Source organism: Hemicordylus capensis, chromosome 3, assembly GCF_027244095.1.
Source record: "Hemicordylus capensis ecotype Gifberg chromosome 3, rHemCap1.1.pri, whole genome shotgun sequence".
In the NCBI taxonomy this organism is placed as follows: domain Eukaryota; kingdom Metazoa; phylum Chordata; class Lepidosauria; order Squamata; family Cordylidae; genus Hemicordylus; species Hemicordylus capensis.
The window spans coordinates 152,826,570-152,970,748 of record NC_069659.1 but is presented as its reverse complement, the minus strand read 5'-3'; the positions used below and the strand labels follow the sequence as shown (position 1 = coordinate 152,970,748).

General features: G+C 44.0%; 1 long non-coding RNA gene across 22 annotated transcripts; it reads right to left on the bottom strand.

The window, feature by feature from the left end:
- Positions 1-73,091: 73,091 nt before the first annotated feature.
- Positions 73,092-128,999, bottom strand: LOC128351527 (uncharacterized). 22 transcript variants are annotated; one of them, XR_008319834.1, is made up of 9 exons: positions 128,792-128,999; positions 94,922-95,004; positions 89,115-89,271; positions 87,576-87,715; positions 85,908-86,311; positions 81,746-81,783; positions 76,335-76,509; positions 74,423-76,160; positions 73,092-73,624 (listed from the first exon to the last, which is right to left on the bottom strand). It is a non-coding gene; the product is annotated as an uncharacterized LOC128351527 (long non-coding RNA). The 22 variants fall into 22 exon arrangements; XR_008319836.1 differs by having other exon boundaries at positions 94,930-95,004; XR_008319839.1 differs by lacking the exon at positions 128,792-128,999 and adding an exon at positions 98,296-98,430 and having other exon boundaries at positions 94,930-95,004.
- Between the last annotated feature and the right edge of the window lie 15,180 nt (positions 129,000-144,179).

Sequence of the window (144,179 nt, the reverse complement as noted above, 5' to 3'; positions counted from 1 at the left end):
CATTGAGTTGAATCATTTCCAAGTCCCTTCCTGTATCTTTCTTAATATCTGTTTTCCTAAATCTCTTAGTTCCACCCATATTGGTACAAATATTTTTTCTAATTGGCCATCTTTAGGAATACTTACTGAATAGTTACTGATTATATATTAAAGTTTATTATTTGGTGCTCATTTCATCAATGTAGAAATGTTCAGTCCTGCAAAAGCCAATCTACCTTTTATTTATTTATTTTTTTAAATAGTAAGACTTGTGTGGGAACTGTCTTTTGATTTCAAATATTTAACAGTGTTTTGGTTTAAAAGCAATTTAGAAAACAACATTGAGGAGAAGGAGGAGGAGGAGGAATATTATTATTAATAATAATATATTGGAATAATTGTCCCTATAGTATTTGATGGCAATGTAGATCACCAACAAAGGCATAAACATGAGCATTACCATATAAAGAGTTGCTATTTAAAAATTCTTTCCCTCCTCCTTTTCAAACTATGTTTAACACTCTAATCTGAGAACAGGAAAGGATTCGTTTTAGCCCCAAATGAATCCCTTTTGGCATTTGAGTCCAACAGCTCAAGCACTTCCTCTAATTAAGTCCCCCCAAAATACTTATTTGAAGCTTAAATAAATCCCTTTGCTGAATACTAAGTTATTTGGACACAGGAAAAGGGGCTGGGGAGAGTAAGCGATTTCTCCTAAGTGCCTCATTACTCATTAGTCTGCAAAACACATTTATTTTGAAAACTTGTAATGTGATATTGGGTGGGTGGGCACATTTGGAAAACATCATTCAAAATCCAGCAAGTATTCCCCTCATGTAATCCAGTATGCAATCCAGTAAGAATCCAACTTCTTTCCTGACAGCATAACAAGTAAGCCAAAGTTAAACAATATTCAGAGAGTGGGGAGAGAAGAGAAAAGGGGTGAGAGTTTGTTTTAAAAGACTTCTTCCGAAAGGTAGTCCTAATATTTTGTTGCCCACAAACTGTCTTATTATTAATTGAAAAGTATATTCATCACCCAGGGCCTACAAAATCCCAGCCTCTAAAGAAGTATACAGAGAAGTAGCTTTGGAGAGAGCTTTTGCTTGCCCAGATCCATCAACATTCTGTTCAAGACTATATGGATTATATTCTATCAATCCTCCCAAAATTTGACCCATTCTTTTAGGAGAACCACCAGAAATCTGGAGTTGTGTTTTTGTTTTTGCATATTGCTTCAAAGCTAACACCTTCAAGCCACCTGTCTAGCATTACTAGAAGGTCATTGCTGACTCATGTGGATTGTCTTCTGTTCAGCATCCAAGGACACTTTGATGAAATAAATGATAAGTGAATTCTGGGGGTGGGAAATGAGCAAATTTTGCAAACTTATATTTTGGTGTCACTAAGTTCTAATCTATTTGGAGCTGCCAAGGCTAGAACCAGGAACCTTTGGATCTATGCTTTGCCGCTCCATGTGGTGAAATACCAGGGATCAAAGATCAGATGTTTTCCTAGGTTAGTATCTTCCCTTGGGATTCAGTAGCCCCATTCACATGTAACACCAAACTGGAGTTTAATGGGGCAGAGGTTGGAATTCATGTACGTCCAAATGCTTGAAACCACAGTTTTGCGCCCAAGGCGACCGGCAGTTTCCCTCGCCAAACTCCAGTTTGAACCTTTGGTTTGTAGTGAGTTCTGCGGTCCAACCTGAGGTATTGGGGAGTGGCAGTGTTACATCTGAATGCAGATGCCGCCATAACAGAAGTTTTGTGCTGTTTCTGGAACCAAAATCACACAGAGGGCAGCCCAGACCCACCCAGGAGCATGCCTTTCTGAGCACTTGCCACGCCCCTTGTCTCCAAAGTCCCCTCCCCCCACTGGCCTCCCTCCAGTCTCTGGTAAATTAGTAGATGCTTACCTCCCGTACCGTGGAACCTGAAAGCTCTTCTCAACAGCAGCACGTTGCCCAGAACCCACTGTGGTGGAGGATCGACTCTACAACTCAGCTGGCCTCCACACATGTATGAAGGCCATTTGCTGGCCACACAAATGCTGCTGCGGTAGAGGATGGGCTCCTCCAGTCAGCTGGCACAGGCCATTTGCATGGCCAGCAAATGGACTCCACGCAGGTGTGAAGGTCGTGGTGGCGTCGATGCTCTGGCACAGCATGTGCTGAATGACGTGCTGCTGCTGAGAAGATCTTTCAGGAGTGGTGGTTCAGGAGGTAAGCACCGACTAATTTACATTTAAACGTGTCTTCCGCCGCCTCCCCAGTGGTACCTGCACCGGCCACGATTTCCTAGGAAGTCATCAGGATCCCTTCCCAGGGTAACGGAAAAATAGTGCCCCTCTGCATCCCCTCATTGCCAGCAATTATGCTTGTGTGAGACTGTTTTAATGTGGGGCTCTTACGAGTGCAGTGGTGCTCAGAAGAAGGGCTTGCATGCCATTTAAAGAGATTAATGAAATGTAGAGAGATCAAAGAAATGCCTTTTCCCTGCCAAGGGCTGGCAGTCCATTCATTCTGAAAAGGCACGATCACAATCGGCACACCCCCTTGAAGATTATGACCAATAGCTGCTACCCTGCAGATGTTCTGATGCCTTGCCCATCGTCTGGCAACGCAAGCACTACAGAGTTCGCTGGGATGCGGCCTTGGTAGATCAGGAAGAGGGAGAGGCTCCCTTGCCCTGAAAACGGAGGTTGGGGGGTTGCAGTTGGATGAATGTCTGTGATGTGATTCACGTTCACAAAAATTAACAGTGGGTTTGGAAAACTCCGTTTTCATGTCATGTGCAGATGTGGCCAGAGTGACTCTGCTTAGGCAGGCCATTGGTTTCCCCCAACTTGGTTTAGCTATAAAGGCTTTGAGAGCAGGTTTAGCAATTATCTGGGCAATAAACAGATATGATGTGTCTGCTAGACCTAGCTCTAGGCAGATATGGGGCTTGCTGCATTGTCTGCCCACCAACCCACCTAAAGCTGAACTTAGGGACAGCTGCCTCCTGCTTCTCATCTTGCTTTCCTTTCTAGGGCTGCCAAAGTCTCAGCATCATGCCACAATCTCATAATACGACTGTTAACTCCTCCATAATCAAACCGATGAAAGTGAGAACTTCATTATCCAGGCCTGGAAAATACATTCATCAATGTGCAGCAATTTGCCAATATAAGTACAGGCAACGAACCGCTGTTCCTGAAAAACCATTGAAAGAGAAGCTCTGAAAAATGTCTAGGACCCTTCCACCTAGTCCTAGTTACAATTTGTGTAGTCCTGGCTGAGAGCAAGACTGCTTTCAAAAAGAGGGTGTGTGTCTCTAAAGCACTGCCAGGCATGTGGAGCTCTTTTGTATCAATATCATGGTCTGGAAACCTAGTAAACTCCAGTTTCTGAGCTGCCATGTTGTGCCATGGCTTCCCTTGTTCTTGCTCTTGCTCCATCCTGGTGCCATTGTTGTTGTTGTGTGTGTTTTTAAAAAAAATAAAATTAGAAGTTTACATCCATCCTTTCAAAGATGTGAAATGATGATATTTAAACACCACCCTTTTATTCCATATTCAACCATTAATATGAGAGGGGGGAAATCCAGCAGCTAGTTCAAAAGAAGGCAATACTTGAATACTAAATACTAGCATTTTTATATTTATTTTCCCTCTTCACTTTCATTTATGTTGCTGTGTAATCTTCTCTATTCTTTTTCTTTTTCTTTTTTTGTTGCAAACATTCCCAGGCCTTTACTTCCTGTGTGTGAAACAGAGCTTCCAAATGCATTATCTCTCAAACTCCCTTGATAATAGAGAATCACTTTTGCAGTTCCTGGGGAAAGCTGCTGACATGATATGCTATTATCTCTTTTATTCTTTCCTCCTCCTCTATCCTCCCTGAGGGAGGAAAACATCTGTGCATCCATCACCAAATGAATGAGTAGCTCTGTTTCTCTGGCCTTTCAGACCTTTGCTTTCCGCCCTGGCTATTCCAGTATAAGGGGGTGCACTGGGATTCCCAGAACATGCTGCATAATTATGAGTGATTGCTCAACAGTGCACCACTGACCACTAAAGGAAACCTTATTTATCTGTTTGCCTTCCCACAATTTGGCCAAGGCTGTGTCCATCTGGATCACTGATACCACTTTCAATTATTGATAAACAAGATATTGATCGCCATACATTAAGCAAAGATTAGTTTCAGTGTTTTACCAGTTTGGCCATAAAAGAATTGAAATGTACAGTTCCAATATTGTAGAGCTGATCTTGTGGTAGAAAACATGACTTGTCTCCTTAGCTAAGCAGGGTCTGCCCTGGTTGCATGTGAATGGGAGACCAGAAGTATGAGCACTGTAAGATATTCCCCTCAGGGGATGGAGCCGCTCTGGGAAGAGCAGAAGGTTCCAAGTTCCCTCCCTAGCAGCATCTCCAAGATAGGACTGAGAGAGACTCCTGCATGCAACTTTGGAGAAGCTGCTGCCAGTCTGGGTAGACAATACTGAGCTAGATAGACCAATGGTCTGACTCAGTATATGGCAGCTTCCTATGTTCCTAGTGTCCTTTGTCATTTTGCCCTCCATATTCTGCATCTGGAAAACAGGTTATGACTGATTTAAGTATTAATAGATGAAGATTAATCTAGGGTTCCACATGTTAATTATTGTATTTATTTTAAACTTTTATTTCCTGCCTTTTCTCACCATATGGAGAGATGCCTAAGGCAGCTAACAATCAAATGTGAAAACATTAACACCCCCCATCAAAAAAACCCTAAAGCAGTTAAAAAGAGCAGCAGAAATACACAAAGATAATGGAAATTGTGAACAGAGAGATCAAAGACCAACTAAGCCAAATGAAAGGCTTGTTGGAACAGAGAGGTTTCTTACTTTTCTATGGAACCCTGAAAGGGCAAGAGCCAGTTGAATTTCACACAGTAGGGAGTTCCACAGTCTGGGTGCTGTAGCAGAAAAGGCCCTCTCATATATTACCACCAGCCAACCATCCAATGGAAATGTAACATGCAAGAGAGTCGCCATGGTGTAGTGGTTAGAGTGTTGTACTAGGACTCAGGAGACTCAAGTTTGAATCCCCATTCAGCCATGAAAATCACTGAGTGACTCTGAGCCAGTCATTTACCTCTCAGCCTAATCTACCTCACGGGGTTGTTGTGAGGATAAACATACCCATGTACTGAGAACTCAGAAGGAGAGTGGGACAGAAATGTAAAGATAGATAGATAGATAGATAGATCTCTAGGGCGGGCAGATTCACACGGGGAGACTAAGACTTCAGGTCCTAAGCTGTATAGGATTTATAGGTAACTTATTACTAGCACCTGAAACTGTGCCCAACTGATTTACCATACTAGTGCTTGCTTGCCCAAGGTCTTAACTTCTTAGCCCTCAAATACAGTAAATGTAATTCACACCATGAAAGCATCCAAAGGTGTCTTCTTTTGGTTATTTGACATCCATGCAATGAAGATTTGAACACCTGGCTGTAACCTGTATCCTATACATATTTAGGATTGTGTCATACTTTAAAAGTAGAGCCTGACTCCACTTAGAGGTGATCAGCATTGCCGGAGCCAGCATGGTGTAGTGGTTAGAGTGCTGGACTTGGACCGGGGAGACCCGAGTTCAAATCCCCATTAAGCCATGATACTTGCTGGGTGACTCTGGGACAATTACTTCTCTCTCAGCCTAAACTACTTCACAGGGTTGTTGTGAGGAGAAACTTAAGTATGTAGTACACCGCTCTGTGCTCCTTGGAGGAAGAGCGGAATATAGGTGTAATAGAAAAATAAAATAAAAATAAAAATCAATAGTGCTCCTATCTTATATCTCCCTCTCTTTTAGAAATGTTATTATCCTTATGGATGCATAACTGGAGAACCAGTGGGCAGGAGGGAGGTACCAGAAGACTCAAGGTAAGCTGCAGATACATTGGTTTTACAAAAATCTGAAGAAAGTGTAAGTGGGGGTGGGCAATCTGCCCCAAAGTAACTCAATGGAGCAGAATGTCCACAAACTCACAGGGCACTTAACAGACAACCAGGTAGACAGAGCTAATGAAACTCAGTGGCGAAGAGGAGGGAAGGAGGGTTTGAACAAAAAGAGTAGGAAATGTCTCCATTTGAAGAATACTCTCTCAAGACAATCACAACCCCTTCTGTTTCCAATGGGAAAAGGTGCCTAAAACCTTCACCATGCTCTGGGCACAGGCTCAGGTAACACATGCACATCAGTGATTTAACGCAACATTTTGTTGTTGTTCCATACCTACATTTAACCCTTGAAAAGGGAGACATTCAGCAGGTGCAGCTTTTCTCTTTGTTGCATTTTTGTTCGCAAGGGTTTTTCGTTTTTTTGTTTTGCTCCTGATCACACCATAGACACCGCATCATTAATAGACAGGGCTCTGCTTTGGGGTTAAATAATTAGTTTTTAAAAACCCAATATTTTGTAAGATATTAGCAAAGAAGTACATATGCTATAGTTGGAAATGTATTAATGCAGGAAATCGCTTAATACAGATGTTGCTGAACCACAGCTCCCATCATCCCCAGCCACAATAAGTTGTGGCTGGGGCCAGTGTTCTCTCTAATTTTTTTCATCTGTGTGCAGAATGAGCTTTGTTCTGGGCAGGAGTATCAAGGCAGTGTGTGCGCATGTGCATTCAGAATGGGGCTTCCTTGATTCAACCTGAGCAGGATCTGAAAACTTAACTGAGCAGACATCAGAAAACTTGTGAGCATGCACATGTGCGTATGCCTTAGAGGGAACACTGGCAGGGGCTGATGGGAGTTGCATTTCAGCAACATCTGGAGGCTCCCATTTTGGGAACCACTGGCTTAATAACACACAGAAACAAGTCATGCATTTAATATGCTTTTATAGCCAACTATGGCAGCAGTAGTCTCTGTATCACTGAAATAAAGTACCTCTAAATTTAATCACAGGCTTTGAAGTGAAATATAGTGATAGAAATCTATATACACATACTTGCAATAATTCAGACACAGACAAGAACAACAGAAGCGGCAGTCTAGTGAATGGATTTAGACTTAAGTGGCTGCATTTGTATTGATTGCAATGTTAAATGTTTCAGAGAAGGCGATGAAAGAGACTGGCACTTTTTTTCTGAACCACCAGGCATTTATTTGGTTCACTACTTGCCTCATGTACGTATTACTCAGTCCATGCTTTCGACCATTGGTCTGCAAGTGGTGACTTGTAAAAGACAAGCGGGTTGGAACCCTACCTATGATCGGTAGTAGCAGTAGCACCTACTAGGTGTGTGTGAGCTGGCTCGGTTCGAGCCAGGCTCGACGTCAAACCGTCCTGGCTTGATAGGTACAGAGTCAAACCAGACCAACCTTGGCTAGTCCAAGTTCGAACTGAACTGGACCCGGTTCAAACCAAGCTGATTTGAAGCTCTACTGGTAAAGGGGAATCTGGTGAGGATTCCTCTTTACCAGTAAAGGGGAAGGGGGGCTTCCCTAAGGGTAGAGTGTGTGGGAGGGGAGTCATTTAGTCACAAGCCCCATTGGTAGTGGTGGTGGTGGCTATTGGGGCAGCAGCGGCAGTGACTCCCCCCACTGGCCTCCCCCAGAGTAGCCAGGGCCAGTGGTGGCCTGGTTCAGGCCTCTGCACATACATGGAGGCTATTTTAGTGACCTCCGTGCATGCACAAAGGCCATTTTCACGACCATCTGCCAACTCTACCCTTAGGGAAGCCCCCCTGCTCCTTTACTAGTAAAGGGTAATCCTCACCGGATTTCCCTTTACCAGCACAGTGCCAAACCAGTTCAAATCGGTTTGGCAGTCGAACCAGACCATATCTGGTTCAACTTGATTCAAAACTGAGCTAGGCTGGGTTGGTTTGAATCTGGTTCAGTTTCAGACTGAAACAGCAAAGCCAATTTTGTGCACATCCCTAGTATCTACAACCCATTTTGAAAATAGAAGAAAGAAAAATATATTGATTGATTCTATTAATTCCTGGTCTAATTTCAAAACCATCCCCATTCTATTAACTTTTCTGGATAGATGATGGATCGCTAAAACACTATATATGAAAGAAAGTGGGTCCCATGTTTCTGATTCAGGCTAAAGACAGGGGCTGACATGATGCTCAGCATTATGGAGACAAAGCACTGCACCCTGGGGATGCTTCAGAATTCAAAGGCAGTCCCAAAGCTGGTTATTTTACGAAGTTGAAAAAAAGGGGCTTACCCAAGATCACATTATTGCACTACTATTGTGCAGCATGTGGTAGCAAGGGGCTGACTAGAAGAGTGACTCTGTGAGACGTCTTATACCAGCAGAAGTTCTATACTATGAGATGAGACAAAAGCTTCCTTGAGTCCAACATTTCATTCTCAAAACTGGCCAGCCAGATGCCTCTGGGCGTGGAGCTCTCTGTTTGTTCTCTGCCTCTGAAGATGGGCAGTCTGTGTAGTTTTAATTGTACATAATGAATGACATGCCTATTTATTTATATTTAACATTTAAAAATATTCCTCTCTATATATTTATCTCCTGCCTTTCTGTCAGATAACAGGCGTCCAAGGCTAAGAGAGAATTAATACACAATAAACATAGCTTGAAAACAAACTAGCTATCAATAATGAGTGATAAAAGACTCGGGTGGGGGGGATGTGGAAAATGCCCTCCCTCCAGACTGCAAATGGTACATCTGCTGCTGGTGTGGCTCTCCCATCTCCTACCTTTTAAAGATCTTATGGTCATCATAGGGGGAAAGCGCCTCCCACTGGAAGTGTTGTTCCTAGGAACTAGGGTCAGGTAGCACCAGATGTTTTTGTCTTTGAGGGGCAAGACTTCTTTTCACCCAAGAAGCTGGGCAGTCTGTAGCTCCAGACTCTTTAAAGCCCTCTACATAGTTCCCAATCAGTTTCGCTAAGAAGACCAAGCTATATTTATTGATGTCAAAAGACTCATCAGTCAGTCCCACTTCCTGATCCTGATAGCTGGTAGGTACAATTGTGTTTTAACGATATGGCTGCCATAAATTAAACACATATCGTTTAATTTATGTTTAATTCATTAAACACATAGACCAGGATTCCAAATCACACAACTAGTTCTGCATGCCCAAGGGAGCTTAGCACTTGTCTTTCTCCAGCAGGATCCCACTTCAGTCATGGCAAAACTCTTTTCAGATTGAAGGAGATTTGAGACACCGTTTACTATATCACAGGGTAGCAACCATTATTCCTAGACCCTACTAAGTACACAAAAAGCTTTAGTAATATTCTATACTAAGACACTTCTTTGACCAAGACCAAGCTGTAATAAAACTGCATTTTAAAACAAAGAAAAGTTAATGTATATAATGTCAATATTAATTATATGTGAAAGCTCCACATGTGAATGAGAGAATGGAAATGTGGCTTAGTCTGAGTAAAACACAACACAGGAACACAGGCAGCTGCCCTATGCTGAGTCAGACCATTTGTCTATCTAGCTCAGTATTGTTTTCACAGACTGGCAGCGGCTTCTCCGAGTGTGGCAGGGAGTAAGCAAGTTGTTAGAGTGGCTTGATTTGGAAAAACAGACTTGGGAAGAACTAACGTCGGGTTTGAGCGATAGAACCTCTTTTCGAGGTCCCAGAAAGAAACCTTCAAGGAAACGGGATGGAACAGGTGCCCTCATCCTAGGGAATTGGAACGTTCCCCTTCTCGTAATCAGGTTAGTAAACCTATATGTCATTTATGCAATGCTCCTGCATAGGAATAGGGAGGGAAGACGCGACCAAGAGGTTCATGTGGATGAGACAGTAAATCTCTTCTGGAAAGGTTTGTATGGTTATGTGCAAAAAGACAAGTGTATCTCTTCTAAACAGCAATGGGACAAATTATGGAAATGGATGTTGGACGTAACCCCCCCTCCCCCAATTACTTGATGTGCCTTGTAATCCCCCATCCCTGAGTTACAGTACTGCCTACATATACTTTATAACCCTGTGGGTCTCCAAATCCTTGTGTGTAAATCTTTGTAGATATATGGTGTACAAACAACTACTTTGTATATAATTGTGCTTTGGCAATGTACTGTATGCTTTGGTAGTTTGTTGGTTCAATAAAAAAAATCTTGTCCTGTTTAAAAAAAAAAAATCTTGTCCTATCTTGGAGAAGTCAGGGAGGAAACTTGGAACCTGAGAATATCTTACAGTGCTCACACTGCTAGTCTCCCATTCATATGCAACCAGGGTGGTCCCTGCTTAGCTTAGGGGACAAGTCATGCTTGCTATCACAAGACCAGCTTTCCTCTCATAACGATGGAACACAATGGTGGAAATCTATATACATATATTTACAATAATTCAGACAAAGACAAGAACAGCAAAAGAAGCAGATGAGTGAATGGACTTAGACGTGTGGTTGCATTTCACAGACTCTTTTAGAGTTGAAAGGAGCTTTAGAGTTCTTCTGGTCAGATGAGGAAACTGCTACCTCACAGATGGCTGCCCTGACACTGTTGGAAAACTTCCAGTGATGGAGAGCCTACCACTACACAAAGTATACTCTTCCACTTCTGCACAGCTCAGTTGCAAAATTCTTCCTAATGTCCAGCCTAAATCTGCTTCCTTGTACTTTCAACCCACTGGTTCTAATTCTGCCCTCAGGAACAACAGAGAGAGAACACACCTGCGCCTCCTTCTATGTGAGCTGTTCAGATATTTGGAGATGGCTATCATATCCCCCCTTAGTCTTCTGTGGAGCACACCTGCAAGTTCCTTCAGTATCCAGGAATGTTATTCATCTGGATCTGGAGACTTAAATACTCATTTTTGATAGCTAGGAGTTTTCTCACCATCTCTTTACCAATCATGAAGCACATTTCCCTCCTTGCTTCATTTGTATATCTGTTGCCTAGATGTGCCACATTTACCTTGTGAGAAAAGACAGATGCAGAATAGGCATTAAGCAGCTCTGACTTCTCTTTGTCACCGATTATTATTGTAGAACCCAGTTTTCCAGCTTTTAAAAACATTTATTTTTTGGCAATTTTGGTTTTTTTGTATGTCATTTTTGGCATCTATTCAGAGACCAATTTGAACAAAACGCTGTTAGATCCATTGGCGGTCACAGTAGCTATACTTTGCTTGGCCTAGATCTCTGTTCTAGGGCTGCCGAGGACTTACAGTACTTTTTGTTCTGAAAAGTATATACACACATGTTCTAAATGAGAGTCAAATGCTACTTAAATTACAATTGTGGGGGGTGGGGAGTGTACCTGCCAGTTCTTACTGTCTATACATTTCTTCTTTCTTTGAGCCCAAATCAATTATCTGATAAAGATAATGCATATGTACTCAGCTGGTTCAAATGATGCTCTATCACGTGCCACTAGACTAACTTTCCACCTTTTCGCACCTGGAGTCCAAACAGGCCTTTCCACATCTCTCTGACTGTATGTCCATGAATGGTTATTCTGCAGCACTGGTGCCAGAAGCAGCACAGGGGGAGAGGCAGAGGTGCACCTAGGTAGTTTTGGAGCCTGGACCTAAAGGCCTTTGGAGGCTCCCCTCCCCTGCACATTATGCATTATCATGCTCGGCCAGGCAACAGACTAAAAAGGATTCGGGGGGCCCCAGGGGCTGTGGAGGACCCAGACTTCAGCCCGGAAGTCCAGGGGTAAGAGCACCTCTGGGGAGAGGGTATGACATACCTGGGCAGCAGCAAGAGGGTTCACAGGTCTGGGATGCCCTACTACCTGTAGCTGGGGAAAGATGCATCTTTCAGAGTGGTGATTCTGTTTATGTTTAGCAGAGGGAGAGCAACTGGCCCTATTCCCAGCATGGCATCTTTGCGGGGACTATTGCTGATGTCTACCTTGTGTTTCTTTTTAGAGTGTGAACATAGGGAACCATCTCCTTATTATTCATTTTTCTGTGTAAACTACTTTGCAAACCTTTTTTTTTTGTAAATAGTAGTAGTAGTAGTAGTAGTAGCAGCAGCAGCAGCAGTAGTAGATGATACTTGGGCTCTTCCAGGTGGCAATAAATGTGGAATCGATAAAGCTTCCCCTCAAATTCTAAACACCATCTTGCTCACCATGTTATTCACAGTCTTACTTACATGTTCCCATAGGCTTCTGAGCTCCTTCCCAGCACAATCTTAACCTCTAGCCACACACCGAGTAGAAACCTCACACATTTTTTTGCAACACCACCTGCTGGCCAGCGCTTGCATTCTGAGAAGAACTCGACCACTAGTTTTGTGGTGACTGGGGAAAGGGACAGGTTCTTCTCAGATCCAGAAAGTAAGAACTAGCCAGCAGGTGGCGCTGAGAAAATTATGTGAGGAAAATAATTGTGCTGAGAAGTAGAACAGACACCTATGCAAGTATGTGGATTGTAAGACAGCATTTGAAACTTGCAGGAAAACTTTGCAGATCTTCCATGTTATTATTGTCTAGGAGATCCGTAATACTTCTGAATGCCTCTTGAACTCAGTAGGTTAGAGCCATAGCCACCCCATGGTAATGAAGGCCTGCATAGGTGCTTTAGTGCACATTAGAATGGACTAAATTCTCTGCATTGGATCTCATGCTCTGCATTGGATATAGGCCTGCAGCTCAGTGCTTGAGCTTTTCTGTCAGTGCTTCTGTGATTTGTCTTTCAGGACCCTATAAACATACAGAGATACAAACAAATGAGTTTGCACAAACATCCTCAAGCACGCTCTACAATTTAGCCCCAGTTTTTCCTTCACAGTAATGACTTGATGCCTGTGTTTTCTGCCCACCCCCACCCACCACAAAGCTCTGGGGCCCAGTAAGGGGTACCCATTCCATGGCCATTACGTTTTGATTTCAGCCTTCCAGTGAAGATGTAAGGATGGAAGTCCATCTAGCCCAGGATTGTCTGTTCAGAGTAGCTGTGGCTATCTAGGGTCTCAGGCAAAGATCTTTCCCAGACAAGGTTCTACCCCTCAGCCCTTTCATTTGGAGATGGGCCCCTCCCCTTCTACCACAGGCAGAACTTTCATATCACTGCACACACAATGGTTTTCTAGTTGTCAGTCTCCATCCGCAAAGTAAACAAGTATAGCAACTCAAGTGATGCACATGCCTGTTATAGCTAGCCTCAGTGACTGGCACCTAGATGTACAAACCAACTCCAGTGAAAAGCACTGCACACAAACTGATATTCAAGTTCTGTCTGTGGTGTTATAGCTATGATCGCTCATAGCAAGTCATCAAGTGATGAAAATACATGTACGAACCAGCCTTAGGACGAGAAAGAAAATCTGTCTACTTCTGCTGTTTTCAAGCCAAAAGTAATATGGTTACATAAAGTGGACTATAAAACTGGCTACTTTCAGTTTTGGGACTAGGGCAATGGTAATGTAGGATGGGAGGAGATTAGACACCTATAAATATAATGGCAGAGAGAGAGAGAGAGAGAGAGAGAGCTCTGTACAACACTAAACTGGATCACAGATAACGTACACATATCCAGAGCAAATAAACAGTCTTTCTGAGACAGTTCTAGCAAACAAGAATCGTGCACCCAGCTGATGCAGATGTCAGTTGTGATTCTCATCGTGAATGTGTTTAAGGAGGGTGGGGGCAACCAATTGAACAGCACAGCTAGATCTGGATTTGGATCTATGAATGGGTAAGCACAAAGAAATAATTTCTGAGAACTTCTGGATAAGTTTAACTAAACTGTTCCTAACAGTTTACCATAACAACAAAATTCAACGGCATGTTGTGAGAAGTTAACAATGATGATTATTACTTCAAAGTTATTCTTGCATTTCACTTCTGAAGACTATGGTGGTTTTGAAACAATTTTGATTAAAGTATTCTGCTCCAGGCCATTAAGAACTGATTCACTGCAGACAGATGCCCAATGGGACTTTTTGAATCTACCTCGGTAATATCTGCAGGAACAATTTCCAAGTACTGGCTAAAGTGCATTCCTGTGTATTTCCACTTAAACCATCTGCCAATCTTAATACTTATTCCTGAGGGAGGAAACCTTCCAAAGCTGTTTTTCATTTAATTTACAAGGACATCCTGTTTAGGTACTTATCAAAAGAACAGAAGAAATGATGCCAAATACCACAGTCTCAGTTCAGAAAACTTAATGGGTTAGGCTGAAGTAGTAACCTACATTTCAAAGGAGTTGCAACATCCCAGCTTTCTCCTTTATTAAATCCAAAATACATTTTACTTGCCTTAATGATCATTCTGCCTTGCTGAAGTAATATTATTATTGATATATGTTTGTTTCTGAAAGCATTAGATCTAAACATTTGAACAGCGTGTGAGGAAGTAGCTTTTCATGTAACATGCTCTACAGCAGTGTTTCTCAACATTGTTGGAGTCATGGACCGCTACATTATTTGGGCGCAGTTTCCTAGGCCAGCAGTTAGTAAGGGGGTTGCCCCCCTCACCCCCAACACCACCCCCAGGCACCCCCCAAAAAACAAGGAAGCGAAATGAACATTATCCAGCAGCAAGGGCTACCTGGAAATGAACTCCAAAGAGCTCTTGCCAGCCCCCACTGGCCCGAAATGTTTTGGGGTGTGTGTGTGATTTTTTTTAGTGATGCCTCATGGACCAGTACCTAACACCTTGTGGACCGGCACCGGTCCATGGACCACTGGTTGGGAAACACTGCTCTACAGCTAAAGTTCAAATTATATTGATCAGGCAAGGAACATCAGAAGAGTGATAAATGAGCCACAATATTTGGGCAGCATTGGTTGGATGCAGTGGATATAGTCTTTTGGATATGTATCACTGTTTTCACCACCCTAGCTATCACTGGCAGTCAAGATCCCCTGCCCTCCTTATGGCAAAGGCCAGGTCCCTTTACTTCAGGCTGGAAAAGAGAAAGGGACAGAAGGGCATGCACAGAACAATAGCCTGGTGGCCTCCCTCAGCAATTTGCTGCTGAGAATGAGGGGTGTGTGTTTTTTGAGTTATCTTGGCACTTTCAGTTAGAGGCATAAGATTGACTCTCAACTTGATTTCCAGAACCATGATTATTCTGGTCTGCAGTATTACTATTGGACTGCATGTCTTCCCTTCTCCAAGTTGTGGGGCCAGGATAAGGAAACAGGGCCTGAATCACAGGGCCCCTGTCCTGATCTGAGTCCTATGGCACATGTCAAATATTTCCCCTTGCATGACATTTTTTGTGCTCATCTTGCACATATCAAGAATATATCCAAATTCAGCAATATTCCACATCTAGAGAATCTTGTATCACCAAAAGATGTAAGCAACCCCTCTGTCATAGTTGCTCCCTATGAAACATTAAGATTTACATTGGACAGATTCTCATGATCGCTCCAATCCCTGGGCAGCATTGCCAAAGCACTACATAATTGCCCAAGGGTGCCCAAGAGCACTAGTGGCTGCTGCAGCTGCCCACTCTGCTATCGGGACCAATGAGAGGGGGCTGGTGATGCAAAGAACCCTTACCAATGAGAGGGGTGTGTCACGAGCTCACTCTACTGAAGAAGCTGACCAGAGATTTATAAGACAATAGCCAGTTGGAATTGTAGCTCAAGTTTCAGTTTTACTGATAAATGGTAAGTTTTAACAGTCTCACCATGAACACAGGAACGAAGAGTAAAAGCACCATAGATCCAGTACAGATCTGATAACCCAGGCTTTCCAGTAAACTTCAGAAGTCCAAACTCCAGAGTCACAAAATTCTCCAACAAAAGCTCCAAACAGATTAGATGTGTTGTTTCCAGCCGTTTGTTCAAGAAACAGGCTGCCAAATTTATAGTCAGAAGCCACATGCACTTAATCAACACTCCACCCCACCATCTACCATAGATTCAGTCTGGCTCCTGCTGCCTTCGTGTCAGTTGACTACTCCTCCGTAATCCCCTCATAATCTCCTCACCTGCTGTTGGCATTTCCCCCACCTGCATCCTCAAGGAGATAGTGGCCGTTCAATCTCTGGCTCAGATCCTGAGCCTTCTCTCCAAGGAACACCCGCCCTGCTGGCCCCTCCTGCAACAAACTCCCACCCTGGCCTGCCTCAACTACCTCCCCATTCACATCACTGGCCTGCTCCTCCTCAGGCACCTCCCCACTTTCTAGTAAGTCCCCTGCCCCCCACTCCTCTCTAATGTCCTTGGGTGGGGGCATGACAGGGTGCTGGAATGGCACCTGGGTCCTCAGGGGCCCATGGATGGCACCAGGAAGTACCACAGTGCTGTCAGCCAAGATTGTGTAGGTGGGCAAGTGAGGCTCCCCATTGGTGATTCCTGCTCATGTGCTCCGTGATGGCCTGCATCCCAGTTGGACATCAGCTGGCATCATTTCAGCCATAAGAACCAGCTCAATGTTTGTAATAGCTTTACAGACTGTTGAAGTCAGATCCTTGCATCTTATTTCAAAGACCAGCTAGAAGATGCAGATAAGAGCCTCTGGTGGCGCAGTATAAGAGCCCCTGGTGGCGCAGTGGTAATACTGCCGCCCTGTAACCAGAAGGTTACAAGTTCGATCCTGACCAGGGGCTCAAGGTTGACTCAGCCTTCCATCCTTCCGAGGTCGGTAAAACGAGTACCCAGAATGTTGGGGGGCAATATGCTAAATCATTGTAAACCGCTTAGAGAGCTTCCAGCTATAGAGCGGTATATAAATGTAAGTGCTATTGCTATTGCTATATGCACCTTTCTAGTGGGCTTTTCCCAGCACATTAAGAGTAATAAGCCAGAGCAAACACCTACTTTAGAGTGCAGCAGATTACAAACACCTGTGCCTTCCATTAACTTAACTCAATGGTTTTTGAACTGGATTCTAGGAAACCCTGGAATTCAGGAGATTCTCAGCATCAGGAGATTCTCAATGAGAAGATAAACAATGGCAGATCAACTTCCTTTTGTTTGTCCACTACCCTATAATGCAGCTTCCCAGTGGACGGTTGGTTGTTTTCCAAGGCCCACTGACAGTCCACATGGGGCAATGCTGAGGCACAACAGAAAGAATCCATACCACATACAAGCAGAGTGTGGACCCTAGAATACTTTCCAGAATTTTCTGCAACATGCAGGATTTCTACAGTAGAAAAATCCTATATGGACTGGCTTATCTAAAGATGGAAAGTTTGAAAAACACAGACTCAATTCGAACCTGCATAGAGTATTGCCTACAGCTGCTTGTTGAGTGCAAACTGGGTAGCAAACACAAGTTTGTTGCCACATAATCTGTGAGAGGGTCCTCAGCTTCTACTTTATTATTATTATTATTATTATTATTATTATTATTATTATTATTAATTTGATTTCTATACCACCCTTCCAAAAATGGCTCAGGGAGGTTTACACAGAGAAATAATAAATAAATAAGATGGATCTCTGTCCCCAAAGGGCTCACATTCTAAAAAGAAACACAAGATAGACACCAGCAACAGTCACTGGAGGTACTGTGCTGGGGGTGGATAGGGCCAGTTACTCTCCCCCTGCTAAATAAAGAGAATCACCACGCTAAAAGGTGCCTGTTTGCCAAGTTAGCAGGGGATTTACTTTAATATATTTAGTATATATCAGAATTTTGCTTGCACAAAAGAGTTTCTTTCTAATATCTTAAAAACATTGCAACTGTCTTGCAACAAACAGGAAACTAAAGCAATGAATCATGGTCCCATTTTTTGAGGTGGGCTCACACTACCCCCTTTTTCTGTTTCTGTTAGAACTATTAAACCCCTAAGAATGAAACTGTAATTGTGGATGCATTCCTATGCATTCTGACGCTTGTGCTTGTCAATTGGTTCTTTATGCCGCTCAGTGGAAGCCGGATGTTTGCAGTGGATGGCAGCTGTTGTTGAATATCCAGCTAACAGCTGATAGACTGGCAGTGTTACATAGGGAAAAAGTGCAAGCCAGAGCCTGGGAAAGGTCCGATTGCTGAATGCTCTCGACTCTGACTGGTAATTAGCTTACTACATGCAAGATTATGGGGGTGGGGTGGGGGGGACAGGGCTGGAGATAGCACAAATGACCCGCTTTTCAGAAGTCATTAAAAATTAGAAACGGTCATTCTGTAAAGAATTTATGAATGGTCTTGTTTCCTGAATGGGAAAAAGTGCCAGAAGTAGACTGTGACTGAAAATGTCATAATCTAGCAGTCCTATTATGGTCTTTAATGTTCTCTAAAAGTGAACAAGGAGTTTTTAAACACTTCTGTGGTATACTTTTTGCAATTAGCAAATATGCAACCTGAGGAATGGCAAAATAGTGTTGCTTTTTGGTAAGAATGTAAATCACAAGCCAACATGAAAGAAAACAGTCTCCTCCCCTCAACAATTTTCTTCTCTCCAGAATAACCACTCACATGTTTATTTAGCCTTTACAGCAAAGATGGCAACCCTTTTGTTTTCAAATGATAATTCATTTCATTATCCTCAGTCTCTTCAGCAATGAGTAAATGCTTTGGTTATGCTTAGTTTCAGCTGGAAGCTTCAGATTCTGTCTGCACTGGAATTCCTCAGTTGAAGTTAAAGGGCATGATCCAATTTTAACAGGAGAAACATAATGCTGAAATTAGAAGTTATAGCAAACACACAGCTGCTGCCCAAACCAGCAGCTTTGCGTTTCATTCTCCTCCCTAAAACATGAAGGGCTATTTGAAGTGTGATGTGACACCAACACACTGTTTCTCTTCTCCTCAAAACGGCAGTCAATGAAGTAAAATAGGTGTGGGCAAACTTATAGCACAATGATGTCATGTTATGTTTTTATTATCTCCAGATGTTGTGGGGAAAAGAAGACAAGGAGATAAGGGCTTGTTGCTTACTATTACCAAAATATTATCTATCTATCTATCTATCTATCTATCTATCATCTGCTGTTGCTGAGCAGAGCCATAAACAGAAGTTCATATGCACAGGACAGCTTCAACTTCAGTGCCCAACTAAACATGATTGCGGATGTGCATGACCCCAAATAAACCCCACTGTACATGTGTGTGAGAGTTAAATAGGCTTTTGAAAGGAAGGAAGACCAAAAAAAAAAAGGCCCACCTGTGCTGTAAAAACAGATTTGGACATAGAATTAATTCTAGCAGGATGTCAAGGGATATTTTGTGACAAGTAGCATGCTATTTGCATCTTATTGCATATTTTATATATATGTCCAGTGTGGAAGTTACTTGCTGCCCATCCCTAATAACTCTGCAGCTGCATTCTTACTTTCACAACAAGCAGAAAGACATTTTGGTAAAACCAAAAACCCAGCTGTGAATGGTGGAGCAGTTAGATGGGCAACACAGGGAATTATTAGGGAAAGGGAATAGTGAGATGATTCAAGCCACTACATACTGGCACACCCTTATTTAATATTCTGTGTGCGGTTTGGGCTGGCCATCTCAAAAATAATTAACCAGCTGAAGAAGACACAGAACAGCACATTTAAAACTTCAGGGCAACTGAATGCTGTAAAGAGGAAAGAAAACTAGAAGTTTTTAGATGACAACAAATGTGTGCGTGTGTTAAAAAATATGAGTGGCATGAACAGAACAACCCAACATTCTGCTTGTTTATGTAGAACATCATGAGCTTGTTTGGGATACAATTGACAGCGATCATTTTTGTTGCCAGAAAAAATGATTTCAGGCATCTCTTAAATTGAGGCTGTGTTCTTACAGGATAAGAACTCTGCATGAACCTGGGGAATTCTGAAATTCCAATCAGCTATTTCTCTTCGACTTTTTGGAAACTGTCAGTGTACAAAACTCATGGGATGGTTACATAATGAGGACTATCTGACCTGGTCACCCAAGTATTACAGATTACCCACCCTCTGTTAAAGTTCAGTTTTGCTTTTAAATTAAAATAATGAGGCTGACATGTTATGAAGTAAAGATTGTTTTCCAAATAGAGGGGTGTTGTTGTTGTTTTTTTGAATGAACAAGACTTAAAGTAGCTGCAGACTTCTCCTAACAGACACATTTCTTTGTGTGTGAACTGGGCTTCTTCCCTCCCTGCTGCCTGCTTCAGTTCAGACCTAACAGTCATATTGTAATGTATTTCACTATTTGTTGCAATACTAATAATATTGATACCATGGGGCTATTCTCATGACCAGGAGAAATCGGGCTAAGGGAGCCTAGCCCGACTTCTGGCCCTCTGCTGCCACGGGAGGTGCACAGCTTCTGGCAGCAAACCATCCAAACTACCCCTCCCCTTAAACAAAGTTAGCAGAGCAAGCGCTCTGCTAACTCCTTTTAGTCAATTGTGTGCTGGTGTGGCTCCGTGCCGCAGCAACACACAAGGAGAATAAAACAAGCATCCTGGTCTCGGCGGTCTCCCCAGGATGCCCTGCTGCATCTCCAACAACACTTCTCATCATCTCATGTTCCGATCTATGACTCCCATCTTCTCTCAAATCATTTGGAACTAGTCCCTTGGCAGTGGTTTGGTCAGCTCATCTGCTACCATGTCTTGAGTTAGGCAGTACTTCAGCTTAACTGGCCCATTCTTTTGTGCCTCTTGAACATAGTGGTGCTTTGCATCTATGTGCTTTGTTTGAGACATAGTGAGGTCATTCACACAATCAAAAACTATGTTCTACCTGGGTTTTGGAGCTGTGTGTGCTCCCAATTTTCAGTTGTTTGGAAGCAAGGTTAGAGGAAAACCTGGGTAGAAGTGATTGTGTGGAAGCAAAGTAGAAGGAAAACCTGGCTAGCTTTTTGAGTAATTACTGTTCAAATCCCCATAGTAACAGAGAAAATAACTAATGGAAAACTAGCTAAGAGCTAGTGTCTACCTACTAAGAATTCTGAACCCAAAGGTGAGAGGGGCAAGTCGTGGCAATTTCTAGTGAGTGACTTCCTGGTTCTGAACTTAGGTGTCTGATAAAGACAGTCTATGAGCAACCTGGCACTTGTATAGCTAAACAATCATTCCTACCCTTCCCTTACCTTTCATAGGCATTTGTTTTCTCCCTCTGCCCCCTTTCTCTCACACCCACCAAACGGGGGAAGCAGAAGACCTCAGCAGAGTTTGGAATAAATTACTAGAAAGTAAGTCCATTGATTCCACTGGATCTTACTACTGAGTAAACACACATAGGAATCAGGACCAGCAGAAATCCTAGGCAAGAATGCACAACTGGTAACATATCCCTATTTTCCCATTCAGGTGAATGGGAAAATAGGGACATGTTGGCAAGTATGAGAATGTGGGCTCTCTCTTTTTCCTATGGTTGTGTTATTTTTTCTGTTTTGTTTTTGGCCCAAATCTGAAACACCCCCATTTTGTTCTTTGTTCGAAATCAGCCAATCCGAAACATCCCAATTTTGTTCTTTGTTCAAAATTGCAAAATCCGAATCTGAAATGTTTTGGCTTTTTAAAAAATGGCCCAGGACAAAACTAGTGGGTGGGGATGGTTGTGCCCAATGGGTGGAAGTTACCACCCAAATTTCAGATGAATTGGGCAAAGGGCTGATTTTTGGTAAAATTTTGAAGTTTAAGATTGTTCCCATAGGGAATAATGGAGAGAACACAGCACAAATATAGCTTCACTTGGGGGGGGAGGGGGTGGCCCAGAGCAGAGTAGGATGAGTGGTAGTGCCCAGTAGTGGCAAGGAAGCTGCCAGAATTATTTCAAAGGAATTGGGCAGAGTGCTGATTTTTAAAGATTTATTGGAGTTTATGTGTCTTTAAGGTTCTTCCCTATAGGGAATGATGGAGGTTTCAGCAGTCCCATAACTGCTCTTGGGGGGCACCGGGGTGGCCCAGAGTGAGTGGTGGTGTAGAGCACATAGGGTGCCAACCACCCCCATGGGTTGCTAACCCATGGGGTACTGGTTTCGGTTGTTTCTGAGATGTTTTGAGTGTAGATTCTCTGGTAGCATTTCATTTAATTTATTTATTTATTTATTTATTCATTCGATTTCTTTACCGCCCTTCCAAAAATGGCTCAGGGTGGTTTACACAGAGATAGATAGATAGATAGATAGATAGATAGATAGATAGATAGATAGATAGATAGATAGATAAATAAGATGGATCCCTGTCCCCAAAGGGCTCACAATCTAAAAGGAAATGTAAGTTAGACACCAGCAATAGTCACTGGAGGTACTGTGCTGGGGCATGGGTAGGGCCAGTTACTCTCCCCCTGCTAAATAAAGAGAATCACCATGTTAAAAGGTGCCTCTTTGCCAAGTTAGCAGGAGTTAGCATATGAGAGTGGATTCATGGTTTGTCATTGAAAATCTCATATGCTACCAGAGAATCTACAGGCTGGGCTCAGGCTGGCAACAAGGCAGGCATAGTTAATTGCATGGCACATCTCAAGGGGGTGAAAAAAGTTCTTCTGGAACAAAAAAGCAATGCAGCAGATAAATCCATTTCCAGGCTGGCATGCAGTAGCCATAGCAAGCTGGCAGGCTGGGCTCAGGGTGGCAACAAGGCAGGCAGGCATAGGCAATGGCATGGCATCATGGCACCATCATGATAACTTGAGGCATGCCGTACAATGCAAACTAGTTCTCCCTCCCTCCCTCCCCCCCCCCTTTTTCAAAAAGGCAGAAAGGCAGAATGGTGAATGAGTAACTAACTTGTTGAATGAATTGAAAACCCCTCCTTGATCTCCCCCCACCCGTGCCCCTTCTTCAACCCTTCCCCTGGCCAAAGTGGGGTCAGTAAAGAGTGGCAAGAGGCAAAAGAGCCAATGGGGAACAAGGAGGGAATCGTCAGCAGGTCAGCCCATGCTTTAGGTCACTGATTGGAAGGCTGGAAAGGGCGGGTGGGAAATTCAAAGAGATATCAAACACAAAATGGAGACAGACTCAGAGATCGCCACAAAATGGAGGTCCAAAACAACAAAACATTTTGTAGCAGAAACAGGGACATTTTGTTTTGTGTACAAAACTTTCGGATTTGGAAAGTGGGCGTTTTGTTTTGTCTACAAAACACCCAAAATGGCCCATTTTGAGTACAAAACATTTTGTACCTGAAATGTTTCACACATCCCTACTTCCCCCCCTTTCTTCCAGCTCCTCAGCAAAGCATAGAAGGCGGGAACCCCATTTATTTCTATGGGGCTTACTTCCAAGTAAAAATATATAGTACTGGCACCAAGGACCTCCATGCTAAGAGGTTTCGTAGAAGGAACCTCAAGGAAATCCTAAAAATCCGTTCTCACCCAGCACCATTACTGAATCCACTAATTTCATTTAATTGTGTTTTTTCAGGAAGGAAGAGTGTAACTTTACAAAGTTTTTGTAAAACACTTTTGGTGTTCAACATCAGGAAGCTCTACCTTGTGGTTTGGGTAAGCTCTTCTCTATAGTGTCTAACCAGATTTTCTTTTTTAAACACCTGGTGATTCATGCACCCACACTTTGCCTTGGTTTTTCAGTTGGACATTTGGCAGGGGTGGGATGCATCCATTAACAAGGGAAGTTTCCCTTATCACTTCCTAGAGATGCCCTCGATGCATTTATGCCTGATGCATCTCTCATCTTAAACCAAAGGTTTTTGGATTACTGAATCTGCCCTTCATTTATCACTGAGAAGTGTAGTTTCCCAGAAACATGGGCTCATTGCAGTGATGCCATCACAGGTGCAGCAGCATTATTGTCACCCCAAGACATTTTCCTTTCTCTGGTCTTCAGCTGGAGTCTAGACTGCTGCTTCTGCTGATGGATTCTGCTACCTGCCTGCTCAAACTGCTGCCTGCTCAGAGGATTCTTGCTGAGATGAAATCACTGCCGCTGAATCACTGAGAGCTGAGCTGATCACAGCAGCTCACTGCCTAGCCACCTGCTGCCTGATGTGCCAGGTCTGTGTGGACTGCTGGAGAGACAGAGCCTGTGCCCTGTGCCTATCTGTCTCTCACCCCCACACACACACCCTTAACGCTACCAACTGCTGTTTTATTTTAAATACTACCAGCACCTAGTGACTTAACTAAGTGCTGTGATTTTGTATCTGCTGGCTCCCCCCCCCACTTTCTATTTTCTGATTTGGGGTGGCTGGGTGCCTGCCCTGTGGTGCCCAGCTACCCCCCCCCCCGCCCCCAGCTGTTGAGGGCCAGTGTGTGCTGCTTGGCCCGATTCCTTGAAGCTCCTGATTGGACTCCGGTTGAAGACCAGAGAAAGGAAAACATCTTGGGGTGACAATAATGCTGTTGCACCTGTGATGGCATCACTGCAATGGGCCCATGTTTCTGTTGGCAGCAATAGGCCTGGTGTGGCTTTGGCTAGGAGCAGCAAGGCAGCTACTCCTGCTCCCAAGAAAGAAAAAATTAACTGTGTGGTAGGTGCAGTCGCTGGGCAAGTGGTCTAATCGCAACAAAACAAAACAAAACCTCATTACCCGGGTCACTGGGGAGATGATGGCTGTGGATGATCAGCCATTCCAGATGGTTGAGAACACCAGTTTCTGCCCCCATATACAAGATCTTCTCACACACCATCTTCAGCAGGCAGGTAGTGCCCTCCCTGCACAAGGTGTGCAGGGAGCCCATGTTGAAGCTGCTGCATGCATTAGGACCCAACACCAGTGTGCACATCACTGGAGCTCTGTGGACCCGCCACCCTGGGCTGCACACTGCTTTCCTGTCCCTCGTGGCACACCTTTGGGGACAGGAGAATGGGGAGCATCTGGTGCTGGATGCGTGGACAGTGCCTCATGCCGCAAAGCCCCAGTGGACTTTGCTGCATGTGGAGGCTATGGATCCAGACCACATGTCAGATGAGCTGTCAGTGGCCATGAACTGGCAGGTGGATGCTTGGCTTTCCAAGGAGCATACCTTTCAGTGAGTCTTCATGGTCACTGACAATGCAGCCAGAGTAACTAGGGAAGTCAAGCATGTTTGTGCACATCCATTGTGTGGCACACACTTTGAACCTGGTTGTGCGAGATGCACTTGGCCCAGGGCCATAACTATAATAGGGCAAGGGGAGACAGTTGTCTGGGGGGGCCCCCAGAGGTAAGTCACATGACTGACTCCCCCAGCCGCACACTCGCCCAGGCTTCCTTCAGTTGTATTCATCCTCCAAAACTGATGTGAGTGTTATGACCTGGAGCTACCAAAGATTTCTTTACTTCATGAGCTGAGCTTCAGTGTGTTTGTGTGTGTGGGGGGGGGGGCATTTTAAAATCTTGTCTCTGGGCCCACTACAACCTTGCTACGCCCCTGACTTGGCCTCAAGGAGGCAAAGGCCAAGTGAGATAGGTGACTCCTCCATTCAGGCCCTGCTGCTCCCATGGCCGCTCTTGTGGAGAAGTGCCACAAGCTAGCCGGCCATTTCCCCGGAATGGAAAGGCTAGGCATATGCTCAAGGAGAGGCAGCTTGAGCTGGCCCTACTGGAATCTCAGATCCCTCAGGGTGTTCTGGCTCAGTAGAATCCACCTCCAGTGCCTGTAGGAGAAAGAGGCGGCCATTGCTCCAGTGCCTGTAGGAGAAAGAGGCGGCCATTCACACTGACTACGACCACACTGGCAGCTCTCCCTGGCCCAACTGTGGAAGTGCCACTGTCTGCCCGTTAATGCTGCTGAGCGCTGACACACTCACACACACACACACATGCATCCCACCATGAGGCTTGGGAGGATGATGGACTGCTGCACTGAGGCCCCGCACTAATTGGAGGCCATGGTGGAGCAGGCAGAAGGTTTGATTTTTGTTGTTGTTATTATTGTTAAAGTGTATTCCTGGAAGCACAGACATGCACACAGGCACCCCCGCCCCAACCATGACTGATGATGAGGTCGACTGGTGTCCTGACATGTATCAGCCAGGCAGGCTGTCAGTCAGGGCCCAGCCAATCTGAGGCCATGGTACGTGTGTCTGTATATTCAGACACATACAGCACACATGGATACACACCACTGAATTTCTTCTCCAGGAAGGTTTGATTTTTTATTTACTTACTTACTTAACACGTTTATAAGTGTAAGCTATACTTACACTTATGCAAGTCTCTGGGTGGTTTACAACAATACAATAAAAACGACAAAAAGATTAAAACATTACAACAATCCAAAATCTAAAACAACTTCAAAACTACTAAAAACCATTAAACTATTAAAACAGTATCTAATTAAAAGCCTGGGTGAACAAATGTGTCTTGACTGCCTTTTTCAAAGTTGTAAGAGATGGGGAGGCTCTTATTTCAGCAGGGAGCGTGTTCCAATAGTTTTCTTCCAAAGTGTTTTGGTTTTCTTCTCCTTGCTGTGCTTATTTCAGGAGCATTTTCAGACAGCAGGCTTTACCATGAGTTCGAAGTATCTCCAAAAAACGGATCCCAAAGGTAGATCTTTGTTTATCCCTGGGTATAAATCGGGCTACACTCTAACATGCAATGAAAAACCCAAATCATGTGAAGTGCTCCATGAAAGCTTGCAGGGATGTCAGGGGAAATCTGGCCGATATGTGAACTAGGGATGTGCGTTTCGTTTTAGATACAAAACGTTTTGTGCACAAAACAGGCCATTTTGGCTGTTTTGTAGCCAAAACAAAACGTCCCTGTTTCGGATACAAAACGTTTTGTTGTTTCGGCTGTTTTGGAACTCCATTTTGCAATTGCAAAAAGTCTTTGTCCTTCAGTCTCCATTTTGAGTTTTGACATCTGTTTGAATTTCCAGCCCTTCCAGCCCGCAGATTGGCCAGCGAAAGCATTAGCTGATCTGCTGGCAATTGCCTCCTTATTCCTTTTAAGCAAATTTAAGGGTAAATTTTACCCTCACTGGCTAGTGGGGCAGTGTGTATTTACCCTCATTGGCCAGTGGGGCAGTGTGCATTTTATTGTTGTTGTTTCACACTGTTGTGTGGATGTGGATGTGCATGACCTTTGGAAATCTGCCTGATTTTCTTCCAAAGCTCTGCTGTTGTTGATGTGTGATGTTGATGTTATTTGGGGTGGATTTGGGGCAGAAAGGAGGCTTTGGGGGCAGAAGAGTGGTTCAGGTGGTAGTGCCCCAATGGGTGCCTGCTGCCACCCAGATTCCAAAGGAATTGGGGAAAGGGCTTATTTTTAAAGAATTTTAGAAGTTGACATGTCTTTGGGCCAGATTCGGGGTAGAAAGGGTGCCTGAGGGGCAAAACAGTGGGTTGGGTGGCAGTGCCCCAAGGGGTGCCTGCCACAACCCAGATTCCAAAGGAATAGGGCAAAGGGCTGATTTCTTAGGAATTGTTGAAGTTTACGCTTCTTTAAGGTCCCCCCCCCAGGGAATAATGGAGGTTTCAGCAGTCCCATAACTCCACCTGGGGGGTACTGGGGTGGCTGGGAGCAAGTGGTGGTGTAGTACACATAGGGTGTCAACCAACCCCATGGGTTGCTAACCCATGGGGTGCTGGGTTCTGTTGTTTCTGAGGTGTTCTGAGTGTAGATTATCTGGTAGCATATGAGATTTTCAGTGACAAACCATGAATCCACTCTCATATGCTACCAGAGAATCTGAATCTACACTCAAAACATCACAGAAACAACAGAACCCAGTACCCCATGGGTTAGCAACCCATGTGGGTGGTTGGCACCCTATGTGTTCTGTACCACCACTCGTTCTGGGCCACACTGGTGCCCCCTCAAGTGCAGTTATGGGGCAGGAATTATGGAGGTCCATCATTCCCTATCAGGAAGACCTTTACAGATGCGTAAACTCCATTACATCTTTAAAAATCTCTGCCCAATTCCTTTGAAATACTTCTGGCAGCTTCCTTGCCCCCACTGGACACTACCAACCACCCTACTCTGCTCTGGGCCACCCCTTTCCCCCCAACATGAAGCTGTACTTTTGCTGAAACCTCCATTCTTCCCTATGGGAAAAATCCTATACTTCAAAAATTCACCAAAATCAGCCCTTTGCCCAATTCCTCTGAAACTTGGGTGGTAGTTTCCACCCATCAGGCACTACCACCCCCATCCACTAGTTTTTCCCCAAGGCCATTTTTTAAAATCCAAAACATCTCGGATTCAGATTTTGCAATTTCGAACAAAGAACAAAATTGGGGTGTTTCGGATTGGCTGATTTCGAACAAAGAACAAAATGGGGGTGTTTCGGATTCGGGCCAAAAACAAAACAGAAAAAAATACAAAACACACAACCCTAATGTGAACGCACACCATTCAGTCCAGAGGAGATGGAGGGCACAAAAAGCCCTGTGTGAAAAAGTTCCATGAGAGACAAGGAGGTTTGATTTTGTGGTTTTCTTTTCTCAGAACTGAGTATAATGCTGTGCTACTGCTTGCTGCTATAACTATCAGGTTTTGCTGGATTTCAGATTGACAAAGGCAGAACTTGGGTGAATGCCTGCCTTCCTTTAGCTGTGGTTTGGTGATCTGTTCGTGAGATTGTGTTGTGGCGAGAAATGTACAGTGGCAGCTCAGCTCTATGTGTTTGTGCATAATATTTCCTGGTGAATGCTATGATGAGCAACATATCTGGCCTTGATAGTTACTTGTGCTTCTCTCGCTGTTCTGGTCTGCTCTGCATTCTGCATTGCAAGGTGTACTCACAGTAAAAATGTGGCTGAAGATGTTGCTGTAGTTAAGCTTATGGCTATGCTTTCTGGCTGCTAAGGGTGCTACTGTGCTGTGGCAGCTGCTACAAGCAAGGAAAAGTTAAAGTGTGCTGTTGAGTTGGTTTTGACTCCTGGCAACCATAGAGCCCTGTGGTTATCTTTGGTAGAATACAAGAGGGGTTTACCATTGCCTCCTCCTGTGTAGCATGAGATGATGCCTTTCAGCATCTTCCTGTATCACTCCTGACTGATATAGGTGTTTCCCATAGTCTGGGAAACATACCAGCGGGGATTCAAACTGGCAACCAGAGTCATCCTCATAAACCAGAGGACAGATTCATAATTGCATGTGAGAGAGCAACTTATGCCAATGATGTTACTGCAGTATAGCACAGTGGCTGGCAGTGGATTCTGGGTCAGTGTGGTTATTTTGGGGGCTTCTGGAACTATCTTTGAAATACATGTTCTCATTCTGTGTTGGGAGCAACAGCTTATGAGTGTGCTGTGCTATGTTTCTCCCATAGGGAACAATGGGGACACAAAACACCCCATTGTCTCCCATGGTTTGCTGCTAGGCGCACCACAGCACGTTGGGTCATGGGGCATGGTGCTTATTACCTACCACCCAACCCACAAGGCAATCAGGTGATTTTTAATGATTTTTAAGAGTTTTATCAGGATTCAAAATATGAAGAGCTGGTTAGGGATGTGCAAACTGGCTCAAGGTAAAGCTGGTTGGCCATAGAACTGGGCCAGCTCGATGGCTCACCCTCAAGCCAGACTGGGCCCAGTTTGTCCGAACCTTGAGCTGAACCCCCAAACCAGCTTTAAGCCAGTCAGGGGGTTCAAAGTTTTTTAAAAAATTAAAACCTTTTACACTCACCACCAGGTTTGGGTCAGTGGAGGCATCCACGGGTGGGGGTTCTGCCATCTTCCCCACCCCCGCTGACCTGTTCTAAAAAGGGCAGGTCATGACCCAGTCCATGTAGAGACCAATTGGGCATGCACGGTGGTCTCCAAAATGGCCACCGCAACCAGAGGAAGGGACGGAATGGCCTAAAAATGGGCCAAACCAGCCCTTTTTAGAATGGGAGAAGGCTGGTGGGAGAGAGGGGGGAGACACCCCCCCACCCTGCAGCCACTGCTGACCCAATCACAGCAATGATGGTAAAAAGTAATAAAATAAAACTTAGAACCACCCAACCGGCTTGAATTTGAGCCGAGCCAGGGGTAAGTTCAGGGGGCACAAAACTGAATATGCCTGGTTCAGTTTAAGACTGATCTGGACTCAAACCAAATCGGACAAACCAGTTTTGTGCACGCCCCTTGGGCATGTCTACCAGTGGGTCTTATTGGTGGACTGGTCTACCCATTAAACCGAGCTGGTCTACCCAGCTCTTCCCAGAAAAATGATGCAATTTTGAGGACTTTTGTCCTGAGGAGAGCTGGACTACCCATCAGGTTTAATGGGCTACCCATCAGGTTTACCCATCTGTCCACCAGGTAAAACAGGAGAACTAGTCTACCAATTGAGATTTTGGAGGACTGGTCTACCTATTAAACTCAATGGATAGACCACCTCTCCTTGGAAAAACAGCCCTCAAAATTGCACTGTTTTCCTGTGGAGAGCTGGCCTACCAATTGTGTTTAATGGGTAGATCAGCTCTCCGCAATACCCAAATTGATTCAATTTGTGAACTGAATCATTGAATCATCTGGCAATGCGGGCTGCATCAATGATTCAATTTGAGATTTTGTGATTCCATTTGAGATTGAATTAAATCACAAAATCTGATTCATGTACATCCCTACTATTGGGAACTGCTTGGGGATTTTTTTTAAAAAGCTGGATAACAACAGCTACCACTACTACTACTACTACTACTTCTACTAATACTACTATGATTATTTATATTCCACTCTTCAACCAAAGTTCTCAAACTTTGGTTGAGGTTCTCAAAAACTCTGTAAAACCACTTAGTATTGGCATTGCTTTGGTTTAGAGTCTTTAAAGGAAGAACTTGTTTGCATTGAGATGAAGAAAGAACCAAGACACCAAGCTATGGGTAAAATGGAACAGCTAGAACTTGTGGCCACAACTTTTTAAAGCAAATATACAGGATACAGCAGGTTTTGTGTGGTAAGCTGGATGGCAGAGGCTATTGTGGTGAAAACCCAAGCTGAGGGTGAGCAGATGGGCCCAGCATCCTCCCCTCATCCTTCAATCAGCTGGCTGGGAGCTAAACTACAGTCCAGCAAGCACCCCTCAGAAGAATGTCAAGTGACATAGCCACTCAGCTGGGGTTTGCCTCAGTCCCTCCATATGCTGGTGTTCAACTGGGGCCCCCCACTAAACCCCCCAGGAAAGCCAGTCTTGAATAATCCTTCCCTTTAGGAGAGGGCTGAAACTCACCTCGACATTACTTATCAGCCCTACAATTTTTCTGCCATCCAGCTAACCCCGCTCACCAAGTTGTGAAAATAAAAACAGCAAAAGCCAATCAGAATTAGTGATTAATTACCTCTGTCTTGATGAAAGCAAAAAACCTTCCAGCCAAGGGCCAGTCAGAATGGAAAGTAAAACCCCCTCATGGCCTACATAAAGTGCTATCAGCATAACCCAGGAAGAGGCTAAATTATTGGTAGGGCAGGTGGGCATGCTCATTGCCACACTCAAATTTCAACAGAGCAGCACAAAATGGCTGCCCACATATATACCCTGTTCTCACACCTCTCTCAGAACCTCACAAAAGGTGGGAGCAGCAACCAGAATCAAATATCAACAACCCAGTAATAGGGTTCCTACCTCAGTGAAAAATCTCCCTTCTCCATGTTCATGTTGAGAAAGTCCCATTCTCACAACACATAAGAAAGTTACAATGTTGCTAAATCAACATGGCATTGATCATACAATATAATGCCTGTGGGTCACTTCCAAGTGTTTTGACATTCCCCCATCTTTCCCCATCACTTTCCTCCACATGTGATAACAGAGGCACTCTTAACACCTGCTAGGACTGCCAAAGGTGGCGATATGCCCCATCTGTAGGTCATCAGATATCATATAAGCCTCCCTGTCAGTGGTGGGATGCAAAACACCTAGTGCCAGCCTTGTCCATACCCCCAAATTATGTCTCATTACTAGTCCTAAGGCCTTTATGGATACCAAGTTAAAGAGAGGGATATATATTGCATGCATTATTTTCAAATGTGGCTTGAGTTAAGTACATACTGGTCCCAAACACTGTAGATTATTTTTCTTTTAAAAGCTCTATTTGTAGGAAAGGCATTTTTTCAATAATCTCATATATCCATTTTAAATGTTTGCAGATTTCCTGTTTCCATTAATTCTTCCCAGAGGAAGAAAAAAGAAAAACAGGATAAATTTGGTCCAAGCATTTGGAAGGAGTTCTTCACATTGTGCGTGCAAGCACACGTTCAGGTTATCTTGACCCTCCGATCAACACAGAGTGACCTGACACTGAGAAATGGGACAGGAAGAATATAAAATTTTTCTTGATACATTGGAGAATTTGGCTGTAAGTATAAAAATGAGACTGAATAATGTCACATGAAGTGTTATATAAAAAGCAAGAAGGAAAAAAGCAGCCAGCTATTAAATCTGGAAGCGCTCTCTCTCTCTCTCTCTCTCTCTCTCTCTCTCTCTCTCTCTCTAATTATCTCTCTCTCTCTCTCTCTCTCTCTCAGCAAATGTGTGTGTGTGTGTGTGTACACACACACATTTGCTGAGAGAGAGTGAGTGAGCAAGAGAGAGCAGGAACAAAAGCAATCAAAATACAATCAACAAACATTTGAAAAGAATACCAGATCCTCAGTGCTGAAAACATTTCTAGCAGCATTAAAATCCACAACCTTCAGCCACCCCAATAATAAACTATACTGATAATATAATAAACTACACCCATTTATTTGATTCAAGAGGACACTGGGTCATCAACCTCATCAAAACCTTTAAGGTTCAAAAAGACTTTCTCTCCCTCCAAAGTCTTATATGGTATTAATCTGTTAAAAGATCACTAATTTAAAGGAAGAGCTCCCCTTCTATAATTAATTTTCTACTGCCGAAGTATAGAGATGCTGAATCTTAAAAGTCTGTATCTTCTCAGAGCAAAGTGTTAATTATATCATTAGCCCTTACATACTTGATTTTTCTTGTGTAAATAATATGTGAAGGCAGCATGATCTGGACTGGGACTGTGGTGGCAAACTAGGGGGCTTTAATCCTACCCCCTGCTGTGAACCCAATCCAGTTTCGGATCACTCACACGTGCTGTTTACTCAAGAAAAAGCAAGCACACCAGGACTACTGACGTGACCAAGAATACATCTAGTTTGGTTCTCAGAAGGCCCATTCACACATTATGCTCAACACTCGTACAAGCAGTATACAGTGTACACAGGTACAGTCGTTCATATGTTTTGCTGAATGCAGGTAAATATGTACACTTCCTGTCTGTACCATGCATTTGAAGGGCCTGTATCCAGGTTTATGTTTTAAAATGAACACAGGTACAGTCATTCACACAAATGTACAAGTGTATAGACATCTGTACACTCGTACAGCATAATGTCTGAATCAGGCTCTACAGTAGGGATGTGCAGAACTAATTTGATCATGAATGGACTGCTGCAAGCCAGGCCGTTTCGAGTGGTTTGATTATGAACCACTTCACACTGGTTCAAGCTGGTTTGCTGAACCGAATGGCCCAGCCAATCGGATCAACTGAACCAGTTTGCATACCCACTGTTCAGTCCAAATTCAGTTCCAATTAGGACCAAATCATGCCAAAAGGTCTGTGCACACCCCTACTCTTAAGTCTCAAACAAATCCAATAGAATGTGGATGGATGGATCTTATTTAACCCATATGTTTGCCACACAGATGTCTGGATCAACTTCTTCAAGTAATTATTATAAAATCTGATGAGAAAATTAAAGTTCTGGGCCCATGATATTAATCTCAGAGAACAACAAAGACAACCATTTTCCATACCTAAACTGCATAATCCATCTGAAACTGAGGTTGTAGAAGACATAACCTGTGATCAGCTGTGATCCAGTAGAAAGGTTGTTGGGCCATGACCAGGGACATCTAGGGTTAGGTTTGTGTCCAGTTTGCCTCAAATCTTCTCCCCAATTGCTTGTTACAGTATTTTCTTTTTTCCAAATAATGTTACTAAAGGACCTGTAAGTAGAGCTTTCCCTTCAGCTAACTCTGCAGATTGCCAGAGGCTAGGGATGTGCATGAACTGGTTTGGAGGCCCTTTTACGGGCCTCCGTACAGGTTCAAACACGGGGGGGTGTGTTTTTTCGAATTTCGAAGTGGTGGGGTGCCACTTTAAGGGAGGGGTGCACACCCCTCCACCCCGCCGCCAGTACTCGTTTTCCATAAAAGCCTTCAGGGCAGCAGTGTACCTCTCTGCCGCCCCTTTCCCTTCTTTGGCCGGAAGTTGCCAGAAGTACCGAGTGCGTGTGCACACGTCACACACGTGCACGGCAGATGGATGCACATGCGTGACGTGCGCACGCACACCCGGTAATTCCAGCCACTTCTGGCCGAAGAAGGAGAAGGGGCGGCAGGGAGGTACACTGCCGCCCCGAAGGCTTTGATGGAAAACGAGCACCAGCAGGGGGAGGGGTTAGTGCACCCTCCCCCGCCATTAATGGCACCCCCCACCTGTTTGAGCCACCTCTGCCCGGTTCTGTGCACATCCTTACCAGAGGCCCACCCCCAACCACCGCCATAGAGCTCAGAAGACACTCACTCTCATGTAATGATGTCCAGTAATATCACCATAATTGGACACAGCTTAGTGGCGTCATCTTTTTTGTTATCATTGGCCCTGATTGGGTCAGATCACATGTATAACCAAACCAGGACTGAAGAATAAGCAGAAACCAAGGAAAGCAATGATATAAAGCAGCGTCCAAACAAGGTGAATATTTGCACAATCTAAGCATTTTAATTGCCAAAAGGGGAAAATTAAAACTAGTACAAAGGAATAAAAGCAACACACAAGATTGCACACAAGTAATAACACACAAGGAATACAAAAACAATCTAAAATAATAATAATAGGGAAAATGGCTACTAAACTAAAAGTCTCTAGTTTAAATCTAAAGTTGATAGTGGCAAATATTCAGCAGAGCTCTGATTAAGAATATCAAAGATGAACATTGGTACTGAACAACTTTAATACCCAAAGGACATATATAACATAGGGATGGGAGAGGGATATGAAGCTTTTGGTTGCTCTATTAACCCACTATATGAAGAGCATCCCTACATCTACCTACACACACACACACACACACACACTTAAGGAAAAAAATCTTGGGGATCGTCATTTCTCAGAATACCCAGCATTTTATTATTGCTGGGGAATGCATGTGGTGTTGGGGGTATCCTTTATTACAATCTCTGTTTAAAAAGGAAATGGGGTGTGTTGCAGGAGGTACGCTTGCTTCATTTCCTGCTGGTTTGAGAGCTGTCAGCTGCTAGACAGTTGGCTGCGTTCACCACACTACTGACATGAAACAGCACTATGGACTTCTGAAAATATTTTCATACTCTGTCTTCACTACTGCAAGCACAGTCGCTTTTGCCGTGTAAGCTTTTGTGTAGAACAAAGCTGCTACTGCAGCTGCTTTCATGCAGTACTGAACTATAATGGTGTGAGCCTCATACTGACATCAAAGACACACATTAAAAAAACAATAACCCCCAGCATTTGGTGCCATATGAGCTTTAAAAAAAAATGAACAGCATATATAAATACACAGTACAATACTCAAGCCACCCTGTGTTGTTATTGCTTCAGTGTTTGCAATGGCTGAGCCTCCTCATAGAACACGTCTACTGAGCCTAACGTTTGGCTTCGGACACATTATTCAGGTGTCTGCCACCTTGTATATGCATCTAGACCTCAGTTAGTGCTGCCGTGCCACCATTTTGAGTGCTCTGATGGTTGAACTGTAGTCACACTCAACATCTGGAAACCATCTGTTGACAATTCAGATCCAAATTCTTGTTTGGACTCCAAATGGTTTGTGCTCCTTTTACAAACTGGTACATTAGCTTGAGAGCTCACGTAGTGTTGCGGCTAGGATTACGAGCTGAAATATTCAAGTCTCACCTCAACTGCCCAGTTGCTCGATAACAGACAATGTCTTTCTGCCTGTTCCTCCTACTCTCCTCAATATGGGAATAATATTACTGACCTGCCTTGCAAGAGTGTTGTAAATATTACTGAGATTGTATGTGAAGCACCATGGACACTCAGAAAAACAGCAGAAGAGGCTATTTAAAAGGGTCAGATATAAATAAATGTCATGAAAGAACAGGATGGTTTTTCCCTGGTGCCAAAGGGGTGTGCACAAAACCAATTTGCCCAGTTCGGACTCAAACCGGACTGGGCATGTTGGGTTTGGGCACCCCCAGACCTGAACCCTGGTTCAGTTTGGTTTGGGGGGATTTGTGATTTTTAAAAAAAGTTAAATTTACTCACCCCCTGCAGGGGGCACTGCCGCAGCTGTGTGTATGTGTGTGTGTAGGGTTATGCCATGTTTATGCCCAAATTGGCTGATTTGGGCGGTCTTCAGCCCATTCTGGGCCTGTCCTTCATTGATGTTGCCATTTTGGAGGCTGCTGCACATGCCCAATGGGCCGCTGCATAGCTGGCCATGCAGAGACCCATTGGGCATGTGCAGTGGCCTCCAAAATGGCCCCCGCAACAGAGGGAAAGCCCTGAACTGGCTGAAGACTGCCTGAACTGGATGATTTGGGCATAAACAGAGGCCAGCAGTGGGGGGATACCTCTGGAGAATCCGCAAAACTCATTCTGGAGCAGGGCACTCACTTGTAAGAGCCCTGGGTGATTGAACAGCACTCCAAAATGGTCATTGCAATGGAGGGCAGGCCCGGAATGGGCCAAAGACCACCCGAACTGGGCGATTTGGGCATAAATGGATGCCAGCCAGGGGAGGAGCTACCTCCAGAGACCCCGCTCCTGCAGCCATGGCAATGCACCCCAGAAGGGGTGAGTAAATTGTTTGTGATTGTTTTTTAAAAATGTTTTACTTAGAACACCACCACCCCAAACAGGCCGGGGGATTCGGTCCAATATTGAACCATCTAACCAAACCAGTTTGATGTCAAACAGGTTTGAATAAAATCTGTTTAAACATCCCTAGTGCCAAACACATCAGAACAGTGCAATGGAAGAGGCAACAGGACATCAGAGAAGGTAGTATTAGAGGTGTAGGAATGGACTTAAACTATTGGAGCACAGTCACAGAAAAGACTCTCAGAAGCATTATATAAAGGCTAAACATTATTAAGAACAGAGATGATGTGCCATAGTCTAGTGTTTTCACTAATGTGTACACATGTTTAATCACTCCAGGAGAATTAAAGGGGGGGAAACAGTAAATTTAAAATGCAAGCCATGAAAAAGTTTGCCAGCTCCCTCACAGATGAGAACAAAGGGGCTTAGAAAAATTCATGTAGAGAGATCTATCAGTGGCTGCTAGTCTTGATGGCTAAAGGATACCTCTAAAATACTGGTATACTTGCAGGGAAGCAGTGGAGCATGGCTTCATCTCCTGCTTGAGAGCTTCCCATAGTCATCTGGTGAGCGACTGTAGAAAACAGGAAGCTGGACTAGATAGATGTTAGTAGGGGTGTGCATGGACCATTTTGTGCGGTTCAGTCCAAATTTGTACCAAATTTGGACTGAATCACAGGTTTGTGAACTGGTTTGGCCGAACCAATTGGCTGGGCTGATCAGTTCAGTGAACCAGCCTGAACCAGTTTGACTCATTCCACAATCAAACCGACCTGGTTCATTGCAGTCCGCTTCATGATTGAATCAGTTCTGAATATCACTGGACCTTAGGCCTGATCCAACAAGGCTTTTCTTATTTTCTTATGTTCTTGGGATACTGGAAAGTTGCCTCTCTCCTGCCCCCTAACCAGTACTGTAAGTACTTTTAAGGTGAGGTAAGTGGGGGAGGAGCTGGACTGGTTTGGTCCAGTTTGCTTCATTTTGGGTCCAACCAGATGCTGGCTCAGTTTTGGCTGAACCTGAATATTTATTATTATTATTATTATTTACATTTTATATCCCACTCTTCCTCCAAGGAGCCCAGAGCGGTGTACTACATACTTAGGTTTCTCCTCACAATAACCCTGTGAAGTAGGTTAGGCTGAAAGAGAAGTGACTGGCCCAGAGTCACCCAGCTAGCATCATGGCTGAATGGGGATTTGAACTCGGGTCTTCCCGGACCTTGTCCAGCACTCTAACCACTACACCACGCTGGCTCCTATCTGAATAGGCTGCTGAAGCTTCTCACAGCCCTATTTATTAGCACAACAACCCTAGGATAACAGATAGGTGTTCAATAGAGCCTCTGTAAAATAGGTATGGAATGTTTCCTCACATTCCAGGACCAAAAGACAGCGTGCTCTGGAAAGCATAACCTTTAGACCTTATGCCAGTTTGGCAGGCCAAGGTGATTACTTTTATAATCAAGAAGGCTCCACATTAAAGCATAATACAAGCATATATTTCTAGTCTCCCCACAATACCATAAAGCTGTTTTAAAAGGGGGAAGGCTATAATATTCTGCTGACTGAAAGCACACAGGACTCAAGCAGTGAACGAGTCGTATTCAGGCATCATCTGCCACGAGCTCTTTGTTTCCTGTTGCTGTGGACAAGGCAGAAGTCCAAATGTTCCAGCCTCCTGGCTCTTATTGTACATCTGCTGGTGTATTATTCTTTAACACACTAAGAACTCATTGACCAGAGGGTGAATTAACATATTGGTTTCCCCACAAGACATCAGCTGTAACAGATGTTTTAAAAATGAATATTATGTTATTTTGAGATTCCACCCTACACCGCCCGCTCACACACACACCAATATCTAGGGAGCCTTCAAATGCAGAGTCTACATATGTATCCATAAGGCAGGATTTAGTTATTTTTTAAGTTGGGGGGGGGGATGGCATCAAATCAGAAACAGGTTTTTCGAAATGATAACTATCTCAGAAAACAGGATTGGTTTAAAATACACTGGGTGCAAATCAGCCAAGCAAAGGACTTTTAAGGCCCACAGCTTTCAAGAGAAGAGAACTTAAACATGTGCTTGACTCTCCTGTGGAAGTCAAAAAGTGTTTTACTTTGGTTGGATCCTAAACACGTGATTCTGGGAATGATTGTATAGGGAATCTGTAGTGGTTTTCTGCTCTGAGGAGAGATTGGATGGAAGACCTCCAAGGCCCTTTCCAGCTCTAAAATTAGAAGACACTCTGCATGTATGTAGTGCCATCTATGCACACAATGTTTTATTAAGGCTGGGTCCTCACAACTATGTTAGTCCCAGTCAAATGTTGGCTGACATTGGTGTGATCATGTGAACTCACACATGGCAACAATCCTGGTTAACTTCCATGGAGTTAACCAGGATATTTGATTTAGGATCAGATCTTGGTTAGTCAATGCCATCCCCCGCCCCCGGACACCAAAACCTCTCACTGATCCTTGATACCTGCCCTCACCTTTGTGGTCACCATAGATGCTTGTGCCCAGAGCAGGCCACACCCGCTGATGTTCTAGCCTCCCACCTGCATCCTATGGCTGCACAGCCAAAACACCTTCAGCTCCATTCTACCTGACAACACACCATGTTACACTCACCTGCATGCCCCCCCCCCGACACACTTGCACCAACGCCCACACTCCTGCCTCTTCAAGCTATAGCACAGCATACACAAGGTCAGCAGACAGGTCCATAGCCAGGCTAAAAGTTTAGGTGCTGCTGCCAAAAAAAGTAGGAGAGGGCAGGTTTTACCACCTTACTTGATCTCCATTTCATTAAAAACACACAACACAGAATTTTAGAAATTATTTGTTTGTAAACATTGCAAAAATATTTTTTTACAAAAACTCTGAAAATTCTCTGGGGACAGAGAAACGTTTAGTGGGGGTGGGCCTTGATCTGACCCTGCAAACCATGACAGTCCATCAGTAGCACCTCTGCTCTTAGCCATCATGCTTGAATTCTAATATTGCTTCTGAAAGAGTCTTTCCTCCTTTGGGCTGGAAAAGTGGCAAGTGAGGAAGAAGAAGGGAAGGAAAATGGAGTCAGGGAGAAACTGGGGAAGAATATGCAACTATTTCAGTTGTATCTACTTAAACTTAATTAAAGTAGAGCGTCCCAGACACCTCACTGAGCAAGTGGGGTGGCTCCACCTCAAAAGGCCCGAGTACCTGCCTGACAGATCCTCACAGGCTCCCAAACCAAGTGTGTTAAACACTGTTGCATTATTTGTCACTCTGAATGCAGTCAGGCCCCAGTTTAAATGGAGGCCGATCACAACTCCCCTTGACTCCCCCAGGCTCATTCTGTCATGGCCAGGTTCCCTAGTGAGGTTTACAGGAATGCCTAGCAGCCCAAAGACTGTATTACGGCAAACCTATCCAGACCTTGTAGTTGCTGGATATTTCACGCTGTTACATGAGTCCAGCATCCTTACACCCCTCTTCCTTGCACCAAGGGTGGGCTGGTGATCTCCCTCCCCTCTGCATTTGCCAAATGCAGCTGATTTCCCATACCTTGCAGCAGCTCTCCCCAGGTCCTAACCAGTGTTTCCTCGAAAAGAGGGATTCCCAGATGTTGTTGACTACAACTCCCATATAGTGAACAACATCTGGAAATCCCTCTTAGAGGAAACACGGGCCCAAACACCAGTGCTGTTCAGTTGTCCAGGGCTCTTGCAAGCAGGTGCCCTGCTCCAGTGTGAGCTTGCTCAGTCACCTCCTCTTCTGACTGTTAACAGGCGTTGCCAAAGTCCTCTTGGAAAAATTGGGTTTTAAGAAGGGATTTAAAGGAATAGAGAGGAGTCATTATGCAGGTGGAGGCATAATGTATATTATGCCAAGTATAAGAGTTCCCAGTATAAGAGGAATACTTTTCCAAGTATAAGAGGCAGCAAGGGAGAAAGTTGCCATCCTGCTTTGGGCTGCCTGTATTCACACATCACAAAAGTCCTATTCACAAGCCCCATTCACATAATGACTGAATAGAGTCACTACTACATATTCACCCCCACATATGTTAGACAAACATATGAATTAACCCTTTCTGAATATGTTCAAATAAAGTACAAGTACATAAAGAAATGGATGGATACGCTTAATAAACCTGTTCGGATCTCTGTTCGGATATGTCTAATAAAGAGGCACCACTGGAGAAGTTTTTGTTTGGTTGGTTTGGTTTGGTTTGAGTAGCTATGAAAAAAAATGTTTCAAAAACAAAGTTGAGAGCCAAGAATGCGACACCGCCAGCAACCAATGCGTTCTTGGCCAGAGCAAGTGGCCTTTGCTCGTCTTTGTTTATAGCTCACTCTTCATAGACTAAACTCCAGTAAATTGCAAACTTGCTGATGGCCTCTTCCTCTCAGTACACATACATACACATGCTGCATTCTCTGTAAACACAATGAGGGAGGTCAGGAAATACAAGCCTACAGCCGTCATTGTGGAAGTGACCCCCAGATACGGAAAAGAAATTTAGGTGGGCTTGAGAAGTTTAGCAAGATTTAGGGGCCTTAATGAATTAGAAAAGAAAATTTCAGCTCACTCCAGTGGATCTGAAAGCCTACAAAGATTTCATTTTCAGCCAGACACAGAAGCTCATTTAGAAGTCTGTTTCAGTGAAAAACATTCCGTGTTTGCATATGTAATTGATAAGTGCCCCTCCAGTACGAGGCATGGCTGCTTGAGTTTTTGCTAAGTTTTCAATGTTTACAAGGCTTCAACAGCATTTCCCCTGAACTAGAAAAGAGTATTTCTTTTCCACAGGTATTGCCTGCACGCTCCTGACATCCTTGCTTAAGCAGAGTCCAGATTTTACCACTTAGACGCTTTCTAGTCATCCCAGTCCAGCTATGGCCATATGTATCCATATCCCAAAGAACATGAGGAATTAGATACTCAAATGGATTCTGCATAGGAATATTCAGAAGCTAATGAGTCCCATCCAGGAATCTGAACTGCAGCAGGCACCCCAAGTCAGTTTGCTGGAGATATCGCAAGTCGCTACAAGGAGGGAAACTGAACCCAACCCTTCACTCCCACAATCTACAGATTATCGGGCCTATTGCTGATAAATAGACTGGGGCTGATGGGCACTCTGGGTGGAATTTTCAGCCTGAGAAAACTTGCTTGCCACAGATTACTGCTGCAGCCACATACATACAGCTGGATTGAGGTAATTAAAAGTAGGCTTCAGAGTAAAGTGCATTTAGCTTGGTTTTCAAGGCGGTGTACATTTCAAAAGCTAAATACCAAATATAGCATTGTTGACTCAAATACAACCAAATTTTAAAAACCATATACATAATGAAATATATAGTTTAGACCAACAACTACACAGCCCTAGTATTGACATTCAAAAAATTGAGAGTGCGGGCCCAAATCACATGATAAATGTATCTAGTTTGCTCTCATGCCTTATTAAATACTTTTTATGAGTGTATTCATAAAATATTTTCCTCTAATTTATCCAGATCACATGTAATGAAAAAATTAATAACAACAACAACAACAACAACAACAACAACTGTAGTCGAGAAGAAAGAAAAACAAGTCAAAATAATCGACATAGCAATACCAGGGGATAGCAGAATAGAAGAAAAAGAAATAGAAAAAATCACCAAATACAAAGATCTACAAATTGATATTGACAGGCTGTGGCAGAAGAAGACCAAAATAATCCCAGTGGTAATTGGCGCCCTGGATGCAGTTCCAAAAGGCCTTGAAGAGCACCTCAACACCATAGGGGCCACAGAAATCACCATCAGCCAATTACAAAAAGCAGCTTTACTGGGAACAGCCTATATTCTGCGACGATATCTATAACAATTGACAATAAAATTCTGGCATCCCAGGTCCTTGGGAAGGACTCGATGTATGGATAAAACAAACCAGTCAATAACACCTGTCTGACTGTGTAAACAAGAAATAATAATATATTCCTGGTTTCTTCTTAGGATTTATTGGGATCTTATTAGGATTTCTGTTAAGAAATAACCCAACAGACTATCCCATCTAGCCATCTATTTTTCAATATAGTTTTGTTTTTTTCAGTGCTTGAAAGCTATTTATTCTTTACTAAAGGCATCACCTCATACTATGCGGGAGGAGGCAATGGTAAACACCTCCTGTATTCTACCAAAGACAATCACAGGGCTCTGTGGTTGCCAGGCATTGACACCGACTAACGGCACACTTTACCTTCAGGGACATTATAAAATGTGCCCAAATTAATTGGTTTGGCTAAACTGGATGTTCTACATTTATGCCAGCTTCCAATTTACTAGTATCCAAATTTAATTATTGTGGGGGTAGTTTTGGTCTTTCACTGAGTTTTCAGGTTAATGGAGTTAAAGGGAAGACTTTTAAACCCCCAAACCTTCAAATCACCAAAATCTACCCTCCATAACTAAATATGGAATAATTTCTTGTGAGGTACTCATGGAGTCTCAACTGGTGGGCAACGGTGCCCACCCTGAAGAAGGGGAATAACAAGGGCAAGGCAGATGGTGTGAACATACAGAAGCAATGGGGGGTAGAGCTGAGAGAGGGAGGAAGGGAAAGAAGGGGGTTCTGAGGCAATCTCACGAGAGCCTGTGATCTTGTGAGAGAATGAAGCTGTTCACACAAACAGCCTACCTGGGTAGGGCTGATCGTATGGAGCAGTGCGAACAGGCCCAAACTCAGTGCTACCCCACCGGGTAGTCCCAGTTTTTGCCGTGGGTTATTACCAAGGTAGAAGGCAAGCGGGACTATATTCTACGGGGTCATTTCAGGCCACACAGAGGCACATTGCACAGGCATGGCAGCCTCCAAAACGGCCGCCGTGCTGGGGGAAAGGCCCAAGCAGGCCAAAGAACGAACAAACTGGCCAGTTTTGGAAGCAAGGGAGGCCAGCAGGGGGAGGGGAACCTCTGTGTATCCCCGCTGCTGCCAGGGAGAACTCCCCCAGAGGGGGTAAGCATTTTTTAAAAGGTCACGAACCCCTCCCCCCAGACCAAAACAAAGGGGGTTTCAAGGGGGTGCCGGACCAAACTGGCCCAGTCTGTTTCAGGTTGTGTTCGGACACAAACCAAACTGGAACAGCTGGTTTTGTGTACTTCCCTACCACAGAACCAGGGGCCTAGAGCAGGCAGTTCATAGGGAAATCCCCCAATGCACTGCACTTCTCACGTGGTGCATAGTAGGATTTCTGGAGACAGGGCTGAGTTTCTCCAGCCTCCAGATTGCTGTTCTTCTCCCAGAAGAGCCACTTACGTGGTATGCAAGCAGCGCTGACAAGAAGACAATGAAAATTGTTGTGGGGGGAGGTAGGTGAGATCCTGCCTCCCCTGCTGACCTCCCCTCTCCACTCATAGGTTGTGTGAATGACCTTAGTATCTCAGGCCCTTGCAAGGTTTACAGCCACTTTAAAATTCAGTGGCATAGGCTGTACCTTAACTTTTAAATCCTCAACCATATTATCAGCTGAGAAGCAGTGCAGGCTGCCCATTCAGGGGTTGGGGAATTAAACATTAAACCCCAAATCCAACTAGTGATCAGCCTGTGCCACTTCTCATCTAACCCCATTTTTCAGTTTAGGTCTGAGTTTTGAATATAGTGGTTTTAACTTCCGTGGTACTTTCATGGAAACTAGAAGCATAGGCTACCTTTTACCAAGTCCCACCATTAGGTCCATCTAGCTCAGTATTGTTTACACTGACTGGCAGCAGCTTCTTCAAGGTTTCAGGCAGAAGTCTTTCCCAGTCCTACCAGGGTGATGCTAGGAACCTGGGACCTTCTGTCTGCAAAGTAGAGGCTCTACCACTGAGCTTCATCCTTATCGCCAACATTTTCCCCATGGTCTCCCTTCAAGGGTCTCCTCTAGTTTAAACCGAGGACAGAGGGTGCTTGACTTACCCACATATATAAGAAGTTAACCTGTTGAAACACATGGTGCCAGGTTTTTGTGTCCTAATAGAGATCTTTACAGCTAGGGCAAACCTGAGTGTAGACATGGGAGTGATACAATTGGGGGAGACAAGCTTTTAATATAAAATATTCAACATTTATTAAACATCAATCAAAACATACAATCGAATTAGGGAATTAGCAAGATAAATAATTTGCTTGGGGGATTTGGTAAAGTAGACTTGCTTGCAAGATTGTCAATGTAACCAAACAATACATTCGACTATAGCAACTGAAAGAAATGGGGAAACCATAGTGTTCTGGGAGGCTCGACTCCTAGGTAGTCAACTTGATGTTAGAGCTAGCTTTGCAGTACTACAAGGGGATGGGTCCTGAGACAGTCAGAGGGGTTGAATGACAAGGGAAAAAAGAAATCAAGGAAGCAATCCAGTTAGAAAAAGGAGGGGGTAGGCAAAACATGCTAATACAATGCATCTGCAGTCTGGGTAGACCAGGTGGCTGTGACCTGCAGTGAGGGGAGGCTACAGCTAGAGAGAAGGTGAACATAAGAGCACAATTCTCCCTGGTCGATCACTATAATAAGGGAGGTTAGCAAAGGAGGGCAGGAAGGAATTTTGGATGGCTCAGGGAGATTTCTAGAGTAGCTTGAGAATTCTATTCATTAGGAATAGAAAATGGATTGGGTTTTGTTCCTCTGAAGACCTTAATATTAGTTTTGACATTGTGCCTCCTTCACTTCTAACCCATAAATCCCACATAAATACCTGCAGAAGCAACTCATAGCAGGCAAAGTAGGATATCACAGATGAAATTGTTCAGTCTTGGGCTCAATTGTCTTTGGGGGAAAGTTGAACAAATATCTTACATTGCAGGCTGCTTCCATGTGTTTGTAAGCGATGGCAATTTGTGTGTGTGTGTGTGTGTGTGTGTGTGTATATATACACACACACACACACACACACACACACACACACACACACACACACACACACACCCCTTATTAACTATTATGTTTTCCCTCAAGCCCTGATGTTTACTTCACTATAGAAACACAGCCTTAACAGAGGCTAATGTAGTAAAGCACCTGGTAAAAGATGACCTATAGAGCCCCTCTAGAAAACAATGGAATCAATAGATGTGCCGTTGGGAAAGCACATTCAACAGCACAGACTCTAAAAATCAGGCATATACAACGTGCACCGACTTTACCTAAATGGATCATGCAGTTTCTCCATTGAAATGAAATGGGGACTTTCTGTTATTGGAGCTTTAATAAATAAAGTGACATTCCCATGCTAAACTTGCCTAAAACGAACTTGGTCCCTTTTTTCACAACCTGTGTTAAAAGCAAATTCAGGTTCTATTTTTTTTTTTACATCTAAATGTGGGTCCTTCTGCCCCACACAATCACTGCTTTTCTGTACTTCTCTATGCCTATAATCAGCATGGACTGAGATTTCCTCAAAGCCAAAATCAGAACTTGCAAGTTTAAGCACATGCATTTAATAGCGAGCTCTTGGATCCAAGCAAAGCTCTTTCTGGATGAAAAATATGGAAACAGGAGGGTTCTGCTCAGCCATGAAGATGCAATACACAGATGGCTTTTCTGTTTCTACAGTAATGTTTTGGGCCAAACCAGCACAATCCATTTATGGTTTTCTGAGCTATGCAAATTCAAATGTTCCTTGGGTGTCATGCAGCCAGCCTCTTTAGCGGATGAATGGGAGCAAGATGTTGAAGGGTTCAGAAGCAAAGCTACCTCTCACTCGGGTTGTGCAACCCTTTGCTGACATAAATGCACAATCTCAGCTTCAGCCAGCTACAGAAATTCTCGAGCGGTTCAGCACTGGCTTGAAGTTCAAGGCAGAAGATGTGGTTGACCACATCCTACCAGACAACATTATAATTGCCATACTGGGAGCTTATACATATTTCAGTGGATTCCCTAAAAATAATTCCCTAGAGTTTAACTCCTGTGCATGAAATGTATTCAAATTTTGCCCTTCAAAAGGCAGTGGAATCCCTGATTCAGCACTTACTGAATCCATTGCCATATTCTTACATTTATTTAGAATAGCAGAATCTGCTGATCAAATAGAACGCTTTCAGACTGTACAAACCCTGGCCTAAGAATTAAATTAAATTAAATTAAATTAAATTAAATTAAATTAAATACACACCTGAAACAGTGGTGGTCACTGTTTTTTGTTTCTTGTTTTGGTGGGCCTCTCACTTCTCCTCCCCTCCCAACACTAAGTCTCTCCTCTCAGGGTTGTGCCCAAGAAAGCACCTGTTAGGTATTGCCTGATTCACCACTTATCCTACCCAGTCTTCCATTCCATCCCATCTTTGCATTAGCAGGTACACATCTTTTGATACAGCAGTGTAAATGGTGCATCTGTGTCATCAATGCTCTGATAGACAAATGCATAATCAAATCTGCCTGCCAGCTGATCCCTGTTCATCCAGATGATTTTGACTTTTGGGGTTTTCATTTGATGGTTTGTTTTACATGGAAAGGACTCTCCTTGTGTGCTTCCTGAGTATTGAGACGGACATTTTTAATGTCTGTAGGCTTCAACTCCTTTAGTCTGTTGAGCTCTTTGAGAGCTCTCCTTCCTGGAGCTCTCCTTCCTAGAGGCATCTTCAGTGCCTCCAGGAAGGAGACATTGACAGAGGCTCCAAGCAACATTGGTCACCTAAACAGTGGCCCCAGGCTGTGCCTTTCTGTGGTACCTTTACAATACTACCAAAGAGTTCCCAAGCTCCCTACTATCATCCATTCTGCTGGGGAAATGAGGACTGACTTGCAGTTGGTGACTTGCAGGCTTGGCTAGGTTTCTTAAGGTCTCGTTTTGGAGATCAAAAGTCTCCTTGAAGACACTGCAGTTCCACTCTGATATCTCTGGCTTTCATAGCTTTGGTCTTTACTGTAGGAGATGCCCAAAACATTATTATGACCTCACCTTCTTGGATTTTTTTTTCTGATTGTGGTTGTAGTCCACCTGTGGGCTTTTGATTTTGCCAGCAGATCCATACATTTGTGGTGTGATAACCAGGCCACTGATCATTAACCATGGAGACGAGAGCTGGTCTTGTGGTAGCAAGCATGACTTGTCCACCAAACAGGGTCCACCCTGGTTGCATATGAATGGGAGACTTGATGTGTGAGCACTGTAAGATATTCTCCTTAGGGGATGGAGCCACTCTGGGAAGAGCAGAAGGTTCCAAGTTCCCTCCCTGGCATCTACAAGATAGGGCTGAGAGAGACTCCTGCCTGCAACCTTGGAGAAGACAATACTGAACTGGACTCTGTATATGGCAGCTTCCTATTTTCCTGACTGTCTGACTTCTAAGTGCCCCAGGTGCATGCAGCTTGTGCACTCTTTTACCCTTCAGTGCTTGTATTTTAACATCTTATTTTCATCCCACCATTTTCTTGGGTTTGACAACAGCATAGCCAATGCCCTCTCTTGAATGCAGGTGGAGCATTTTCAGTCTTTGGCTCCAGAGGCCAGGGCCAAGGGAAAGGAGTGCTTGATGCACTATGGAGTCTTGGGAGTTTGAGGCAAAACAAGTCCCTCATGCCTAACATCAGTTCATGCTATTCTTCCATCATCTATTACTTTAGACCATTTAGACTTGAGCTGGGATCAATGAAATCTGGGTTTCTTCATGCAGTGACCTATCTGGCCATGCTTTGAAACCTGGAATCCGGGCTGCCTCAGCCTGGGTTAGGCTGGTCATGAGAACAGCCTCATTGTGCTTCTTTCTCCCACTTTTGCTGCTGTGAATTTGCACCTTCTGCCTTTGCTGGAGGCCCATTTTCATGACAACCAGGTGCCTCAAATCATGGTTATCCACTTGCAGGGAAAATATCTGGGCCTTCTTCCAGGCAAGGCTTAGGTTTTCCAGGCCCTTGCTGTTACATTTTTGCTGGCCCTGAGTGCTGTTGGTTTCATCTTAGCTCATACAGTGTCTTGGGATGCACAGGGTGATCCCAGATGCTTGGATTGTGCGTGTAAGAAAGTTAATCATGGAATCCATATGGGTTTTTTCTGCCTTGGAAGGCAGATACATTCCACATCTGGGCATTAAATTTGCCACTCTCCATCTCCTCAGGGCTGATGGTGCTCACCTTTCTAATGAAGGTCATTATTTATTTCTATTGGATCTGCAGTGTGGTCTGTGTGAGGCTATTGTCGGGAGGTGGGGTAAAAGTGGCTAAAGTGAGGCCAACCCATTTCTGTAGCAGGAGAGTGTTGGTATCCTTTAGTCCTTTCTTGGCATGCAACTGTTATAGAGAGGGGGATATTAGAGGCACTATTATAGAGAGGGAGATTTTCACAAGGCTCAAGGGTGTCTGGAACCCTTGTGAGAAATCACTTTCCTCACCCTCTCAGAGCTTTGGGGCCCAGGAGATCATGACTTGGGCCATTCTTCACTCAACACAGCAAACTGTGTGGTCTTGAAGAGGTGTGAGCAGTCATGTGATGCAACTGATGCAAATAAAATAGTTTATTTGTCCTATTTGGGAGGAGGCAGCAATCACAGGGTGAAATTGCCTCTACTCAAGGGTGTCGTACCCATACGTTTGCTTGTCACATTGCAGATCCTGTGTTAACTAAACAAGTATGGCCCAAGTTTTAAACACATCACATGTCTCATGTCTCCTATTTAAGGTCTGGGCACCATGACAATCTGCTTATCTTGTAATGCATAAGGATCCTGGGGGAAATTTCTACCAGGTGATCTAGTGATAAGGTGATGAAAGTATTAATATTCCTAGTGGAAAACAAGCATGCAAAGACATTCCAAGATTGCATAAGCTATTTTTCAAAAGTGATGTATTGACATTTTACAAAACTATATGTACTCTGAAAGAAGGGTTAGCTTGAACAATGCCAAATATGTACTACAGTAGAAAACAAATATTTGCCTAAGGTGTTGAGCAAGCAATAAGCAGACTCAGGTAAGATCCATTTATAGACATTTTCTCTTGTAAAGAGCTTTCCCCTGAGCTACAGCATTAACACTGGAGTGAAACGTCATCACTGTGCTTATTCTTTAACTAGCAAATCGCCTATCAGTTATGGCTATGCTTCTGCAGAGAGGGGGCTTCTATTATACTTTGTCTTTGTAAGTGTGCTTTGTACTTTGCTCACCCCCCCCCCCCTTCTCTCTGGGATCCCCATCAACAAAAATTTGGCCACTCAGAGCACTCAACCAACAGTGTCCCCGAATGAAACCATTTACTGTTTCCTCAAACAGGAGAATTTCCCCATTTGCTCTCTTCTCAGTGGTGAAAAAATCAGTTTTGCTCAACTGGGGAGAGAGCAAATGGGGAAATACTTTTGTTTGAGGAAATAGTAAATGGCTTCATTTGGGGACACTGTTGGAGCAAAACTGTTTTTTTCACCTTCATGACCTCAACCACTGAGAACCACTCTGTACTCTCTCTGTATACATAGGACATAGGAACAGAAAGCTGCTTTCATACAGAGAGCCAGGACTCAAGATCAGTGAGACCTGGTTTGGGAAGGGAAGCGGGAAGAGTGGGCTAAGCCTGCTCTCCCCGCACACGAGCAGGACAGGAGCCCTGGGTGGCTGGATCGGCCGCCCTCACGATTGCCAGCGCCGTGACAGAGCTGGCTGGAGAGTTCAGGGGCCATGTGGCCCCCGGAAGCTCCAGTATGCCCTGTGCGAGCACGCAGGGCATACTGGAGAGACCCCCGGAGCTGGCTTTTCGCCTCCCATCTGGGGGTCTACTAGTGAGGAGCCATGGCGTGGAGCCGTGCCGCAGCTACTCATGATCAGAAAAACCACAAACCCGGTTTAAGGGGAGGGGTACTTAGGCAGGTTAACCGCCGGGAGGCAACCAGGCTCGGCTGCGAACCCAGTGGCTCCAACGATCATCCGAAATCGGGCTAGGCTCCCCTTGCCCGATTTCGGCTGATCTTGGGAATAATCTCAGAGTCAGATCATTGGTCTAACTCAGGGTTTCTTAACCTTGGGTCCCCAGATGTTGTTGGACTACATCTCCCATCATCCTCAGTCGCAAAAGCCATGTCTGGGGATGATGGGAGTTGTAGTCCAACAACATCTGGGGGGCCAACATTAAGAAACCCTGGTCTAAATAGTCACCCTATAAAATGAGATTAAGGAAGCACTTGCTCCCCTAACCTTATTTTTTTATCGTGTAGCAGGCACAGCTGCCACACTTCCACACTGTGGCGGGCCTGGGGAGGGGGATCCCCACGATGCAGCATGCACTTGTGCAATTCATCCTGGTAGTTCCAGGGGCCAGGACAACACATCCTGGCTCCTGACCCGCCCCAGAGCCCTGGCGCACAGGTAATTTTCGGGGCACGTGGGGAGTGCACCCAGCAACGCCAGTTCAACCATCTGCAGGGAAGGTAAGTTTAACCCACTTTCCCCTGCAGACCACCCTCTAGCCCTTCTCATGGATTGTGAGAAGAAGATTGTGCACTCCCATTCCAATACAAACCAGGGCAGATCCTGCTTAGCAAAGGGGACAATTCATGCTTGCTACTACAAGACCAGGTCCCATTTCTTGGTCACACTAGAGTGTGAAAGAAACTGAGGAACTGATTTCAAAAGCATATGAACTGGTTTCATAAGCATATGCACACATACCTGTTCAGACTTAGAAGAATGCCAGTCATATTGATAGTTATGGTCAGAGGGAAGACAGGGTTCTTTAGGGATTTCTGGTTCATTTATTTATTATCCTTTGATAGATATTTATCTCTGAAGATTTTGTTATGGTTTCATCTGACACTCCACTTTGGATGGTTACTTATTCTATTTGAGAACCGGATTCAATATTACTCGGCAACAATCTGTGGAGGTGTGTTAGAAGATTCCGGAATTCAGGGCCATCTGATTGGGACCAGATTTTTATATGGAGTGTTGAGCCCTTACAAGTTTTTATTCATTCTTTTAGTTGTTGTAGTGAATATATAGCAATTGCAGTGGAATATGGCATGACTTGTGATGATATTAATAAAATGGTGGTAAAGTACATTATAGATAATATTTATGTATTCTTTTTGTTGGTTGGGTATTTCAGCAATGTTAGAATTCTTCATCTGGGTTTACTGATGGTGTCAGAATCCTATAGAATTTTGTGTTGAATACTTTATCATTATGTATTAGTACATTTATTTCTTACCTTTCTTCCATCATAGAATGTAAGGCAGTATACATTCCTAGTGGAAAAGTGGCATGCAAAGACATTCCAAGATTGCACAAGCTATGTTTCAAAAGTGATGTATTGACCTTCCCAAGTAATTACCCATCCAGGCATGAACCAGAGCTAGACCTGCTTAGATTCTGTAAGGTGATTCTATCATGGGCTCTCAATCCATTGAGAGAATGCATTGCAAGCCTACTCCATGGAGGCTGTGCCACCTACCTATGTGATGGAAGTTAGGTTTGCCCCCATTGCAAAGTTTCTCCCAAGTGCAACACTTGCCCTTTTTCCATAGGAACGAATGGCAACATTTACTTATGTGAAAGAAAACAAAGTGCTGATGCACTGGGGCAGGGCTAATGCTGCTCTCTGTGTCTAGCCAGGCATTGGAAATCAAGCCTGCTCCAAGCTCCACAGCACCACCCTGGATTTAGTGTCTTAATCATGCTGGAATGTTGTGGAATGTTAGGAACTGTAAAAAGTAAAATCAACCCATTGGTAGCATTTCAAAAAATATTTAATATGTTAGTGAGCACATACTTTATAAATCCTTGGAGACTGTTGTTCTTTAAAATCTGAACTTTTGCAGGGTGCCCCTCAGGGCTCCATATTGTTTCTGATGTTGTTTAACATCTACATGAAACTGCTGGGAGAGATCATCAGGGCATTTGGTGCAGGGTGTTATTAGTATGCTGATGACACCCAAATCTATTTCTCCATGTCAACTTCATCAGGAGAGGCATAACCTCCCTAAATGCCTGCCTGGAGGCGGTGTTGGGCTGGATGAGGGATAACAAACTGAGACTGAATCTAGATAAGATGGAGGTACTCATTGTATGGAGTCAGGACTCGGGAGATTATTTTGATCTGCCTGTTCTGGATGGGTCACACTTCCCCAGAAGGTATGCAGTTTAGGGGTGCTTCTGGATCCAAGCCTCTCCCTGGTGTCCCAAGTCAAGGCAGTGGCCAGAGGTGCCTTCTATCAGCTTCGACTGATACGCCAGCGGTGTCCGTTTCTTGAGATAAATGACCTTAGAACAGTGATACATATGCTGGTAACCTCCAGACTGGATTACTGCAATGCGGTCTATGTGGGGCTGCCCTTGTACGTAGTCCGGAAACTACACTTGGTCCAGAATGCAGCAGCCAGGTTGGTCTCTGGGTCACCTCGGGGAGACCATATCACTCCTGTGTTGAAAGAGTTAGAGTTACACTGGTTGCCGATAAGTTTCCAGGCAAAATACAAGGTGCTGGTACCTATAAAGCCCTAAACAGCTTGGGCCCTGGATATTTAAGAGAACGTTTTCTTCATCATCTCCACTGTCCATTGAGATCTTAAGGAGAGGTCCGTCTACAGTTGCCACTGGCTTGTTTGGTGGCTACTCGGGGACAGGCCTCCTCGACTGAGATAAAAGCATCCCCATCTCTGACAATTTTTTAAAAAAACTTTAAAGATGCATCTGTACACCCAGGCTTTTAATTAAATAGTGTTTTGAACATTGTTTTAAAACATTGTTTTAAATTTTTTAAATTGTTCTAATGTTTTAATTTTCTGCTGTCATTTATTTTAACTGTTTTAATTTTTGTTGTCATTTATTGTTTTAGCTAATGTTTTAATTTTTTGTTGTCATTTATTGTGTTAGCTAATGTTTTAATTTTTTGTTGTCATTTATTGTGTTAGCTAATGTTTTAATTTTTTGTTGTCATTTATTTTGTTCTTTTGTAAACTGCCCAGAGTCATACGTTTTGGGCAGTATAAATGTATGTTAAATATAAACAAACAAACAAATAATAAATATCTGATTTTTAACCCCACCCCCCACCCCACCCCGCTTAAAATGCAGTCGGCCATGCTGGTCCATTTAGGGGGGGAAATCCAAATACAACAGGGAAATATGTTGATTCAAGTGTAAGGTTGCCATCTCCCCAGATTTCTGGGTATTTACTAGATTTTAAGCATGTTCCCCAGCACCAGCACCTGGTTAGCCCATTAGTTTGCCTGGATTCCCAGCTTTCTTTCTTTCTTTCTTTCTTTCTTTCTTTCTTTCTTTCTTTCTTTCTTTCTTTCTTTCTTTCAAGCTAAGCTCTAGCCCTTGTAGAAGCAGAGTTAAGAAGCAAAAACATGTGGACACTATTCTGTTCAACTGCTAGACTTAGAGAAAGGCAGGTGAAGCACAGGAGGGTGGCCGGGAGAGGTTCACACAATAAGTAACCCACCTGAGGAATGTTGCCTTTTTTTTTTTTTTGTCAGCAGGGGATCAATATAGAGCAGTTGAGAGTAGGGGTCCAGTTCAGCGGGACACAAAACCGAGCCAGGCCGGGCTGACTCGAATCAGGTCCAGATTTGAGCAGAACCAACAAAACCAATTTTGTGCACTCCCCTCGTTAAGAAGATAGCTTGATTTTGATGTCAATCACTGCCTACCCGTGTGTTGTAATGTTTAAGGTTTTTTTAAGCTTTGCAGTGCAATCCATTCTGTGCATGCCTACTGAGAAGTAAGTACCATTGGTTTCAATAAGTTTTTCTCCCAAATGGCTGTATTCGCATGTAACATGGAGCCACGGGTCCGATGGACCTGCAGTTCCGCTCCCCACAACCCCCTCTCTCTCATCCACATTTGTACATAAGTGAGAGCATCCTCTCTGCAGTCAGCAAGACAGCAGAGAGGAGGGAGAATTGGCTGTGTGGCAGGAACTTCTGGTGCCGGTACTACGGGGAGGGGGGGGGCGGCTATCAGCTAGAGGCACCTTTAAGCACAAATTAATAGGTGCTTACGTCCACCCTGGCTGCAGCTGCAAACTACTCTGAGCAACAGCATGCTGCCTGGCACTCCCTGCGGTGGCGGATCAGCTCCGCCACTTGTTTGGAACTTTTGTTTGGAAAATGGTACATAAATATTCCTAATAACTAGCACCAACTAAAACCATAGCAAAGTAACACTTGCTCACTCTGTTGTGACTTTTTCATTGACCAAAATAAAGTATCACCCTTCTATTACTTTGGTAATGACCGCATGATACGCAATGCAAATCTAGCTAACATTACAGTGAATTCTTGCATGTGTTTCAGCATGAAAGAAACTGTGCCTGCTGCTTTAAATGGAGTTTGGGCTAAAATGACTTGCTTTTGCCAGTATAAGGCTCTGCAAACAGCTGGGGGCTATTTACATTGTAAAACCAGGCTCATTCAGAATGAAGTAGGATGAAAACATCAGGAGAAAGATCTTCTTGCAAGAATTTGCTAGCACATCCCCATCTGCCATCTACAATGCAATAGCTACATTTGAATTAGAAAAGCTATTAAAATAACAAACATTTGTAACTAGCTTGCTGGCTAAAGGGCCATTTTGAGGGAAAGTCATCTGTGAAGAGTGATTTTCAGAACATATTCTATAACAAAAATAAATGGGCCCCCAGATGAACCAAACCTGATCTGTGCAATGAGTTCCTAAAATAACCCCCCTACTGCCATTCCACCAATTAAAAATGGACTAATATTATATTATGATGGTATCTGGCAGCAGAAGTCAGTTGTTCAAACACAGGTTATATATTTGCTTTTTTTTTTTAAAGCAAAGGGTTTGTGACTCTGTCATGCTTACCTAGCACGCAGGTCTAGGTAATTGCTTGTAACAATGGAATCGATCTCTAGTCTTTTGTAGAATGAATATGTTGCACAGGGATACCTCTGCACTGTGGGCCTAATAAAAGTCACTCTCACTAGTGATGCGCATGAACTGGTTCGCTGCCTCCTTTGGGAAGCATGAAACTGGCTCGGATGCCCACAGCTGAATTGGTTCGGTGGGGCAGAGGGCGGTTCCCTTAAGAAACAGGTAAGCAGGTCCTTACCTGCTCCACTGCTGTCGTGCTGCTTTTCCAGGCATGGTGCTCATTCTAGCAAAGCCTGCATGTGGCTGTGATGCTGTTCTCTGCAGCTTACATGCGCGGCTTCGGCACTCACAGGCTGCAGGGAACCTTTATTAAAAACCTTGATTCCATAGTTTCTATGGATTATGGATTGATTCCATGGATTGATTCATGGATTTATGGATTGATTTCTATGGATTGATTCCATAGTTTCTTTGGATTATGTCACAGTACTTTACAAATATAACTTTGAAGTGTAATACATACAGTGCTTATTCTTATGCAAACATATTGGCTTTTTAAAAGAGACCACACAATGGCTCTTACTGTACAAACCATCTCTTACCAAAATTAGGTCAAGTACCAACAATGATAAGCACCAAGCAATTGTAAACCCCATAAAAATGTAACATATTTTCTGAAGAGAGAGAGCACAGAAAAGTATTGTAGATCACATCGTACGCTCCTGACCAATGAAACCTTTGCAGAGAACAGTTTTGATTGTGGAGGCTTAATTACAAGGTATGGCCCATATATTTCCTAGCATTCTTTCACCATAACGGAAGTAGAGCTGTACCTTTTCAAAAACAAATTCAAGCTGAAGTTTTAGGGCATGTGTATGATACCACGTTGTGCAACAGATGACTGAAGTCCATGGGGTGCAGAAGATCTTGGGACATTAGAGGGGTCCAAAGCAATAACTATTCCCTCAATGTAAGGCAGGGGTTCCCAACCTTTTTAAACAAATCTGTCTCAAAACTTCAGCTCAGGTACCACACAGAGTGTGGTACACACACACACACACACACACACACACACACACACACACACACACACACTGAAATGTTACAGTTATAAAACAGGCTACTCCAGTCTGAGGATTGCATCCAGACAAAGTTATTCATGAGTACTTCTGCTGAAATCAATAGGACAAGTTGTCATGAACCCCAAGTTGGAGGAAGACACAGAGGAGTCCCAGGATGAAGGGGTCATCATAACTCCAGAGCTGGTCACCAGAGGTTCTTCAAGTGAAGCGGTTGTGACCCATGAGCCTGACCAAGAGGATTCACAGGACAAGGTAAGCTTTGAGGGCCCTCATCCCTACTAATAGAAATTCCAGCTTTTGATGACCCCCTAAACAAACCCTTGCCTGTGTCCTCTGAGTCAGACGATGAACCCAAAGCACCCCAGTCCCCACCAGAAGCCACCCAGCTATGTTGCAGCCAGTGCTTAAGAAATAGGGCAGCCCTTTTAAGACATTCCCGGCTCAGGTGGCACTACAGTGCTGGCTCTATATTTAAGGCCTCAGTTTGCCCCTGTCATTTGCTGAAACACCTTTGTTGTGGAGGAGTGTGCTCCTGCTTCTGCTAGGGATGTTCACAAACCTGTTCGGAGGCCCTTTTACGGGCCCGCAAACAGGTTTGAACACGGGGCCTGGTTCGAAGTTTGAACATGGCAAGGGTGCCTCTTTAAGGGCAGGGGAGGGTGCACTTACTCGTCCCGCCGCTTTCCCCCCACCAGCGCTCATTACTGTTAAAAGTCTTAGGGGCGGCAGCGTACGTCCCTGCCACCCCGTTGCCCTCCTCAGCCGGAAGTACCAGGCGCACATGCGCCCATTGCATGCGCGTGCCTGCACGGCAGACGGGCACACATGTGCCCGATACTTCAGGCCAATTCTGGCTGAGGAGGGCAACAGGGTGGCTGGGAGGTATGCTGCCACCCCGAAGACATTTAACAGTAACGAGCACCGGCGAGGGGGAAAGTGGCGGGAGGGTAAGTGCACCCTCCCCTGCCCTTAAAGAGGCACCCCCGCCACCTTCGAACTGCCCAGCTGCAGTTCCGTGCACATCTCTAGCTCCTGTTCCTGCACTCCTTTTTGGACTTCAACCCTGCCTGCTCCTAATGGATTGATCTTTGGCTTCTGACCCTTTGCCTGATTTGACTCTGACTTGCCTGACCCTATCAGACAGAAATCTGGCTCTTGGTCTCTTGCTTGTTTGACTTCGTCTTGCCTCCTCCCACAGTGTGCTTCCTGTCACACTTCACCCACCCAGTATGATGCAAGTAAACCTATTCCATTAATTTCATTAAGACTGCTTATGTGTAATTTAATCTGGGTGTAAACCAGCCATTAACTATGGTAGCCAATCTTATTACTGGTGTGTGTGTGTGTGTGTGTGTGTTTGTGTGTGTGCGTGCGTGCGTGCACACGCACACACACACACTCAAATATAATTGTGTTACAGTTAGGGAGACAGGTTCATATCCACACTAATTACTCATAAAAAGTTTATTAAAATTAATTACTCTATCAATACTCAGTAACGATTTTCTGAAGCCTGTCAAGCAGGATGAGTGGAAGGGTATGCTGAGCTTCAGCAAGAAGCCAGCCTATCAGGAACAGAGAAAGAGAGTCTTCATACCCTCCTCCCTCCCCTCAGCAGACACACAGCTGAGGATGTGTTGGCTTTAAACCAGTGATCCTCAGATGGGAAACAAATAGAGTGACTGCAGCATAGGGTTGCAGGAGGGCTCCGAGAACCCTCTGGGAGGCTGTCGAGTACCCCTAGGAGTACTAGTATTCCCTGCTGGGAACCCCTGGTGTAAGAAATCCAGCTGATTCATTTAGAAGGTTAATTTCAGTTCTACCATTTAATGTTCTTACTATTCAGTGAGATAAACACACAGGCTAACATTCACAGTAATGCTGAGCATGCGGAGCCCACAAAGCACACATGCAGCAGTTGTGTGCCTACTTCTGAACCACATGTGCTCGAGCAGGATTATTTCTGCAGATCTCCCATTTCCCCAGAAGCGCTTTGTGTAATGCACAAACATGTCCCTGAAAAACATGTCCACAGAGGAAGGGGAGATTGACAAAAAATGCTCTTCCCCCATGTTCAAGCACCTATGCTTCAGAAGTGCACAAGCAGCCACCGCACACATGCTTTTTGGGTCTTTGTTTGTGGAGCATTAGTATGTATGTTGGCCACAGAAAACAAATGCTCATAGGTGAAAAGTAGTTACTGCCTGGTCAGTTTCGGTTTAATTTGGGGTGGTGGGGGAAAGAAACTGTTTCTAACTAGATTTTGGAACACCACCCAAGTTTTTATTCATACATATTTGCTCTCTTGGACTGTGCAGTCTTTCAAGTTAGTCCTAAGGACTAGTACCCCAGCCACTGAACCACAACTGGGATAGTCTCTCTTTATATACCCTATGAAATTCCTCTTTCCAGTCCATATGACAATCAGTAGCTCCACTCCCAGCAAAATATAAAGGAAAACCAGGTTAGCCAAGAAATCAAGAAACCTTCGCAAGATTGGCCCTTTAGAATGAGCTCATATCCTTTTTCCTGGGCTTGTTACCTCAAAGGCTGGTTAAGGGACACCTCATCCTAAGGCCATGCAACTTCCTCAGGCATGACTCTATATGGCTCTGAAGCTGCTAAAATGGCTCAGTCACAACAAGACAACCTAGAATTTTTTTTTTTTAATCCCATCATTTGCCTTCTAATTCAGTAAACTTTTTGACACTCAAAAAGCCAAGTTTTGATGTGAAAATCTGGCATAGTGCTGGTTACCAGACTTATCATCAACCAAGAGGGTACTCTGTTCCATCATATGCTGCTGATAAATTTCCTAGTATAAATATCAAGTTTAAGGCAGCAATACTTTGAAGGTTCTATAGGTCTCCATTGAATTAGTGGAAGCCATGTCACCATACTGAGTGAGAGACGGACAGGGCCATCTGATTGCACTTTAGTGAAGTGTCTCATGAGTTTATTCCAGTGGTTAGATCTTTATTTTGATCTTTGCAGTCTAGTCTGTTCAGCATATGAAATGTTCTTAAGAATACTTCTTCTGACTTCACCATAAATCCTTTGGTCCTCCTTTTAAGTGGTGAGAAAGGGTTACACAGACTACGAAAGATGCATGAACTCTGAAAGACTCACTTTTGATTGAAGTCTATACTTATTCAGAGTGGTCGCTTGATGTTATGATTGGGCCCATATGAACACTCAATGCAATTAAAAAACTGAAATAAGCACCAAATAAGAAATAAAAACACTTTGAGTGCAGTTTTTAAAATAAGCAATCATTTCTCATTTAGTGGCACAAATATACACTAATGCAGAAGTCAGAGGGCTGTTCAAACACCAATTACTGACATTTTGTATTTGATGTCGAATTTAGAAGGCCTGGAATTCTGCAAAGTGTTTTGTTTAAAAAGACTTCCTAACATGTCCTAATTGGTTGGAAAGAACCTTCTAAGGGCCAAACTAGGATTCACCACAAAGTGAACCACCACCAGCACTTCACAAAGAGTTATAAATAATCACAGCAGTCCATATCTAATAGACTCATTGGAAAACTGTTATTGTGTTGGGAGACACATGTTTGTTGGGAGACACGCTTTCCCTTTCTAAGGTATACACTTAAATTACCTTAGGTGTATAACTAATAAAGTAATGTGTGAAATGGCCCTAAGGCTGTTGTCTTGCTGACAGAAAAAGTGACCAAAAAATATGAAAAAGAAAATTGATCTACTGTCAATGGCAATGGCAATTTGAAGCCAATGAGATTAGATATTATTTGCTGAATTGGCCTTCTTACTACAGAATACTAAGGTCCTCTTTGTACAGGCAAAGTTAAAGTGGCCAATAACTCCCTGTTAGATCTCTGAGGGTGGTCTTCTTAACTAGCCCCAATGACCTATGTAGCTCCCTCAACACCTCCAACATCTCCCTCGGGAGGTGACTATAGCCTGCTATGGTGTCCAACTTGATTCCTAAAAAAGGACAACTATGTGGCTGTGAGACGCCCAGTTCACCAGTCAACAGAATAAAGCATTGCAGCAAATGATGACAAACGGTAGAAGCCCCCAGCCCAGCAAAATGAACATCATCTAAAAAATGTGCCGTGGACACACAATCTGCCCTCCTCCTCAGTACCATTCCAGAAAGGTGCTAAATGCCTCAAAGGCCACACAGGAGACAGAACAGCCCATAGGGAGCACCCTGTCAAAGTAAAACTTACCCGCAAAGGTGAAGCCGAGCAGGTCAAAGTCTAGAGGGTGCACAGACAGAAGGAGGAAGGCAGATTCAATGTCACACTTTGCCAGCAGGGCCCCCAGGCTGCAACCCTTTACCACCCTAACTGCCTCATTGAAGGAGATGTACCGTACCGAACAGAGGTGCTCGGGGATCCCATCATTAACCAAAAACCCCTTAGGATAAGAAAGATGGTGTATCAGGTGAAATTTGCCAGAGGTCTTCTTGGGAACCATGCCTGAGGGCAACACTTGCAGCTTAGGGAAAGGGGAAGCGTAGAAGGGGCCCAAAACTCTACCTGGTGCTACTTCCCTACCAATCTTCTTGAGAACCGCATCTTCCTTATCTACAGCTTATCAGAGATTGTGTGCAACAAAAGCCACCTGTTGGGAGGATGAAGAAATTCTAAAACCCTCCCAGAAACTGTCCCTCAAATAAACAGTGGCCTTATTATCTGGATAACCCCCTAGCAGCTGACATAAAGCCCCCAACCTAATTGGGCTGGGCCTCTTTTCCCAGAGATGGAGAAGCAGGGTTGCCCCTCTTCTGGTTTGACTGGCAGTACCAGAACCCTGTACTCCACCCCTTAAGTCCTTCTGCAGGTGGAACTAGGGTATTTGGCACCACAGAAACTGCACACGTGGCAGAACCTGCATGGGGACCTCAGACAGTGCCCCCCGCTGTTGAATTCCCAGCATACCAGGTGGTGTTGAACCCACTGCTGGCTGGTACTAGATGAAGTAGCAGAGGCTGGACTCTTAGATAGCAGGTGTCCACTGTCTGCTTTATCGCCATCCACAGGGTGAGAGAAGGAGACATAATGAGAAGCCACAACACATTAAGAGGAGTGTCCCATAGGAGGGCAGGGTCCATCACTGCTCTATGGATAATATCCAAGTACTTTACAAGAGCCAGGCCCCTAGCAAGCTGCGCCCTAAGAATGGGACCCATATAAATACTGAAGCCAGAGAGCCAGTTGTTCCAGGTCCTCTCAGCCAGCTTCCTCTTAGGGACCTCCTGCTCTTTACTAGCCTCCTCCTCCTTTTGCTTCACCTCTGGCTCACGAAACAAGAGGTGGGCACTCACACCCAGCCTCTGCTGCTCACTCCTTGGCCTGCATTCCACAGTGGGGGAGCTGAGAATGAAAAGCCCCTGCTGGGACCAGCCACCACTGCCACCCCATCAGACGCCAAAAGGCCCTCGAAGCCGCATGGGAGGGAGGGAGGGAGATGAAACCGTGAACTCCCTACCCAAAGAACAAATGTAACAAACTGAAGAATTTGGAGCAGGGAGCCACCTGAATGATGCACAAACCCTGCCCCCACCACAACTCTGACCAATCAAGGCGGCACATGGGGCTGTCTGGTGAGGGAGTGCGACAAAGACCCCTCCCAACAGCACGAGGCCTAGGGAGGGGGCATTCTTCTAGCAGAGAAAAAAAATAGATGAGATACTGCTGGTCATTTATCTTCAATTATATTTTGGTATAATTGCAAACCCCACTCTCCTTAACCTTGGTTTAAAGCCTCCTTTATGTGTGTCAAAGCTTTATTTGGTTTTCAAGAGTTCCACAGTCCTTTCCTTTCATGTTGTCACAAACCTTTATTGAAGGCAGAGGGGCCTTGCTTTTTCTTCCCTCTGAACAACCCCTGCCTGCTGTTTTACATCACAGCTGCTATTTGCTGGTGGTCTCTGTTGCTCTTCCTCATCTCTCCCTACCAACGTCTGAAGGAAAGCCAAGAGAATAGGGAAGAAATATACCATGTCTTCCTTCCCCTTTAGTATGATTTATGAAACTCACCCAAGTTAATTTGTTATTTGACCTCTGGAAAAGAAAAATGAGAACGGGGAATTAAGGTACATTCACTCTTAGCAGCATTGTAAAGAAAGATGTGCAGTAATCACCAACACTAAATACATGCACAGAAGTAAATAACTATATTGTTTGGCACATAGGAAGCTGTTGCTTGAGGTGATGCTGGAAAAACTTTTTGGCAAGTGTGTTACAAGGGGAAACCGAAATATAAGATAGTGCCAAGTTAGAGCACACTATTACACAGCCAGGGCCCTCTCCCCAAGTACTGAGGTGAGAGTAGCAGCAGTAAAGTACAGATGGGCCAGGCAGAGGCCAGAGATGCTACTAGCTCCTGCCGCCACCACTAACTCCTGCCAACATGTTGGCCATCCATGCTTGGGAAAGACTTTGGTAGAATCAGTTTTAGATACTATTACTACTGTTTCCACTTTTCCATAGCAGTTCTCCAAGCACTTTACATTGAAGAATAAAATGGTAAAATATGGAGTGAATTCCTAAACATCACAAGAGTAACTTACATGACCAGTGTAACATATGAGCCGAAAAATTCCATGAGATCACAATTCCTCTTCTGTGAAGAGAAAACTCATAAGCGGGGGTTCTTATCATAGGAACATAGGCAGCTGCCATATACTGAGTCAGACCATTTGTCTATCGAGCTCAGTATTATCTACACAGACTGGCAGCGGCTTCTCCAAGGTTGCAGGCAGGAATCTCTCTCAGCCCTATCTTGGAGAAGCCAGGGAGGGAACATGGAACCTTCTGCTCTTCCCAGAGCAGCTCCATCCCCTGAGGGGAATATCTTGCAGTGCTCACACATCAAGTCTCCCATTCAAATGCAACCAGGGCGGACCCTGCTTAGCTAAGGGGACAAGTCATGCTTGTTACCACAAGACCAGCTCTCCTCTTCCAATGAATGGTAACTGAGATGTCACATTGGTTCATTATTACCTTTCTTTTATGGTGCTTATGCAAAGAGGGCACTAACATGAACCACCCACCCACCCCAGTCCAGATTATCATCAGACATTATTCTTAAGCTCTACAGGAAGGTTATGAATATGCTTCAGAATTTTATCAGTGAAAATAAGGATGTGCCTGTGGATATGTAGAGGGCACAGTCAAGCAATTTGGAAGGTGTCGCATACAGTATTTATGGGGCATAGCAAGCCACTTGGGAGGCATAGTATACAATTCTGTTTTCAAGCATGTCACCAATGGAAAGCGGAACAAGTTATGACCAATTACCAAAGCAGAAGAACCAAGCCCATATCCAATTAGCATTTCGCAGGTGAAAATAAAATAGGGATACATTTGTTACAACCAAATCTCATAACAAGAATTACTGCCCAAGCCCTCCACTCACTATTACATAGTGCTGAAGACTGCTATATGCTGTGCACTACATAGCACAGCAACATGTAGGTCTACTAGAGACATGATGCATCTAGCCACTTAGTGATATATTTCTAGAGACTCTGCAGGGAGAGCTGAATCCTGACGAATGACAACTCTAGCAACTTATATAAAAAAACCCTGACCACAGCATTGCCAAGAGGCAAAAACAGAGATAGTGATTTGCTAGGGACAGATTCCAGTTAATAGGGGCTATCCCTGGCAAATAAGGTGACTGGAGCCAATGCATTACATACAGTTCCTGAAAGAGGTGGAGGACTTCAGGTGATCAGTGCTTTGCCAATCATTAACTGGAACCAGCCCATATGCATGGGGATGTTTTCTAGATAGGCCTGAGCATTACTTAACACTTAGCACTCCTCTGGGTACCCTGCCAAACAAGGTGAGTCAGGTGACTACTAGGGAGAGGGCCTTTTTGGTAGAGGTGTGCACGAATCGATTTTTTCATTTTGATTTGTACCCGAATTGAAACACCCCCAATTTGTTTTGGGTCCAAATCTGACCCACCCGAATCACCCCTGATTCGATTTGTACCCGAATTTTCCGATTCTGAATCAATTTGGATTTTTTTAAAGGGTCATGTGGTCACTTGGTTGGTGGTGGTAATGCCCAATGGGTGGAGGCTACCACCCAAATTTCAAGAAATTGGGCAAAGGGGTCATGTTTAAATGATTTTTGAAGTTTATGCATCTTTAAGATGTTCCCCATAGGGAATAATGGGGATTTCAGTAGCCTTAGTTATAACTCCCCCCCAGGGGAGGAACAGGGGGGGTTGTGGTAGGTGATAGTGCCCAATGGGTGCAAAGAAGCTACCACCCAGATTTCAAAGGAACTGGGCAAAGGGCTGATTTGGTGCTTCTAAGGGCTGATGCACTGCCCCATACACCCCCTCCCAATGCAGGGTAACAACAGCAGTAGCCAGCAACAAGCAAGCAAGCAAGTGTGATATCACAGATGCAGCAGACTAGGGCCAAAGCCAATATAAAATGTGCCCTGCCCTCCCTCCCACAAGCATTTTTCTTCCACAAGCAACAGACACAGCTACATTTGTGGCACCCGGCCATAAAAGAGGGTTAAGTAAGGAAGGGTGCAAAATAACATTCTGCCAGTGGAACAGCTAGGTTTGGCCCCCCTCCCACCTACACAAGTAAAAGAGTGATGATGACAACAATGGCACACAATTTTTGGCGCGCTTTTTTTTTAAACATTTCTGAAAAAGATCGGAGCCTGTGGCACCAGCACAACTTATTGCAGATGCAAGCAATCTAGTTTGAATAAAAATGATGATGATGCTAGAAGTCACAATGTGACCCAATCTTCATTGCAAAGAAGTCCACACACATACAGAACATGTCCTGTGACCATCCATGAGGTCACAGGATGAGGTCCCTAAAATACGAAGGCACAACAACAAACCATCCAAGGCATTTTAATTGCATAATATATATACTGCTAAACTTGAAATTATGTAGTGGGAGGACATATTGTTGTTGTTGTCATTATTATTATTATTATTATTATTATTATTATTATTATTATTATTATTATTTTATTCGATTTCTATACCGCCCTTCCAAAAATGGCTCAGGGCGGTTTACAAAGAGAGATAACAAACAAATAAGATGGCTCCCTGTCCCCAAAGAGCTCACAGTCTAAAAAGAAACATAAGATAGACACCAGCAACGGTCACTGGAAGTATTGTGCTGGGGGTGGACAGGGACAGTTACTCTCCCCCTGCTAAATAAAGAGAATCACCACGGTAAAAGGTGACTCTTTGCCCAGTTAGCAGGTATACATAGTATACCTGTGCATGTGTGCTCTGTGAAAGAGTTAGTGGGTTAAGGATTAATTTTTGCCATGGCCTCAGAATGCTGCAGTTGGGGGTGGGGGGGGTAAATGGGCACAGGGAGGAGGCTAGAGTCTGTGCCTTCCTGCCCACTCAGAGCCTGTAGGCTGCTGGGCAAAGAATATTAATAGTGATATATTATCAGGGACACAGAGGGCTTGAGGACAGACTTCTGTTTTTTTAAAGTGCCCCCCCCCCGCCACCAAAATCTTTGGAATGGGAAAAAGACAGAATTGTTTTTTAAAACCATGAGGCTACACTACCCTTCTAACCACCTACTAGTACAGCTAACGGAGATCCCTCCCACACAGAACCCCTGTTTAAACGTCTTCTAAACTAAACAACACACAATGTTAAATTCAATTGCAAACCCAAACCTCTCTCCAAACAGGATCCCCCCCCCCAGAATACAGAATTCCAGAGCGGGGTGTGTGTGAGAGAGAGAGAAAATGGGGTACACCCACTCAGTCTAGGGCTTGACCGACATTGTGTGTCCGGGTGTCCACTTCTGTGGTCTGGTCTCTTGAGTCTACTCTTTCTTCTTCAATCTTCTTCTCCTTCTTCAGTCTTCAGACTTTTTTTGGGGGGGGATGGGGCAAAAGCCTGGAAAATCTGGGGGGGGAGGCGTGGCTGGCCACAGGGGCTGGGGCTGGTGGCTGGCACAGACACAGCAGGCACAGGCAGGCAGTGATCTTCTCAGCAGCAGGAAGGGGATGAAAAAAATAATTGACTTCTTCTTCAGTCTTCAGATTTGGGGGGCTGGGGTGGATTGGGCAAAAATCTGCGGAGGGGGGTGGCTGGCCAGGTGGCCAAAGGTGCTGAGCCTACTGGCTGCTGGCACAGACAGGCAGTGATTCTCAGTCTCAAGGGGATGAAAAAAGAATTCTCAGGACAAAAAAAATAAAAAAAAAGCAATGCAGCAGAGATAATCCATTCCCAGGCTGGCATGCAGTACTAGCCACACTAGCCACTAGCCAGGTGGGCAGGCATGGCGTGGCGGCAAGCAAGGCAAAGCAAAGCTCTCTCTCTCTCTTCTAGGAGGCAGAACAAGACAGAATGGTGGCTGCTGCCTCTTTAAATCAGATTGAATGAAAAATCCCTCCTTGAACTCCCTCCAACCCTTGCCCCTTCTTTGACCCTTCCCATGGCAAATGTGGGGTCAGTCAGGAGTGGCAAGAGCCAAAACAGCCAATCGGGAACAAGGAGACAACTGTCAGCAGATCAGCCCATGCTTTCATTCACTGCTCTGAAGGCGGGAAATTCAAAAAGACATCAAACACAAAATGGAGACTTCAAAGAGATTGCCACAAAATGGAAGTCCAAAACAATAAATCTTTCAGTGCCAAAATTCGGGCGATTTGTTCTGTATACAAAACTTTTGGAACTAGCAATCGGACAATTTGTTTTGTGTAGAAATCGCCCTAAACGGCCTGATTCAGGTACAGATTGTTCTGTACCGGAAACGTTTTGCACATCCCTACTTTTGGGTGGTTGCACCTCATTTATGGAATAGCCTCCCCAGTGAGGTTCACCTGGCTTCATCACTTTGTTCTTTTAGATGCCAAGTAAGCACCTTTTTCTTCACTCAGGCCTTTTAAATTTCGATCTGATTTTTAAAAAGATGTCTTTTAAATCTTGTTTTGTATTGTATTTTGTATTTTCTCCCCACCTTCCTTTTTTTGTCTCTTATGATTTCAAGTGTTGTGTGTTTTTATCTCATGTTTTAATGTGTTGTAAGCTACCCAGAGAACAATTAGTTATGGGGTGGCTAACAAAGTTTAATAACAACAAACAACAACATGCTGAGCAAGGATCTGTAGTCAGATCTTTCATACCACTGGATCCTTCTTCTGCCAAAAGTATCCCCATAAATCAGCTCTAGTTTTGCAGCCAGTTACATGGGATGTAATCCATCTCTGATACCAAAGGGGATGGGTTTACTACTGTGAAAAAGGAATATGTTTAGGAGCAACGGTTTCAGGCCTAGACCTTCACAGTTAGTAATTTCTTTTAATGCACCTGGACTGAAACTGCCACGTTGGTGTGGGGTGGGGGAAATATTCTGTCTAATCTTGGGTGGTCTCTTTACACAGGTTTGGTTAAGTGTCTTTTCTCAACAGGTGACTCTTTTAAAATTGTTTTCTTATGGCAACCCATTGATTCTAAGGCCTTTGTTTAGCAAGACTTGCTTTTCAAAGTTAACAACCATGTGTGATGACATGCTGAGTGCAGATGGCAAACAGTTTTAAGAATGTGTGTATTATATAATCCGCCCAGAAAGGTATAGGTTTAATTTTGCCAATTAATGCATATGGAACAAATCTGACTTGCTTTATTTACATGAGTATTCCCCCTGAAACAGCGACAACCACAGCCGTTGGTTGAGTCTTCATAATCTTTAAGTTCATTCAAAGGGAAATGAGGCAGGGCAAATTGACCATAACTGGCACATTGGAAACAAGGTTTCTATTAAAACTCAGTATTCTTTAAAATGAAGCTCCTGGGGCTCATTCAAATGTTATGGAGGCTGCTGGAAGTACTAAGAATATCTTGGCTGGATTAGACAAAAAGGTCCATATAGCACCGCAGCCCATATCTGACATCAGGTGCTTCTAAGGAGCACCAAATTCCTGATTTTGATGGCCATCCCCTGTTGTTTAACCCCAGCATCTAGTGTACAGATGTAGACTGCTTCTGAGCATGGAGTCTCCATTTAGCTATCATGACTAATAGCTGACAGATGGGATGGAGCTGTAGCTCACTGGTAGAGCATCAGCTCAGTGTGCAAAATGTCCCAGGTTCAATCCCTGGCATCTACAGGTTGGGCTGAGAAAAAATCCTGCCTGAAGCCCTGTATAGCTGCTGCCAGTCAGAGTAGACAATACTGAGCCTGATGGACCAATGATCTGATTCAGTAGATGGCAGTTGTCTATGTTCCTATTAGGGATGTGCATGAATCAATTTTTCATTTTGATTTGTACCTGAATCGAAACACCCCTGATTGATTGATTGATTGATTGATTTAATTAATTAACACATTTTTATAACGCCCAAAACATACGTCTCTGGGCGGTTTAAAACATTTGTTTGATTTGGGGGGGGGGTCTTGTGGCAAGGGAGTGGCAAGAGCCCAAACAGCCAATCTGAAACCAGGAGGGAATCGTCAGCAGATCAGCCCATGCTTTCGTTCACTGATCTGAAGCTTGGAAGGGCGGGAAATTCAAATCAATATCAAACACAAAATAGAGATTGCCACAAAATGGAAGTCCAAAACAACAAAACATTTGGCTCTGAAATTCGGGTGAGTTATTTTGGACCTGAATCTCTCCAGGCTTGCAGAGGGGCGATTTCTTTTGTATACAAATTGCCCAAAACAGGCAGATTCATGTACAGATCATTTCACACATCCCTAGTTCCTATGATAAACCTATCCATCTGCGAGTGTGTTTGCTTCATTTTAAATGCCATCAAAGGCAATAGTCATCACTACATCCTGTGGTAGTAAATTCCATGCATTAATTATATGTGGTTTGAAGAAACACTCCCTTTTTAGTCCGCCCTGAATCTACTGCCAATCAACTAACTCTGAATTCTAGCTTTATGAAAACAGGAAAGATTTCACTCTCCATTGTTCCTGTTTTTACATGCCTTCATCACATCTTCCATCATGTATTTTCCACATGGCGGTGGTTCCAAACTTGGGCTGTAAAGTTTAAAAAAAAAACACCAAATGCCCCCAGTTGGAGGAATAGTCTCCACACCAGTGCCAGCGATGTGTGGCACTATTATTAGAACTCTCAATGTGATCAAGGCAAAGCTAAAACAACAGGGATTCTTGTCTAAACTGCTTGGAGAACTTTGGTTGACGAGCAGTATATAAATATCAGCAGCAGTAGTAGTAGTAGTAGTAGTAGTAGTAGTAACCCTGGGTCAAGCAAAGCAGTCTGGAGGCACAAGCTTTTGAATGGAGCTGTTGAACCAAGAAATGGCTGGCACCAACAGGTTTTATAGGTAGCAAGAGCGCCCTGCCATCCTGGATCCTCATGCAGGCCATGCTCTAGAGCAGGGATTCTCAATGTTTGGTCCTCAGATGTTGTTGGACTTCAACTCCCATAATTCTCAGACCCAGTGGCCTTTGGTGGGGATTATGGGAGTTGAAGTCCAATAACATCTGGGGACCCAATGTTGAGAACCCCTACTCTAGAGGAGGCACCTGAGCTAGCCTCAGCCTTGTCTCAAGCAGGCCCATCAGGCCTGGAGATGGACCTCAGGCCTAGGGTGGTGGTGACCTTGTCTCAAGCAGGCCCATCAGGCCTGGAGATGGACCTCAGGCCAAGTGTGGTGGTGACCTAGTGTAGTGGTGACCTCCTGGGGACTCTGGAGCAACGGAGGAGGTTCTAAAGAAGGGACAAGATCCCTACAAGGAAGCACCAGCTTCCTGGTGCTCCAGGGTTCCTCTGAATGGGCTCTCACTTTGAAGAATCTTCCTCCTCCTCTGGTGACTCTGACACCGCTATAGAGGGTCACCAAGTAGAAGTATTTCCTGCAGATTCCATATTGTTTCAGTCAGCTCTCATTTCAGGGGGAAGGTTTGGCTGGTTGGTTTCCTTGAACAATGCAAACTAAAATGGTACACTATGAATTTCTATGGATTAATTATGTAACTCCCACTGTTACTACAAGTACTATTGGTAGGTCCCCTGAACTGGCAACTAAAGCATGTATGATATCCTCTCCCCCTTCTTAATGGATTGTGGGGCGTGCTCAGAAGGTCCTTAGAATCTTCTAGAGTTTTCAGGCCCAACAGAAAGCTTCTGAGCAGAGAAGGAAAGAGAGATTTGGAGATCTGTTCTTTTATGAACTTGCTTATATATTGCAGTTCTTCTTCGGGCAAGATGTGAAGGTTTGAGATTCTGGATGGGCCCCCTTGACCTCATTGCACCAGGTCTTTGTTATTTCGGCTGCTCACCCACGGGACTTTCAGTACGGACTATGCAGGAGTACTGTTGGGATAGTTCCCTTAGAAGAACTGGGGTTTGGTTTAGGTTTTATTTAGTGGTGCTATGATGATATTGTACATGTTTTATGATTTTTTATTAATTTGTAATTGGGTATTTTAAGTTTACCTCTATGCATGCTTGGCAAATTCAGTTCTACAAAGAAAATATATTTATAAATCTTTGAGTTTGGCATAAGAAATGATTTTTTCCCCCCTCTTTCTTGCAACCTCTGGGAAATACACTGTCTCAAAATATACATACACACACTCACACACATGAGTGAGAGAGACAGAGGGGGAGACTTGAACCCCCAAACCCCATTTCCTGAGTAAGAGGGGTTACAATTACATATAGAAGCTATTCACACAACTGCTCAAAACCAGTTTTGAGCAATCGTGAGAACCACTGGGGTCTCCATTAACTTCTTTCATTTGATCATGTGTCAGCCATGGCTGCCTGCAGCCGCGGCCAACACAGTCAGGGTGGTGGTGGTGGGGGAAGGAGGGTCCCCAGGGGAAAGCGTGACCCTCATGCAGCAGCACTCCTCATTTCCCTTCCCCCAGAGCTCCAAACAGAGTGGTGGCCGGGCACAGGAGTGCCCAACCGAAGCAGCCGGTTGTCTGAGCGGCCGATGTGGCCGCCCAGCTAAGCCCACTCTCCCCACACAAAACCCATCTGGCGCTTTACACTCATCGTATGAAGTGCATCATTGTCAGCTGCATATACCTGATACTGAAGCTGAAGTGCAACACCAACCAGAACAGGCCGACTGACTAACCCACCTTACGAGAACACTCAGCCTTCTATATTTTCTAGATTAAGCTTCTTTACCCACAGCCAGGCCATCACTGACCTCAGGCACCTGTTCAAAACCTACTCCACTTCCCTGGTTGCAGATTAAAATGAGAGAGAGAGAAAGAAGTGCCATCAGCATACAGATAACATTTCAGGCTTAATATCCAGACTACCTCACCCAGCAAGATCATACAGATTTTAAACAACGTTGGAATGGAAACAAGATGAAGCCCTGTGACACCCCACATGCTGAAAGCCATGGGGTGGGACAGCAGTCCTTCAACATCAATTCTGGGCCCTCACCTTGAGGGAAGACTGGAGCCAGGGGAACACTATACCTCAAACTTAATGGAAAAGATATCACTCTGAGTCTCCTAAAAATGACATGTCTAGAATTCAGCATACAAGTGCGGAGAAGAATTTTAGAACTGCCTCAAATCAGGATATATTCACAAAAGGTTGTAGTAATTTAATTTTCTACAACTTTGCTAAAGAAAGAAGCAGCTTATTTCTTTAAAAGACCATTGGTTTTTTTGCTGTGAATCCTGCTGTTTTTGATTCATTGTGTCTGGAATTCACAGTATTAGACAGCTGTTTCCCTCCCATCCCACATTTGGCAGGGATAATGTGGAAGTGATTTGCAAATAAGTTCCAGTATTCTTCATACTTTGTGGACCTATTTTTCATCAGAGAAGCCTAACAATTGAGAGGGGATCTTCTTCTTTTGCTATTGTGAATAAGAGAACAAGTATAGGTCCCCTTCATCATGATTTACAGAAAAGAACACAGATTTTTGATAGCTGCTGATCGCCTCCTTTCCCACCTTTTCCACGAATGATCTGCTCCAACAAAGACCTAGAGTGGATCCCTAGCATTGCTCCGCCCCACCCCAAAATGGCAGCTTTAACAGCAAAATGGAACCTCATGAAAACTTGGCACAGTGCTAGTGGAAACGCTTCACAAACACCTCCATATTTCTAGTATTCCCATTCCGTCAAAAAGCCTGAGACATGAGAAAACAATAAAAACACAAATACACTTCATTTTTCCTCCTACAAAGAGCAGGCAGAGACTAGCTATTAAGGATGGCTTGATGCCAGATGGCATGAAGGCTTGATGCCTTCCACCACTTGTTTTATAACTTTGCAGCTGTATCTTTGGGTATAATTTGGACTCTCATAGATGCTAGGATTTTATTATTTTTTTAAAAAAAAAATCTATTGATGGGGTAGACATATAACCAAGTCCAAAGGATTTGGGTTCATGTGTGTTTCATTTCATCTTTCAGTCCCCAAAATGTCAACACCACTTAGAACAAATTTCAGGCATTCAGAATTCACATGGCCATCCAGCTGCACGAACTATGGGCTGTTAAAGGACCGTAAAATGTGTCGGTGGGTGTTAGCTAACAATTTGCAGGTGCACATCATCCCAATAAACCTTTCAAATTATGTGAAATTTATAGGCTATTTTTGAAGCTCACAATGGATTCATCCAAGCAATTAGTATAGCTTTTCTTTTTTTCTTTCTGTTTTTCCTCTGTGAAAACTGCATATTCTTGTTTGGGTTAAAATCAAGTAGATGGAATAAAAGGGTAATGCTTTATAAAGTATCAATGTCAATTTTTAATAGATGACTTTGCTTCAAGGATGTTTTTGCATGCTCAACTAGTATTTGGAAGAATAATGGCAGGCAGCTATGAGCCTCACTAGCAAGTTAGTGACTATTCCCAACCCCCTTTTAAGGTTAGAAGCAAATTGCCTAATGGAGACAGACAGGGAAAAGTGGTTCAATGTACTGTGCACTGTGCTCCAGCACCTATGAAAAGTTGGCAGAGGGCAGTAAAGTTAGAGATTAAGCCATGTTTTCTAGTAGTAGGTAGCTAGATGTGATAGGGTGAGGGATCACACAACTAAGATTCATGGAGAATATAGGTGTGTAAAAAGATCATTTTGTGTCATTATATTGTTGATTTGTTACACGGTTATATTCTTTTCCCTCTGGGTCACAGGGTGGAGTCCAAAGCAGATTCAGAGAAGTGGAGTCAAAGAGCAGAATCCAGCATTTTGGTATATCTGGGACAGAGGGTAGAATCAGGTTGGTGTTTCCCCCTGGATTGGTTGGCAATCCATGCCTGCAGGAGAGATAGAACAAAAGTTGTTTTCAAACAAACAAAAAGGCCTGTTTTATTTCAGATAATAGTCACCAGCTCTATTTCTAACACATGTCATGGCTTAGGTTTGGACTCTTTGATGGCATGGGGTACTTACAGTACATGTTCAATCCAGGTTTATCCACACAGTGTGAAAGCCACACTGTTCTCATTCATCTAACTCAGAACACTGTTTCCTAATATTTCATTGTTCCATTCAGATGGGGTCATTTTAAGGTTGAAATCTACCCCTAATGAGTAGGGAGTATCGTACGTGTACAATTGTGCCTCCATAAAGCACTTTGAGTGTAATAATAGACAGACACCAGAGCATTACACTTGGCACTAAGTTTGCAACAAAAAGATGGCAAAGAATAGCAGAGTTTAGACTGAAATGTTTTGCTTAACCAATATCCTGAGTCTGGTTTCATTTGCTTTATGTTAAGTATTAATTGTGTGTGGCCCCACCCCAATCCCTTTTGAGAAAAAATATCTCATTACTGAGGTTGTCCTGGGACATGAAGAACAGCAGTAAGCAATCATCCACCCAGTCACACAAACACAGCATATGGAGAACAGTTGTGTGCAGCTTTTAAAAACTCACAGGAAATATTAAAATGCAGCATTGTTAACCTAGTCAAGTTTCTAGACAAGTGGAGCTCCTCAGCTATCCACATTTGTGACACACTTCATGCAGGGATGAAAGATACTAGGTCTAAATATGATTATCAGAGAAAACCCCAAACATCCTATCCTTCTAGACAAAAGTAACCACTATACCTCAATCCAAAGGGTTGATTCAGGCATTCAGCATCTTGACCTTTTCCTCCATGTGTTTCCTGCTCAGGTTCAGGAACATGTAGAGAACAAAGAGCAATGATCTGAATTGGTCCTCAAGGTCAGCCCTGTGTGATCCATAAGGGAGCAAGTCAACCATGTTTATAACCTGCAATGATAACAAGACCTATTGCTCCATTCATATTGATGTCCATAGCCCATTTAGCCATTGACTCTCAAAGTTCTAGGTTTGGTTTTGTGAAATGTTATTTCCCTTAATCCAACCCATGTGTTCCCAAAGTTTATATTTCTAAAATATGTATTCTTGACTGAATGGATAATGTGGCAGTGCCAAAAAAAAAAGAGAGATTCTGGTCTGAGAATTATTTCATATGTGTGACAGTGTGGCAGATGTACAATACATACATATACATGCAATCCCCGGAGCTAAGGTTTTACCAGGGCCACAGTTGAACTGAATTTTGATCCAAGCTGGAGCACACATGTTTTATTTTATTCCATATTGCTGTCATTTGAATGGGAAGACAAGAAGGCTAAGTCATGTTAAATTTATGAAGGGTAAAAAGAAAGAAAGAAGAAGCTGGGGATGGACTCTGATTTATCCAACTAACCTTAATTAATCAAAGGGCACGACAGATTAACACACACAATTCTTGAGTACAGTTGTCCCTCGCCAATCACAAGGGTTCCATTCCTAGAAACCCTTGAGGTTGGTGAATTATTATTATTATTATCATTAATTATTAATTTGATTTCTATACCACCCTTCCAAAATGGCTCAGGGCGGTTTACACAGATAAATAATAAACAAATAAGATAGATCCCTGTCCCCAAAGGGCTCACATTCTAAAAAGAAACACAAGATAGACACCAGCAACAGTCACTGGAGGTACTGTGCTGGGGGTGGATAGTGCCAGTTACTATCCCTCTGCTAAATAAAGATAATCACCACGGTAAAAGGTGCCTAAAAGGTGAATTAGTGATTGACTAGGCATAGCAATGCATGGGAAACAGGGTTAGGGCAACTGCGGTCAGGAAAGACAGAAAAAATATGGTAAAAAATAGAAAAACTGCTCCCTGGCCCCCCGAAATGATCCCGACCCCTGGAAATGACCCCCTGAGCATCCTCCAAATTGTCCCTGGACAACACCCCCTCCCCCCGTATCACCCCCGACACCGGAAATGACCCTGACCCCAGAAATGACCCCCCAAACCATCCAAATTTGAAAAAAATGTCACCAAACCTCGGATTCTTGGGTCGCGGTTGGCAAGGGTGGACACAATTTCCCAGTCACGGATACTCAAATCTGTGATTGGGAAATCCACAGTTGGCAAGGCATGTCTGTACAAAAAACATTCCAATAAAAAGGAAAGGAACATTGTTTAGTAACAATTATCAGAATATGGCATTTTCTTAAAGTCCTCTATAAACACTGATTTTTTTTAAGCCTCCATACTGTTCTTCACCCCTATATATAGTATTTTAAAATGAAAGGTGATTTCTGAATTTGCTAACCATGGAGGTGACAGAGGGACAACTCTCCAAAGGTTGAACATTTGAACTTGATTAGTATTTGGTATGATTTGCTTTTTGAAAGTACCTGAATGACTATTCATTACCATTTATTAAAAGAAGTTACATGCAAGTTAACTATTGTCAGAGGAAGTACTTATCTTTTATTTCCATCTGGATATGCCATCACAAATCCATAGTTTCATTCTGCAAAATACAATTAAATAACGCAGGAATGCCTTTTTTGGGAACTATGTTGTAAATATAGGGAAGAGAGTCTCATATACAGGAAAATTCTAGGGATGTGCATGAATCACGGTTCTGAGCATGATTCATAAAACATCCCCTGCACCTTTAAAATGGAGGAGAACAAGTACATACCTGCTTCTCCGCAGCTCACTGCCACTTCCTGTATTGGCAGTGCTCTTCCCAGCTATCTTCACGCACTGGTAGTGCTCTCTCTCAGCTACCCCTCCACAACACTGGCAAACACATGGCCTCCGCACTGAAATTCACTGAATTTGATAGGACTTAGTTCCTAGTGCATGATAGCAGCCTCCATACAGTAGAAAGGGAGGAAATGTATGGAAATCCTGTGAGAAACATATTTAGCTTCCAAGTAGGCTATTTTGTTTATAAAGACATGCTTTTCTTTACACACCAGTGAAACATCTATCCTTGTTTTGTGAAGAAGTGGCTGAGAAATCAGTGAAGTAATCCATGTTACAACAATTTTCCAAAAAGTAAAGCACATCAAGAACATCAGAACTAGACTTGTAAAATAATATTCTCGGATGCTTTTAATAGAATGGGTAGAATAATTCTCTGAAATATTCTCTCCTACACTGAATAATGCAGGAGCATATTATTTTACAAGTCTAATAAGAACATAAGAACAGCCCTGCTGGATCTGACCCAAGGCCAATGTAGTCCAGCATCCTGTTTCCCACAATGGCCCATCAGATGCCTCTGAGAAGCCCACAGGCAACAGGCCCTCTCTCCTGCTGTTGCTCCCTTGCAACTTGTATTTAGAGGCATTTTGCCTCTGAGGCTGGAGGTAGCCTATAGCCATCAAGACTAGTAGCCACTGATAGACCTCTCCTCCATGAGCATTCTTAACCCCCTTTTCAAGGTAGGGAACAAGGGTGAAGAAAGACATTCTAAGTCAGACACATATTCTTTGTCCAAGAAACAATACCCCAGAATGCTGAACAAATATATGCCCCACACCACTCACACCACACCAGAATGCTAACTCCACTCAAGTCACTTTCCCCAGAACCTGATTTTAGGAAAGGGAGCTGTGATATTGTATATGCAGATCATTCTGAAACTGTTGCCTATGTTTCTGTAATGGGTACTGTTTTAAAACAGTCCTTTCGCAGTAAAGACCTTCAGCCAACATTTTGTCTGGTAGATTCCAATGGACACAACACAACCCTCCCTCCAATGATTGTTTTCCATACTCATGATGAGGACCATATGAACAGGGCCAGCTGGTGCATATGTTGTTTCTGTTATTGTCTACTGAACTTCATCATGTATTTATAATGCATACACTAATCACCATATCCTGGTCTCATGTGTGTATTAGGTTTTGGTTTTTGGTTAGGGGAGCTTTGTTCTTTTCTACTTGAGTGGGAGAACTCCTTCCTTCCCCCTTTGTTGTTTTTCACATATGGGGCAGGTCTGGCATAAATTGTCTCAGCAATTCTTACAACAGCCCTCCACAGTAAGCCTACCTTACAACACACAGCAGGCTAGAATGAAGATCATTCTTCTCTGACCAGCAATACAACTTAACTGCAAAGCACAATGCTTAGCAAAAACAGTGCTTCTAAAATAGGCGAGACTCCCCACCCCAACTACTCGCACAACCAGGCATTAATTTCACACATCTCCACTCCTGGTACTGTTTGTGTGGTAAACAGAAACCAGAGCTTCCAAGCCAGTCTCTCAAGTTTATTTACGATACTGGGAAGCCTCACAGTCTATGTGTCAATACTTTTTTTCATCAGCAATTATGGATTTAAAAAGGTTGAGGGCAGATGTCTAATTAATCTATAATCTCTTGTCGAGTAAGCTCACTCTTTATGGCTAAGAAATCATTCACTGCAGTGGGTGTTTTTAATAAGTTCATGTTTCTAATAATTATTTCTAATAGCTTTTAAAACACACACACACAACCCTTGGATTTTAAAAAGTTTGGTTCCAACAGGGAAAGGCCTTGCCAGCAGCTCCTCAAAAAGTTATTTATCACATCACTGAAAAACAAATTCAGGAAGCTAATCACATAGCTGGCATTCACCACTGTTTTAGTAAACAGCATTTCCTTGTCCAAGAGAATTTCCAATGGAGACAGAGGATGTGTTCCTTAGAAAATATCCAGATTCATGTGACTTCTATGCTACAGAAAATATTAATAATTAATAATTTTAATAATTTGTTTTAATAACATTTATATTATTGTGTCTCGTGTATTTTAATCAGTGTTGATTTAAAATATTTTAAATCTTGTACTCCACCTAGAGATGTACATATTAGGCGGTATAAAAATATGATAAATAAATAACAGTCATTCTTCTGACAGAATACAATATTTTGGCCCAGTTTATATGTTCACCTGTAGTAGTTGCTCCATAGGTATGGTGAGAAAGCATGGACACTCAGGCACTCCTTCCTTCAACATAACATTAATATGTGCAGATTTAATAAATGGCCATTCCCCCTCAAAAGCAATCTGCACAATTTGGGATTCTCATGGAGACATACATTAATACCTTTGGTGGCCAGCCACTATTATTATACTACCAGATAAAGATATCATCTTAAGTTCATAAGGTCCCTGATCTGAGATTCGTGTGATATTTAGTGCCTTGGCCATGGTTTGTCCAGTGGGAATCAAGCAAAGACTTTTGCCTCATTTGCACATAACATGGAACTGAAGGTCCAATGGACCCACGGTTCTACTCCCCTCACCGCTGGGCATGCTTACCTGTCCGCATTCAAATGAAATGGACAGGAAGCGAACTACAGTCAGGGAGACTGCAGAGATGAGGAGGCACTGGCTTTGCAGGCTTCCTTCTTGCATGAAGGACAGCCCCAACAGCCAATCACATATGGAGAGAGAGGACCTTCCTCCCTCAACTGTGGTTTCAGCCAGAAATGCATTCAGATGTACAGCTAGCAGCTGGAAACCTTGGTACCAGCGGCGAAACTCACTACAACCTGAGGCTTCAAGCTGGAGTTTGGCAAAGAAAACCTCAGGTCTCTTTTTGTACAGTATCGTGGTTTCATGCATTCAGCGTACAGGTTTGGAACCGCTTGCTCCTTCAACTTTGGTTTCCCGTTATGTGCGAATGTGGCCTTTGTGTATGTCCTCAGTTTTAGCATGCAGAAACTGGCGGGACTACAAGAATCAGCCTTTATTATGATAAGCACAATAAATCTAAAGAAGTGTCACATGGATGGTAATAAATAAATACTCTGTTGTGTACAAATCCCTTGCAGGAGGCCATTCCAATGGGTCAGAGAATGTTCTCCATGAGGAGGAGTGCATAAGGGAGATAACCACATCTAAAGCTGCACTGGGCTTCATAAGGAATTTAAAAGCAAACATATGAATACAATGAATATTTATATACCACTTTTCAACCAAAGTTCCCAAAGCAGAGGCGTATCTAGGGAAAATAGCACCTAGGGCAAGCACTGTAATTGCGCCCCCTGTCCAAACATCTGACACCCATCTTTCAGATAACTTTACCATAATATCAGCTCAAAAATACAAGTTAAGCTCGTTAATCTTTTAATATTTCAAAAACTATTTAGCAGTGGACATAGCCAGACCAAAAAATGCTGGAAAACTACAAATTTCAGCATGCTGGGGCTCATGAAATACCCAAATACTATATGGTGGTGTACTTGGAAAACTAAACAGAAGTGCCTGTCTAATTCTCTACTATGCATTGTAGCATCACTATTACATAAGTTTTAAAAATAAAGGGAGAATTTGACTTTCCCCAGATACTAGGGCCTTGCAGAGGCCATTTGAGGATGTGTGGTGGCCATTTTGTTTTCGGTGGTCATTAAAATTTTTTTTTTCATTTTAAAAAATGGCGCCCCCCTTCAAGTGGCACCCGGGGCATGTGCCCTGCCTGCCCTACCCTAGATATGCCCCTGCCCCAAAGCAGTTTATATACAGAAATAAATAAATTAAATGGCTCCCTGTCCCCAGAGGGCTCACAATCTAAAAAAGAAACATACAACACTAGCAACAGCCACTGGAGGGATGCTGTGCTGGGATTGGATAGGGTCAGTTGGTCTCCCCCTGCTAAATAAAGAGAATCGCCACTTTTAAAAGGTGCCTCTTTGCTCAATTAGCTGGAGATTTAGTTTTCAAATTATGATCTGTTAGATCTTGTTTTGGACGGGTGCTTTACATTTCATTATATTCATATCCTACCAAAAGAAACCAGGCTATCCCATGTTTATCCTCACAACAAACCTGCAACTGCAACTTAGATAACAAGGTTATCTAAGGAGCTATGGTTTGGCTGAATTCAAACTCTAGCTATCCGGGTCCAAGGCCAACACTCTAACCACTGCACTATCTTTCACATTGTTCTATAAGATAATGCATTTGAACATGACATACATCAAGTTATATGAACAGATGGTCCAGTGATCTGACTATAAAGCATGACACTGTCTTAGTGTCGGAACATTGCACCATCTGACTCAGTGCTGCCTAACTCTGAACGGCAGTGGCTTTTCACAATTATAGGCAGAAGTTGTTTCAGCTGCACCTTCTAACTGGAATGCAAAGGACCGAATGTGAGACCTTTCTGCATGCAAAGCGCACGTGGTCCAGTGATGAGCAAATAGGGCCCCTCCCTCTAAATCTAACTACATATAGATTGAAAACATTAAGACTTATTCTTTGAAAATGAGCATGTTCCTTTAGGAAACTAGACAACTAAGAAGTTGATGAATGGGGATTATGAATGGCAACTGATAAAGGAGTTTGAGGAATCTCAGAAGTGGATATTGAATGATGATCAAGTCATATGTGAACATTGTTTTGCACATTTAGTACTATTACCTAGTCCTGTGAACATGAACACTACACAACTTAACAAATAATATGTCAGACACCCAAATAGCTACTCCATTTCTATTCCTAACCAATAAAGGATTTCATTAGTTTGGCACTGAGTAATGAAAAGAAAGGCTAAAAACTGCCTCTCACATTGTATGAGTGACCCATTTATGTATATCTGTATCTATCTAGGCTTCTTAAGATTAAAAAAAAACTTATCTGTTTAAAAAGGCTTTTAATGTATTTTACTGCAGCTTGTATCTGATTAAGGTTTTTTTTAAAAAACTGTCTACTGTGTTTATTATTGTAACTGTTTTATTGTTCTGCTGTTGTAAGCCACCCTGCGCAATATTGCACTGGAGGGGTTGGAAATAAATATTTTAAATAATCAAAAATAGGCAAATTACACAAACAAGGAAGACCTATGAAAGAACATTAGATTTATGTGCTCTTTAGCAATACACTCCATGAAAAGCTCTTATTGTGACTTTTCTCCAATCTAAGAAGAAAATTGTACCTTCGATAAATATCAACTTTTATTTATTAAACAAGATTTACTAGAAAACATAATTTGCAAAGATTAAGGATCACATCTATGTGTACATTTAAAAAGTTTTTTACACTACTTCTATTTGGAAAGGCTAGATTAGTAGAGACATGAAATCTAGATTTTTGTCTTAATTTCATGACTTACCAGCACAAATTACTTTCAACAGGAAAATATGAGTCACCCTGTAAAGAAAAGAAGTGTGGTGAGGTTTTAAATACTCCATGTTTATGCTGTCAGCTTATTAAACATGGCAGTTGTAACACTGTCATGGCTGATCATTTATAGGAATAGAAGAGGAGCTCCTGCTGCTGATTTGCCCATAGAGTCAAAATGTTGATAATGCAAATTCTGGGCAACCTGTTTTACAACATTCATCTACTGGAGCCAATAGGTCCTCCCCTACATACTAGGATAACCATTACTGTATAAACCATAGAGGCGTCTTAAAGACTAGCTTTTTGTGGCATGAGCTTTCTCAGGCAAAAATCTAATTCAGTTGCAAATGGGCAGCTCCAAAGCTGGAGAGAATAGCCCTGTTCAGACCTTATGTTTTACTTGTGTACAGATGTTTCCACCTGACAGTCACTCATAGGAGGTACTGTAGTACGTCCCCATGTCTCTGTGCATATAACAAGAGTCTCTCTTACAGACAGTGAGAACTTTCTCACGATCAGTGAGAAGGGCTTGAAAGTGGGTGGTGGGAAAAACTGCTCAAACTTACCTTCCCTGCAGATGATCCATGAGTCCTTGCTGGGTGCACTCCCTGCGCGCCCAGGCAATCCTCCGCTGGCCCAAGCAGTGCAGAGGGTTGGGGGCCGGGATGCATTGTCCCGGCCCCCAGAAATCTCATGATGCACTGCGTGAGTGTGCAGTGCGTTGTGGGTATCCCAGCAGCAACGACCAGGCACCCATCACTACTACATCACCAGCTAAAAGCAGCGCTGCACACAATTGAAAAACAAGGCTAAAGGAGCTCTTGCTTTAACATTGTTTAGGAGGCTGGCTCCGCAGGTGGGTTTGCTGCCTAAGCACCACTGGGATCGGCTGCAATCCTGCCAGTTCTTACGAGCAGCCTAGAGTGGGCTTGATTGCCTTAGCCCCCTCTTGGATGCACATGAGAACAGGCTCAATGCTGATGCTGGCTCTCTGTTCTCGCCCCAAGGGCTCTTGAAGCAAGGTTGGAGCAAATAACTGCATCTGTGAAAGCTATCTATAGATACTTCATTCTACATTCTACCATAGGGCTGGTTCATGAAAAGAAAAGGGAATTATGGCTGGCTGACCCATACAGAATAGCATGTACATGTGCACAGAGGCCTGAAATGGGCCGGAAACGGCTCAATCTGTCATTTGGGAGGCACCAACTCCCCCCTTGAGGTTTCTCCTCGAGAGGCCACCTCTGCCCCTGCTGCTCAGCAGTGGCTGGTTCAAAAAGTACCAAAAAAGAAAAAGTTTAACTCCCCCCCAGCCCTCGGGGTGGGGTGGAGCTCCAAAGCCCTCCAGGTCTGGGTTTCAAAATGACCAAGGTGTGTTCCTGCTAGTGCCAAAATCACTAATGGTGCAAAGCTTGTCAACAGGGGCAACTCTAGAACAACTAGTTTGGGGGAGCAAAGGGTAGCAATGATTGAGGGACCAACGATTTTGCTATATATTAAATAGTATACTTATCAAGGTAAGGAAATTAATGACATTGATTTCCTTACATTTCTAAGTACACTAAGATTTTTCCTAAGTATACTAACATTAATTTAATGTAGTTCATTACCTTTGACATTTTCAAACTTATTCAGAAAATGGGCCATTAGAAACTACTGTCGCTTTCCAGGCTAGTTTTCTCTCCCTGTCCAAGACTATGTGGCAGGAAATACTGGACTGGGGCAAGAGGTTAGTACCAGATGAAAACTGCAGGGAGATGACCCTGCACCCCCAGCAATCAAGATCTCACCCAGCCCAGTTCCTGTCCAGGTAAGAAGCTAAGAGGTTGGCCTGGCACCTAAGAGGCTGGTGGAGTCTTCAAGCTTCTGCTGCTTGTTCTGGGGTAGAAGAGTGAGCGAATGAGGCTTTTAAAACAATGAAAGGATTTTAAAATAGTTAATTCAAGCTATAGAACCATAATATCCTATGACTGTATTGTCTGACAGTTTGCTGTGAAGTTTCAGTCTGGTGCATGGGGGAGTGGATTAGATAGATAGATAGATAGATAGATAGATAGATAGATAGATAGATAGATAGATAGATAGATAGATATGGGGTGGGGGGGACACCTACTATGCTACCCCTTGGATTGATGGTACAAGTTGAGTGAATTGACAGAAATCCATTGTAAAACCCCTACACAAAACAAGTTTTGAATACAGCGGATTTCTAGAGAGTGTCCCCAAAGTCAATTCAAGCAGCTCTGTGAACTTGTACTTTCCCTTCCCTTCGAAGAGCAGCAACTCCAGTGCTAGTCAAAACTTCCTTGCTATTGAATAATTAATGCAAGCTGTTCCTTGCTCCAGTAAACAGCACATTTTTGGTAAAGAAACCAGCTGGTGCATGAAAACAGAGCATATGCATATACCTCAAGACAGTTTCCCTCCCAATATGGCCTTTAGGAAACACCCATCCATAATCCTTTCTGCATGAGTGTGAACCCCAGTCAGTAGAAAAAAGGGCTGGCAGTTGTTTGTATGTCAAACGTGGTGTGAAGACAGGGATGTGCAATTTTTGTGTGCTCTGGGTCCACAGTATTCTCCAGACACTGGTTCCTGTTTTCCGTGAGTGTTTTGCCACATGACCCAGTTCTACTGTAGATGATCAGGCTCTGTAGTAAAACCTTTGGTTATCTATTAACCAGAACATTACATTCAAAACTCAAGGATTACCAAGCAGCATCAGTATGGAATTTTCTCTCTCAGATTTGGAAAATAATTCTGTTTTTCTCATGAGTCATACTCTGGGCTAACATTTTACCAGTCCTTAGTTAAGAATGATCTCATAATGTTCCTCTAGTCCAATATTCTGCCTTCAACAGTAGGCATGTACACTGAACCGGTGCGGGGAAGTTTGAAGGTGTGGGGGGATGACTTTAAGGGGATGATGTGTGCACACGCGCCAGGTATTTCCGGTCTGAGGAGGGACGGGGTGAAAGGGAGGTATGCTTGTGTCCTGGTTTACAATGGATGCTGGGGGGGGGAGCAGCGGGAGGGGTAAGTGCACCCTCCCCTGCCTTAAAGTCACACCCCACCCTACCCCACTTTCAAACTGGCACAACTAGCAGTCGTCCGAACTGGTTCCTATAAAGGGCCTCCAAACTGGTTCTGTGCACATCCCTATTCAACAGTGGCCAATCAGATGCCTCTCAGACACTCAGCAACTGACCTTACTTGTCCTTTAAATATCTGCTGCTACAAAATGTAAATATGTGTGCTTTAATATTTCTATGAGAGAGAGAGAAAAGGTCAAGAAACCAGACGTAGATCAGTTAAATTAAGAACAAGTTTATACCATCAGCACAATAAAGTGATGAAGCTTGACTTAACCTCTTCAGCCTGTGGTTAAGGGGTTTGTTCCATCTTTGAATGTAGGGGGGAAACACTCCCTGCACATATAAGGCTAATACTGTATAATCAGGGATATTATATACAAATATATAAAATCAGGGAGAAAAGGGTCAGCCAAACTTTCCCTACAGCGTGCTCATTTTCTACGTCTGGGAGCAATTTTTTCCCTGTGCTAGAACATTCAAACATACAACCCCTACCCGTACCTGAAGTGGTAGAGTCTGGGAAATAGTACGGTATACTGCTTGATTCTGGAATTGTATAAAGTGCTTCTTAATCTATCTGATCCAGGGTGATTAACTAATCAGAACGAAAACACTAAAAGTTCAAATGCACATGTATCCATTCAACATGCATGACTTATTTGTTACTACAGGAGGTAGACATTAATCTGTCAAACTTTTGTAAGTCACCAAAAGCAATGCAACCTTTGACCTGGGGTCACCAAAATGGCACCCACTTTGAATGACTTCTGCCAAGACACCCAGCCTGTTGCACACATTTGTCTGCAGCCTTATGGAGCATACAAGGACAGGATGATCTTTGACATGCAGACACCTGTGTCACATACTGACAAGTTTCAGATGTAGACCAGCTCTCCCCTCCCTGCCCCCATTCAGGTGCAGAGGCAGCTGGACTGAAGAATGAGCTTTGGGGTCCTAAAGTGCTGTTATTTCCACCTGTTGAACACATGTTGCCATTTTAAGTGATAAAACTTTTGAGCCACCTTAAGAGTGTGCAAACAATTAGGGTTTGTTTACCTGGAGTGGTGGTGGTAGTGATATCAGCAGCAGATAACATGGAGTTATATTTTCATGGTTTATATAGAGGAGTACATTTCTGCAAAGTCTATGGCATTTGAACATATCTTCATTCCAGTTTTCTTTATGTCATTCACTATGTTCTCTGCACAGCAGCTTCAGCGTATAGACTTCAAATATTTATACCTTGCTTTTCCTTTGCTCCAAGTAAGGTAAAGTGTGCCATCAAGTCAATTTCGACTCCTGGCGCCCACAGAGCCCTGTGGATTTCTTTGGTAGAATACCAGTGGGGTTTACCATTGCCTTTCAGCATCTTCCTATAGTGTTGCTGCCAAATATTGTACCAGTGGGGATTCGAACCGGCAACCTTCTGCTTGTTAGTCAAGCATTTCTGCGTGGCACCACTTAAGGTACAATAAAGGAAACATCTATTAAAACAAGTTATGACATTTTTAAAGAACGGGTTCAAACATTTTAAAAATGTCTAGCTGAAACACTGAAGAAGCACTGTTAAAGAATAGACAATCCACTCTAACCAGAGAGAGCTTGGATACTGTAGATGGACTGGAATTGTGGGGAAAGCCCACAAGAGAAAACTCTGATGAAACTTCTCTGGATTACAAAGCCAGATCCCGTTTCTTCCATCAGCTGTTTTCATTATTGTGGAGCTAATAGATAGAAGAGAGCTCTTCCCAATAGTTTTAAATTAAAAAGGGACTTCCAGCCCCCTTGTCTGCCTCTGTTATTCCTACCTACAGAAATGCGAGCGTAGCTTAGTGCTAGAGCATCTGATTTGCATGCAGATGGTCCTGGGTTCAGCCCCTGGTATCTCTAGGTAGGGCTGAGGACTCCTGTCTGAAACCCTGTAGAGTTGCTGCCAGTCAGCACAGACAGTACTGAGCTAGATGGTTTGACTGTGTATGTTTCCTTTGTAAAGGGAAGCTGCACTCAGAGGCAAAAGCACTGTGAGATAAGCAAACCCCAAGCCTGCATTTAAACAAGAGGCTTGAGGAACACTTGAAATATTAGAGGTTCAGCTAAATAAAACGGATATAGGGGTATACTAATAGGGTAGGGTACAGTAGCTAGAAATCTTTGGAGAGTGTTATTAGGATGGGCTTTTAGAGGTGGGCTCACACTGTCACAAGATGTGATACACTTCATCACATGATAGATTGGTAAAGTGAAGTTCCTATATATGGGCTAAATATAGCCACTCATTTCTTCATGGTTAGTATTAAATATTCATTCATTTATTTATTTTATTCAATTTCTATACTGCCCTTCCAGAAATGGTCACTGGAGGTACTATGCCGGGGATGGATAGGGCCAGTTATAGGGCCACCTGGATAGGGCCACCTGCTACATAAAGCAAATCACCACGTTAAAAGGTGCCTCTTGGCCGAGTTAGCAGGGGTGTCATAACATGCGTATGCTCATTACTTACAACACCCATCCCAGTACGCAGTCGGTCAAGTGTGACTGGCATTTACCCCACTACCTTACTATCATCTGTGATGATGACTCAAGGCCACTTTAATTGCCAAGTGGCTAGTCGTCTAACAATACAGATCTTCCAAACCAAGAATACAGAACTGCTTCGGGGACCTGTAAGCTTAGGCAATGATAAAGTGCAAGAAATCAGAACATTTTAACAGTTTCTCTTACTTTGCCCGAGAACTGAGAGATCAAACTGTCTTCTCCTTCCTTCTTTCTGCATTTTACCTATCTTTCTCTCTGCTTACCAGTAGAGGGCAGCCTGTGAACGGGGGTAACTGAGGCAGGCAAGGGAGCTGGAAATCAATCTGCTGTTCCATAAGAAAAGCAACCGAGAGAGAGAGAGAGAGAGAGAGAGAGAGAGAGAGAGAGAGAGACTTTAAATATGATGTCACTCTCTTTTATAAATCCATGAATTCAGTGGCTCACATTCTGCACACGAGTATGCAAGCCTTGTAACATTGTGTTTACACAACTTGTGTAATTTGCACAAATGGCATTTGCACACATTGTGTCACACAATTCTATTGGAAATAATATTAATACTACTACTATACTATAATACTATATTTATATAGTAATATGTTTTTTGATGTACGTCTATAGAACATGGCCCACATCAGACACAAAAGCAAGCCGTGGTTGTTGAGAATCAGGCTTAAATGCTCCCAACTGTCTTCTCTCACACCTTCCTGGTAGCTTGGCCATCTGTATCATCCTGCCAAGTGGTAAGAATGATTAAATCGCACATTAGATGCAGTTGTGTGGTGGAATGTGATAAAATGATTATTTGTGTGGGCTTTAAAATCACAGTGGCTGACATCTAGACTAGCTTGCTGAATAGTACTACTCAGGACTTACTCTAGAAGACTACTTAATTTCAATAGGACTACTCAAGAGTAATTAAGTCTGGATGTCAATCAGTCTTCTTATAGCAACAAGTGTACATACTAATACTAATCAGTTACTTGGAAGTTAATCCCAATCACTTCAGTGGAACGTATTTCACATGTAAGCTTCAAGGATCAAGTTTTACCTCTACAACATACATCACATGCTCATATCAAAATGAACATTTCAACAGTTATGAAAAGTATTAATTTCACTTTCAGATAAAGTGCCATCTAGTGGGTGCTGCAGTGATTAGTGGAAAAACATTAGCTCCATGCCACAACACTAGTACATATAGGCTGGGTTCAGATGAAATACAAAACCGGAGGTACCTTCACCTCCAGTTTCACTAACCAAACATCCGAGTCCAGGGAACTGCAGTAAAAGCGGGAAATGGACCCACAGTTTCCCTCCCACAAACTCCACTTGTCACCCTCAGTTAACTTTAGGTTTCATTGTCCCAACCTCCAGTTTGCCTGTGGCAGTGGTATATTTGAACGTGGCACCGCCATTAGCCTTCTCCCAAGCTGGAGTTGAGGGAGGAAGCTCCTCCCTAGCTGCAGCTGCTATTGGCTGTGTGGGCTGTTCTTCAGGAAAGAAGGAAGCCTGCACAGCCACATCTCCCACCTCTCTTCAGTCTTATGGACTGCAGAGAGAGCCCTCTCCCCAACGTTCTAACGTGACGGGAGAGCAGGGGGAGGGGGGAGTGGAACATATTACATCTGAACCAAGTGGTAGAAGGTTTCAAAAGACCATAGACTAGAAATGGAGGTTTGGGAGAGGGAAATGGAGGTGAATCAGAAAACGTCTTATGCTCACATTGAGACAGAAAGGATTGTTGAATGTTTTCATGAATATTTGCTTCTGCTCCACCTATCCAGGTGACTGCTACATAAGAACAGGCTGTGCCAGAGGGTGAATGCATAAGGGTGCTCATCCTTGCATCTCTCAGCGTTGAGGTGAGAAGACCGGGGGCCTGGAAACAGAAAGAACAAATAGAACATTCCTTGTGTTCAACATAGTTAACAAGTGCATCACAAGACATTGGCCCAGGGACCTTGTTTACCATCTGCCTAGGTAATAGTGACTAATGGGGGACTTCTGCTCAAATCCTTATCCTCTGGTCTATGGGGTCCCACAAGGCTCAGAATTGTCCCCCATGCTGTTCAATGTCTACATGAAACCACTGGGAGAGGTTATTAGGAAGTTTGGATTGAAGTGTCATCAAAATGCAGAGCTGGTCTTGTGGTAGCAAGCATGACTTGTCCCCTTAGCTAAGCAGGGTCTGCCCTGGTTGCATATGAATGGGAGACTTGATGTGTGAGCACTGCAAGATATTCCCCTCAGGGGATGCAGTCCGCTCTGGGAAGAGCAGAAAGTTTCAAGTTCCCTCCCTGGCTTCTCCAAGATAGGGCTGAGAGAGATTCCTGCCTGCAACCTTGGCAGGAAGCCACTGCCAGTCTGTAAAGACAATACTGAGCTAGATAGACCAATGGTCTGACTCAGTACATGGCAGCTTCCTAAATCCCTATGGCACCCAGCTCCACTTTTCTCTGATATCAGATTCTAGGGAAGCAGTGGATGTACTGAACTGGAGGCGGTGATGGGCTGGATGTGGGCTAGCAAACTGAGGCTAATGCAGACAAGATGGAGGTGCTGCTGGTCAACAGAAAAGCCAATTCAACCAGCTCTAGAGGACATTGTACTCCCCTTGAAAGAGCAAGTGCACAGCTTGGGGTTGTTGCTGGACCCGGCTCTGCTTTTGAATGCTCAGGTGGAGGCGGTGGCCAGGAGTGCCTTTCCACCGCATCGACTAGTGCACCAGCTATGTCCCTTTCTCAAGCAGGCAGATCTGACCAATGTCCAGCTTAATTACCATAATCCAGTTCACGTTGCAGCTGGATTATGGCAATGCATTTTAAGTGGGACTACCCTTGAAGAGTATTCAGAAACATCAGCTGGTACAGAATGCAGCTTCCAGGGCTCTCTCTGGAACTGCTCACTCAGAAAGAGCTGCACTGGCTGCAAATTTTCTTATTTATTCGACACATTTATATCCCACTTAAAACTTACGTCTCTGGGCAGCTCACAATCAAATACAAATGACAACAAAATAAAAAAAGGTTAAAACCTCAATAATTAAAAAAATTTAAAACAATGTTAAAAATTATCAAAACAGTATCTGATTAAAAGCCTGGGTGAACAAATGTGTCTTGACTGCTTTTTTAAAAAACGTGACAGAGATGGGGATGCTCTTATTTCAGCAGGGAGCACATTCCAGAGACTCAAGGCAGCAATGGTGAAGGCCCGTCCCAGAGTAGCCACTAGACAAGCCGGTGGCAACTGCAGACGAACCTCTCCTGACTATCTCAGTGGATGGTGAGGTTCATAGCATATTTAAAATATGTTAATTAAATACAAAAAATAGTGAAGAAGAAATTCGCTTAAATACCCATTGCCTAAGTTATTTAAGGCTTTATAGGACATAACCAGCACCTTGTATTTTGCCCAGAAACCTATCGGCAGCCAGTGTAGCTCTCTCAATACTGGAGTGATATAGTCTCTCCAAGATTACCTAGAGACCAATCTGGCTGCCACATTCTGGACCAAATGCAGTTCCGAAATATATACAAAGGCAGCCCTACATAGAGCACATTGCTGTAGTCAAGTCTAGAAGTTACCAGCAGATGTACCACCATTCTAAGGACATTTATTTTAGGGATGTGCGAATTGATTCGGATACAAATTGATTTGTACCTGAATCTAGCTGATTCGGAGACAAAACGAATCACCCCTGTGGTCCATTGGCTAGATTCGGGTACAAATCGAATGTACACTACCACCTCACCACACTCTCCCACCCCAGATCCCACTTTATGCCCCAAATCTGCCTCAAGACACTAAACCTTCAACAATTCACCAAAAATCAGCCCTTTGTCCAATTCCTCTGCAATTTGGGTGGTAGCCTCCACCCATTAGGCACTTAACTTAAACTGAGTAGTACTTCACTGCCTTGCGGGTGGGAGTGGGGTGTAGTTGGCACATGGCAGTTGACAATTGGCACTGTCTAAAAGACAGTCAAAATGAATAGAAGAAATGAAGGTGTGTAATGAATCCTCATAAGGATTCATTGAGTGAAAGTTATTATACACCAAAGAATCCAAACACTTGAAAAATAGTGACCACACATCTTGCTCCATAACTCCACTTCTATAAGGGCTAGAGCTTAGCTTTTTTTAAAAAATGAAAGCTGGGAATCTGGGGAAATTAATAGGAAGATCCAAAACCCAAATCGATTCGATTCGGATCAGCCGCGATTCGGATCCGAATCTAATTTGGGGTGATTTGGATGGGTCAGATTCGGATCCAAATCGAATCAGGGCTGTTTCGATTCGGTTACAAATCGAAACACAGAAAATCCGAATTGCACACCCCTAATTTATTTCAAGAAATGGATGTAGCTGGCGTATCAGCCAGAGCTGATAGAAAGCACCTCTGGCCACTGCCTCAACCTGGGACACCAGGGAGAGGAGTTCATCCAGAAGCACCCCCAGACTACGTACCTGTTCCTTCTGGGGAAGTGTGACCCAATCCAGAACTGGCAGATCAAAATCGTCTACCAAGTTCTGACTTCGCACAATAAGTACTTATGTAGATTCAGTCTCAGTTTGTTATCCCTCATCCAGCCCATCACCGCTTCCAGGCAGGCATTTAGGGAGGCTATGCCTTCTCCCAATGATATTTACATGGATAAATAGATTTGGATTATCAGCATACTGATAACATCCTGCACCAATTCTCCTGATGATCTCTCCCAGCAGTTTCATGTAGATGTTAAACAATATTGGAGACAATATGGAGCCCCGAGGGACACCATACAAGTGTTCATATTTTGAAGAGCAACAGTCTCCAAGGGACACCATTTGGAATCTGTCCAAGAGGTAGGAGAGGAATCTCCCACCCCCAACCCCCTCAGACACTCCAGAAGGATACTATGGTGGATAGTATCGAAAGCCACTGAGAGATCCCAAAGGACCAACCGAGTCACACTTGCTCTATCAATTCCTAATTGGAGATCATCCATCAGGCCAACCAAGGCAGTCTCCACCATATAGCCCACCCTGAAAGCCTGTCTGAAATGGATCTAAATATTCCGTTTTCTCCAAGAAAAGAAAGGCTTTTTTTAAAAAGGCTATTTAAAAAAAAAAAAAAACATTTGAAAGCCTCTTTTTTTACCCAAGCTTTCTCAGGTTTTTCATTTAAAAATACTGTTTGTTTAACTTTACGGTTTTTAAATTATTGTATTGTTTTAACTTTTATATGTGTTTTAATTGTTGTTGGCCGCCTAGAGACACAAGTTTGGGCGGGGTATAAATTTGATAAATAAATGAATAAATAATAAAGACATAAAGACAGCCTGAGCTGGGAGGTCACTACCCTCTCAGTCATCTTGCCCAACCACGGGAGGTTGGAGACAAGCCTATAGTTGCTTAAGGGGTCCAACCCTGGCTTCTTCAAAGAGGTCTAATAATTGCCTCCCTAAGACAAGGAGGCTTCCTGACCTCCCTCAGAGAGGCATTTATAATTTCTGCCAGGACTTCTACAACAACTTCCTTGCCAGATAGTATAAACCATGTGGGACAAGTGTTAAGAGAACAGGTAGTAGGCCACACCATTCTAAGCAGCTTGTCCACATCCTCAGGAGTCACAAACTGGAACTGATCCAGCCTAACCACATAAGAGGAATCACTAGACACATCCACATCAGACACTGCCATAATTGTGGGGTCTAAATCCAAGTCGGCCCAAATATGAGATATTTTATCCACAAAGAACTCATTAAACATGTCACAGTGGGTTACAGATGGTTCCAAATTCTGATTCAAGGGAGGAGAGGCACTTACTAGCCCTCTCACAACCCTGAACAACTCTGCCAGATGTGAGCTCAAAGATGCAATACAGGTAGAAAAGAATTGCTTCTTTCCCTCTCATATTGCCTGAGCATAGATCTTCAAATATACTCTACATAAGAATAGCCTTGCTGGACCAGGCCCAAGACCTATCTAGTCCATCATCCTGTTTCACAGAATAGCTCACCAGATGCCTCTGGGGTCCACAGTCAGGAGGTGAGGGCATTTCCTGTCTCTTGCTACCTTGCAAATGGTATTGAGAGGCATTGTGCCTCTGAGACTGGAGGTGGCCCATAGCCACCAGACTAGTAGCCACTGATAGGCCTGTCCTCCATGAATTTGTCTAAGCTGGAAGCAGATGGAAGCAGTCTGTAGTAACTGAATAAAACTGGGGTGTTTTTTTTTTGTTCTTTCCTTTTTACAAGGCTCTCAAAGTTGGTTTTTAACTCAAGAAAAAGGGAGGGCGGAAAGGGGATTTCTCTGGTGCAAAAGTGTCCTCAAGCACTCATCAGCTATCAGTATTCTCATCACGTAGGCCTACACATGGAAGTTTTTTGTACTTATCCAACAGCAAAATAAAGAGAGTTTTCTCTGGGATTCCACTCCAAGCCAAGGGAGGTTGAACTTTGGCTGATAAGAGGGGTGGCGGTGGCAGCATTTTAATTGTACTGGAAATATAGATTAGTTTCATGAGCAGCCCAGCCAGGCAGCTCACCAGGGATGATTCAGCATTTTTTTCTCCTCGCGTGAGCTGCTCTGAGACAAAGGCTTAACCTGGTACAAAAGCCAAGCCTGAGACCAGCTCAGTTGGGGACTCCATTGGGCAGCGGGGTAATCAGTACACCAACAGAAGTCCCAGACTATTCCCGGGCCTGGCCTCCAACCTTAAGTACACACATTTGATATGGTCAGACACATATCTTACCAGGGATCCTGGTAAGGGAGTATTGTTCTTATAGACCATAGCCACTCCACCTCCCAAGTCCTCTCACCTGTTCCTCAACAAAGTTCCCTGGGGAGAGAAATTGAGACCAGACTGGGCCAGCAGCCTCCCCCAACCAAGTCTCCAACCACCAGAAGCATTCTCAGATATGCCTCTGAGAACTTATACATTCCATTGTGTTCCTATTTTTCCTTCTATGTAGATAAAGCAATGTATGTCTTTTCACATCATCCACTGACTACACAAGGGCAATTTCCATGGCAACTTTGAAGTAGCAAGTATTAAGTCCATGACAGGAACAGTTGCCTAATTAGTTCAATTTGCATGTTGGCATTACAAGGAAGGCACTATGCTGGCATTTGATGAACGACCATAAACAGTCACTCACGGATTATACAAATCCATGGTGGTTTAGATCTATTAATGGCTATTAGCAGTGACAGAATGCAACCTCCTGTTCAGAGAAAGAGTGTTTCAGGTCAGGGCCCGTCCCAGATGGTAATTTAACTTCACTTCACCACAGGAAGGGTGGATGTGCATTCATACATCAGGGAGATTTATGTCAAAGTTTGTGCAAGACTTCAAGGTGCCCTCCATACACGATTTGGATTTCCCCCTGCGCATTGGAGTTTCACCTGCATTATCTCCATCCTAAAAATTTTCACTTTTTATGGAGCATTTTTGGGATACTTTGATATATCCCAACATTTCTTCTGAGATGTATGGGAGGATCAAGCCTAACTTTTCCTTTTAATATTTAAATATAGATTTACTTGGTGACCTGGTGGAAGATTGACTGCCTGAAGGAGGAGCAATCCACCCATTTTTCTTGTCGATCTTCTGCAAGACTGCCTGCCTGAAGGGAGAGCAAAGAAAAAGAAAAAAAGACCCAGATAAATATATCCAAACAGAAAACCCAGCAGAACAGTGCAGTAGCATAGGGAGGCCATAGGCGCCCCATTATCAGGCTACCCACCCCCACAACCCAGTGATGTCCCCCCCAGCAGTGCCCTTCCCCCTCCAGGACCCCTTATTTTTCTGCCACATAGGAGGAGCCACTTTTCTCCATGCAGTGTGCAGCAGTGGTGGCAGCAGAGGCAGCAACAGCAGCAACCTCCCTGAAGGAGCAGCTGGGAGTGGACTGCCCTGCTCTCATTGCGCAGTTGCCACAGCTGCTGCATGCACCACGGAGAGAGAAGGGGCACCCTGCGCACATGGCAGAAAAGGTGGCATGTATGTGTATGTATGTACCAAAAAGAAGCAGTATATGCAAGCACACCCAAGAGTCAGCAAGGGAAGGGCATAGGGATGTGCACAAAACCGGTTTGTGTGGTTCAGTTATAATTAGAACCAAACTGGAACCAGTTCTACTAGTTTGGGATCTAAACTGTTAGAACCGGCCTGTGGTTTGGTTCACATTAGAACCCCTTAGAACTGGTTCTAAAATTTCTCCATATGAAATAATGGGGCTCAGACTAGTCCATTATTCCCTATGGGTAGCACACAGGGGTCCTAAAGTGGGGTGTGTGGTAGGCCCCCATGGGTGCCAACTACCACCCAAGCACACTCAAGCACCCAAGCAACTGGCCAGAGGGGCAATTTTAAATGATTTTAAAATATTCTTAAAGTTTCATCTTTTCTCCCAAGGGAATAATGGGGATTAGATTTTTTTAATGTCACATAGATCCTATATAATTGATGTGGATGGGGCTCCTTCCTGGGTCTGCTTAACCAATCAGACACAAGGATTGGGAATTATTAATTGAGGTTTATTGCTCTGCAGTCAGCAATAGGTAATCAATAGGCTCACGCTCTCAAACCAATTACAGTTTGGTTACAGGTGCATCTTACATTTATACAAACAATCTAAATGGTGCTGATACCCTAGACACAGTATACATGGCCTAAGCATCTAGTATGCACGCGTGCAAATGATTCATTGTTCATCTGATGATTACTCCTTATTTGGTTAGATCCTGTTTTCTGGCAGTGGGAACCTTAGCTGTCTTAGCAAGTTTCATAGATACAATTTAGCTGGAGAGAGATAATGACATTAATCATGAGAGGTAGTGATGTCCCTGGGCTGGGCTGGGGTTACTTTAAGTTAGAATGAGGTCTTCTGGGCAAACATGGAGTTTCTTTGGTTTTCTAAACACATCATAATGAATCCCTATGTAGAATCTATGTGCCATCAGGTAATTCAACACTATTGACATTAGAGGATCCACATGTGTTGGATTCTCTGATAGCACATAGATTCTAAATAGAGAGATTTATTATGCAGAAAAAATGGGGCAGAAAAATGGGCCAGAAGCCTGGAGCCAGACTAACTGGCTGGGCAACAAGCATGAGGGAGGATTAGGTTCCCACCACACACTCACTCATTATGCACACACACAAATTGAAGCACAACACAGTCAGACAGGAAATAAAATACTTAAATATTGTTAATTTTTCAAAAAAAATAAAAAAAAAATAGAGGCCCAGACAGGCAGTATGCTTCCAAAAGAAAAATGGGAAGGAAACAGCTGCTTCTATAATCAGAAATAAATTTTAAATGCATTTTTAAAATCCTTTTTAAAAGAAAGGCAGCCAGGAAAGAGGGTAAAAATTGGGGAGAAATGGGCCAGAGGCCTGAAACCAGGCTAGCTGGCTGGGTAACAAGCAGGGGGAGGATTACAGCCCCACCATACACTTCACTACACACACACACACGCACAAAATGTAGGCCAGCCAGAAAAATACTTAAATATTGTATTTTTAAAAAAAAAATAGAGGGGGTAGGTGGGAAAGCAGGAGTCAGTCAAACCTCTCTCTGGAGACTACCAGTCCAGACTGCAAGGCAAGGCAACCAAAACAACAGCAGCAGCAGCTCCTCATTCTCTCTCAGGCAGCAGACATGAGCAGCAGCAGCAGACATGAGCAGCAGAGACAGTGAGAGATTCCAATTCATAAGGTGGTTTCTAAATATACTTTGAATAACCCTCCTTGGAGCACCTCCCTTGTCTCTCCCCCCTGGCCAATGGGATGACAGGTGTCCCTGAGTGACACATTTTCAAAGCCATTCAAAGGGCCAGACACATCTGGCCAATCAGTATCTGCAGCACAGCCAATTGCTCCAAGTGACACACGTGTCACAAAATGGATGACAGTCTCTTTCTTACACAAAATGGAGGATTGAGACACTCGAGCCAGTTATATCCTGCTCTTTTAGAACGGGGCTTGATCTGGTTTGACCTAGAACCAACTCTAATTTTTATTTTAAAGTTCAGGCCCTACCTAGAACCATCAAACCAGGGTAGTTCTGTTTAGAACCTGTTCTATCTAGAACCGGTTTGCACATCTAGATCCCCCCCGCAAGTGTAAGAATATATCAGAATGGAATTTTCATGTGTGAAGAGGTGGTGGCTTAGCAGCGGGGGCAGGGCAGCCTACCTCAGCCTGCTCCCTCAGGGGGGCTACTGCTCCAGCTGCCCCCACCATGAGTGGTGGGGAGAAAAGGGGTGCTTGAGGCCACTGTGAAGTGCCAGATTACAGTAGTGCCACCTTCTGGCAACAGGCAGAATGTTTACCGCAGGCTTTACGACAGGGTGGGGGTTTGTCAATGTGGCTTGTCTGGCAAGCCATCAGTCTTGTGGAAGTCTCCACCAAAATAAGTTTTTTAAAAAGGAAACTGAAATAAATTCTGATGGGTCCAATTTAACATTTTCAAAGACACACACCCGCATGTGCAGATAGGAGAGATGAGGAGCGGCACCCCACCTCCTCTAGAAAGCTATTACTCAGAAGTTGCCAGAGAAAGACTGGGAAGCAAGTGGTATGAACGGTGCATGGGAAAAACTCACAAGGATCAGAGAGGAACCCTATTAAAACAACATGGATGTGAATGGCCCCCAGGTTTCTCTGAATTATCTTTACTGGCTTATATGTGGCTAATATATGCCCTCATAACTTGTACTACTTTACCCCACTTAATCACGCAGTAAAGCCTGCCATCTGGTAAAGGCTCAGGATATAACAACTGCCAGGAGTTTTCTCACCTGAAAGTTTGAGCCCTACACCCTTTTACAGAAGCTACTGAAAGTTGCACTCCTATGCATTTTACCAGAATTCCTTCACTGACAGTTGCTCTTGCATAGTAGCTTACTCAGAGATAAGGATCCCTTCTGTAGGAGCAGACTGTGTACTCAGTCTGTGTACTCAGGGTGAAAAGGTATAATATCCTCATTTCTTCAGATGTGGAAACTTCTTAATCCTTAATTCTTTCTCCACTCTATTTCAAACCAGTCGTGTTACACAGTGAGCCAGGTCTCATGATCTGTGAGACCTGGTTTCTTCTGCAGAGAGAGTTTATTCTGCAGAGAGGGAGCCCTGGGCGGCCAGATCGACCGCCCACACGATTGCCGGCCCCGAGACGGAGCCGGCGGGGGCTGGGGAGCTCGGGGGCTGCGCGGCCCCTGCAAGCCCCAGTATGCCCTGCGCGAGTGCACAGGGCATGCTGGGGAGATCCCCAAGCCGGGAGGCGGCTTTTTGCCTCCCAGCTGGGGAGCTACTCACGATTGTAAAAAGTAGGTTTGCAGAGCGCTCGCTCCGCAAACCTGCTTTTAACCAGAGTTTCCAGAGCGGGTTACCCACTCTAGAAGCACCAGGCTCACAGCCGAGCCCGATGGTTCCGACGATTAACAAAAATCGAGCTAGGCTCTCCTGGCCTGATTTTTGTTAATTGTGAGAATAGCCCCAGTGTATTCTGGAGCTCCAGTATTCTGGAGATGAGATTGCAAAACTTTCTTTGTTCAGAGCACTTGAATTTAAAAAAGGCATTTGCACTGGAAAATACAGAGAAATTAAAGCACATCCTTATGCAGATGATTTCAAAAAAGATTGATTGAATAAGTGCCGTCAAATCAGTGTCGACTCTTCGTGACCACATAGATAGATTCTCTCCAGGACGATCAGTCTTCAACTTGGCCTTTAAGGTATCTCAGTGGTGTATCCATTGCTGTGAGGAGAGGAGAGCTGGTCTTGTGGTAGCAAGCATGACTTGTCCCCATAGCTAAGCAGGGTCTGCCCTGGTTGCATATGAATGGGAGACTTGATGTGTGAGCACTGCAAAATATTCCCCTCAGGGGATGAAGCCGCTCTGGGAAGAGCAGAAGGTTCCAAGTTCCCTCCCTGGCTTCTCCAAGATAGGGCTGAGAGAGATTCCTGCCTGCAACCTTGGAGAAGCTGCTGCCAGTCTGTGAAGACAATATTGAGCTAGATAGACCAATGGTCTGACTCAGTATATGGTAGCTTCCTATATTCCTATGTCGTAATTGAATCCATCCACCTTGCTGCTGGTCATCCTCTTCTTCTCTTTACTTCCACTTTCCCCAGCATTATAGACTTCTCAAGGGAGTTGGATCTTTGCATAATCTGTCCAAAGTATTATAGTTTGAGCCTGGTCATTTGTGCCTCAAGTGAAAATTCTGGATTGATTTGTTTTATGATCCATTTGTTTGTTTTCCTGGCTGTCCATGGTATCCTCAAAAGTCTTCTCCAGCATCAAAGTTCAAAAGCATCAATGCTTTTTCTATATTGCTTCTTCAAAGTCTAGCTTTTGCATCCATAGAACGACACAGGGAAAATAGTTGTCTGAATGATTCTAACCTTTGTAGGTGTAGACACGTGACGGCATCTAATTATCCTTTCCAAGGCTTTCATTGCAACCCTACCAAGTGCTAGTCTGTGGCGTATTTCTTGACAGCTGGATTCTGCTGTTGATGGTCGATCCTAAAAGGCAGAAGCTATCCACCACTTCAATGTCTTCATTATCAATTCTGAGGCTGGTTACTGTACCCGTTGTCATTAGTTTAGTTTTTTTGACATTTAGTTGTAGTCCCATTTTTTCACTGTGCTCCTTGACTTTCATTACTAGAGCTTGCAGATCATCCGCATTCTCAGCTATCAGAGTGATGTCATCAGCATAGTGGTCTATGAGGTCTATCTTTCATGACTTTGGCTTCTCTCCTCTTCTGGGTAATTTCCACTGTCTGTTCTGACATCCATTTTGATTTCTTCTATTTCTTGGTCTTTGGCAGTCTCTTTTCACATTAGTCCTTAACAACTTCTTTGATTTCATTCCACAGTTCCTCTGGTTCCCTATCAATGAGGTTCAGAACTTCAAAGCAGTTCCTGATATTCTCCTTGAAAATGGTGGGTACATTCTCAAGATCATATCGTGGAAGCTGGATAGCTTTGTTTTTCCACTTTAGCTTGACTTGGAACTTGCACATGAGCAGTTCATGATAGGTTCCACAGTTAGCCCCCAGCCATGTCTTTGCTGTTATAACTGAGCTCTTCCACCTCATTGCACCAATAATGTAATCAATTTGATTTCTGTGTACTCCATCTGGTGATGTCCATGTCCAAACTAATAAGTCGTTCTCCTGCTTCATTTCTGTTTCCTAAGCCATATAGGCTGACTGTGTTTTCCTCCTTACCTTTTCCAACTTTGGCATTCCAGTCTCCAATCACCAGCATCACATCTTGCTTGCATGTTCTGTCAATTTCAGACTGAACTTGAGCATAAAACTCATCAACTTCCTCTTCTTCTGCATGTTGTTGGGGCATAGACTTGAAGAACTGTAAATGTTAAACGGTTGTCCACAAAATATAATTGGTATTAGTCGGTCACTGACCGCACTGTACCCAAGTACTATCCTTGCCATATCCTTCCTGACTATGAAAGCAACACCGTACCTCCTTTGGTTTTCATGTCCTGAGTAGTAAACGCCACGGTATGATTTTCTGACTGAAAGTGTCCCATTCCAGTCCATTTTGATGCCCAAGATGTCAATCTGTAGTAGATTCATTGCATCTTTCAGTGTGTCGAGCTTTCCCGTATTCATGCTTCTTACATTCCACGTTCCCACTGTAATTCTGTCTTTGCAGCTTCGGATTGTCTTTTCCTGCACAGCAACATCAGGTGCTAGATGTCCAAAAGGCTTTAGTCTAATGGCGTCATAAACAACATTGGTACTCTGAGAGATCCTCAGCTCTTCCTCAGTAGCATGTTGAGTACCATCCGACCTGAGGGGACCATCATCCGGCAGTACATTGACAATCATTCCATTTTGTCTATCCATGTGGTTTTCTTGGTAAAATACAGGAGTGGTTTACCACTGCCTTCACCCGTGCAGTATGAAATTATGCCTTTGTCGTTATCACTGAAGTGATCATCTGCCTCCAGCACCTTCCTATATCACTGCTGCCCAGTATAGGTGCCTGCTTGCTTTAGCTGGGCAGCTGGGATGAACTTCACACTTTGGGTGACCCTACTGGGAGTATAACTCCCAGCGTACTTCGCTCATCCCTCTCAGGAACACACACACACACACACACACACACACACACACACACACACACACACAGCCCGCCATGATGAGGCAGCATAGCAGGACTTGGGAGGGGGTAAAAAAGAACAGAAGATAAATAATAAAAGTTTCTCAGCTCCAGCTCTTGCTGGAAGTTTGTTGAGTCAGCTCTATGGCTGTCTTTGGACATCACGGAATCCTGAGGCAGTCACCTCAGGCTGACCACTCGTGAAGTCCAAATTATTAGAACCATGGGTCCCAACCATGGTTCCAATTCCTCTCCCAACCTCCAGTTGAACCCTCGGTTGCAATTAAGTCACACTTACCTAACCAAGGGTCCTGAAGCTCCATTGTGTTGTCCAGATTGGGCGAATTGCCCAAACTGGAGTTAAGGGAGGAAGCTCCTCCCGCGGCTTCAATTCTATTGGCTGGTGCAGCTGTCCTTCCAGGGTTGGAGGAAGCCCACTCAGCCAGTTCCGCTCCCTTTGCCACTTCCCAGACTGAAGATTGTTATAATCTATTGTGATTAATGCAGTTTTGCATGTACAGTTCTACTCTAGAGAAGCACCGGGGGACTGGAGGCAAACTGTGGGTCCACTGGACCCACAGATGCAAGGTACAGAAGGCAACCTAGAGTTGGAAAGTAACTACAGTGAGGGAAATAAGTATTTGATCCCCTGCTGATTTTGTCCGTTTGCCCTCTGACACAGAAATGACCAGGCTTTAATTGGAATGGTAGGTTTATTGTAGCTGTGAGAGACAGAATAACAACAAACAAACCCCCAAAAGCCCAGTGCCCAAAAGTCAGCGATGGATTTGCATTGTAGTGAGGGAAATAAGTATTCAATCCCCTATCAACCGGCAAGATTTCAGGCTCCCAGGTGTCTTTTCACTATATGCAGGTAACAAGCTGAGATGAGGAACACCCTCTGTAAGGGAGTGCTCCTAATCCCAGCTTGTTATAGTACCTGTATAAAAGACACCTGTCCATAGAAGCAAGCAATCACTCAGCTTCCAAACTCACCACCATGCCCAAGACCAAAGAGCTGTCGAAGGATGTCAGGGACAAGGTTGTAGACCTGCACAAGGCTGGACTGGGCTACAAGACTATCGCCAAGCAGCTTGGTGAGAAGGTGACTACAGTTGGCACGATAACTCGCAAATGGAAGAAACACAAAATAACTGTCAATCTCCCTCGGTCTGGGGCTCCATGCAAGATCTCACCTCGTGGAGTTGCAATGATCATGAGAACAGTGACAAAGCAGCCCAGAACTACCCGGGGGGAACTTGTCAATGATCTCAGGGCAGCTGGAACCATAGTCACCAAGAAAACAATTGGCAACACACTACGCCGTGAAGGACTGAAATCTTGCAGTGCCCGCAAGGTCCCCCTGCTCAAGGCAGCACATGTACAGGCCCACCTGCAGTTTGCCAATGCACATCTGAATGATCCAGAGGAGAACTGGGCGAAAGTGTTGTGATCAGATGAGACCAAAATCGAGCTCTTTGGCATCAACTCAACTCGCCGTGTGTGGAGGAGGAGGAATGCTGCCTATGAGCCCAAGAACACCATCCCCACCGTCAAACATGGAGGTGGACACATTATGCTTTGGGGGTGTTTTTCTGCTAAGGGGACAGGACACCTTCACCACATCGAAGGGACGATGGACGGGACCATGTACCGTCAGATCTTGGGTGAGCACCTCCTTCCCTCAGCCAGGGCATTGAGAATGGGTCATGGATGGGTATTCCAGCATGACAATGACCCAAAACACACAGCCAAGGCAACAAAGGAGTGGCTCAAGAAGAAGCACATGAAGGTCCTGGAGTGGCCCAGCCAATCTCCAGACCTTAATCCCATAGAAAATCTGTGGAGGGAGCTGAAGGTTCGGGTTGCCAAACATCAGCCTCGAAACCTTTCTGACTTGGAGAGGACCTGCAAAGAGGAGTGGGACAACATCCCTCCTGGGTTGTGTGCAAACCTGGTGGCCAACTACAAGAAACGTCTGACCTCTGTGATTGCCAACAAGGGTTTTGCCACCAAGTACTAAGACATCTTTTGTGAAGGGATCGAATACTTATTTCCCTCACTACAATGCAAATCCATCGCTGACTTTTGGGCACTGGGCTTTTGAGGGTTTGTTTGTTGTTGTTCTGTCTCTCACAGCTACAATAAACCTACCATTCCAATTATAGCCTGGTCATTTCTGTGTCAGAGGGCAAACGGACAAAATCAGCAGGGGATCAAATACTTATTTCCCTCACTGTAGGTTAGAATATCAGCACACTTGCATCACAATAAGAAATGACAAACAGCATTTCCTCCAGGATGGCCATTTTTGACATGCACAATAAGAAATCTCTCCCATTTTCAACATGACCCTTTTGAAGACAGAGTTTTGCTTTGGGGCTCTTGCCAATCAGGTATGGGGGCCAGGGCTTACCGACACCAGCACACTTGGAACCAAGTGTGGGCATTAATTCAGAAGTTGTATTTGTTTTATAGATGTATATGGTGCCATTCAACATAAATACTTCCAAAGCAATTCACAGAAAGAAATAAAATCATAAAAATAAAATACAAAAAAGTAGATAAAACCAGGAAACATTAAAGCAATCTCCATAAAATTTAAGAAGTGGGAAAACAAAAAAGTTTTTCTTTGGCACAAAAAATATCTTCAGAGTATGGCAGCAGGGCAGCCTTCTTGTGAGGCACAGCAACCAAGGCCTCCTGTTCCCCAGAACATGGAAGTTGGCCCTTCCAGATTACAAAAGGCAGACAGCTCTTCCTGTCCTGTCGTGTCGTGTCGTGTCCTGGCAATCAACCCTTCCCTGGGCATTTATCAGTCAAATTGTCTAATCTAGGAGGCGGGATGTATTTGGGATCTGAAGGAGCAATGGGTGCGTGACTGGCTCCCAGGCACAGTTGTAATGCCTGGAAATGTGACCAGTCCAACACGCCTTCATGGTAATCTTCGAGCCATTTTAAATTTATAGATACTAGCTAGAACATCAACCTCAAAAAATCATCTTTATTACGGTCCAAGACCAGCAAAAGATAGAACAGTAGAGCATGATTCAAAATAATAAAAACAAATTATGGAACCATAAAACTATATTATGAAGGTATAAAATGTGAAATATATAAAATGCAAAAAGCAGTGGCTAAAACAGGGGTATATAAAATAAGGCATCTAAATCGGAACCCTAAAAAAGATTAATTAGTCCACGGTCATGCAGAATTTGGCAGTGTTATACATGAAGGCCGGGTCTAGAACATCAACATGTATCTGGGAGGGGTTCTCCATCACATAAGGGACGGCGGACAGGCAAGAGTGCTCAGAAGTATACTGCTTCTGAAAATTCTAATCATGGTGAGCCTAGAGGGATGAAGGGGAAATCCACTTCACCATCTTCCCAAGATATACAGCCAAGAAGCTTATGGGAAACAGATGAGAGATTCAGAACTGACATTTCCCATTGCGACTCTCAGCAGTCAAGCCTCCTCTTACCAGAATCTCCCTTGGACACTCTGGTCTTGAGTCCATTCTCAGACCCTAAACAGGATGTTGCCTCTCCCAGGAACTTTTTCCAGAGAAACCCCATTGCTTAGGAACTATTCTGTTAACACTGAGCTGCCTGCTTAGCTCCTATAAAAGCCTGGAGAGTCAAATGACTTCCAGGACTGCAATAAAACACCATATCATACACAGTCCTGCTTCATCAAAGCCTACCCTGTTTTTTTAATATCCTATTACTTTATTGTACTAAATAGGGAAGAGTTGACAATTCCTAGTCCATTCATAAACATATCCACTGAGGCCAGTTTGCTTCATCTGTTTTTTCCACTACTACTTTTGAGTACTCTTTGCACTTACAATAACACCTGTCTGTTCTTACAATCATGCTTGATACCATTAATTTCAGCTGTTCTTTGATCAGAATTGCAGCTGGAGCTTAGCACACCAGGATTATAACTTCCTGCAGTTTGCATTCAAATGGTGATTAGACCACAGCCCAATACTTTTGGGTGGTTTCACATAGAGGTGGGTTTTTATTTTATTGGCAACATTGCAAAATCCAACACTTCATTTGACGAAAGCTAAAAACATTGTCAGGATTTGAACAACAGAAAAAATAGGATGGAGAGTGAACTATGAAAATACAGCTTGAGAGTATAGCATATTTGTTGTCCAGTATGGGTAAGAATGTGCAAAGTCTGCCTATTAGGGTTGCCAACTGATCAGAAACACATCGGGTTACCTGCTCTTGTGCTTTGCTTTTGCACCTTGATGTGCAGAAATTAGCAGCTGGAGCTTACCACAGCATAGAGAAAATCACCTGCTAATGTCTGCAGATCAAGCTATTGTTAGCAGCACAGCTACAGGGATTAGCTGTGGCAACTGAGAAAAACCTACTGCCCACAAGTGTCAAACATGTGTATGCACATGCACATACACACACACACACACACACACACACACACACACACAGAAAGAAATTGCTAAAAAAAATAAAAATAAATGACAAGTTCTTCTCTAAAATCCTACAAATGTTCAATTTATGCCGAAGCAGGACCTCAGTTTTCAGATGTTCAATTTCTGCCCAAATTCACCTCAAATGTTGCTTCAGGTGAAATGCTATAGTGCTACAGTGCAATGCTACAGTGCAAAACTTACCTGTAAATATGCAGATACCCATCTTCCCTCAAGAATATTTACTTCAGAATTAAAATTCTGAAATATTCTGCTCACTTCCCTTAACATTTCAGAATTCTGCTCACTTCATATTCCTATAGATGTTTTCCCCAAGTAAAATTCTCCAAACTTACCTCAGGAGGCAGTTCTTGTCCATATTACCTCAAGCGAGACACATTATTCCAATACAGAATACAGTAATAATACTAAATGAAAGGGCAGGTGTCATGTATTTCCAATGCTAAGTAGGATAATGCCGCCATGCTGGGTTTTGTTGTTTCTGATGTGTTCTGAGACTAGATTCTCTGGTAGTAAATGAGAGTGGATTCAATGTATGTCATCCACTCTCATTTGCTACCAGAGAATCTACTCTCAGAACACCTCAGTGCCGCATGGGCTTGTGGGTAGTTGGCACCCTATGTTCACTATACCACCATTCTCTCTGGACCACCCTAGTGCCCCCCAAGTGGAATTTTGGGGCTGCTGAAATCCCCATTATTCCCTATGGAGAGAAAACTTAAAGATGCACAACATTTAGAAATTCTTTAAAAATCACCCCTTTCACCAATTTATTTGAAATCTGGATGGTAGCAGGCACCCATTGGGGCACTACCACCTGACCCACTCTTCTGTCCCCTAAACCCCTTTTCTGCCCCAAAGACATGCCAAGTTCAAAAATTCTTTAAAAATCACCCCTTTGCCCAATTCCTTTGAAATCTGGGTGGTAGCCTCCTTGCACCCATTTGGCACTACCACCCACCACAACCCACTCTGGGCCACCCTGGTGCCACACCCCCGGGAAATTATAGGCTGCTGAAATCCCCATTATTTCCTATGGGGAAAAGCTTAAAGACGCATAAACTTCAAAAATCATTTGAAAACCACCCCTTTGCCCAATTTCTTTGAAATCTGGGTGGTGGCTTCCACCAATTGGGCGCTACCACCAGAGGCATATCTAGGGAAAATAGCGCCTAGGGCAAGCATTGAAATTGCGCCCCCTGTCCAAACATCTGACACCCATCTTTCAGATAATGTTACCATAATATCAGTGGAAAAATACAAGTCTGAAGGTCACATACAAGTCACATATCTGAATATGTGTACAGTGACTTATATTATATTATTTTTTTAAAAAAATTACCTGTAGCCCCTTTGGGGGGCTTCCTAAAGGCTGGGGGGTCTGCAAAGGTTTTCCCTCCCCCTGCTGGCCTCTAGGGCCTCACAGGGACCATTTATGCATGTGCAGTGGCCATTTTTAAAAATAACTTTTTTTCAAAAAATTGCAGCTGAAAACAAAATGGCCACCACGAATGCTCAAATGGCCTCTGTGAGGCCTGGTATGGCCTAGGGCCTCACAGAAGCCATTTGAGCATGCGCAGTGGCCATTTTGTTTTCCGCAGCCTTTTAAAAAAAATTAAGAAATGGCACCCCCCTTCAAGTGGCGCCCGGGGCACGTGCCCTGCCTGCCCCACCCTAGATACGCCCCTGGCTACCACCCAACCCACTTTGGCCACAAAATGGAGTTCTCAATCTCTGAAATTTTTTTATCCAAATCAAGGGTGATTTCTTTTGTACCCAAATCTGGGCAACTGAGGACAGGGGTTATTTGTTTTGTCTACAAATCACCCAAATCGGCCAGATTCAGGTACAAATCATTTTGTACCCGAATCATTTCGCATATCCCTACAAGGCACCATTTATATTCATGTAGAAGAAACAAGCTGATAGTCACCCTGTTGGAAATGGAGTTCCAGTGCATCGTCCTTTTGCACCAACTATCCTAATCACTAGGGGCATTGGGAGTAGAGACAGTGAGTCTCCCTATCTGTCCCTACTTTTTGACCCCTGAACAATCCTTCCTTTCCTCTTAGAGAGCAGAAGGAAACCTCTCTCTCTGTCTCTCCGTACCTATTCATTATGTAGTCCTTTAGATTAGGATTAGGTCTTTCCTATCCAAGTGTACTTAACCAATAAATACTTAGTATTTAGTTCTACAAGAATCTCCATGTGTTTTCTCTAAATAGCTGCAACAACTAAACCATCCTCTGCTACCTACTCTGTAACTGGAGAGTGTGCTCTCTTCCTTAGAGCTCTTCTGTTTACCTACTGGGGGCAAAATTAACACCCCCCAACACACCCCACCCTCCAGCCCAAATCTGGAGAAGGAAAGCAAGAGATTGGCTTGGGCTCTGTACTTGCTAAATGTCTTTTAGCTTCAGAAATACAGCAGTTGACACAAATTCCCATTTACTGCTCTAGAGCATAAAGTCTGTTGGCTCTGCACAGGTAAGATGCTCTGGGTGCCTCTTCAGCACAGCAGACAATTCCCCAGCCTTCCCCACAATCCTGGAGATGGGGAGAGGACAAGAAGCACTCTGCAACTGATTCCCATCACCCCACTGCAGCTTGAAAGTGCGGAAGAAGGCTAGGGTGTATCACGCTTACAAAAGGAGGCAGTGGCACACTGGACATGATGAGTAAACATGTGGAACCCCAATTATTATCCCCATTATTCCCCATGGGAATTAAGGCTAAGAGAATAGTAACTTGCTTGTGACTAACCGATGAATTCATGGCAGCGGTGAGATGAGAACCTGGAGCTTTCTAAGTTCCACCTCTTAGCCATTACACAGTCAGTAGATCCAGTGATGAACCTGTGTCTGGACTGTACCTACAGTAAAGGTGGATTATCACACAATGGGGTGTTCCTACATATTTACTAAAAAGAAAGAAGCCTATGCACAGAAGACCAGATGACAGGAAAGGGTTCTAGTGATGCACACACACACTTCAGTCTGAAGTGGCACAGTTCAGATACATACTTAGTACAACATCTGCTGTTTGTGAGAACAGCCTAAGAGGAGGAACCTCTGGGCCTAATATCTAAGGAAGAACTTGATGCCAACAAAAATGTCTTTACCATGCTTTTCCACAAACAGGTCCAGACTGAGTTTATCCTAGTACCCCAGGACCTTCCCAAATACCCTCACCCCGTTGCAAATGCAGGCCTTCTCACAAGTGCAAGGATCTGAGGTAACAAGTTAAAGATCTGAGGTAACAAGTGAGGTAATTGCCTGTCCTCAGAATGGTGAGGGTCTGGATGTCAATCTGCATCTTCATCTGATAACCTTTATATTGGAACAATGGAGTGGCATGCTACTGACATAACTTCTACCCAAAGAGAACAAACCTGATGAAAGTTTACATCAGATGAATTTTCTTATCATCTATATCACTAATGGGAGTAAAATCCTTTTCAATGTCAAAACCCTCAAAGGGTTCTTATATCTTTAAGAGTTTCAAATAAGTGGAAATACTGTCAAATGTAGCTTTTCACACTGTAGTACTGTATTGGTGGGAGAAGCTGCACCTCAGTGTCGATTTAAAAAATCAGTCTTTAAAATTTTAAATCAGATTTTTTAAAATTAAAATTAAAATCCAATTTCAATTTTTTTAAAATCTAATTTTTTAAAAAGCAATTAATAAAAAAACCTAGGTCAAATATATCATCATGAATATTAATCATAACTTCTAATTATATTCTATGAACATGTTAACAGCAGTATATAGGGATGAGAGGGAACAGACTTGACCAATCCTATTCTGCAGGTGGTAGTATACACAGCGCACACACACACAGTCAAGCCCTTACCCTGCCTCTCTAAAAGTGAAAAGACATTAGGCCCATTCAAACTTCAACACTCATACAAGCGTAATTTTAATCTAATTAAAATTAGATTTTTTAAAATTTAAATTGGATTTTAATTTTTTTTAAAGCAATTCATTAAAAAAAAAACAACCCTAGGTCAAAGATATCATGGTAAAAGAACAAGAATGTTCTTTAACTAGAAAATGATGATTAAAAAGAATCTTCCTGACTAGTGATTTAAACCAGGGATTCTCTACCTTGGGTCCCCAGATGTTTGTGGACTTCAACTTCCATAACCAAAGGCCACTGGGGCTGGGGATTATGGGAACTGAAGTCCAATATCATCTGGGGACCTAAGATTGAGAATTCCTGGCTTAAACCATTAAAATTGAGTCCTTCTGAGAAGCTATTTAAATCATGATTTAAATCAATTTGATTTAAATCAAATAAACCCTGCTGCACCTTATGTGGTATTTTCCCTCCTTAGCAAGTTTTAAAGATAAGAAACCCTTTTAGGGTGTGCAATTGGCAATTCTGCACACTGCAGTGTGACAGAAAGGAGTTCTGATCAATTTCTACCACAGTTTGTAGAACCCTCTGCTGCAGTAATTTATGTTATTGTTATAAGCTGAAAGGCATCATCTCATACTGCGTGGGAGATGGCAATGGTAAACCCTTCCTGTGAAAGAAAACCACATGGCTCTGTTGTCACCAGCACAACTTTACTTTACCTTTATATGCACTAGAGAATTCTATTGCTACAAGGTATTTTAATCTTACTGGAAGAATTTGTTTCATTTAAAATTGAAAATAATGTTCAAAAACCCCTGTGCATGGTTATTGCACTGCATTCCTAGACGACTCCTAGGGGGTAATGGAAAGTTTCCAGCACAAATGAAAGAGCAAAGGGACTTACTTCCATAGTCAAGTTCGTCTTGCTGTTACATTTACCTGAGGGACAATATATGACAGCTAGATGGAATAGTCACATCTGATGTCTGATGCAAAGAGCAAAGCTCCACATTCCAGTACAAAATACTTAAGTCTCCTGGAAACTATTTTTCACACAGTTATCCTCTTGGACATTTCAACTATGGGGGTGGGGAGGCAGGTCAGAACTATTGCCAACTGCACCAGGAAAACGTGTATACCAGGAAGGAAAGCAATTACAGGCAGTTTAGCAGGAAAATAGTGACATCTTATAAAAACGCCATTACTATGAGAGAGACATAGTACTGCTAATTCTCATAAGTGTTCATTGAAAATGAATTTGAAATCATGGCAGTCAGAATGGCCACCAAACTATAAATTATTCAGAAGTGATGGGCCTATCATATTTGACCTGAATCCCTGGGCTTCTCTTCCAAATTTGAACAGCAAGCCTATTTTTAGCTATAAGCCCTTTCCAGACCAGGAGGGCATAGCAAGACCCCTGGGAGCCAGGGGACCAAATCGTGTGCGTGCGCCCCAGTGCCCTAAGCCATGCCCCCTGCATCTGATGTCAGACACAAGACAGGGGGGCAACCAACATCTTCCCACTGCCACTCCTATCTCCTCCTTGGCTGGTGGCCATCCCCAACACTGCTACCCCTGCCCCACCGCTGCTTCTTACACCTTGGCCTTTGGGATGTGAGGAGTGAGGTGAGCAGGGCAGGCCAACCCTGGGGCACTGGCTGCGGTGGGCGCTATGGCTGGCGGGCCTCTCCAGCTGCCCTGCATGCCTGTGCTGTTCAAATATGGATGCTGCATGCCTGTGACATGCACAGGTATGCCGTTCAGCCGGAAAGGCCCGCCAGCCACAGTGCCTGCCACCACCGTTGCCATGGGGGGTGGCCCCCTGCTTGGCTCACTCACCCCCCACCCCCAGAGGCCAAGATAACAAGCAGCAGTGGTGGGGCAGCGTGCTTCGGGGGCCTTTGGGGGCACCCTGACTCTTTGGGCCCAAGGACATTTGTCCCTGCTTGTCCAATAGATGCTATGCCCATGCCAGGACCCCTTAGCATTGCTGAAGCAATGTTGTTCTTCAGTCACTTGGAAGCAGATCTGTCACTGTGGTTCTGCATGGTGCTTCACATAACATGATATTCCTCGTAACAATTTTGCAATCCCCCACAGAAAAATCAGCATATGCATGACTCAATGGTGGATAGGGGTGTGCACGAACTGCGATTTGAACCATGGTTCGAGCACCATTTGGGAGTGTGGACAGGGAGCTTTGAACCACGTTTCGAGTACCATTTGACAGTGGGGACAGGGTCCTTACCTGCTCTCCACCACCTCATGCAGCTTCCTGCTGAGGCAGCACACGTCCCAAGTACTCCCACGTGGCACCGGCACACACATGGCACCCATGTATGCACCAGCAGACTCCATGTGTGTCCTGGTGCTCGGCAGGGGTACTTGGGATGTTCGTCGCCCCAGCAGGAAGGTGCACGGGGTGGTGGAGAGCAGGAAAGGACCTGCCCTATTCTTTCTTAAAGCTTCCAGTCCCCACTCCTAAACAGTGCTTTAACCCCACACTTCGAACCATGGTTCATGCACACCCCTAATGGTGGGTGGTTGAGGCCGCAGTTATGAAGTTATAGCTGGCGGACTCCCACAGCCAGGCTAGGGGACAATATGAAGCGAGCACCTCTTCTTGAGCATTCATTGCCTCAGCTTCTGCCATTGCCAAGGAGAGATGGGAGAGGGTTTTTTAAAAAAAAATTCCTAAGGACATATGTGCATATCAGGGCTTTTGTACAAAATAGTCTGGTTCAAACAAAATATCCAAACTGACCCCACGAAGGACATGAACATGCATGCCCCACCCTGCATCTCAGGGTGCCATCCTGCAGTCTCATAATCACTTTAATGTGTGATTTAAATCACATGTGAGGAGCAGTTCAAGTGAGCTCCCCTTCATGCAATTATGAGGCTGTGGGATGGTGAGGAGGCTGTGACATGTGCACTGACATTTCTTATCAAGTGTGGGTAGGACTAGTTTAGATACATTGCCCAAAGTGGTCCAAGAGTTTTTTGGAATTTTTTTTTAAAGAGCTGGACAGGGCAGTTTCACTCAGGGGAGGGAAGGGGCAAAGAAGGAACCTGGAGATTCATCAGCCACACTGAACTGCCTTAAGGGCCACTCCTCTGCTAGCTGAATCAATAGAAGGGGTGTGCATTTTGAAATTTTCTTGTTTTGATTTTTATCTGAATCGAAACACCCCCATTTTGTTTTGTACCCAAATTTTCTGAATCCGAATCAGCCCTGTTTTGTTTTGTAGCTGAATTTTCCAAATCCGAATCAATTTGGATTTTTAAAAAGGGTCCCAGGGCAAAAAGAGTGGGTGGTGGTGGTAGTGTCCAATGGGTGAAAGCTACCACCCAAATTTCAAAGGAATTGGGCAAAGGCCTGATTTTTTGTGAATTTTTTAAGTTTACACATCTTTAAGAATTTTCCCACAGGGAATAATGGGGATTCCAGCAAATCTATCGTTTGAAATCAAGGGGAAAGGGATGACCCAGAGTGGAATGTGGTGGTTGGTAGTGCCCAATGGGGGCAAGGAAACTTCCAGAATTATCTCCAAATTCAATTTTTATTGGTTTTAACAATAGTAATCATAACAAACATAATAGACAAAAATGGACTTCCCGCACACCTCTCTTCGTGAGACATCCAACTATAAAATTTACCCTTGCTATAATAAAAGTACAAAACACAAATTTAAACCTTAAAAAAAACAATTAATCTACCCAACCTGCATTATTTTCCCCCATTATTTTTTTCTAAATTTCAAATCCTGCTGTAAGATCCATAGTAGGAAAATAGTTTTTTAGGTACAACAAAAAAGGTTTCCAATCTTCTTTAAAGCATTCTAAATTTTGATCTCTTATCATTGTTGTAAGTTTTGCCATCTCTGCATATTCCAAAGTTTTTATCAACCAATCTTCTTTTGAAGGCAGTTCATTACTTTTCCATTTCTGTGCATATATTATTCTAGCCGCTGTAGTAGCATACATTAAAAATGTCAAATTATTTGTAGGAATTGCTCCTTGTGTTATTCCCAGCAGGAAGGATTCTGGCTTCTTAGGAAATGTCATTTTGAATATTTTCTTTAACTCAATATATATCATATCCCAATAGGCCTTAGCCTTCTCACAGGTCCACCACATGTGGAAAAAAGTACCTTCAGAATATCCACACTTCCAGCACTTGTTTGAGACATTTTTATACATCAATGCCAATTTTTTTGGTGTCAGATACCATCTATACATAATTTTATAATAATTTTCTTTTAAAGCATAACATGCAGTAAATTTTAAGTCAGTTTTCCATAGTTTTTCCCAGGCTGACATTACTATATTATGCCCCACATCTTGAGCCCACTTTATCATAACCGTTTTAACCACTTTCTCTCTTGTTTCCTCCAAAAGTAACAGTTTATACATTTTAGAAATTAATTTTTCATCATTTTCACATAATTCCTTCTCAAAACCTGAAATCTGATCCACAAATCCAACTTTACAGTCTTTCTTATATATTTCATTTAACTGATAATACTGAAGCCAATCTTTAACCAAGTTCTGCGTTTCAGTTAAACTCTTTAACTTACATTCCTTTTCCTGGAAATATAACAAATCCCTATAGGTACCCCAATACCTTTGCGTATTTACTTCTTTACGCGATAAGGCTTCAATCGGAGATACCCACAACGGAGTTATAGGTTCCAACCAATTTTTATATTTTAGCCACACCCTCATTAAGCTCCTTCTCACATAATGATTCAAAAAATCTTTATGTATTTTGCTTTTTTCGTACCACAGATAAGAATGCCATCCAAATCTCCTATCAAATCCTTCCAAATCCAGTATTCTAGGGTTTCTTAATGTTATCCATTCTTTTAACCACGTCAAACACACAGCCTCAAAATACAACCTTAGATCTGGTAAAGTAAGACCACCTCTCTCCTTTGCATCAGTTAGGTTCTTAAAATTGATTCTTGGTCTTTTCCCTTGCCATACAAACTTAGTTAAGTCTTTCTGCCATTGCTTAAAACAAGTTAAAGTATTGATTATAGGGATAGTCTGAAAGAGAAATAACATTTTAGGTAAGACATTCATTTTCACCACTGAGATTCTTCCCATTAAAGACAGATTCATTTTAGACCATCTTTGTAAATGAATTTTCACAGAATTATCTCAAAAGAATTAGGAACATAGGAAACTGCCATATACTGAGTCAGACCATTGGTCTATCTAGCTTAGTATTGTCTTCACAGAATGGCAGCGGCTTCTCCAAGGTTGCAGGCAGGAATCTCTCTCAGCCCTATCTTGGAGAAGCCAGGGAGGGAACTTGAAACCTTCTGCTCTTCCCAGAGCGGCTTCATCCCCTGAGGGGAATATCTTGCAGTGCTCACACATCAAGTCTCCCATTCATATGCAACCAGGGAAGATCCTGCTTAGCTAGGGAGACAAGTCATGCTCAGCCAAAAGACCAGTTCTCCTCTCCATTGGGCAAAGGGCTGATCTTTTGTGAATTGTTGAAGTTTACGTGCCTTTTAAGATTTCTCCCATAGGGAATAATGGAGGTTTCAGCAGCCCCATAATTCCACTTGGGGGGCACTGGGGTTTCCCAGAGTGAGGGGTTGTGTAGTGCACATAGGGTGCCAACCACCTCCATACCCACAAGCCCTTGGGGTACTGGGTTTTGTGTTTCTGAGGTGTTCATTGTAGATTCTCTGGTAGCATATGAGATTTTCAGTGAAAAACAAGAATCCACTCTCATATGCTACCAGAGAATCTACACTCAGAACACCACAGAAACAACAGAACCCAGCACCCCATGGGTTAGCAACCCTTCCCCTGGCCAATGTGGGGTCAGTAAAGAGTGGCAAGAAGCAAAAGAGCCAATGGGGAACAAAAAGGGAATTGTCAGCAGGTGAGCCCATGATTTAGGTCACCGATCAGAAGGCTGGAAGGGTGGGAAATTCAAAGAGATCTCAAACACAAAATGGAGACTGACTCAGAGAACACAACAAAATGGAGGTCCAAAACAGCAAAACGTTTTGTAGCCGAAACAGGGATGTTTTGTTTTGTATACAAAACTTTTGGATCTGGAAAATGGGTGGGGTTTTTTTGTCTACAAAACACCTAAAACAGGCTGTTTTGGGTACAAAACGTTTTGTATCCGAAATGTTTCGCACATCACTAATCAATAGTGCTTTGCCAATACACACAAGAAAGGTTGATAGACACAGGAGAACATGGGAATGCAACCATTTGACACTAATACTGGTTCACACCTAGGGTAATGTTGTGTTTGGAAGTATGTTCTATTCATGCAAGGGTAAGGGGCTATTTTCACCAATCTCCCCTTCATTCTACTGTAGGGCTGTTAAACCCTCAGCCCATGGGCCAGATCTGGCCCGCACAGCTCCTTCCTCTGGCTCTTCGACCTTCCTTCTTTCTCCATGCCATGCTTCGCAGCTCCTTCCTTGCTCCTCCTCCTGCCAAGTGCCAAAGCACCAGCAGCTTCATTACTATTATTATTATTATTTTACATTTATATCCCTCTCTTCCTCCAAGGAGCCCAGAGCGGTGTACTACATACTTAGGTTTCTCCTCACAACAACCCTGTGAAGAAGGTTAGGCTGAGAGAGAAGTGACTGGCCCAGAGTCACCCAGCTAGTTTCATGGCTGAATGGGGATTTGAACTCAGGTCTCTCCGGTCCTAGTCCAGCACTCTAGCCACTACACCACACTGGCTCCTACTTTTTTATCCCCTCCATCGAAGCAGCAGCATCCAAAGTGTTGGTTGACTTCCTTCTTCCCCTGGAGCTGCTCTTTCCTTTCCCACATGACCATACATCATGTGGAAGGGCTGCCCGGCTTCCTTCACTCCCACCCTACCCCGCCACCAGTATTTCTCTCCCACCCTTCCATCCCCTGTCTGTCTGTCTGTCTCTCTCTCTCTTTCACTATGATGCCCCTAACATGTTTGATGGCAATAACATCTTTGATGTTATGCTACCTTGAAACATTCTTTGAGGTCTGTCTCAGATTTCTCTCTCCCTCCCTCTCTCTCTTTCCCTTTCTCTCATCAACCCTCCTCATCCTCTTTCCCTTGCCCCCTCTCTCTTATCAAGCCTTCCCACCCACCCCCTCTCTCTTTTTCTCTCCCCCCTCTGTCCCTCGTCAAGCCTCCCCTACCTCTCTTTCTCTTTCTCTTCCCCCCTCTCTCTTTTGTCAAGCCTCCCCCAACCCCTCCCTCCCTCCCTCTGGTCATTTAGAAGTATGATATTCAGAATTTCTTCCAAAAACTACCAAAAACACATTTAAATTTTCCCCAAGAATATTCCAGAGTAGAAGTAGTGCATTCAGCTAATTTAAGTGGCAGGACAAGGCGGGGGGCGGCGTGAGGGAAAGAGCAAGTGTTGGGGAGGAAGACAGAAGGTGTTGAGAGGCTATGTGCACACCCCCACCCGCACCCCACACACAGAGGTGCATTGGAATGTAATCTGGCCCACCAACAAATTTGAGTTTGACACCCCTCTTCTACTGCATCCCATGCCCCCCCCCAATATGTTTCTGAGAGTTCATCAGGCTTCAGGGGCATGTTTTGGGGAGCACTGAGGGGAGAAGAAGGAAATGGAGATCAGAGAAAAATCACTCCTTTCCTTTTGCTTAAGCAGAACATACTCCTGAGAGTGCTGTTTTAGTATGGATGTGTCTGAGCCCCCATCTGCATTCTCTGGAAAACCAGAATTAGTGGATGATAAAGAGGAAGTGTGGAAGCAACCCTAGTGGAAGCAACCCTGACTGTCTTCCTCCAGCCAAGAATCACCACCCTTGAGATGCTTTGAGCAGATGGTGAGTAGTCACTCACCATCTAGAAACTCACATGGCTGCCTGTTTTGCAAATGACCTCTCAGACTACTAGACCAATCTCTTCTTCAAAAGGATGACGTGGGGTGACACCAAGAGATTGTACCTCCTTGCAAAGGCCTGATTCTGTAAAAAAGGGTAAGAGCTGGTGGCACAAGCAACTCGATATGATAAATAAGAGGTTTGATTTACATACCATTATTTTACAAAAGTTGTTCAAGACTTCTGGGTAAATCCTGTGAATCACTTTGCCTGTGACAACCTTTCCCCTCCTTTTTTGCCTAGATTATATTTTTCTGCATTCCCCCCCACCCAAGATGGAGTGCTCATGGGATAATTTCTTTTCCACTCTCAGGTTGCAGATGGTTGTGCCATTGCATACCTTCCAAAAATAGATTGAGCAATGTGCACATAAGCAATCCCCCCTTCCTTTTGAATGAATGATCAGGTTGCAGAAAACTGTAACCTGAACCAGGAAAGAGACATTGCTGGCAAACTGATTGTAAGAACTGGGGGACTGTAGCTTTGTTTGTTCTCTTGGGGACTGTAGCTTTGGAGAAAGCATGCATTCTTTCTATTTTCTGTAGATAAAAACAGGCCTCCGGCTTTATGACAAAACTCCCACCATCCTCTCCAGTGTCTCTCTGTACTGATGTCTCTGACAGCCTTATGAAAGCCCAGGGGACAGTACCAGTTATGAAACTCTACTTTGGAATTACAACTAGCTCTTCAGAGGTCCTGGGCATGCTGAGAGAACTGGTGTGCCTTGTGTGATGAATTAGATCAGAACGGATAACTGTAATGTTCTTTCTTGGCCATGCTCCATGTTTCCATTAATCATTTTTGCAACTCTACACTACAGCTAAGCTGGTACAAGGAGATTAGACGTTTCATAAACCCAGCCATGGGCTAATGCCCTCCAGTTTTCCTGGACTGCAAGCAGCAGCTAGGACACAGTTAGAGGCTTCTCTGTCTCCTCTCTACTTTTGCCCTCAGGAACTTCTTCCATTGAATCAGCTCCGTTCCTTGTTGCCAAATTGGTGGGATGATGTTCTGCATATAACTGATCAGTGGGGTGGGGGGATCTGGGACATCTACTCCCAGTTACTTTAGCCAGCTCTGCAGTTATTCAGAATTACTAGCTGACATGACATATGCTCCAGTGTTTCTGACTTACAGGGGCTGCTGCACACATGAAAGGCAGTGCTGGGGGTGTTGTTGTGGAGGTGGGTCCTTCCACAGTGCTACTACCATTGGAAGTAATATGACACAAGTGCCCACATACTGTTTTAAGTAGTTGTGCCTCTGCAAGACCCCTAGTACTGCCTTTCACATGTGCAGCAGCCCCAGTAGGTTGGAAATGCCAACAGTGGAGTCATGTCAGCCATTATTTTCAATTTATAAGATAATGACCTTGTCCACTTTTTATAGCCATTTGTGAAATAGTGTGGGGTGTGCGTTGTATCCATGATACTGTCTGTAAAAATGCAGTATCTTTCATCACTTTGCATATCAAAGCTTAGTTAACGTGTAATGGAGGTAGGGAAATAAGCTATTTTATTCACACAATCATTTGAATCTAGGTTTAATGTGGGTTACCAACATTTGTGTAATTGTGTGAAGCCATGCCAAGGTTGGAATCCTGGGCTATAAACCACCTTGGCATGGTTTCATACAATCATGTCAATATTTGACAACCTACATTAAACCTAGATTTGAATGACTGTATGAACCGGGTCAATATGTCTGCATCCAGACTGATATCCATAAAAGGTATACCAACATGCTTATAATAATTCTTATATTCAAGCACCCCTTTTCCTAAGTCCTGATAGCACTTCAAATACATAATGAGGCTGTTCACACATGCATGCAAAAACGGGCTAAGGGAGCCCTGCTCAGTTTTGCCTGTGTGTGTGAACCACTGAGATCAGGCCTGATCCTGGCTGCACCATGGTAGCGAAACCACCTATGAAGCCTCCCTTCTAAGAGGGGATAGGAGAACCAGTGCTCTCCTAACCATGTTTATTTGATCGCAGCCGCGGCTGGCAGACCTGGGGAGGAGGGGATCTCCATAATGCAGCGCACACTTGCCCGGTGCATTATTGGAGCTCCAGGGGGTGAAGCGTCCCAACACCTGTCCCGACACAGCATCCCAACACCCCGACCCTTGCAGCTACCATCAGGCACCGGTGCTCATCTGGGCAGAAGGCAAGCTGCTCTTTTGCGGGGAGGTAATTGCTTTTGGGCTTCCTCCTTGCAAATTGGGTAGCCCTTTCTCACTGGTCATGAGGAAGGGCTCAATGACTTATGCAAATTAACATTTTCACTACCACCAACCCATTTTTTACAGACTAGACAACTCCTGTTGGGTTGATGAGCTATAACAACTTTGTCAAGCAAGCTGCTGCGACGCTTGCTTGAGACCGAAATGTCTCCACAGGGAAATCTGAAAGAGAACTTCAGGGGTTCCTCCAAGGAGAAATTGAAATTTGGAGAGAAATTTCAGATTTCAGGCACAACACTGGATTATTTTATTCTATTTTATTTTTGAGATGGTAGCGGCTTGCCTAAGACCAGCCAATGTATTTAGAGTTGATTTTGTACTAGGGACTTCTTGGCTTGTTCCTGATGCTCGGAAACATGATGCTGCTCCAGTTCTAAACTCTCCACATGGGGAATGATAGAGAAACAACGCCCCCCTCCTAAAATAAATGAATAAATAAAATGGGCACAATAATATTTTGCAACCCTAAAGAAGTGTGACAGTGTGAAAACTGTCCTAGGGAACCCTGGATGCTGTTTCATCGTGTTTTTCTTTTTTCTCCCCATTTACTCAGAGTGTAATAGTTGGGGCCTCTGACAAACATCTGCCCAAGATTAGCACAGTGGCTGACATCATGAATAATCGAGCATGTGCACATTAGGAGGGTCTGCGGAGATGTTCTGGGAGCCCTAACACAACATCTCCAGTCCTCCTGGGTGTGCACTGCTGCATATGGGCAAATACATCTGAGCTCTGCTTGTGCTCCGGAAGCACTCTGTAAGATTGGAAGCACATTACTGACCATCAGTGACATACTGCTGATCTTACAGACTGCTTCCGGAGCACAAGCAGTGCTTGGAAATGTTAGCCATGTGGCGCACTGCTACGGAGCTACCCAGTGCATGCACTTTGTTAGTCAGGTTGTCAGCCACTATGCTGGGTTCTTTCCCATTCTCATCTTTATTATGATCAGGGGCTTTGCTCTATACGCCAGAAATAGTCCAGCTACATTTTCTGCTTCACGACCAAAAGCTTAGCACAGTTGGGGTGCAATTGCACAGGCAATGGGGAGATTCTCACGATCACCAAGAGTGGGTGGGTGGGTAGGGAAGGCTCCAAAAGAATTACTTCCACTGCAGAGGGTTGAGGGCTTTGTGGTGGGAGCATGTTCCTCACTCCCACACAAGCAATCCTGTTCTGTGAAGCATGGAGCAGGGCAGAGGGATCCGGGGCTGAAACTTGCTGTTCTGGCCTCCGTGATTCCCACAATGCAATGCATGACACCAGGGCTGAAGAGGGGGCGGGGGCGGTACAAATTACTGGGGCCCGGCGGTCCAGTGGGGGCCCTGGCCAGGGTGTGTGCATAGGCAACAATAAAACTCCTTCGGGGGCCCTCACTGCTGCCTCTCGTTTTTCAAGCAAGAAATGCAGAGTGCAGCCTTCCAGGGAGAGGGAGGGAGAAAGAGTGGCAGGGATCGAGGGCTCCTGGCTGGGCTTAGGGCTAGAGCAGCTGGCGGCAGTTCAGCTCCTCTCTGCGGGCTCCTTAGAAAGACAAAGGGAAAGGAGAGAATCCACTCTCAAACACACATTCACTGATGAGCTGGACTCGCTCCTCTGGCTGCCTGCCCCTGCGCTGTAAGACAAGGTGCGAAGGAGCAGCAGAGATGCAGAGAAGGCAAGAAGAAGAGAAGAGAAGGCAGAGAGGGGCACTAGAGTCATCACTTTTTGTTCAGCTGCGAAGGGGTGAGAGATCAAGAGTTATGTGAGTGCATGGCAACAATCTTGGCCCACGTATCAACAATTGCTCGTCTTTCAAGGTGTAAAATACGAACTTTAAAAGTTAGAATATATGCAGGATTAGGATATCTCTTGGTTCCAATACCATCAAATCAATGCAATATTTAAGCAAGACTGTAAAAGGGGTTTTAACCAACTAAAGTCAGAATTCGAACTACAGTTGTGCAATAAGGAAGAAAAACTCGTATCCAGGATGTATGGCCTATTACTATTGGAAGATACAAGAACGGAGGTAGTAAAAACCTCAATGATTAAATGGGCCCAGGACCTTGGTTATAACATTGACTTGGAAAAATGAGGAAAACTTTGGATAAAAGATATAAAATTTACTGATCGCTCTAATTTAAAGGAAAATATTTTGAAAATGATGTACAGATAGCATCTTACGCCTAAAAAGTTGGCCGTAATCTACAAGAATATGTCAAATAAATGTTGGAAATGTAAGAAAGAAGAGGGTTCCTGTATACATTTATGGTGGACATGCAATAAATTGAGAGGTTATTGGGATTTAATATATAATGAGCTTTAAAAAGTATTCAAAACTACTTTCCCCAAGAGTCCAGAATCAATACTATTAGGTATTGATAACAATGCTCTCCCGAGGAAATATTGGACCCTCTTCATTTACTTAACAGCGGCAGCAAGACTGACATTTGTGCACAAATGGAAAGACAGTCAATGCCCGTCTAAAGAGGATTAGATTCTTAAAGTACTAGAATTGGCAGAAATGGCGAAATTAACATTACTACTAAGAAATAAATTTGAAGAATTTAAAAAAGAATGGGACCCTCTTCTTGTCTATTTAAAATACATCACAAAATGGATTTTTGTCAGGCTTTTGAGGGCTAACAACAAATGTTTCAAAAACATCCCAAAGTTGTTTTCTATATGAATTACTGGGGAGAGAAGGTTTAATCTATAGGCAAGATCCGGTTATTGTTAAGAACACTCGTTCCAGCGATGAGATGGAAGTCTTTATTGTGTGTGTTTGTGAGTGTTTGTATCATTTGCGTTTGTCCTTTTGTGTTGTGAAAATTGAATAAAAAAGTATAAGGCAAGAGTTATGTGAGTGCATGCATGTGTGAACAGGCCACCTGTACACAAGAAACCCAGGAAACACAGCCACGCGCCCACTCTCCTGCTTAATTGTTACTACTCCTTCCTTTCCCCGCAGCATGCTCGACAGCCATGAGCCATCTCCTCCCCCCGCGCATCTTTCTGCAGCACATGAGCAGGGCAGGCTTGCAGTTGCTAGAGAGTGGTGACCCACGTACACACGGGCAGAGACCGAGTGAGAAAAGGCCCTCCCTACCCTCTTCTGTGGGGTCTTTCTCCTCCTCCTCTGTCCATTCACACCTCAGGGGCTTTACACCCTGCTGCACAAATGGCTGAGGTGAGCCCTCCTGTATTCACTTCTTTTTCCTGCAAAAGCATCCCCCCATCACTGCAGTATTTCTTCTTCTATTCCATCACCCCACCCCTGATTGTGGGGTGGGCTGAACCAGCAGGGTTAGGTGGTGCTGCCCCATCTGGATCGGGCACAATCCCGGCAGTTCTCAGGCCCAGCCTAACGAGGGCTGGGCGTACCAGGTTAGGCTGCACATGAGAACAGCCTCATTCTCTAACCAGTATGAGTGGCTGGAAGTCTGCTGGTACCTCTTGCTACCACCCGAGACTTCCAGGTTGCCGTGCAACGTACAGGGTGCATGGTTGCTGCCTGCAAGGGACAAATATACACTGGAGTTATAACTTGAGGTCATTTTTGTTTATCCACCTTTTACATGTTAAAGTAATTCACTGGCTAAAAGCCAACATTCCTCAAGGAAGGCTGATTCTAATCCAGGCAATGTTCTCTTCCAGGTTCCATATCTCTGATGTGTCTTTAATCATGCTGTAGCTGCTGCTTTCTCTCACTGTATATCTAGTGAGCCTTAGATCAATTATGCATTTTCCTGTTCTTAATAGTTCTCGGAATATCTCCATTTGCCCTTTCCCGAAGACTATTTCCCAGCACACCATTGTATGGATTTTTAATCAAAGCTCTTACACATTTGGGGTATGATACAACTAAAAGTAAGCACTTTTAAGGCCCGCTGGTGTCAATGGGATGGATTTAAACATGTTCTCAACTCACCACTGAAATCAATGGGATTGAAAATGTGTTTAATTTTAGCAGGACTGTGCCCTTAATGTGTTGTTACATTGATTTTAAAAAACATAGGTTGCCATGTTGGTCCACTAGAAAAAAATCCAAAAGCCACACCATGGTAATACTTATGTCATTAAGACTAACTCTAAAACATAGCTGAAACTGTGGTTATTCTTCCGCTAACTAAAAGTGGAAGTTTAGGGGGCTGTTTCATTCATGTTGAGTCTGAAAGTGTGCAATAAATTCTGAGACGCAGCAGTTTGAGACTGAGCTAATGTTACCTGTCTGTTTTCTTCTGCACCCTTGTTTTAACTGTTCAACTTGCACAATGGTAAGTGAAGAGACTGTTAAAAAGGTACCATCAATCTTCGGTTTCCTCCAAGGGAAACTGACCCTGGCCTCTTTCTTTCTTTCTTTCTTTCTTTCTTTCTTTCTTTCTTTCTTTCTTTCTTTCTTTTTTTCTGTTAAATTTCTATACTGCCCTTCATTTTAAAAAAAACAACCTCAAGGCGGTTTACACAAAACTTAAAACAAGACTACAAATATCACACAATTAAAATATTAGCTAAAATACAAAAAAATACAAATCTACTAAAAAGATTTTAAAAAACAGCACAAACCAGATTAAAATGTGGCCAAAGCTGGAAGTCAAGTATGCTCAGATGTGCAAAACCGCAGTTACAGGCCAAAAGCGACCTCTGGTTTGCCTTGGCAAACTCCAAATTGAACCTTCGGTTATCTCTAAGGTTTGCTGCTGAGAACTGAGGTTTGGCTGCCAAAGTGTTACGTTTGACTCCAAGCACAGCTACAACCACGGTTTCATGCCGATTTTCAAACCGCCATGATAGAGGCAGCCGTGCAGACCCGCCTGAGGATGTGGCTGCTCCAAACCTTCGGCACTTCTCACTGGCAGCCTCTTAGAGAACCAGCCCCACCCATCCTGTCAGCTATGCAGCTATGGAGTTGCCAGGCCCCATCCAGGACTTGTAAGCCTGTCAAGCTGAATAGGGGGATTCCCCTCTTCCTACTCTGTCCCTTGCTCACCCCACCTGGCCAGCGGAACGGAAAGGTCACGGAATGACAGGATGGGCAATAAGTGCTTTGCTCCCCAAGAAGGGAACAACAGTTATGTATGCTCACAAGCAGAAAAACCCAAAGTGGCAACATAAGCAGGGCACCCTGTCACAGCGCCAGGAGAGGAGCAAACACCCGGTGAGGTCAGGGGTTCGGCAGACCCAAGCAGGGGACCTGGAGCAACAAAGTTCTCTTTTTTTCACATATAGGTTGGGGAGGGGGGCCCAGCCCCTTCCGCTTGGGGTTATTGGTCCCTAGGCTTACTCATGTGGAGAGCCATCTGGGAAGACTAACTGCAAACTCACAATGTGGTACTTTAGTTATACTTGGTGGTACTCCCGTTACATGCTGTAAAGTTTATTTTATTTTATTTATTTATTGTTGAATTTATATACCGCCTTTCATTAAAAAATAGTCTCAAGGTGGTTTACAAAAGTTTTTTAAAAATACAATAAAATGACAATAAAAATGTTAAGCTAAAAATATAAAAACAAACCAAATTTAAAATCCATAAAATACAAGCATAAAAACTATACATGGGTAAAAACACATAGAAGCAGCAATAAAAAGAATCATATAAAAGCCTGGATAAAAAGCCAAGGTTTAACAAGCTTTCTAAAAACTGTGATGGACTCTGAGGAGCGAATGGCCACTGGGAGAGCATTCCAAAGTCTGGGGGCAGCAACAGAGAAGGCCCTGTCCGGAGTGCACGACAGCCGAGCCTCTTTCATTGTAGGCACCCGGAACAGAGCCCCCTCAGATGACCTTGTCAAGTGGGCAGCAACCCTTGGCAGCAGGCGGTCCCTCAGGTATCTGGGGCCCAAACAAGGGCTTTAAAGGTCAAAAGCAGCACCTTGAATTGGACCCGGAAGTGAACTGGCAGCCAGTGCAACTCTTTCAGAATGGGTGTGATGTGCTCTCATTGGGCAGCTCCGGATAAAACCCTAGCTGCTGCATTTTGCACTAACTGAGGTTTCTGGATATTCTTCAAGGGCAGCCCCACGTAGATCACATTACAGTAATCCAGCCGTGACATGACTATGGCATGGGTAACCGTGTCCAGATCTGCCTTCTTGAGAAAGGGACGCAACTGGCGCACTAGCCGAAGCTGTGCAAAGGCACCTAGCCACCGCCTCCACCTAAGCTTCCAAAAGCAGAGCCGGGTCCAGTAGTACCCCCAAGCTGCGTACTTGCTCCTTCAAGGGGAGTGCAACCCCATCCAGAACCGGTAAGATCTCCTCATCTAGATTGGCTCTCCTACTGACCAACAGTACCTCCGTCTTGTCCGGATTCAATTTCAGTGTATTAGCCCACATCCAACCCATCACAGCCTCCACCCCCTGATTCAGGTCATCCACTGCCTCCCTAGGGTCAGGTGACAAGGAGAGAAAGAGCTGAGTGTCATCCCCATATTGCTGACAACTCAGTCCAAGTTCCCAGATGACCTCTCCCAGCAGTTTCATGTAGATGTTAAATAGCATGGGGGACAAGACCAATCCCTGCAGGACCCCACAGGCCAGTGGCCATGGAGACAAGCAGTAGTCCCCCAGCTCCACCTTCTGGACCCTCCCCTCAAGAACGGACCAGAACCACTGCAACGCAGTACCTCCGACTCCCATACTTGAGAGGTGGCCCAGAAGGATACCATGGTCGATGGTATCGAACGCCGCTGAGAGGTCCAGCAGAACCAACAGGGGCGCACTCTCCCTGTCTAGTTCCTGGCGTAGGTCATCCACTAGAGTGACCAAGGCAGTCTCAGTCCCATACCTGGGGCGGAAGCCAGATTGAAAAGCGTCCAGATAATCCGTATCACCCAAGACCCTCTGCAGCTGGGACGCTACCACACGCTCTATCACCTTGCCCAAAAAGGGCAGGTTAGAGAAGGTCTATAGTTGTCAGTGTTGGAGGAATCGAAGGAGGGCTTTTTAAAATAATGGTCTTATCTCCGCCTCCTTAAGGCATGATGGCATCCTGCCCTCCCTTAATGAAGCATTAATATTCACTTCCAACCACCCACATGTACCCTCCCTGGCAGCTTTTATTAGCCATGAAGGGCAAGGTTCAAGAGCACATGATGTCGCCCGCACACTGCCCTGGATCGTGTCCATATCCTCAGGCCGCACCAACCGAAAAGAATCCAACACAACGGGACCAGATGGTACCAAAGGCACGTCTGCCGGAACTGCCAAAACTCTGGAGTCCAAATTGGCACAGATGCGAGCAACTTTATCCGCAAAGTGACACACAAACTGATCACAGCGGGCTGTAGATGATTCCTCCCTCATTGTCTGGGGGGATGAATGGAGCAATGTCTTTGCTACATGAAACAGCTCCGCCAGTCTAAACTGAGCAGATGCCATGGAGGCAGAAAAAAATGTTTCTTCGCCACCCCCACTGCCACGGAGTAGTCCCTAAAATGGGCTCTAGCCCGTGTTCGGTCGGATTCATCACAACTCTTCTTCCAGCGTCACTCTAGCTGTCACCTGGGTTGTTTCATCACCCTGAGCTCCGAGGAAAACCAAGAGGCAGATTGGGCTCCACCAAGCCAGAGAGGGCATTTAGGAGCAACCATGTCAACAGCCCAGGTTGTCTGGGCTAGTCCATTAGCTAAAGCTAGTCCATTATTCCACAAATCGCTCTCACAGGAGAGTGGAAGCCTATGGGGACTTGATATCAAGCCAGGATGCTCCGTGCAGCAAAGCTGCAGGGAGGGGTACTCTGGTGAGTGATGTCCCAGCCTTGGTAACTGCCACCAAGCTGCTATCATACCTTGTGCCCTGCCAGCCAGCCCATCCATGTGGAGATGTGCACCCTTGCCCGTGGCCCTGAAGGACGAGCCCACTGTCCTGGGGCCACAGGAAACCGGGGCTCTCCTCTCCCAGGAATCCACACAGATCTGCATACAGCGGAATGCTGGATCAAGCCCAGGAACTCTGAATGGATTTAAAGGTCCGTGCCATAAGCTAATTTCATCCTTCTGCTTGCATGGACATCTGCAGGATGTTTTCCAGGGCACAGTGGGGGAAGCACTCTTGTACAGGGGATTGAAGCAAACAGCATTAGGGATGTACACGAATAATTTTGGCACCAGCGGGGTGTACTTTAAGGGCGGGGGAGGGTGTACTCATCCCTCCCACTGCATTTCCCCTGCCAGCGCTCTGTTATCTTTAGCCCCGTTTCCCCCATTGGCCGGAAGGGGCCGGAAGTAGCGGCCACGCGTGCACCTGTTGCGTGTGCGCTCCCGTCTGCTGTGCTGGGGATGGATAAAGCCATTTACTTTCCCCCTGCTCAATAAAGAGAATCACCACTTTTAAAAGGTGCCTCTTTGCTCCATTAGCAGGGGACAACTGAGTTATGGAGGCGAATGAATGGTCCTATGTCCTCCTCAGCTCACACCATCACTTTGCCCATTTCTTCGCTGTGTAAGTACCATGCATGACACCACAGTGCCAGATCTGGTGATGGCTCGAATTGTTGGCACTGCAGCCAATACTGTTGCACCAGTACTACAAGCTAGATTGGCTCAGGATGCTGACGTAATGCCACAAGTTATGAGGCAATGGCCATTGCCCAGTGGATCAACAGACCTGGCTCAAAGACTTCACCTAGACCGCATACAACTTGGGGGTTTTTTGTATCACTATTTGTCACTCTAATCCCAACCTGATGAAGCATACGTCCCACTTGTAATTCAGTATCATACTCTGTTTTAGAGAAACCCCAAATAAATATGATATAAAACTCTAGCACATATATTGGAGCATAGTATGGACACTTAAAACAAACTTACAGTTCACTTCACTGAGACAAACCAATAGGGAATAATCCTGCAACTCCTCGTAAATGTCAAACATCTTACAGGTCATCCTGGTTTCCAAACCTTTCCTCTGCATTCCCCCTAAAATTGGCCCCACTGTGAGATGCTAAAAAAGGGCTGAGAACCATTCCCAAATTTGCCCTGAAGTAACTGCAAAGATGAAGATTTGAGGCTATGTTGATAAAGTAGACAGGAAGTTGTATGGAGCAAACAGGAAACAGTAAGTCTGCAGCTATGCTCTTTCCCTGCCACTAGGTGGCAAAATCCAAAAGGGATCCAACAGGGTTACATCTATTAGTTGCGATGCTCAACTCTCTTGTTCTGGTCTTGGGTTATTAGATTCATTCAATAGGCCTGCTCCAAAGTAAATCATTTGAAGATGTGAATGACTAAACTTGCCTTGTGAGAGCAAGAGTTATGCAGCTTTTAGCTCCACTTTCTCAAGTTTAGATCAATTAATCTTTTGCATCATTAGCATTTTTTAAAGTGCCTTCCTGTATGTGGCAGAGGGGAGGGAGGCTCAGTTACTGTGGAGACCTAAATGCATGCAGGAAAGGGATTAGGCACTGATTGATACAGACAGTCAATTAGTACTTCAAAGGGAAGCTGACTCCTTGTTTTATACACACAAAGCATGGGATAAAAAGATTGTAGTTTGATGTCTTGTAATCTCTGTTGCTTCAGTGTTGACCAGGACAGCATGATATTGGAAGGTTTCTCGGAAGTTGAAAGAGCCCCGCATTGGCTCCTGATGGAATGACAGCATTAGGAGAAACAATGCCATAATATGCTCTGTGCACACTAGCTTTTCTAAAGTATTTCAGACTGAACTGACTCTTTGGGACTCTGTCTGTTCAAGTCAAAAAGTGTTCTTAATCTCCATGATGTGCTGATCAAACCTTCAACTGTCAGGCCACATTATTTCCACAGAGCCAGTTCTATTTGTGATTAATTAAAATTTCTTCTTGATTGCATACTGCCCTTTTAAATGCATAATCCATTTATTGTGTAGTGAGTTGTGAATAAGAACCCCAGTTCTTCTAATGTAGAGATGCGTATACACCCCTATGTTGAACCTCCCATGCTGGAATCAATGAAGTCCCACCCTCTCATAAGAGAAACTCCCCCAAAATCCAGGGAGACTACAAAGTCATCCCATAATATTAGGGAAGTGCAGGGACTATCATCATTACAAAAGTCAAAGTGCATTATGGATGGAGATAATGTCACTGGCTATGAAAGGAAAAACTGCATCTCCACAGCTGTAAATTTTTATTATAGTATGCAGAAAGCAGAGCTCTATATAGTCAGCACCAAAGCAGATTGCATATAGTGGAATATGTGATTCTGAAGCGCAGAATTTGAAATTCTGAGGAGTCAGGGAGTGAGGTGTTTTTGGTTGGTTGGTTTGCATCTTTGCTGCACTTATTTTTAAATGTTTAACTATATCACTACCATGTACCCAACACTTGTCTTACCAGCGATATTTGATAAAGGAACATGTTATGCGACATCATTGCATTCAGTGTTGATCTCTCCCCTACAAGCAATGTTCAATTAAATGAAGCAAGTGTAGGAAAAGCCTGAAGACATGGTCACATCATTTCTTTCATCATTCATTGCTGGGAAGATGTGTGGTGGAGATGCATGCCAGTGGCAACTGCAACCACAACCACAACCACAGTGGCAACCTATCATCACCATTTAACCCATATTTTGACCAAATCTAAAGATTGTTTAAAATTAGAAAAAGTGGTTTAAAATTCATTCTTCCAGATGTACACATTCCAAAATTTTGTGGTCAGAACAAGCAAAACAGCCTAGACAAAGCTTAAGTTCACTTACTACAAATAGAAGATAGGAGTACACACAGGTTCCTCACCTAAATCAATGGAACAAACAGTACTTAATTTTAGATGGGTCATGGACAAAATGTTTAAGATAGGTTGATTTGCACAGCACTTGCCCCATTATTTACATTTGTATTTTTCAAATCTTGTGCAAGCTTTCAGATTTCCCACCACACAGCTTATTGATGGACCTTCAGCACTTAAGTAATCCTGGTTGAGACCATCAGAATCCCAGTGTGTTGGAATGTTCGGTTGGGGTTGTAGAGTATAAACTATCATCAGGATAGCTTATGCTAACAACGCAAACATCTCGAATCCTCTTTGATCCTCAAGATTTGATCCTCAAGATCTTTGATCCTCAAGACTATAGCCTTGTAGTGTTAGAATTGTGTTCCATGGTGCACACAGATTTTCGTGTATACAGGGGCATGAAAGGGGAAGCAGATACTGGCTGGGTAAGACATGAACACAGTTCATCAGTACAGCAGTTTTGCTGGATGTCTCTGCACCTCTGTGTTCTGATGTTCAGAGAGAAGAAGCAAGCTAGGTTTGATGCCCCACCCACTCTCTCCATTCTAGCAAATAGGGAATCAGTAGAATTGCTAATTTTCTGACAGGGCTATATGCATCAAACCTAGCAGCTGTAAAGTAAAGTTGTGCCATCGAGTCGGTGTCAGCTCCTGGCGACCACAGAGCCAAGTGGTGTACATGTACACAATTGGACTAAGGCCACAGCCTGTCCCTTCCCAAAAACTTGAGGCAGGTATCAGAAGTAACCCACAATTAACATAATGCAGATCCGATCCAGCATATTCAAATATCATTTTAAAATCCCCATTCTTTGGTGACTCCTTCTTTTATGCACACATCTCTATTAACAATAAGCTGTGAAAGCCACCCCAAACAAGCAAGTTCCAAAACATTGGCATATCTCTAGTGTCTTGGGGACAGCCACCAAGAATATCCCATAACTTGGGGGCAGCCATCAAAAACACTTGTGGACCACCAAGAACATATGGAAGTTATCTTAAATAGCAGAAAGACACTATAAGCTTCACTCAGTCTGCAGGAACTTTCTCAGGACTTTTTTTTTTTTTTTTAAGTAACCATTGATGAATCCAAGATATCCTCATTCAGCTCTTTCTGATCTCCAATACACATTTTTTCTGAATCCTGTATTACACAAAGGAGCTCATTGCGATGCTGATTTCCACCAAATGATTATCGAAGAACAACATAAGAATAGATAATAATTTGATAAAATATGGTTCTAGCAGAAGCACCTATTCCATTGACTTGCATTCAGTAGTATATTTACTGTCTTAATTAGCTCTAGAAATACCTGACACAGTCTGTCAGCAAAAGTTACAGTCTCAACATGTAGATCTGAATTCCCTTTAAAATGCCTTGGTGCTCTGTGAATATCAGGAAACATGGACTTTGACCTGCTGCAGTTCAATGATGATTTCTATCAACCCTTCTTCCACATGATGCAACTTCCCCGAGTAATGCTTGATGAAATGCGGCTTCTTCTTCTCCTGATTGGTCCTGGCAGTGACTATTTTCCCACCCAGCTTCCTATGAAGCTGCTTTCTGCCAGTCAAACCATTGGTCCACTTGGCTCAAGATTAACAGCAGCTCCCCAGGTTGTCAGACAGGAGTCTTTCCCAGTGACTGGGAAAGTCTAAACATAAAGCAGGATGATAGCTGAGTTGGGTGATGGTTGTCACTGCCAAATTGCTCACTGCAATAGAGGTTATCCCTCTTGTTATCCCTCTTGGTGGGTATGCCAATGGCACACTTGAGGGAGGACAGCCCTGAGAATGACAACTATATATACAAGCTGCAATTCACATGGAGTCATGAAGCAATTTTATATCAGTTTCCTAAACTTTCCAAGATGGCAGAGTTCTTCCATTCAGAAATGGAGCTGTAGCTCACAATGGCAGAGCAAATGTCTGCATACAAAAGGTCATAGATTCAATCCTCAGCATTTCCAGGTAGGGCTGGGAAAGATTCCCGTCTGAAACCCTGGGGAGCTGTTGTTAATCTTGAGCCAAATGGACCAATGGTTTGACTGGCAGAAGGCAGCTTCATAGGAAGCTGGGTGGGAAAATAGTCACTGCCAGGACCAATCAGGACAGTAAACAAAAGAAGAAGCGCATTTCATCAAGCATTACTTGGGGAAGTTGTATCATGTGGAAGAAGGGTTGATAGAAATCATCATTGAACTGCAGGAGGTCAAAGTCCATGTTACCTGATATTCACAGAGCACCAAGGCATTTTAAAGGGAATTCAGATCTACATGTTGAGACTGTAACACTTGCTGATAGAATGTGTCAGGTATTTCTAGAGCAAATTAAGGGAGTAAATATACTACTGAATGCAAGCCAATGGAATAGGTGCTTCTGCTAGAACCATATTTTATCAAATTATTATCTGTTCTTATGTTGTTCTTCGATAATTGTGTGGTGGAAATCAGTATCACAATGAGCACCTTCAGTAGCCAGGATTCAGAAAAATTGTGTATTGGAGATCAGAAAGAGCTGAATGAGGATATCTTGGATTCACCAATGTTTACTTTTTTAAACATCCTGAGAAGGTTCCTGCAGACTGAGTGAATCTTATAGTGCCTTTCTGCTATTTAAGATAACTTCCATATGTTCTTGGTGGGCCACAAGTCTTTTTGATTTTGTGATGTGTTAATTCAGTTTAAAAAAACCACCACATTCATATTGGACAAATATATTTATGCAATTTTGTATCATTGCAATGCAAAAGCGCTACAGGAGGAATTCTGTGCTGCATCATAGTCCCCTGTGAATTCTTCTGAGTATACTTGCACTTTGGACTTTATGCGCACAGGGCAATATCAAGAAAGTGGAATGAATGTATGAGTCACAACAGAACATACTGGAAGAGGCCATCTTAAGGCATGCCTGCATAACTTGAGCTGTGACCCACCAAGCTAAATGCCACCTACCAGTCATTTATGAAAGCCCACCAGGGACACAATAGGCCTGTTTTTTCAGGCTTGCTGGACCTGCAAAACTAGGAGAGAAAGGTTGTTAGGCAACTAAAGGTAAAGTGTGTCGCCGAGTCAATTTCGACCCCTGGCACCCACAGAGCCCTGTGGTTTTCTTTGGTAGAATAAAGGAGGGGGTTCCCATTGCTTGCTCCCATGCATTATAAGACTAGCAAGCCACAGTTGCAGTTTGGAGGGTCACAAGTTGTACAGTCCTTCTCCCTGCTGAGATAAGAGCCTCCTTATCTCTGACAACTTTAAAGACACATATTCTTCTTTAAAGACACATTTATTCACCCAAGCTTTTTAATGGGACTTGTGGTTTTAAATTGTTTTAAGTTTTTTTTCTGTTTCAATTTGTTTTATTTTGCTGTAATCTGCCCACAGACAGAGGTTTCAGGCAGTGTACAAATAAAATACATAAATAAAGGTATGTAGTGTGAAGGTATGAAGTGCCAACCCTTCAGAATTGTCCTAGAGTCTCTAGGAATCAGTCTCCATCTTCAGGTACTAGATTTTAGCAATCCAGAGAATTTTCATGGTTTGATATTGTGGAAAATGTTAGAAAATTATATTGGGAGAAAAAATCTCCAGGAATAGCTTCAGTTAGAGCTGGAAAATCTAAAAGCAAGTTACAATCTTCATAGCTTTAGTTTAAAGTTGATGCATTCTGAGACATTTAGCAAACGTTTTTCTCATTGCTCTAAAATTCCATTTTGATGCATTTTCCATTTCTTAAATTCTTAAAATAGTGCCATGAATGTCCTGTTTTCACCAGCTTAACATTCAAAGTTTGAGTAAAAAACCCTCAGCAAACAATAGGTTTATTGACTACAGGATCCCCAGAACTGCTTTTCTTACCACAAGAAAAAAGTTGGAAAGGAGCCATCTTTATTTTAAAGGCCTTTTTCCTCCCAATCAACCTGTTGCCTCAGCAACCAATGTTCCTGCTATCTGGCAGAAGTCAGCTTTCCTTGGGTGAATTGTGGTGCAGAGCTGAAAGAGGAACAGAGGGGCAAGCAATGAAAATTCACCATTTAATTCTTTGAAAACGTGTGAATTGCCCTGAAACGGAGCTGTGCCATGAGCCATCCACACTGCCCTTCAACACTCATTCAAATGCTTCAATACTGCAATACTTCATTTCCGTTAATTAAATAATTACACCAAATTGTCTGAAGATAACATTCAGCGGAATTCATGCATTCTGGGTTACTGTTTAGTTTAAATGAAGCCCATATTGTTTTGCAACAAACTGATGAAAGATTTTGGTTTATATCTCGTAGCAGAGATAAAGGAACCTTAAAATTCTTCTGAAATTATGAACAGTATATACATCAAGTAAAAACGGGAATGCAGCTCTTCAAAACCTTAGCAATCCCCCCCACCTTATTATTTGATGAACATGACCTTAGGAGTAAATAAAGCCCATATGACTCTAAGATGTTGCTCAACAAAGTTGATTAAAAAGGATTGCTTGTACTTATCTAAGATGGAGCTCAGGCTTACTAGTGGAAAAAGTAAAAATATTAATTTGGAAGCTTCTGAGTTTGATGATCTGATCAGGGGAAATCTTGGCACGACTTAAAAGCATACAGTTTTTCTGCACCGATAAATGGGGCAGAGGTTGGAACTGCAGTATGTCCGAACACATGAAACCATGGTTTTGCAGCAAAAGCAACCTCCAGTTTGCCTTGCCAAACTCCAAATTGAACCTTCGGTTTGCACAAAGGTTTGCCGCCAAGACCTCCAGTTTGGCCATTGAAGCATTATGTCTGACGCCTGACATTGTGATAAAATAAGTTTTGCACCGATTTTCAAACCACAGTCATAGAGGTGGGTGGCACAGACATGCCCAGAGATATGGCAGCTCTATGCCAGCAGCCCTTCTCACTGGCCATGTCTCGGAGACCCAGCCCCGCCCCTCTTATCATCTATGCAACTATGGAATTGCCCAGCAACAGGGACGCCATCATGTCCTACTGCAGGCTTGTCATCCTTTCAAGAGGGGCATTGCTTCTTCCCACTCTGTCCCTTGCTCCCTGCCCTGGCAAGTGGGAGGGAAAGGGGACAGGTAGACAGGACAGGCACTAAGTGCTTTGCTCCCAGAGAAGGAAGCAGCAATGATGCATGTTTGGAAGAACAAACACTCCAAGTGGCTACATAAGCAGGGCACCCCATCATGGCACTAGGAGGGGAACACTTAGCTGGGAGTGTGCCTGGGGTTGGGTCCAAAAGACAGCCCTAAGTAGGGATTATGGAACAGTCAAGTTCTATTTTTTTCACAGAAAGGTTGGAGAAGGGGAGCGCCGCCCCTTCCCCTTGGTTAACTGTCCCTAGGGTTACTCATGGTAGGGATGTGCAAAATGTTGCGGGTACAAAACGTTTTGTACTCAAAATGGGCCGTTTTGGGTGTTGTGTAGACAAACCAAAACGCCCACTTTCCAAATCCGAAAGTTTTGTACACAAAACAAAACGTCCCTGTTTCTGCTACAAAATGTTTTGTTGTTTCAGACCTCCATTTTGTGGCGATCTCTGAGTCTGTCTCCATTTTGTGTTTGAGATCTCTTTGAATTTCCCACCCCCCCTTCCAGCCTTCCAATTGGTGAACTAAAGCATGGGCTGACCTGCTGACGATTCCCTCCTTGTTCCCCATTGGCTCTTTTGACTCTTGCCACTCTTTACTGACCCCATATTGGTCAGGGGAAGGGTCAAAGAAGGGCTACGGGTGGGGGGAGATCAAGGAGGGGTTTTCAATTCATTCAACAAGTTAGTTACTCATTCACCATTCTGCCTTTCTGCCTTTCTGAAGAGAGAGAGAGAGAGAGAGAGAGAGAGAGAGAGAGAGAGAGAGAGAGAGAGAGAGAGAACTAGTTTGCATTGTACGGCATGCCTCAAGTTATCATGATGGTGCCATGCCATGCCATTGCCTATGCCTGCCTGCCTTGTTGCCACCCTCAGCCCAGCCTGCCAGCTTGCTATGGCTACTGCATGCCAGCCTTGGAACGGATTTATCTGCTGCATTGCTTTTTGCTCCAGAAGATTTTTTTCCACCCCCTTAAGAGAATCGCTGCCTGCCTGTGCCTGCTGTGTCTGTCTGTACCAGCCGCCAGTGCCACCAGCCCCAGCCCCTGTGGCCACTGGCCACCCCCTTTCGCCCCAGATCTTCAAGGCTCTTGCCCCAGTTTCCACAAACCTTCAGAGCTTACAGATTTCAATATGATTCTTTGCATTGTTGTATCTTTTTCTGTGTTCCCATTACTTTTGGACCTCCCACTGAGGTTGGTTATGGAGAGGAGAGCCAATATGAAGTGATTAATGTGATCTGTCTAAGATTTTGCGGTATAATTACACTACAAAGTTCGATACTTATTCTATTAGCTTGTGTTTCACTTTGATGGAACTATGAAAATTACATTCCTATCTTAGAGATTTTGCAAACAGCATTGAATTTCTCCATCTGCTACTTAAAGCACTGAGATAGGTGTATGTGAATTTATAGCTTTTTTCTGCAGAAATTTGTAACAGAAGCTTTTCAATGCACTTGTCCTACCAGAATTAGGATTTCTAGTGATATTGAATATTGGGGGGGGGGGGCGGTTTCTCTAGACTTTCAGATTCTTTTTAGATTACTTAGGATTCCATTCACCCATGAACTTAATGAACAACATAATTAGAAGAACCTATATTCACTGCATAAATCATTCATTACTTTGTATGGAACCTTCCCCCCCCCCCTTTTTTTTTTTTTTTTTTTTTTTTTGCTGTTCAGAGAGAAGTTGGAAAGAAAAAGATCCTTGACCCTCTAAAAATCTCTCGGTTTAATTTTTGTCACAGGTATATTTACTGCAGAACACAACGGGTGTTTTCCTATGTGGAAGGGTTGGTTCTCCTCTCTCTGTCCAGCTGGTTTCCTGGGAGGCTCAAAGTTCTATATGGATCCCTAGATTTGGATTCTGCGTGGCTAGTTAATTACATATATTTTACTTCTTATATAAAATATGATTACTTTTGTATCTTTCTTATGATTGGGGTTGTTGTTTTTTCTTGGATGGAAAAGATCTTGTTTGTAAACTTGTATTTTTGTCGAAATCTCAGAGATATAACATTTCTGTTTTTTACTTATATTACTAATAAAAGCATTTTAAAAATCTTAAAAAACCAAAAACAAAACAGAAGCCTGCCCTCTGCCCCATAACTGATATTCTCTGCTCAGCAGCCTATTGTATTATCTTCCCTAGTTACTATTGTTGTATTAGTTAATTGTATCTATTCTGGGAACTAGTTATATTGTTTGTATCTGCTTGTCTCTCTGTTCCCTTACTGCTCCCTATCTGTTCCCTTGTATCTGTTCCCTAGTTACAATGTATATATATTATGCCATTCAAATGCCTTGGGTGGTTGTTGTTGTGCTGTATTTTGGGGACCTCATGAATGAGCATCCTGGTTTTCTCTCTCTCTCTCTGGACTTCTTCTTTGCAATGAAGATTGGGTCATATTGTGACTTCTATCATCATCATCATTTTTATTCAAACTAGATAGCGTGCATAAGTTGTATGGTGCCGCAGGCTCCAATTTGTTGCAGAAATGTAAAAAAATGTGCCATTATTCCCTATGGGAAAAATCTTAAATTTCAAAAATTTACCTAAAATCAGCCCGTTTCCCAATTCCTCTGAAATGTGGGTGGTAGCTTCCACCAATTGGGCACTACCACCCCCACCCACTAGTTTTGTTCTGGGGCCATTTTTTTTAAATCCAAAATTTTGGATTCAGATTTTGCAAATTTTGAACAAAATTGAGGTGTTTCGGATTGGCTGATTTTGAACAAAGAACAAAATGGGGGTCTTTCGGACTTGGGGCAAAAACAAAACAGAAAAAACCCAAAATGCACAACCCTAACTCATGGGAAGAACTGTCTGTGAGAAATAAGTTCAAATTTATTAGGTGGCACTCACTTAGTGTGCTGCAAGTTTGCCCCATTCCCCCATGGACTGCTCTCTGGCAAGAGTGCCAGGCCATCGGGGCTCAAAATCAAGCCAGGATGCTCTATGGAGGAAAGCTGCAGGGACAGGTACCTGGGAGAGTGCTGTCCCAGTCCTAGCAACTGCCACCAAGAAGCTGTCAGAACATGCCCCCTGCCAGCCTGTCCACGCTAGCAGAGTGTGCCCCCTGCCAGCCCCCAGCCAACCCATCCATGTGGACATGTGTACCCTTGTCTGTGCCCCCATACGGCAACCCTGCTCTGTCCTGGGGAGGCTGGAAAGTGGGGATCCCCTCTCCCACAAATCCCCATGCCAGCAGACTGTTTGTTTGTTTGTTTGTTTATCATATTTTAATGCCACCTGATAAGTGCATCCCTAGGCAGTGTACAAAATTTAAAATAATACTTAAAAATCTGCACAGATTAAAATACAAAGCCATTAAAACAGTAGCATAAAAACAAAATAAAAACAGTAACATAAAGCAAATTATTAAAATCAATTCTAATTAAAAGCCTGTGAGAACAGGTGAGTCTTGAGGGTCTTCCTGAAAACAAACAAAGGAGATGTTCTTTTTTCAGCAGGGAGCATATTCCAAAGTTCCGGGGCAGCCACAGAGAAAGCCTGGTCCTTAGTTGCCACCAGGCGAGCCTGTAGCAACCGTAACTGGACCTCTCCAGAAGATTGTAACAGTTGGCAGGGTTCATGACAAAGGAGGTGCTCTCTTAAATAGCCTCATTCCAAGCCTTTAAGGGCTTTATTGGTAATAACCAGCACTTTGTATTTCACCCAGAAACATATCGGTAGCCAGTGCATTTCCCTTGAAAACAGTGTTATGTGATCCCTTCAAGTTATCCCAGAGACCAATCTGGCTGTCAGTCTGTACCAATTGTAGTTTCCAGGCTACGTACAGAGGCAGCCCCACATACAGTACATTACAGTAGTCAAGCCTGGAGGTTACAAGCATATGTACTAGGGGTGTGCAATTTGGATTTTCGGTGATTCGGTTTGGGACCCGAACCGAATCACCCCTGTTCTGTTTTGTGCCCGAATATGGGCCACCCGAATCACCCTTGATTCGGTTCAGATTCGGATTTAATCCAAATCTGAATCCGAATTGATTTGGGGGGGAAAGGGGCCCAGGGGCAAAATTTTGGTGTGGGGTGGTAGTGCCCAATGGGTGGAAGCTACCACCCCAATTTCAGGGGGATTGGGCAAAGAGCTGATTTTGGGGGATTTTTTTGAAGTTTTAGTGACTTTGGGGCAGTTCGGGGGCATAGCATGGGATCTAGGCAAAAAGAGTGGGGTGGGGTGGTAGTGCCTAATGGGTGCAGACTACCACCCCAATTTCAGGGGGATTGGGCAAAGGGCTGATTTTTGGGGAATTTTTGAAGTTTTCATGTCATTGGGGCATATTGGGGCAGAAATTGGGGCCTGTGGCAGAATAGTGGGTGGGGTGGTAGTGCCTAATGGGTGGAGCCTACCACCCCAATTTAAGGGGGATTGGACCAAGGGCTGATTTTTTGGGAATTTTTGAAGTTTTTGTGTCTTTGGGGCAGTTTGGGGGCAGAAAGTGTATCTGCCCCCAAAAGGTTGGGGTGGGGTGGTAGTGCCTAATGGGTGGAGGCTACCACCCAAATTTCAGGGGGATTGGGCAGAGGGCTGATTTTTTGGGAATTTTTGAAGTTTGGGTGTCTTTGGGGCAGATTGGGGGCAGAAAGTGGATCTGCCCCAAAAGAGTGGGGTGGGCTGGTAGATAGTGTCTAATGGGTGGAGGCTACCACCCGTCCCCAATTTCAGAGTGATTGGGCAGAGGGCTGGATTTTGGTGAATTTCTGAGGTTTTTCTTCACAAGGTGCAGTGTGCTAGATTGATATTCATAGTAAAAGAGAGCGTGAAAAAGTGAGAGTGGGGTCATGAGAGTTCTTTAATTGAAAAAAATCTCATTTGCTATCATTGAATGAGAATTCACACCTCAGAAGTTTTTCTGAAGGGATGTTTTCCCTTATTTTCTGAGGTGTGAATTCTCATTCAATGATAGCAGATGAGATTTTTTTCAATTAAAGAATTCTCATGACCTCACTTTCACTTTTTCACACTCTCATTCACTATTCTTCCCCAGGCCCCAATTTTTGCCCCAATCTGCCCCAAAGACACAAAAAATTCAGAAATTCCCCAAAAATCAGCCCTTTGCCCTATCCCCCTGAAATTGGGGTTGTCGCCTGCACCCATTAGGCACTACCAGCCCACCCCACTCTTTTTGCCCAGATCCCATTCTATGCCCCCAAACTGTCCCAAAGTCACTAAAACTTCAAAAAATCCCCCAAAATCGGTCATGAGCCGAATCACCCGAATTTTTTGGCCCAAAAATTCAGGTGATTCGGCTCAGCCCCCAAAAATATCGGGGGACATCGAGGGTGATTCGGTTTGGCCCTGAATCACCCGAAATTGCTCATTTCGGGCACAGATCGATCTGTGCCCAAAATTTTTTGCACATCCCTAATATGTACCACTGTTTAAAGGTCATTTACCTCCAGAAATGGATGTAGCTGTCATATCGGCCGAAGTTGATAAAAAGCACTCTTGGCCACTGCCTCAGCCTGAGAAATCAGGGAGTGCTTGGGGTCCAGGAGCGCTCCCAAGCTGCGTACATGATCTTTCAGGAGGAGTGAAACTCCATCCAGAACAGGCAGATCTAAACCATCTCTCAGGTCCCAACCCCGCACAGTCTGTTCCTCAGTCTTATTTGGATTCACCTTCAGTTTGTTATCCCTCATCCAGCCCATTACCACCTCCAAGCAGATGGCACAACGCTGGACTGAACCTGGGAATTTTGAATGGGTTTGAAGCTCTGTCCATTCAACTTGTATTTTCCCTATATGTGCATGTGGCCAGGCTCTGACACATGGGGTGTCAAAAAAAACAACAACACATGGGTGTGCACAAGGCTTCACGAGGAAGGGGTGGGTGGGTTGCAAGGTTTGAGTATAACCTTTTGCCATTAAAATTTGGGGACCCACACAAGTGGGCCCCCCTATGGAGGGATTAGCTCAACCCATGAGTGTGCAATCCAAAGAGAGACCTGGGACAAACAACCTTGGTCCTCCCCAGCAGACTGGCACCCTCATGAGAGGGATAGCAGGCTGTAAGCAAACCACATGAGCAGGGCATGCCATCGCAGTGCCAGGAGTGGAGCAAATGGTAAGCGGGGGCTGGTGTCGGGTTTAAATGGCAGCCACAAGCAGGGATTCTCAAGCAGCCAAGTTCTATTTTTTTCACTGAAAGGTTGGGAAAGGGGGGCTCAGCCCTTTCCCATTTGTAGAGGGGGTTTTCACTCCCTAGGCTTACTCATGAGCAAGGCCCGTCACCAAGGTCATTTGTGCTCCATTCGTAGGAGAGTGCCCCACTACTGTGAAGACAGAGTCACCCGGCCCAGGGTATACCATTCAGTCATGAGAGTGCAAGGCCATGAGGACAACCCAAACACAACTCATGAGAATAACCATCAGAGGGAGGGAAGAGAAGAGAACTGATGAGCAAAAACTCTACTGATGCTTGATGGCAACACTTCTCCTTCACCTGTGGAATGCTCTCTTATGAGAGTGGCAATCTATTGGGGCTTGATATCGAGCCAAGTTGCTGTGAAGAGGAAAGCGGTGGGGATGGGTACCCTGGCTTTTGCTCTCCCAGTCTTGGTGTGGCCCCTGAAGATCTCTGGTGGCACCAGGGAGGCACAGGCAGTTAGAGCGGCCTTCACAAGACAGGCATGAGAGCATCTCCCTCTGGCCCACCACTAAGGCAACAAGTACTTAGGTGAATGCTGTCCCAGTCATGGCTACTGTGGCCAAATAGCTGTCACAGCGTGCCCCCTGCCAACCCATCTGCCCATGTGGATATGTGCACCCTTGCCCATGAAATGGTGACCCCGCTCCTCTCTCCTGTGAATCCCCATGCCAGCAGATCTGCATATGGTGGAACACCAGATCAGACCCAGGAATTTTGAATGAGTTTAAAGGTCCATTCTAGTGTATCCCATCCATGGAGCATCAAAATCTCTGCATGCAATGCTTCACAGGAATTGGGTGAGGGGTCTTTTACCATGGAGAGCTGGGAGGCCCTCACAAGCAAGGGCCCCTTGGATGGGTTGGCTCAACTCATGAGCATGCAGTCCGAGGGGAGACACGGGGCCCTCACAGCTGCATGGCCTTCCCAAGTAGACTGGCCCTCTCATGAGAGGGCAAGCCCACCGGTAGCAAGTACGCCCAGTGGCGCAGCCTCTGAGGATCACTGGTGGCACCACAGAGGTGCGGGCAGTTAGAATGGCTTTCACAAGACAGGCATGAGAGCATCTCCCTCCGGCCCACCACCAAGGGTGAGTGCTGTCCCATTTTTTGCAACTGCTGCCAAGTAGCCAAGTGTGCCAAGTGTGCCCCCTGCCAGCGAGTCCACCCATGTGGACATATGCACTCTTGCTTTTGCCCCCCAAATGGTGACACTGCTTTCCTGGGGTCGCTGGAAAGTGGGGGCTTCCCTCTCCTGCGAATTCCTGAGCCAGCAGATCTGCATATGGCGCAAGATCAGACCGGACCTGGGAATTTTGAATGGGTTTAAAGGTCCATTCCAGTGTCTCCCCCATCCGCACATGCAGCCAGTCCATGGCACATCAGAATCTCCTTTGGGTGCTCACAAGGCTTCACAGGGAATGGTTTTTTCTTTCTTTCAGAAATTCTGTTCTGTCTTTTACCATGGAGAGTTGGAGGCTCCACACAAGTGGGGCCCACTTTAGTGGGTTGGCTCCACTTGTGAGCATGCTGTCCAAGGGTAGAGCGGTGCCCTCACAGTTGCATCATCCTCCACAGTAGTCTGGCCCTCTCATGAGTGGGTGAGCAAGCTGCCAGTGGAAATAGATGTTGATTGGGTCTGCATGGACTGCTTTGCCGAGTTTACCTTTCATCATCCCAGGGAAGGTGGAACAGACCCCTCAGCATCCTTTGCCCTCCCTCATCTACATACCCCCTCCTAGGATGTCTTCATGTTTCCCTCCCTTTCCTGAGTAACCCCCGAGACACTCCCACCCGGAATTGTGCTTGTGCAGGACTATGTGGGTGCAGGACTCTTTGGGGGGCAGCAGTGCCATCAGAAGAGGCACTGGGATGGTATGGCATTTAAAGGGGATAAAATACCCTTTCCATGCTGAGGGTGGGTGGACTGCTCCGAAAATGCACAATCGTGCCTAGCATGCCCTCTTCGAGAATGTGGCCAATTGCAACTGCTCCACTGATGTGCTGACACACTGGCGCCTTGCCCACAGCCTGGCCATGGAGATCAGCCATGGTGGCTGGGCAGCAGGGAGGGGCTCCCCTCTCCTGCAACTGGAGATTGGCTGGCCGCAGTTTGACAAATGTCTGCACTACAATTCCCAGTTAGAAATTGAAACCACAGATTCACCAACCTCTGGTTTCATGTTACATCTGAACTTGTCCCATGTTCTTGATAGGAATGATAAA